This window comes from Colias philodice, chromosome 8 (genome assembly GCF_061535455.1).
Source record: "Colias philodice isolate Cphi_HAF_F1 chromosome 8, ilColPhil1 Martin Lab GWU primary, whole genome shotgun sequence".
Taxonomy (NCBI): Eukaryota; Metazoa; Arthropoda; class Insecta; order Lepidoptera; family Pieridae; genus Colias; species Colias philodice.
Window position 1 is genome coordinate 6,019,738 of NC_143093.1, and position 127,929 is coordinate 6,147,666.

The window sequence follows — 127,929 nt, forward strand, 5'->3', positions numbered from 1 at the left end:
TTAATTGTAATTTGTTTCCAAATAATTATAATTGAACTGAATATTATATTACACAAGGTCTCTTTAAAATGTCTCTATAAACAAATTTTAGTTATATTAAATTTCTACATAGAGACATCTTTTGCAACTAAAAAATTTCAGCTATGAAATTTCATTTTACGTTGTTCCCGTATAGCGGTATATGAGCACTATAATTATAGTGATAAATATATTTGAGCGTGGATTCTATTATACGGTAAAATCTTACCGTCTACCGTACCGCAAACGCCAGGTAATAGTTTGGATTAAGGTCGTATTATCATTATTATATTAGTATTTGAATTATTTTAGTGATACTGAATAAATTTTCGTCTTAGATATCTACATGATAAAGGTGAATTTTCATATAAATATTATTCAATACAAATACATTATATAGACGAATACTAATACATATGTATGTTTGTACAAAAGGGTTGAAGTGCTTCTCGGAAGGTACATAAATATAAACTTTGGAAAATAAAAATAAAGATCAATTTATTTTTATTGTAATTCGGTATTTTTATTTCAATTTCACCGCTGCCCAAATCAAGCCGCAGGCGTAAATCGGCTGCGCTGACCCACGGCCATAAAAAATATGAAGAATATTAAATTTTGGTTTAATAATTTTGAATTTTTATACTTACCCTTGTTTTTTTTTCTAAAGGCGCTGAATATGGTTTAAGGTTAAAGAAGCACCTAATTTTCATAGATTTTTTTTGGAATTTATGTGATAAACTATATACCTATTTATACTCATTTAACTATAAATCTAAATTCAAAAGTGTATTTTGAGTTGAAAATAATTTTCATGATTTATTAAACTGGATTAAGGCGTCTTTTTGATGAGATCGCTTTAATCGGGATAAATTTAATTTCTGGTAAATATATTAGAGACTCTTAGAGAAAATCTTCATCTTTATATATAAATCTCATTTAAGTACCGATGAATCAAATGAAAATCGAAAAGGGAAAATGAGAATTAATCATTATAATATTACATTTGGCTAAGTCTATACTTTTATTAAAAATATTAACTAATTTAAAACTGTTCTTCATTAGTCGTTTAGTAATACGTACTCTTCTGTGCTTTACAAAATATTAGCCTTACATCTATCGTAGTTAAAACTTTAAAGAAAATCTATGAAGCGCATCCCAGAGAAATTTGTCTCGCATAAAAGCGGGCAAGAAAAATATCTGACAGATTAGCTATTTAAAATATCGTGGACACTTTTTTAAGAGCGTAATTAGCGTACCGTCTAGGGTATACTAAGAAATTCTGCAGCAATAAAGTGGATTTACTGGATAATCTCGCTTGAGTTGACACTGAATTTTCACCGAGACTAACTGTAAAAGACGCCGAGACGACTCGAATTCCTCTGCAAGTTTGCAAATTTCCGCTGGTCGGCTCTCATTAGCACGAAACTTACCTGAGTTCCGCCGTACCGCCGGATGTGGAACGCTCAAAGTTACGTACAACTGCGCTCTTAAATGTCAATATGAGAGCTTTAAACTAATTGAAATTTGTGTATGAATGCAGTTACTTGGTGCGCTTACGTGACATGCTTGTAGAACTTCTCATCGATACGAGATGATATCTCGAATGAATAAATTAAATGAATGATAAATTGTTGGAACGTAATAAACGTTTCTAATAGATTATATAAAATCTTCAGAGAGAATTGTAAGTATTGTCATCTTAGAAAAATAATCTTCAAATGGCAAATACTGTCCGCTGTCTGATTTCAAGGAAAATTGATGAGCTTTGCTGTACTGTATTTCTTTTCAAGATAATAAATACCACATATTATTTATAAATGTACTCAATATTCTAGAGTTGCGACATTTTAATATGTTGTGGTGGCACTAGTTTTAAAATATAACGTACCTACTACGTCGGCTAAATTTTAACCTAACCCCTTCATTTGTTTCGAAAATAATTAAAATTAAAATATTGTGTTTCAAATTTTGATAACAATGCTACGATAATTATCGATGTACTTGAAACATGAATAACGAACCCAACAATCAAATTCTTTCGGCAAATAAGATATAAAAAGATTTCAGTTAAAATTATTATAATGAAACGTCGTCTAAGGCTCAATCAGTATTCAGACAAAAAACAATTAAGTTGAAGAAATTAACAACCTTAAATCTCTTCCTGTAAAATTATCTTCATGAAGCAAAATGAGTTTTCATTTACATAAACGAGTTAGCATAATTCGTAAATTTACTTTTACCTTTTTTGTCCGCATTTAATAAAAAAATCTAAATTGTTGGCATTTACGACATTTTCACAAGTTAATATACTTGTGTTATTCTATAAAATAGAGCTATGCTTCGATACTGATGGTTATTATAATATTATGTATTGTTTATTGTATGCCTACATTAAACGAATCAAGAAAGGTTAAACTTAAAAGAAATGAAAATAACTTTTGTGCGTTATTCAGTTTATTACGTTAATTTTGACATAAGTACAATGTACATATTATTATCACATGACATAGTATTTTATAAAGAGTATTTTTTCATTTTCTTTTGAATTATAATCTTATTCCCTTAATCCAATACCTTATTTTAGCTGTACGTGTAAGATTTAAGAAGTTTGTCAAGGGCGGACGTAACACGCAATTAGAGAGGGCTCTACCCAACAACATTTACATTTTAATTCAAATTTCACCAATCCAGATGAAATTTGAGATAAATTGAGTCCCGTATTTAGTGTAACGATTTGAAACCCTGCGTGCTTTGCAGTTTTCCGATAATGGTTTGTTGTTGATTGTTGTATATTATCTGTGGTTGTTTGTCTATTAAAAGATAAAATATTATGAGGATTATTCTATTTCCTAACAATAAATATTTATTGTATATAGTTGGATATTGAAGTGACAATAAATCCAAATAAAATTACTTGCCAAAGTTCTTTATAATTTTTGGAATCATTCACATTATAATTTATAATAGTTGGTCTCAAAGAAATTAAACAATAAAATGCATTACTTAAAGTTTTCGATTACGATATTATTCAAAAACTATTAATGAAAACATGGTAGTTTATGTTGTACGTATATTTGATAAAAAACAGTCATTTAAAAATCCAATTTTATTACCGTCACTTTTATCATGGATTATAGTTATGTCATGTACAGGCCATTTGCATTGTACTGTTGAATAAGAAACAATGTACAATAAAATATATGCAGGTACATGATTGTAACGAAATAATATAAAATGGGGAAACTCTCTCGCTTTGTCACTGAACAATTTTATCCACTTTGTATCGGAATTTAAACAAAGAGGCTTCCGTGCAGTGCACAGTCAAAGCACAGCACTTTCATGCTTTAATACATCCTCTATCAATATCGACATGCAAAATAACAATTCGTTCGTAAAAAAGGAAATAATGAAATGCTGGGAAAAATGTACGGATCGAAAGAGAAGAATTCTCTTCGTGGAAAAACAAGAGGATGTAATTGAAATAGTTTCTCGTTTGATAGCCCGTGCCAGCTCGTTGTGATCTAGAATCTGGATCAGTACAGCTTTGTTTGATTGCTCCGGCTTTTATTAATGTTTTGGACCTCGTGCGACATTTGTTCTCTGCTCGAATTCGTTTTGTACTGCACTAAAAGTCTATTCGTAATGTAGATGAAAAACTCCACTTGAAAACGAATAAATACAACCGTCCATATTTTGTTTTACATTTAGGGTTAAGTTTATGAATACTTCAAAATTAAAATCAAGTGAAGTACGGAGTTTTAAATTGAAACGTTCTGTATTCATAGATCATCAGCCATTTCGAAACGTAAAGCCGAAATGCATTTAAATAGAAACAATTTGTGGCGAAAACATAAAAAGGGAGTATGAAAGCACAGTCATCGGGGGGTTGTGATCCCTTCGAGAATATTAAGTTTGCCCATTAGCGATCCCGGTAATTCGAAAGCATTTAGAGCGTTTGGCGCGCCGAATTTATTACTTAAGATGCCTTTGACCCCGGGATATTGTATCAACATTACTATAATGGATATTATATTATACGGATTTATATTATAGTATCGTCAAACCAAGCATTAATGACGAATATTCAATTAATTTATTGCGTTTTATGAATCATAAAGTAGTTATTATTTTAATTAACCATACCACAATCTTACTATGTTATTTCCTAGATTTTGAATGTAAGTTAGAACCATAATAATATAAAGAATTTAAGTTTTATACAACTAAAAAAAATATTAGGCGAAAGTTTTCTCTTATTCGTTTGACGAAGATGAAGAGGGGACGACGAACTAGAGTACCTTTATTACTCTTTGAAGTTCTTAGTAAAAAACCTAATAGATGCTGGTTTGATGCTTCAATGTGTTTTTACATTTCAGTGTATTTAACACTGAACGTTCGTTATTATATTTTTTGTATACTAGGTACCTACCCCATATCAACCACATTAGGTAATTTTTATAATTTTTATTGAAAAACTACATTCTGAATTGAATTTTGGATTTAAGTAGCTACAAAATATAGAATACCTGTGGAATAATCAAAAAAATATTTTTTAATATTTCGTCATTATAAAAATGTTTAAAAAAGGTACCAGGATAACATAAATTGTTAATCTCTACTTATCTCTACTTAAACAAATAAAATGATATAACAGTCACAATAAATCATACCGTGGGTACGAGAGTATGTAGCGGATATTTATTTCTTATGGGGTAAATCCAGAGGGGTTTACAAAGGGAAAATCGGAACTAACAAGCACACCTAATGATCAAGGGATCTGCTGCCCAGCGAATTGTCGAAAAGCAAACTTACATATGTTTTTGATTTCTTTTGTTATAGGCATCTATATTTTTAAGTGAGTATAATTTGATTATGAAAGTTATTGCCTTTTTTGTTAAGTATAATATAAATATCATTATGAATAGATATTGAAAAGTTCGTAGCCAAATAAATATATAAAACAAAAAAATATATTCATAACCTGATCGACATAGTTGATTGAATAGCAGCGATAATCCAAACTAACAACTTTACTTGTATATACCAATAAACTATAAAGAAAAGTAGCAAGTTTATAGGAAATTTCTCCAACTAGGGTTTTGGAAAATCGATAGAATGCGTCACTAGGCCGCATCGATCACAAATAGTTTACAACAAAGAGCAATTTATCTTTTTTTTTTTTTTTTTTTTTATATATTATTGGAGGGCAAACGAGCAGACGCAATGCCTGATGTTAATAGCGAAGTGCGTCGCCCATAGACGTCCACAACGTAAGTTGTGAGTGTTGCCTACCAAAGAGGGGAATGGGATGGGATAAAAACGGAACAAAGAGATGGGAGGAGCTGTCCGTGATTTAAGAGGCGGCTTGCTTTCGGCCTTTGAGAAACTGATATGTTCTTTTCTTAAAAGTCCCCAAGTCATAGTTCCTCGGGAACACAGCTGATGGTAGATTGTTCCAAAGTTTACATGTCCGTGGAAGAAAGCTACGGTTGAAACGTACTGTTGTGCTGCGCCAACCATCCAGGTGGTGAGGATGGAATAGGTTTTTGTGGCGGGATGTGCGATGGTGGAATTGAGCTGCCGGAATAAGGTCAAAAAGTTCCTCGGCGCACTCCCCGTGGTACATTCGGTAAAATATGGCAAGACTCCCTAAGTCCCTTCTTAAGGAGAGAGGGTCGAGCCTTTCGGTTAGCCTGTGGTCGTTGATAATTCGAGTTGCTCGACGTTGAATGCGGTCAAGTGGAAGAAGATGGCAGTTTGGGGCGCCAGCCCATAGATGAGAGCAGTACTCCAAGTGGGGTCGCACCTGCGCTTTATATAGCAACAGCAGGTGATTTGGCTCGAAGTACTCCCTCGATCTATTGAGCACACCCAACTTTTTAGAGGCCAGTTTTGCTTTTTCTTCCAAATGACCACGAAATTGGACGTCACTCGAAATATCAACGCCAAGGATACCGATGTAGGGCGAAATACTGAGGGTAGTGCCCTGAAAGCGAGGTGCAGTGCTAAAAGGAGACTTTTTTGCCGAAAACGCGCAGACTTGTGTTTTCTTGGGGTTGAACTTCACGAGGTTTAGTCTACCCCATTCCGAGACCTGTTCCAGGGAAGTCTCAATAGAAGACACAAGGCTCATTCGACTCTCATCTATAGTTTCCTTGAGGGATTTTGCAAGGCCGGAGTAACTCGCATCTACCGTGCTGTCATCCGCATAGCAATGTATGTTGCTGGTATGCAACATATCATTGATGTGCAGGAGGAACAGCGTAGGTGATAGCACGCAGCCTTGGGGTACACCAGCATTTATCGGCAGAATTGAGGAGCATGAACCGTCTACAACGACCTGGATGCTCCTGCCAGCGAGAAAGCTAGCGACCCATTCGCACAGTCCCCCAGGTAGTCCGTAGGATGGAAGTTTTGAGATAAGTGCCTTGTGCCAGACCCGATCGAAGGCCTTGGCAATGTCCAAACTTATAGCTAACGCCTCCCCCTTGCTCTCGACTGCTTCCGCCCATTTGTGGGTTAAGTAGATGAGGAGGTCTCCAGCAGAACGACCGTGTCGAAAGCCATATTGGCGATCGTTTAATAACTGTTTTTCCTCTAAATAACCCAGGAGCTGGCAGTTTATAATTCCTTCCATAATTTTGGAGAGTATAGAGGTTATGGCGATAGGTCTATAGTTTCCCGGATCAGTGCGATCGCCTTTTTTTGGGATCGGGTGCACCAAGGCAATCTTCCAAGAGTTCGGAAAGATACGCTTTGAATACGAGAGCCGAAACAGGCGTGTCAGAATCGGTGTAAGTTCCGGTGCGCACGTTTTCAGCACAGAAGGGGAAATGCCATCAAGCCCACTCGATTTAGAGGTGTCCAAGGAGAGGAGTGCTTTTCGTACAGCTTTTTGCGTAAATCGGATTTCCGACATCGAAGAGTTACACCTTGGGATGGAGGGGGGTGAGTAGCCTTTGTCATCCAGATTAGAGTTCGCTGCGAAAATCGAGCCCAAGAGGTCAGCCTTGTCTTTTGCAGAGTGAGCCAGAGTGTCATCTTTTCTGCGCATGGGTGGATAAGAAGACCGACTAAAGTTATTTTGGATAGCCTTAGCCAGCGACCAAAAAGCCCGGGTTCCTGATGGAAGTTTAGCAAGTTTCTGCCCAAGCCTATTAATATAACCAGCCTTCGCCATGGCTATCTCCTTTTTGTAAGCCCGGGAAGCGGAGTTGTACTGTTTTTTTAAAGTTGCAGTGCTAGGATCAGATACCGACTGCGCCTGAGCCCAAGCTTGGAATTGTTCCTGTTTGCGATGGGATGCTTTCATGCAGGAGCGGTTAAACCAGGGCTTGGTTTTGCCACCAACGGGAACTACAGAGGATGGAATGAAAAGTTCCATACCCTGCAGAACCACATCGGCAACAGAATTGGCGCAGACGTTCGGATCATCCGTCGAAAAGCAAACTCGGCCCCATGGGTAAGACGCGAAGAATGCACGCATCCCATCCCAGTCGGCTGATTTAAAATGCCAAACTCGGCGGCAGGCTGCCTGTTCTTGCCGATGGACGAGGCTGACGGGAACTTCACTGCGGATCAAGCAATGGTCGGACGATCCGAATGGTGCACCAACGGATACCTGATAGTTTCCAGGGTGAGTGGTCAGCAGCAAGTCCAGTAAAGAGGGGCTGTGTTCGTCAATGTCAGGTATACGTGTGGGTGCGGAGACCAGTTGTGTGAGACCATATGACAATGCGAAGTTATATGCTGTCCTACCTGCGTGATCGGTTACCCGAGATCCAAGCCAGTCTGAGTGGTGAGCATTAAAATCACCCAGCACAATTAGTTCACAAGATGGAAATTGCTGCAATAGCCTATCGGACATCCTCTGGACATGTTCAAAGAGTTGTTCAGTGGCGATATTTCCGCTGTGGGATCTGTAAAGGCAAGCATATATACGGGGATGATCCCTAAATTCAGTATGCAGCCAGATAATGGACAGACCCTTAGCTTCGTGTGTACAGAGACGTCGGCAGCAAATGTCGTTCCTAACATACACACAGACACCAGCGCGTGGAACGAAAGCATGTTCGAGTTTGTAGCTTGGATATGTAAGATAAGCCGTGTCTGGAGGAGAGGAAATCTGAGTTTCTGTTAGAAAGAATAATGCCGGCTTAGCTGTTTCAAGGTGGTGATGAACAGCATTTAAGTTGCTGTGAAGACCTCGGATATTGCAAAAATCCACGGACAGCGTGTATGATGATGTTTTGCGTCTAATGTTCTTACCCCTTGATGTAAGAGAGTGCGGATTTATGCCCGCCCCAGAGTACGACGGGCTGCCACAGCGCAGACGCTGTGGGAGGGATTCTCCTGCACAGTTTGTGCCGGTACCCTCCTGGGGTAAACAACCTAATAAAGCCGCTTGCATTTTTATTATAATATTAAGTTCGGATAATTTGAGGGAAAAAGGATTAGGAAAGGATTGGGTGAAAGGACGGGTATGGGAAGGGATTAAGGAAAATGAAAGGAGAGGATGGGAAGGGAATAGGAAGGGAAATGGGCCTCCGGACCCCTCACTCACCGTACGAAACGCGACAGTAAACTGTCACTATAACGCCGATATTCTGTGAGGGTGTGGTAACTTCCCCGGTGCGAGCGTGGCCCAATTTATGCAGAAGCTTGCTCGACTCCCACTACAAGATCTCTCGTTTCCAAGGTAACATTCGCTGAATTTCAAATAAAGTACCTAATTTTTTAAATTCTCAGAGCAATCGCGTTAAGATCAAGCAATAAGAATCTTTAAATGAAGTCTTTAAGCTCAACCGGACATTAGCTTTTTATTTTTATGACCTATTTTAGCGCACTCAGGAATTCTAGGAAACTGTTTCTCATTTCCTAACGTTTCATATCTACGGTCATTTGTTTTATTTCATTAAAAGTTCTATGGGGATAATAGTTAGCTTAAATACAATAAAAGGGCTAGTAAATATATAAAGAATAGAACTGTATTTTACTTATAAGAGTTGACTCTAGAAAAAAAAGAAAGCATACCATTTTAATATAGTTTTAAAATGACTAAAATGATACCTAAGTCTATTATATGAATTATCTACAACAATATTATTTAGCTAAGTTCATATTTAACGAAAGGGAAGAAAAATGAACAACGTTAATCTCTGTCTAAAGCATGGGTTTGCTAAATTAACTGTAAAAAATTTCCGGAAAATCATGAAGCTAAGCCTCTTAAACTTTTTGTAGTTATTTTTTAAGGTGAAGGTCGGGAAAAATTCGCTTTGCTTTTAAAATGTGTTTTTATATATTTTATGAATATTGTCTGGAAATAGAATCTTCATACAATTCGTATAGTTATTTTAATTCACTTTAAAGATTTGTCATTAGTTTAATGATTATGCAGCTACATATAAAGAAAACCAAATGACGCTTTCATGAAACAAATTAAATGAAAATAAGAGTGTTTCTTAAAAATAAATTTAAAAGTAGATAGAGTATTTTCGCTTTTTAGCATATCATTTTCTTTATTACAATACAATTGGCATATAGTTTAACTTATATAGGGTAAAATATGAGAATAAAGGCGTAGGTGCATGTATTGAAGAAAACGTGCGCTAGGCATTCATTAAATACAATAGGCCATATATTCATGGTATTATTGTACGGCTGTATACGGGCTGATGCCGTGTGAGCAATTAATAATAGAATACAGAGGAAGAGAGGGTTTAATTTAATTTTCTCCCTTGCATGTTTAAAAGGAGGTGATTAATATCTTGAGAGCAATGTGGTGGTTCTAAGACGTCAATGTAATCTCAGTTTGCTGTACATTAGTCACGCCTCAGGCTTTATTCTCAGTGATCCGTATCTATTTGGTGTTCCAGAGTCCAGACCAATAAAAAAGAAATTATCCATCTTACTCCGGCTTAATCCGTCGTAATGGTGGTGATTAAGCTGTGAAATATTGATTTTGTAAGATTTTTATTTGGTTTGATTAGATTACTAAAAACGGCTTGTGTAATAAACAACTAATACCTACCGTAAGGTAGACGTCGCCGTCCCATTTAATTTATTTTTACATAAAACCAAAAATTATTCTGGAATACGTTTGATCTTAACCACATTATTATGAAAGAAATAATATATTAAAATAAATAAATATTTGAGTATCCACTAGCGATAAACATTTCTGAGATAATTATATCTCGAGTAAAAATAATAAAACAATTTGCTCGATGGAATTGTTCCGAGAGCTTAATACCAAGTTTCCGCTTCATTTGAAAAATACTGTAAGGAGGAGTTAAAAGGTCTTGGGTTTATTTTCCGCTGAGTGCTCCGCAAATGCAAACCGTTTTGTTTTTTCAAAACGTCCGTCGTCGGTCGTCCGATTAGTCGCCTTGATTCATTGAAAACGTAACTTAGTAGGTATGATTAATATTTTTAATTTCAAATCTTTCTCTTTCAAACGCTTAGTTGTATTTAATTTTATGAAACTCTGTTAACCTACTTAATCAATGTGTCTTTTTTATTACTCATATACTTTTATGCGACTATATAATTTTCTTCTACATTCTACAATGAAAACAACTTTAACATTTTTATTCTTACAGTTTTCTTGTTGCACCAGCACAATAAGTATTATTTTATTTCCATTAATTTAAGGTTGATCATTTTCTACTTTCTTCTTACAATTTCTTTTGATTCTTATCAGTCAATTAACCGCAATGACCACAACGTTGTTGAGGTTGACACTAAGCTGTATACGGCCTGTGTATCTTATCTTTTATTGAAATCCCATTGCTATACAAATCAATCCAAACCAAGATGTACATTGAACAACCAGTAATCTATAAACATACATTAGCTCTCATACAATTTACTCCCAAAACAAGGAAACGAAAGTGGGACAAACACTTCCCTTTTTCGTAATAAGTATTTCTAATAGCCTGAATATTTGTGAAGTTCCAGTCCTTTGTAGTTAACAAGAAATGCAGCAGAGCTAACCGCGACAAACAACGGTGAACAATGCTCGTGCGACAAGTTTTATTTGAAAACTTCAAGTTTACACTCTGCCGCCCTTTTGCGACATACCAAAGAGTTAAAATCTATTATTCCATTTATACTCCGAACTCTGAACATATTCTTTCAAAACTGCGGGACAGGACAGCTTTGTAAGGCGGAATGTGAATACACATTGAACTATGTATTACAAAAGAAAATATACATGTTATGGTTCTTGTTTTATTGTGAGTTTTGTTAATGCATTAAAATCAAACAATTTTCTTTTTAATCTTGAAGTTCTCTTTTCAAGTAAAAACTTATGTCGCGTACTAATTTATTTTGTTACGCTTATCCGAAGAGCGATCATTGTTTTTAATATAGATTAGATCTAAATAAGTTTTTCTAGAAGAGACGTTGATGGAATTCAGTCAATCGAATTAGGAATATAAATATTATCCTATCAGGCACCGCGGCTGAAATGAAAAAAACAGAGTAAAAAAAATACTGTCAGGTTAGGTCGGTCCGCTAGCGCGCGCCGGAAAATTATTTTTCCTCGGGCGTAGTATATTTAATCCTATCCTACAGTACATACATATTATATAGCATTCATGATTCATCATTGCAATCTGTGTTACAATAATATCTTGTAGAGTTGATTTGTTCGCTTGAAACGGATGGTTTTTACTTTTTATTTAGGGTTTCTGGAAGATCTCATCAATCTAAATTGCTTAGGTATAGGTACATATAATACACTTTTCCTCGAAAATAATTATTCAAACTCAAACTCAAACATTCATTTATTCAATTAGACTACTATTTAGTAGCACTTTCGAATCGTCATTACATAGTATTTTAACATTTACCACCGATTCGGAAAGCAGTATCTATGGAGAAGAATCGGCAAGAAACTCCATAGTTGCTCTTTTAAATAATGTCAATAAATTTACATAATATGTAACTTATATCTACCTAACTACATAATATGCCAAAGAACTGTCCTGTGGTTTTTACGCGACAACCCTCCATGGGTCTTTATCGTCCATATATTCCTGAATACTGTAGTACGCTCTCTGAACTAGTACATTTTTTATGTAAGTTTTAAATTTAGTACTACTAAACTCTTTAATATTATGAGGAATTCTATTGTATAAGCGTATACCTTGACCCATAAATGAATTTTTAACTTTAGCTAATCGGAAAAATGGCATTTCAATTCTATTCTTGTTCCTTGTGCCATAATCGTGTCTATCTCCTACTCTTGTGTGTAAGTCAGAGCTTTTGTGTACATGCAAAATATTATTAAATATATACTGTGATGGTACAGTAAGGATACCAGTATTCTTAAAATGATCTCTTAGTGAGTCCCGAGCACGTAAATTATATATAGAGCGAATGGCTCTTTTCTGTAAGATAAATATAGTTTCTATATCTGCAGCCCTGCCCCACAGTAGAATTCCATAGGACATAATGCTATGAAAGTAGCTGAAATAAACCAATCTGGCCGTATCTTCATCGGTGAGATGCCTTATTTTTCGGACTGCATATGCAGCTGAACTGAGCTTACCTGCAGCGGTGTTGACATGGGCTCCCCACTGTAGTTTCTCGTCCAATGTTAACCCTAGAAATACAGTAGACTCAGTGGGATGCAATACCTCCCCGTTCAAGGTAATATCTCTGTTCAACTTTTTTACATTAGGAAGTAAAAATTCAACACAAGTGGTTTTTTTGGCATTTAATAATAAATTATTGGCAGTAAACCATTCAGATATGTGTAAAAGAGCACTGTTCACTTCGTCAACATTTGGGTCATGCCTATCCACATTAAAAATTAATGAGGTATCATCTGCAAACAGAACTATTTCACACCTATCCTGCAAATAATAGGGAAGATCATTGATATATACCAAGAACAAGAAGGGACCTAAAATTGACCCCTGTGGAACACCAATGTTAATTGACGCACCGCTAGAACGTTCTCCATTAACAACTACAGTCTGTATCCTATCATGCAGGTATGACGCTATGAGGTTCTGGGCTTTTCCTTTAATTCCATAGTGATTAAGTTTACGTAACAAAGTACAATGTTCGACGCAGTCAAATGCCTTGGAGAGGTCACAAAATATCCCTAGAGCATTTTTTGAGTTTTCCCATGCCTTATATATATGTGTTAGAAGTGCAACTCCAGCATCTGTGGTTGAGCGCCCCTTTGTGAAACCAAACTGTTTGGTGTGCAGTAAATTATTATTTGCAAAATGACTACTCAATTGGTTTAATATTAACTTCTCGAATACCTTACTTAATGTTGGTAAAATAGAGATAGGTCTATAATTGTTACAGTCTTCTTGATCGCCCTTCTTAAATAAAGGTATAACTTTACTAAGCTTTAGTAAATTAGGAAATGTACCATAGTCACAACACTTATTAAATATGGAAGCTAAATTTTTCGCAATATTTTCTATTATATTATTAACTAAATTTACGGACATTCCCCAAAGATCACAAGTATTTTTAAGATTAAGCGTCTTAAAGGCAGTAACAATATCATTAGCAGTTACGTGTCGTAATTCAAATAATGTACTGCACTCCGCAACATGGTCCCTCAAAAAGGTCTCTGCGAGTGCTGAAGACGAATTTAAACTATTAGTAATAGTAGCAGGGACACTACTGAAGAATTCTTCAAAAGCAAGCGCAACATCAGCACTTTTGTCAATAACCCTGTCATTATTTACTAGTTTTATGGTATTACTTGATTTGCTTTTACCCATTTCACCATTAATAATTGACCAAACTGTTTTAACTTTATTATCAGAGTCGCGTATTTTTTCTTTGATATACAAACGCTTTGCAGTGAAACAAACTTTTTTAAAAATTTTTGAGTAATTTCTAACATAACTAAGAAAAGATGGGTCTTTATTATATTGCTTCATACCATATAATTCATAAAGAATGTTCCTGCACCTATGTATACTAGCTGTCGCCCATTTACTAAATGGTAAATCCTTGGTAATATTTAAAGATTTAACTTTAAATATTTTTTCAAATTCTTTATGTACTAAATTAAAAAGATTTTTAAACATTTCACAAGGACTATTAGGATAGGATTGATCATTTAGTACGGGCAGGTTTTTATTAATATTATTCCTAAATTTATTAATGCCTTTTTTAGTTATAGGCCTAACATTAATCCTTTTAAATGTAGGTATGCAATCCCATTCAAAAACTACTTTCTGGCCACAGTGATCCGAAGTCAATGTATTGAGAATATTTTTCTCTAAACAGATGCAGTCACAGTATATATTATCAATACAAGTTGCAGAAGTAGGTGTAATTCGTGTGGGTTCGTTAAAAAGTTTATATAGATTAAATGACTGAAACAAATTAACAATTCGTGTAGCCGTTTGTGTTTGTAAAAGTAAATCAATATTAAAATCACCACATACTATAACTTTTTTTTTACTCCTGCTTAGACGCTTTAATATTTCTTCCATGACTGTCTCAAACATATTATAGTCACTGGAAGGGGGTCTATAAACGCAAACAATAATATAACGCTCCAGCTCCACACAGGACAGTTCAATGGTCCGTTCTACAGAAAGACTAACAATGTCAGTTCGTTCTTTACATTTTACACTATCATGTACAAAAATAACAGAACCTCCGTGAATAGCCTGTGTCCTAAAGTATATACTTTTTAATTTGTAATTTTCAATATTTACTAACGACTGACATTGTTTAAGCTAATGTTCTGTTACACAAAATATTTTAATATTGTTATCATTCAGAAACAATTCTATTTCTAACAATTTGCTAGCCAAGCCTTGAATATTTTGATGCACAATGGAAAAAGACTGCTTAGCTGTTGTCTTATATACTAGTTTAAATCTAGCTTAGGGCTAGATTGTCTGTCTACACTTAATCTAGGTTGATGTATAAAATTACTACTACATAAAATTATAGTAGATCGATGGTCTGATACCGAACATGTACCAGACTGGTTAATATTATATGCTATTAACATAGCAAGTTCACGCTTATATCTATATGGCAGATACACTGTATTCTTTGTCAAAGTAAAAGATTTAATACATGAGTTAATGTCAAAGTAAATAAATGCATCACGATGATGATTTGTTAGGTTATACAATTTTAAATTCATATTATGAATTAATCTATTTTGTTCTTGTGTCAAACCAGGTAGGTATGGCAAGGTACACAACATAAATTTACATTTAGTCTTACTACTAATATCTAACATTTTTTTTAATCCTACATCAATATCCTTATTATTTATATTTAAACTGTCCCCATATAATATAATTACAATATTATTCTTATTAAAGCTGAAATGATCCAGTGATTTGATTAAATATTTAAATGAACTGTTAGGCGTACAAACATTAGTAACTTTAAGCCCTAAGTTGTTGAGCATAGCGCCAAATCCCTGACCAATATTATCTGACAACACAATTATTTCCTGCTTTGAAAGGTATTTAGTATTACTGGTTGGAATTGTGGTAGTGGGTTTAACACTATGTATGTCTGTGTAGTCAGGCTTATGGGGCGACGGTTGCTCATTGTCATTGTTTGAACACTGACATACATATTTATTGGTCAGCGACTCAAAACGATCCATATTCTCATTGCTCAACTTAATAAGATAATCTGCCTCTTGTATATGCTCATTAATTTGCATTTGGGCAGAAGAGTATTTCTGGTTCACATCAGTTAACATTTGACTTAAGGAGTCTATCTTCTCCTTAAGTTCAGTTGTTTCTACATCATATAAGATTTTATAGTATTCTAGATCCCTATGATATTTATCTAACTCCTGAACAAGGTTTATGTTGTCTTTCTTTAGTTGAACTATCTTTTTTAAAGAACTCTTTCTAACAATAGATTGCGTACGCTTGATGAATTTACTTATTCTAAGATATTTTTTTAACTTCTTATGCGAAGAGAAATTGATTTTTTTAAAGTTTATAGAGCCACTTAACTGTCCACATTCAATTAATTCATCATGAAGACTACTTGGTGTGTTGCATTGCCGCTTGGGATTGTCCTCTTGCGCTTCCATTAAGCTACATTCCAACTCAGCGATACGGCTAAGAGCTTTCTCATGGTCACTAGAGCACTGCTGGAAGCTGTCCACAACGTCTTGTAGGGCTTTGCACTTGTCTTCACTATAAATGTATTTCATGTGTAGTTCAGCCAGCTCGGCCTTAAGAAGAGAGTTCTTTTTTATAATTCCTTGAATCTCTAATTCACTTTCATCCCGCTCTTGTATGAGTTTTTCACATAAAGATTGTGAAGCTTTTAAATCATGGAGTGTAGCTTTTAATTTATTCTCCATGTCCTTAGCTACTGCCTTGCGGGTCAGCATGTTGTACTTTTAAGTTACTGAAACAGATGAAAGGAAATGTATGAGATAATTATTCCTGAATACTATTATGATAGAACTGAATGTTGATATTAAGTGATTAACGGTATGATGTAGTAAAGAGTAAAGAATAATATTGTCTGGGGCGATAAGTTTTTGTCTTCTAAATTGCTTCCAACTTGTCAAGCAAAGTGAGACGGTAACTTTTATGCCAATGTATTTATTGTGACGTAGCTCATTAAATATGAGCGGTGTTAGTATTACAAATGAATGTAGGTGTCGTTTATAATTAAATATGAAATTTTAAAACTAGTACTCCCCTGGTTTATTGGAGAAGATGTTTGAATTCGGATAACCGTTGACACGTTGACCTCCGCGTTATACAAAACGTTGCGTAGATCACATAGAAGGTGTGTTTCACAATTATTTTCACTTTTATATCAATAAAATAGTATATTATCCATCTAAACATGTGAATTATTATAAAATATCCGGATTAGTTCTTTGCTTTTATAAATATTTATTAAAGTATAATAAAAAGTATTATCTATTTGATAAAAATATCTGACCTAATTTTCTTCTATGAAAATTGGTTTTTAGATTATATTTCAATAACGGTAGAATACAAATTGTTGAGAATAAGTGTAAATAGTTATTGGAAAATAATACTTATTACCTATTGCCCATTTATATTTTCTCGATAAATTATTTTCAAGAAAAGGAGCTTAAAATGATATTTGTATGTTCTTAAAGTGCACGTGTGTAAGTATAGTTTTAAGGTATATACTAAGTAAATATATATCACTACATAGTATAAAACAAAGTCGCTTTCTCTGTCCCTATGTCCCTATGTATGCTTAAATCTTTAAAACTACGCAACGGATTTTGATGCGGTTTTTTTAATAGATAGAGTGATTCAAGAAGAAGGTTTTAGTATATAATTTATTATGTTTTAGACAAAGCGGGCGAAGCCGCGGGCGGAAAGCTAGTTTAATTGTATTATGTTATTATATAATAATGTACTTGAAACGTAAACTATCAAGAGAAAATGGATGCTCCTCCAGGAAATTTACGCATTCACAGTATGATTTTCCTGAATTTCAATATCATCTAGTTAATTTTAACAACGTTATTTATAACTAGATACATAGTACTACTCACGATACACATATATTATTAAAACTAAGCTTGAACAAAAGTACAGAAGCATCGAAATTACGACGAAATACAATAAAGTCTGAAAACATGCTCGACTATTCATTATGCATAAACGAAAAAGTAAATGTAAAAGTCGACACAAAAAGTACCAGTGAAACGAGGCGCAGAAGGTTTTTTGATTGTTTTATGTATTTCGCTGTACTTTCAATTATGTATTGCAATAATTACTATCGGGAAAATCGCATGCGACAATAAGAATTCAATGAATTCAATGAAGAATAAATTAAACTTCGCTTGTCTCTCTTTTCATAAGCAAAAAATATTTTTATTTATTATTTAATTGAGTGCACGTTGAGATACCTAGTTCAATACTAATAATCAAATAGTTAATTAAATACCTACGGGTTGATTATGGCAGATGATAGTGATGATATTTATTGCATAATTGATTTGATCCCGGTTTAATCGTTACTAATACAATAACCTCGTTCAGTATTAAAATTTATTTACCTATTATATTAAAGTACTAGCTGTTGCCCGCGACTTCGTCCGCGATTCGGTCATTTTTCGTCATTTGTCGTTTAAAAAAAATACGTGACACTTTATTTTTGAATGTTCTTAATTGTCTCTTATAAAATTTAACTACATTAAAATTGAATACTCTGATAAGAAAATCTTAAAATCATCGAAAATCATAGACATCGAATATCTGAGGAAAACATGAATGAATGTGATTTAAATTCTACATTTCTTAGTAATTAAAATAATAATCTAAATTAAATGTAGATTAACAGTTTGAGCGCACCATTATAGAATATGTACCTAAGTAATAAATTACGTTAGTTTACATAGTAACTTTACTAAAAACACGATGACTTTCTTTCGCGCTCGGTACCACAAACTAAACATGTTTGTGGTACGTGGCCCGCTTCACTTTACCCCCCACGAGTTCCCCTCCGTTGCTATGCGAAAATACATTCGTCGCCCTACTGTAGGAAAAATTGTAATACTGCGGCCTGGGCGTTATAACACGCTCAGGGAATTCCTGAGTGCTGATAGACTTCCGTCTATCGGCATTTATACCAATTTTATATTAATATCACCATCTTGAGGAAAAGCTTCTAATGTCGATTTAAAACGCATATATACGGATTAACCTGATGAATTAACATGTTCTAAAATTGTGAAATGAGTTCAGTTTTAAATTCGAGAAATATTGATTTCTTGTATTCGATTATTCGTCGTAGTCGAATACAAAATATATTTAAAGAAACTTAGGTTGGCCTTCAGGCAAAAGGGATCCTATCAAATGATAAACTTGACCTTGTATCTTAAAAGTAAGAATGAAAGGAGCATCTGATAATTGTTGAGCACCAAAGGATCATTTAAAACGCAATACTATAAGAGCTAATATTGTCTAAGAACTGTTTAGATTGCACATGTTCCTCTAAAACTTAAAAGTAGTGATTTCAAAGGTTCCGGCGTATCTTCAAACGAAAGCCGACTCCTTACTCCACTTTAAAGCATTACAAAAAGAACATACTACGTTAATATCGCCTATACAGAAGATGATCTGTAATCAATTGTGAGGTTATTAGACTGGGGTAGAAGCCTTTTAAAATAATGAAAAGATAAAAAAAATCGCAGTCGGATGAAACCCATTAGAAAAGGAGGGGAATATGATAAAAATGTAAGGAAAAATAAATTACGGTCAATCCGAGTTCGGGAAGTGGGAGGGGGGAGCTTTTAAGAGAAAAAAATGGTCACTCTCGATTTCCGACAAAACTACAAGTCCTACGGAAAAAAGTTCAATCGCAAAGTTGTAGGTAATAAAAGGATCTACAACTTTTGTATTCACAATTTTTTCACATAACCTCAAAATTTAGGTGAAAAATTCAAAAAACCAAGTTTTTGGTTTTTTATTTTTATCTACTTCAAAATTTATTGCTTTTCTACGAAATTTGGTGAAAACTTACTTTATTATGTCCCAAATACACTGTAATTTATTTGATTGAAAATATTTATTTTTTCGCCTTATTTTGAATTAATACCAAAAAAACAACCTAATTTTCAATCAAAAAGTCACCCGTCAAAATATCAGCTGTTTTCAAAAACTTGGGGTGCCTTTTATTCATTGAAATCTCTACTTTCATATGGTGTAAAAAAAAATAAACACCACCATAGTAAATGTTCTCAGGAAATGCATACAAACAGTGTGATAATGATCTTTTACTAAATCAGGCACACTTCTCGAACTCTATATCTTCTCTTGTATCGGCTTTTCGGTAATATTTCAAAAGAAAAATAATTATCTGTTCTAAGTTTAATATTTTACAGCATATTCAAAAGCAAAATGATGTCGATATAAACATTTCAGGTAGTTCGAGAAGTGTGCCTGATTTAGTAAAAGCTAATTTTCACACTGTTTGTATGCATTTCCTGAGAACATTTACTATGGTGGTGTTTATTTTTTTTACACCATATGAAAGTAGAGATTTCAATGAATAAAAGGCACCCCAAGTTTTTGAAAAAAGCTGATATTTTGACGGGTGACTTTTCGATTGAAAATTAGGTTGTTTTTTTGGTATTAATTCAAAATAAGGCGAAAAAATAAATATTTTCAATCAAATAAATTACAGTGTATTTGGGACATAATAAAGTAAGTTTTCACCAAATTTCGTAGAAAAGCAATAAATTTTGAAGTAGATAAAAATAAAAAACCAAAAACTTGGTTTTTTGAATTTTTCACCTAAATTTTGAGGTTATGTGAAAAAATTGTGAATACAAAAGTTGTAGATCCTTTTATTACCTACAACTTTGCCATTGAACTTTTTTCCGTAGGACTTGTAGTTTTGTCGGAAATCGAGAGAGACCATTTTTTTCTCTTAAAAGCTCCCCCCTCCCACTTCCCGAACTCGGATTGACCGTAATTTATTTTTCCTTACATTTTTAACATATTCCCCTCCTTTTCTAATGGGTTTCATCCGACTGCGATTTTTTTTTGTTTCAAAAATTATCTACTCTAGTCTATATAAGCAAACCCACTTTTATATTATTTTGTCGGACCACACCACCGAATTTGTAGATTGATCTTCTATGGTTACCTCTAAGTCATTAAGACTATGTCGAAATCTGTCTGCAATAAGACGGACCTCTCGCTATTCGTCCGTTTAAAGAGACCAATAGTTTCAATTCTTAATCTTTCATTAAACAAACTTATTAATCGTTCTTGTCTCAAATAATGGTAATATTCGCGTCCCTACTCTAGTCATTGCTTATGCTCATGTTCATCTTCGAGAGATCGAATAATATTATGGTGCACCCTATTATTTGTCAAACGGTCTTCATATTGAGTAAAAGTTTCAGAATTCTCGAGATAAAATATGACGATCGTGATCAGCTGTGAGACGTAATTCCCTCTCAGTGAGGGTTTCGGTCTCACGGGATAGTACAATATGCCATTTGCGATCAGCTGTGAGACGTTATATATACCCTCAGTGAAGGTTTCGGTCTCACAGGATAGTACATGCCGTTCGCGGTCAGCTGTGAGCCGCAATTCTCGTTGTGAAGCGGTTTCAGGTTCGGCATAACACATGTTGTTTTCGGTCAATAGTAAGCCTCTTATCTCTAACGATCCTTGAGAACTCTTATTTCTCATTTTCTTAACTTTGCTCGAATTTCGATATATAAAGATTTTTTAGGTGGCACTGATGCGGGTGAATAAAAATTAAAACGGACTAAGAGTGTCATAATCTCAATCATCATCATCAATACATATAATAAAATTGTGGAAAAGTGATGTCTGTACAATTAAAATATGTAGAAAAAAATTAGCAGGTGTTATTATTATCGAGAAATCGAGAGAAACCATTTTTTTCTCTTAAAAGCTCCCCCCCTCCCACTTCCCGAACTCCGATTGACCGTAATTTATTTTTCCTTACATTTTTATCATATCCTTTTCTAATGGGTTTCATCCTACTGCGATTTTTTTTTGTTTCAAAAATTATCTACCCTGGTGTATAGGTAAATTTTCCACATAAAATGTCCTTTAAATTATGTCGTATTATATTTTTAACCCCCGACGCAAAAAGACTGGTGTTATGTGTTTGACCGCTATGTATTTCTGTGTGTGTGTGTGTGTCTGTCTATGGCACCGTAGCTGGCTAACAGGTAAACCGAATTAGATGCGGTTTTTTTTGTTAGGCAGAATATTTTCCGACGCTGGTTCTTAGATAAAGTGTATCAAAATTGGTTCATCCACTTATTATACCTACATAGGGGTAAAAGTGGGAATGAAAAAAATGAAAGTTATAATTTATTTTTAAAGATCGTCGGGAAGTTTATGAAATTATTTATTCCTTTTTCTATACACTTTTCTTCGTCTAAACGGTTTAGTTACGTGCTCTCTCTCTCTTCAGCCTTTAGTTACGTGCGTGAGACAGGAAAGATCTAATTTGGATTTGTTTCTGGATTTGATAAAAACTGAGTATCGATTAAGCTGATCAGTGGCTACTGGCTACACCATAGATTATTAAAAACATCCGTTTAAGAAAGGAAGGAAATAGAATTTGCTCCTCTCCCCCCCCCTGGTTCCTAAAAAATAATATGACATAATTTAAAAGAAATTTTACGTAGAATTAGTTAGGCATTTCTTTTTTGATTTTCGATATTATGTACTAATCATAATTTTTAATTACAATATGTAGTAACTATTTGGTATAGGTTAGGCATTTCATTTCTTGATTTTCTTTAATAATTTGGTACGTAAGTTTTTTAGCTCAGTTTAGTAAGAAATTTTAATAACAATTCTTTTAATTATTTATGGTAGTACAACAGTACAGTATGGTTGTACGTATTTACTCAATAATTGTATGTTAAGTAGTAATTCAGCATGGGCGTAGCCACGGTGGGGCTGGGTGGGGCGCTTACCCTGGCTTTGATCTGGTAGGTACTAATTGTGAAGGGGAGTGGGCGTGGGCGTGGGATTGGGACTGAACGTGGCATATGGCGTGGGAGTGCGAGTGGGCGCGGGAGTGGGAGCATGAAAATAAAAATGATTTTTTATTGTTGCCCCACCCTGAGCCCATGGTCATAGGTCCCATAGTCACTATTCCACGCGAACGAAGTCGCGGGGACAGCTAGTAGACAAATATAATCAGAAAGCTTTGAACTCCTAAGCTCAACCATAAAAGATAGACATTTATGATGTCGGGAGATATTTTTTATATAATATGGAGAACATTTCTTTCATACTTGATTTCTGTGTAGCTTTAACCATTAAGATACACGCATTAAGAACGCACACGCGACGAAAGCTTAAAAATGGAGTTGCTGCTCTGCTCACGAATATGAAAAATAATTGTACCAAGTTTCGTTTAAATCCGTCGAGTAGTTTTTGTTTCTATAACGGTTATACAGACAGACAGACGGACAAACATTTTTGACGTCGATGTCGATCTCTAATCACCTCGTGATAGTTATTTAGGAAATATATTTCATGTGCAGAATTGACCTCTACAGATTTAATATAAGTAGGTATACATATATTTAGATTCCAATTTCCATGTAACGTTAAATTCGACTATATAATAACTAACAGACAACGCAGGTTACTCTCGTTTCCGTAAGTTGAGGCGGCTACATATTCGGTCCTAATAACATGACTTTTTGTGAACGAAACGACAGCGCGGTTTAATTCGATGGCAACACCATCAGAAAAAAGGAAATATTTTTAACTTTGAAAAAATATTATGATTTACACTATTAATACTATTTTAACATTAACACAAAATATAAGACTGTGAGTGTGTAAAAATAAATCCAGCTAGTTTCACATCACACTTATGTTTATAATTAGGTATACGACATGAAAATATATTAATTACCAAGCAATAATCATACAGATAAATACTGAACAAAAGTATTAACAGTCAAAGTATATTTTTACTAACAACATGTAAATGATGAAGGAATAATAATTATCAACGAACTAACCTTTTTGTATTAGAGTCCCGCCTCGTGATCGAATTATTAAAACACGAAGATTTTTAAAAATGTAACCAATGAACACAATCAATATTAGATTAACTGTAATGGTGTCTAGTTTGACTTAAAATAATATACATCTACCCTCACTTTTAAAAATGTAGTATATTCACACGAATTATATAAGCGCACCTTATAGGGAAGGGAAGATTTATTATGGGTTAAAGAGTTAAATAAATAACATAACATAATTATATTTAAATTATTAATTTTTAACATTGTGTTCAGTAGTGTTAACATGTAAATTGATTTGATTTTTACGAAATCTCATAGATGGCGCTGAATCAAATTTGTCTTTATAGTACTAAGATTCATTAAACAGTTTCTCTGCCCAAATTACGTAAATGACGTAGTTTTTATAGTGTAAAGCTAGATAATAGCATGGCTTTCTCAAAAACAACATTTAAACATGAGTCTTTAGATTGTACGCTGTCGTAGTACACGGAATACGTAAGAAAAGTAAAGGTTCACAGCTCCTCCCCCGGAGGTGATAGCATGATAATATGTTTAAAAAAACCTCACACGACCTGTTAGTAATATTCATGCAAAATTTGAAGTCAATCTATGCAGTACTTTTCGAGATTAGCTCGGACAAACATACAGACAAACAGACAAACAGACAAACAGACAAACAGACAAACAGACAAAAATTCTAAAAACTATATTTTTGGCTTCTATATCGATTATAGATCATGGATTATGTATTCTTTTAAAAAAATATTCAATGTACAGTTTTGACTTTCCTACGATTTTATTATATGTATAGATACATTTGATCGTATACAATGTAAAAAATAAATTCAATTTAGGTTGGTAGTTATTTTAATACATTAGCCAAATTTATTGCTTTTCTATAACTTGTATACCACAAATACCAAACAGCAGATAATAATTGATTTTGTTTGTATCAAATACGTACAATTTAACCGACGTAACACATCTCAAATGGCACCAAATGGCAAATCCCTTTAAGATAATAGTTTGCAATGTAGCCAAATAAATGCCTTATCTTAATCCCTCTGAGTGTAGTTTTACCAAGTTTAATTCACGTTAGCTGGGGAATATTTTAATTAATATGACGATGGCCGCGTTCCATAATTAGTTTTTTTATTCAACTCGAACGATCGAATCGTTTATTGATATGCAAAACAGGAATAGTATTTGCATAATGCATATGCGTTTTGCAGCATTAGCATGGTGGCTTGTTTTCCTTAATGAGTAAAAATCTTCGACTTGCATAGGAGTTGAAAACACCTGATAAAAGATTTTGAGAGTTCTATTCAATTATTTACTCATAGGTCTCTCATATTATATTTTGTTTAGTGATTTACTTATAATGAGCGTTAATTGGATTATTATTACCCACTCTATTATGACTTATTTCATCTTAAAATCATTAAGTTTTCTTTCGACTTCTGTTTATATAAAAATTTGAATTAACAATTGACTTGACTTTGATTATTTACACGGTCTGCACAGCAAAACCAAAAGTCTCTACACTATAACAATGCTATAGAATCATATACAAGAGTCTTATTTTCATTTAAGCTTAAAAGCATGACATCAGCATTTCACTAGTCAATTACAGGGGTTGAAATTAAAATGAAAACGTGTGAAGTTCTCTCTCAGATCGTGTTGTGGAATTAATCAGTGGCCAGCTTTCTGTGTAATACCGTTCTTAGTGGACGGAGGCCCTAAATAATTTATGTAAGTCCTTTTTTAACAAGAGCAAAATGAAATACGTGTGTACAAATTAATGAAATGGAATATTAAATGCTAATTTTCAGAATTGATATTGTGTTGAATGTATAATGATAAATAAGCAGTTTATAAATTGATTTAACAATCTAAATGTTCGTATTTTACGTGTTTATAATGAAATTTATGAATGGGAAAATTGGAAACGTTATTTCAATAAAATATTAAATGGAAATTGTTAAAGTATTATTATTGTTTGTATAAAATAAAAATAAGTCGGTGAATACTTTTTAAAAGTTTAACTGTTTACTGAGCGGGTAACAACGAGCAGGAATTTTAAATTTAAATGTAATTGGGACGAAAAAAATATTTTGTAGAAAGGCAGAACTCTTTAGATTTGTTTTAAAACCTCGATGTAGATTTATTGCCTAAAACTTCTCGAGGCATCTAATTCCCTAAAACGTAACGATATGCAGATTTAACGATGGTCCATTAGAAATGGAGCCACTTGTACCCTTCTAAGTAATTTGGTAGATGGCAATCGAGTCGTAGATACGGCTAGCCTTCCCTTGATTTATTGTGGTCGTCTTTTTGTCCAACGAAGGAAATTTATTGAGAACAAAACCGAATTATACGAGTGTAAGTACTTAAGTTTATCTCTGAATGAAGTACAGGGTGGACCAAAAGTCCGTTTAAATTTTAATCGGTAGCTGCAACAAGCAGCGACAACGGGTTGGGGCGGGAGGGGTACGTAGTGCTAGAGCGGTCTATGGGAATTCAGTACCATGGAGTCATTCAGCGACAAGCAACGAGCATTCTGTGTGCGCGACTACTACCGCAACAGCGATTCTTTCACGCTAGCGCAACGAAAATTTTGCGTTCATTTTACAACATACGGCGTAAAAATGAAGCTCCGTCAGTTCAATTGATTAGGAAATGGGTACAAAAGTTCGAGGAGACGGGTTCAAGAATGAATCAACCACGATCCGGCCGACTTAGAACATCAAGAGACCCCGAAAACGTAGAGCGTGTAAGAGCGTCTTTTCGTGAAAATGCTGTTACAGAGAATACAGAGTGGTATATTGCCATGCTACAGGACTTTTTTACACCAGCGCTACAGGAATTCGATGGTTTTAATCAACAAACGTGGTTTCAGCAAGACGGGGCCACATGCCACACTTTAAATGACTCGCTGTTCGTGAAATTTTTGGACAAAAGGTGATCTCTAAAAGATGTGACATTAACTGGCCGCCTCGTAGTCCGGACCTACCCCAATGGATTTCTTTCTATGGGGATACCTTAAAAGTAAAGTTTTCCACAGTAATCCGGTGTCTCTTGATGAATTAAAAGTCAATATTCGAATGGAAATGAGTATTAACATTTCACGAAACACTTGTGAGGCCATCATTGAAAATTTTCGCTCCAGATTGCAGCAGTGTAAAATAGTGAAGGTTCACATATGGACGATGTGATTTAAAAAAATAAAATCCCTATTTATGTATTTTTTAAATAAATAAACAGAATTCATCTTACTTAAATCGTTTCTTCTAAATCATCGTTTGAAATGTAAACGGACTTTTGGTCCACCCTGTATTATTCAATTTAACTAGGTATCTAGATACTGGCATGTGATATAGTTGAAATAGAGATTACGTATAACTTATAATGCCATTTTGGAATACCAATTATTTTACAGGAATGTTTGGTGAACAATGTAAGAACCGTATAATTATATTGATTATAGTTTTTAACTAATTTGCTAACTAAGATATCTGATGATTAACATTCAATAGGTACATTAAAAAATTAAGTTGAATTTTATCTTGTCTTACAAATTAAAAAAAATAATTTTAAGCCTCAATAAAACAAGATACCAATTGAAAAACATATTAGTACCTATGGTATAAAATATGTGTACCTTTAATATAAATTTAATGTATCCAAAAATAAGCCAACAAAGCACATAGATAAGCCTTCCGAGTTATAGGTGGAATTTAGAGAAACTATTGCACAATACAAAAGGAACTTGAAATATCTCCTTTGCCGGCAAGTATAAAATATCAAACATTTTTCACTTGCAATCTGGAGAACGCGAACTGAATTGAGTATGTCGTCCTCAATCTCTCGTTCAAGTGGTGAACTATGAAAAACTTGTTCAGGTCACTTAAGTCGTTTACTCGAATTTAATATAGCTTATAAATTCATCGAGCATCGCTCTTTCAAGCTTGTAAAGTAGTGATTTTTTTTTACACGCTTTATATTAGCTTCACCTGTATGTTTGTATGTTTGTAACCGACTTCTTTGGGCGCGATTTTGACCCACTTTAAACGGCCAGATTTCGTTCAAACTTTGTAGATTCATTGAGGACCGATGACAATACACTAATTTGATAAAATAAATAATAGTTAAAAAAAATAAAAAACACGCTTTTTATAGAAAACAGAACTAAAAGCGTGTTTTTTAGTTTTTTTAAACTATTATTATTTTATATTAGCTTCACCTGTATGTTTGTAACCGACTTCTTTGGGCGCGATTTTGACCCACTTTAAACGGCCAGATTTCGTTCAAACTTTGTAGATTTATTGAGGACCGATGACAATACACTAATTTGATAAAATAAATAATAGTTAAAAAAAATAACAAACACGCGTTTTATAGAAAACCGAACTAAAAGCGTGTTTTTTAGTTTTTTTTAAACTATTATTATTATTGAAATATGTAGAGCGCTTTTAGTTGTAACTTTTGATGAGTGGCCTGTTGCAATCCAATTTGTAACTAATACGTTAGGAGAAAAATGTAACAAACAAGTTTGACTAATCACGCTTAGTTTGTAAATTGCGCAAATACTTTAACCAGAGCATATATTTTTAATGCTTGAAAGCTAAAAGTCTACTACTTCAGTATACATTTTTGCACCTTCTTTTTCAGATAAGCTTTACAACTATAAAGTAGTACATTACACTATCATGGATCATATAGAAAAAAAAATCGGTCCTAAAGATGATTAAATCTACTCTATCTAGAAATTTTCATGGAATCATATCGAAATGTTTCTAAACATCTTTTGCCTGAATATGAAACTTTTTGGAACAAAATTGAATTCGAAACAGAATTTTGCTCACGGATAATCATTAATTCAGAGCAAAGACTATAAAACTTTTCCGAGTACGGCTCACGCCAATACAATTTGTAAGTCATGTCAGGTGCAAAAATCCTACTGGAGCGCAACGAACTACACTGAATCTGCTAAATCCAATCTTTGTTTAACTTCACCGTTCGTGATAAAAACTTCTTGTTTCAGTTTCAAAGACGCTTAATTATTTCACATTGTACACTTCGCGATATTGTTCTAACGTTAAGCGACAAACGCTATGTTAATTCGTTGTTTGCAAATGAGCTAAATATTATTTATTATAACAACTCTTTGAAACTGAAACTGCTTTGAAATGTATAATTAAAACAGAAAACTTGTATAACATATATTTTTTAAGCTATAGCGCCTTACATATTTGTCAGAGCAATATTTTTTTTCGCCACTTTAATAACAATCTGTAAGGCATTCAGAAATTATTGGTTCTCCTTAATAATTACTCAGAAGGCAGAAACTACACTCAAAAATTAAAGAGAAATTAAAAGTGTATCATTAATATGATCTAAAAATATCATAGATTACTACGATATTAAATTAACATAATTTCATCGATGTACATTGTACGAGTTTCATATATACTTGCGTTATTTTTCGATTCGGACTCGAAACATTGTAGAAATAGAAGCGCTTTTGTAAAATGTGGAAGTGAACTTACTCTTACATTTTTTTCTGAAAGGCAGTGTAATGCAAACACGAGAGGACAATTTCAGGTTGTTGTTAACGTGAACCAGGAACGTTGAATTTTCAAGCAACTACGAGTAAGCACTTCGCAACTGTTGTGTTAACGAACCCCGTATTGCTTTATAAGTAAAATAAAATAAGCATCATGTACCCCTCGTTTTATTTTTAAACAGTATTGTGATTGAAATTGTTTGTGTTGTTTCAAAGTCCAAAACTTGGCTAAATTATTCATATCAAAAGAAAATTGTGTACTCAAATAATAAAGTCTGTTTTATATTTAAAATATTACCTTTCAAATTACCTTTGTAGAGCTTTATCTTAAATAACCTCAATCAATGAAACTGAATTTCAAATTGGATTTACTAGTTTGTGTATTTATATAAATAGGTTACATTATTTTCATATTATAAACAAGATACAATACCCATTATAAAATAGCAGAAGACATAGTGAACGCTGAGCTTTTAAAAATATCGGTACATTCAATCGAGAAGATTGCTTCCACAGTCCACTACTCTGACACCTGGTATACGGCCATAAAGAATTTGAAGCCCTATCAAACGACAGCAGGAAACTGCCAGTATTACCAGGCACATTCTGTTCGGAAAAATATTCAGCATAAGCTCCGGAGAAATAGATACAATTTTAAAGCATCATTTTAGACATCCGTTTGCGATCGTGACCAACCTCGCTAAAATGTCAAGTCAAATAATAAATTCTAGGTATAAATATAGCCCCTCGATGCCTACAATAATTTCATAAAAACAATTGGTTTTAGAGAAACCGTATTGAAGAACTCCAATATTATAAAATCAGTTATGACGTAAATAAAAATCATGAAAGTTTAACTAAGAAAGACATATGAATTATTAATGCAACCAACGGTGACCTCAGCGGTAGTCTTTCAGATTGTAGCCAATGTTTATCCTTATAAATGTTTCATGATATTGTTTGCATTTGTATCGGACAGGCGGTCGTCGGCCTTGATATCCGTTTAATATGATAATCCACATGCAAACAAGCGGCGGATTGCCCGGCTAAATTATTTATGCACCCCTACCTGCGCGTGATGGCTTCACTTGTCAGAGATAGCTCGACTTTTATTGAGCCCCAGAGTTTTGGTGGTCAGGTACAATAAAGTTTTCGCGAATTAATTTTGCATGAGCTATTCGGGTAGCAGGCGTCGACGCTGCGTGTGGAGCGACAGTTGATTAACTTTTCATTAATTATTCGCGTAATTTTAAGTGTATACGAAATACATGGAATTACTTATTATGAAAAACTCGCTTGTGCTATGAATATGCATATGCAGAAATAACCTTAAACCTATGAATATGATCACAGATCAAGTAGTTGTTATAGCTATGAACTTCAATGAGCTAACTCTCTATATCTCAAAACTTTGGCATTTAGTACAGATACAATTATAAGAAATTCAGATATCGACGTATAGGATTTAGTATGGATTTAGTCTGAAGCATATAGGAAGATTGAAAGCATAGCTTAGACGGGCAGTAATCAATTTGGAAGTAATTGAATCTGTTGAGGCGGACACGCATCATCCGGCCGTGGGCACAGACGGAACGTCTTAATGAAATAATGTTTCACAACGTGATTGCAGCCGAGATTCGCATTCAGATCTTCAATTGCAAATGATTGTGTTTTGTTTACACTGGTTGAAACCATCATGAGTTTTGTTACTGCGTTTCGATAGGATTTCGACGGTATAATACTCACCTATGTGAGTTGTCTGGTTATATTCACATTGTAATGAATGAGGAATCTATTTTACTTTCGGTTTATCAAATTCAGTGTGAGAGGGAACCAACAAATTAGTTTGAATTAGGTGAAAAATACAGAACATTTTATTTCTTTTCATTACCTAAAAATATAGCTCGAGATCCTCTAAGAAAATAATTATCCTAATGAAAGAATAGATAGAAAAATCGTTTAAATTTGTTTCATCAAATTTTATTGAAAGCTTCTACAAATAAAAATGAGAAAAGCTTTATTGGACAAAATTATTTTCTCGTGGTTGCTATTTATTCAAATTATTAATTAATTAATGTAATTTCAACGTTATTATTTTACAAAATGTAGATTGAAACATATTATTCTGTTTAAAAAAGATAAAGATAATGAATTCAAATTTTTGATTAATTTAATTAAAATAATGTTTCTGTGGCATTTTAATTCAGAAGTCTCTTGCATTTTAATGTAGAGTTAAAATTCTCAAATTGCAAATAAAAAATGTAGGTAATTAATTTCAATACTTGACATAGTTTAAAAGCTTTAATATAACTTTGTACAAAACATACTAAATATTTTTCATATTATCAAACACTTGTTTCCACATTCTTGCATATTTAAAGCATTGCTCATATAATCACAATAACTTCTTAGAGAATATTTGTATACCGATACAAAAATAAAATGTGGAACCCGGATCTCTTGCCCCAGTTCTGTCGTTGCTAATCAGTCTTAACTCTAAGGTTTTATTGTTTATACAAGATAAATTGCTAACAGTCTTGTTTTATATCCAATTAGTCGTTTGAACGTCTGTCAAGTGGGTAAGAATTGTTATATATGTGAACGATAACAATCGCAAAAAAGGAATGGAATAGCTCAAAGTCAATAGATAATTAATTTCTGGTAGTTGATATCAATTGATTGTCTTGTAAAATTCTGAAAGTTCTATTGAAAATAGAAAGGATATTGCATAATTTAATAAATAATTTTAAATCTTTATGTATTTTTAATATTTAACGTATAGGTACTTATTTACTTAAGATTTAGGGTAAATTAGAAGTTACAGAATTAGTAAATGTGCACTTTTTTAAACGTTGTGATTGTTTTATGAACACTATAGGTATTTTGAATTTGAAAAGCTTTAATAAAGTAGTTGAATATAGGTAACTAGGTACCTATCTCTATAAGTAAGTGTAATACTTTAAGTCAATTTTGACACTTTTATACTAAAGCCTCTGTAATTTTTAATAATGTTAATGTATCAGGCGTCAGCCAAACACAAAGATAATGGAACTTTACTTAATAATTCAAGTGAAATTTATGAAGATCTTTATGACAAGATCGAACAATACAAAATAATACCTACCTACATATGTACAATTAGCATAAAATTGAGTAGGTACCTAGTTTAGATGAAAGGGGTGAAAATTAAAATAAGTATTCTGAAGTGCAATGCACACGAGCGCGGAAGGAAAGCCGGTAATTATTAATACAATACAAAACATGTTTTATCTCCCATCTCATGTTAATCTATACGTACAAAAAATTAATTTATTCATATTGTTGCATATTAAATTCCTCAACATTAGTCTGTGCCTCAACTTTGTTTACTTATCTATTAAATCAGAGAAAGCACCCAGCAGTTTGTTACGATTTCGATTTGACGTCGTGGGTTCAAGCTAAGGTCGGACCAGCGTATGCAAATAACTACGCATCTAAAGAAACAAGATTGTCAAGTTTATAAAATAACAGCCGAATCCACTTTCATTTTTGTTTCGAGTTCCGGTCTCGCTATTGTTGTGTAAAGGATGAGGATTTGTTCATTTCGTTTTGCAAATAATAAACAGGCGTACCTACTGTAGCCTTACTGTTATAGCTGTTGAATAAAAGTATGACTGAGTCAATTTAATAAAGTTTCGTATGAAATAATTGATATTGGATGGTTTGCAATGATTTATTTAAGGATTGAAAGAAATAAATACTATCGTATTTTGAGTAGGTACTATCAACCTAAAATTTTGATAGTAAGATTACTTTATTTTAAATAATATTAGTACAAAGTGTATGAGTATATTCCTATTTAGTATTTATATCTAAAATATAAGTCAGTTGTCGCTACGCAGCTGCAGGTACAAAGGAAAAGCTGACGATAGATTGAACTCAGTCACAGTTGGTAACCTTGAGAGAAAGCGTAAAATATGACAGGTGTTCCTGCTAATTTCTAAAAATATTTTTGATATTTTTTCACTGTAGGCTCACTAGTTATAATTTGAAGAATAGGCATTACCTGCATTTGACGATTGATAAAGTTTATGTAGGTTCCTACAAAACAAGATTCATTTAGTAGGATTATTTTAATTCGCATTAAAATAAATACCAAAATAATTCCATGTTCCGAGTACCTATGTTATACAATTAATTAAAAATACTTATCTCTATGTTTGACTTGTGTAAATAATGTTTACAATCCATAATTGCATAAACAATTTTGATTATAATTAAATTTACATTGGACGTAATATTATATTAAAAGGAAAGTTATGAGAACAGCCTACTGCGATATAGTCCATGATATAACAGTATTTGTAACATGATTACTGGGGGGAGGGGGGGAGGTAGGCGCCAACGCGGCCTTGGTGAAAGTGTTCGAGACGTTTCACCGCGGATCAAAGTGTCCCATAGCTGATCTCCGGCATATTATGTCTGCATTATGCCAACACGTAAACATTCAATATTTTGCCGAGAACAGAACTACTGATTTGTAAAGATCTGAACGCAAATACTCTTGGAATTTGATTGTATTATGAAGAGGTTCTGAAGTGAAACTTCTTTAGGCGCGTTGAGAGTAAAATTTCAAGGTCTCGTCATAGCAATACCGCCATATCAAGGAGTAAGGCGACGATCTTTGAATCTTCGAATCTTTGAATCTTTGAATCTTGCTAAAGAAGTTTCACTTCTGACACATGTGCTCGGCACACACGCTCTTTTTTATACCGATATGAATCTGTATTTTTCTAAACGTGTATTGGACAGAATCCATAAACAATTTTATATGTATTTTTTAAATATAGCTACAATGGTAAAAGTTATTTTATAACTATTATAATATACCTTTTCTTAGTATTTGGTATATATCTACTGTTATTGAGCTAGCGAAATTACCATTGCGGCCGCATTCATTTTATTGCTTTTTTGTTTCTTTTCAACTTTAATTACGACATAACTACATAATCCTATTTATTTGGACCAAATTAAATGCGAATTTGCGAACCAACATTGCTGAAATTCTCTCGATCTCATTCAGTATCTGTTAAATTAAATATTTCTATTTCGCAGTTATGAAAATAATCGACTTTTCTAGGAAGAATATCACTGATACCATGGTATTCGAATCCAGAACAATGTAATTAAAATGTCCTATTTATAAACCTATAAAATATGTTAAAGATAACAAGATTATATGATAACAAAAATTGGATACTTATTATATTCTCCTTTCATCGTCTCGGTCAACCTTCAGTGTGAATATGGGGGTATTATACTGTAGCTCAGAGAAAAGCCTTTAAGAAACATATTTTTTTAGCTTATTGAAATTTTATAAGGTTTCCTTTCCGAGTAGCACATTTTTATGTAAGCGCTCCGTTGCAAAATATTAAATTCCGAGAGAGTAAATCTTTATTCTCCAGAGTGTTTGCGCGAAAAGGATTTAAGAACTGGCCGGATTACGGTTTTGTAAACAGCCGCTCAGTATTAAGGAAGTTATGAAACAGTGGCTATAGAACGTGTCTTCTCGAGTTTTCTTCAGATTTTCTGGATATAACCGGTTTTAGTATATTAAATGACTCTCTGCGCAATATCGTATAGCTACCAACGTTGACAAGAGAGAATTTTAGTATAGTCGGTTCTTTGATATTGTTGGTTCCTCTTGCTATTTCGGTTAGAGTCCGGGCTGTCTGGCTGGCCGCAGTGGTTGCGTTTATTAGTGCGCATCTTATCTGCACAGGAAAATATCCGTAATTTAAAGTCATTTTTTAACGCGTAATTTTTAATCTTTTGCCTTTAGATAGATCCATCAGACATAAATTTTTTATTGCAAAACATTTTTTCCGTTGTTAAAAAGGTGCCAGACGCAATTTTCTATTTCAAAATCATTAAAATGTCATCGAAATAAGTGTGTAAAACTTTATAATATGAGTGACTTTTCATAAATGAAAAATGTCTGAGATAAAATTTGTTACAAATGCCGTAGCTGTAATAAAAATGATGTTAGATAATACGGGCTCGTAAACGATGATAGCACGAAAAGTGCGAGCAATGGGTCAAGTGAAGTCGAGTTGAGATCAGATAATGAAAGAAAGCATCGAGCCGTGTAAGACTCAAAAGGTGAACCTTACCGAGAGTGACGTGCGCATTGAATTCATATCGTGAAGACACTTGGATAACAAAGACACCTAAGAGATTTCTTTTTTGCTCTGCCGACTCTACTTTTTATCTTTCTATCGGTATAATATTATAATAAAATGTAATGCTAAATCACTGTTTACCTAGATAGCCTATAGATTCAATAAGTTTACTACCAATATTGAGATAAAGTAGGTACTAAATCAGTTTTTCAATAATTAGTAAGTACATTTAAGATACTTTCTAGTAAAAAACATATATGTATGTACTTATAGAAAGTTATAATAGTATCCAGTATTAAGTATAGTATTAAAGTAGAAAAAAAAGACTAAATATTATCTGTGGTTATACAATATACAGCATACCAATAATTGAAACTATTAATTCTGAAGAAATACGTAAATAGTAAAGAAATATTTCGCGATTTAAATTTGTAGTTTTCAGTTTTTGTAATTGAAAAAATCTACAGTATGGATGTTGCGTTATGCCGTATGCGTATCATTGTATAATATTGTATCCATATAGATTGCAAACATAATGTAGGTATTCATTGATTACACAGACTGCGAATAATTATTATTTATTATTCTTGGAATGAACAGAAGCAATGGATACGTAAAACGTTAAAAACCCTTTAATGTGATAGTTACAAAGGCTGCTAATTGTACTGGCTACTAATTTTATCTGGCCATTACTGGTTTTATTCTTGGTATACCTAATTCACTTTCAGAAAGCGTTTGCAGCTGATAGCTAAGCACTAATGTTATCTACACGATACTTGTTACTAGATTGACTTTTTGTCTATTAACAACAAAGTCATTAGGTAACCGGACTACGTTGAATAACGGACATTGATGTATTCTAACTTCTGCCATTAGTTAACCGCAGCCAATTACGTTACTGTTCACTAATCTGTTTTTGGAGTTTCAACGAACTGCATGCAAACAGTAACTTCGCTTACGCTATTGTTTTAATAGGTCTAAATTTAGTTTAAAAGGTCGTTTCATGTACTGATAAAATTTCCAATATTATTGGCAATAATTTGGGATTATATTTGAGATTGCTATAATTTAAACAAAGGGCAAGGTTTGTGCGTAGGTAATACAAATATTTAAACGGTTATTATGAAGCATCCTTTTATGCTACTTCTAAAATCAAAAATGAATTTCATTATAATTTATATAGAAACAAATCTGTAATTTTTTGAAGTGAAACTTCTTTATCGGGGTTGGACAAAAATTTAGTGTAACATTTTTGCGTTACGCCGTACGCGTGACATTTTTGCGTTACGCCGTACGCGTGACATTTTTGCGTTACGCCGTACGCGTGACATTTTTGCGTTACGCCATACTCGTGACATTTTTAAGGTCATAAAGAAGTTTCACTTCTTACGTGTGTACTCTAGTACACGCATACATTTTTTTTGGATAGGTAGGTATACTTACCGATTACCGATTTTAAGAAATAAATATGCATGTAGGTATGTTTTTACGTAAAAATTGCTTGTTATTTCGGTTTCCATTTAATTATTCACTTTGCTGAAAAGTAAATTAAAAATGCAATCACAGTTATTGTACAAAATAAATTCTATATTCAGTCAGGTATACGGCTTGTATTCGGTGAATTTTTATTTTTTACACAAATCACATTTTGTTTTGTACACACAACATATTATGTTTTTGCGTATTTATTAGAGCCATTTTACCGAGTTTATCAAGCAATGTTTTCCTATAACATCATAGATTTTTCATCTACCTACTTACATACAAATATTATACAAGAAGATTATAACTTCATTTTATAAAATCGGTACTACCACCATGCTACCGTACGTATTACTTTCTCGTTAACAATATTAGCTCTGTGTAATTTGTTATATTGGGATAGCGTTATAGCACAGAGTTATAGGATAAAATATTATATTTGTAAGACTGTTTGTATGTTTGTTGCAGGTAGGAGCAGTGGCGCTGGCGCAGGCGGGTGGCGGGTGACGGCGGCGGCGCGGCAGCGCAGCGCGGTGGCGAGATGAGCGCGCCGCTGTCTGCCGCCGAGGCGCTCTCCTCTCTGCTGTGGCAGCCCTACGAGTGCCGCTCTCCGCCGCTCGCACGCTCGCGCACGGATGGCGCGCTGTCCACCGTGTGGTTCGTCGCGGGGGACGAGGCGCGCGCGCCTCAGTCGCCGAACGGCGGTCGTCATGCGCGCGCGTCGTACCGCGCTACAATCCTCCGCCACGAGATGCGGCTGCCCGTGCCGGCGCCCGCTCCGCTGCGAAAGTCCGACTCGGTCTCGGTGCGCGTGCCCGGCGAGCCGAGCCGCGAGTGCAATGTGAACATAGTGCAGGTGCAAGCGCCTAGTCCGAATGTGAACAGTGCCGTGCAAACCGAAAGGGAGAGGAGCGTAGCCAGCGCGGAATGCCAGACGGAGGAGCCGGCTCGGCGGCGGCGAGCTCGCCGCGGGCGGGCGCCGCGCGCTCCAGACCTGCTGGAGAGCGTGCCGCCGCCCCCGTACAGCACGCTGCCGCCGCCGATGCATCCCGTGCCTGTGCCCGTGCCGCCGCCTGCGCCGATCATCACACCGCACCCTCCTGCGCCTAGATTTCCTTTTCAACCAGTACCACTCAGGTAAGCTTTTACGGCTTTTAGTTACAAAACATAAGAATACCTAGTTTAAGTTGAGCGTACTTACCTACAGCCAGGTAAATATGTTATTGATTAAGTTCAATAACATTCGTTAGCAATCATGTCACTTTATAAATTACATCTTTTTATATATTTGTGAATGAATACATAGGCATAGCACAGCATCCGTGTGATTTATCTATTCATAGACAATGTGTACGTTATATTTTATCATAGTAGGTATTATATTATGTATACATTTCAAAACTATAGGTAACTATGCACCTAGTTTACTTTCAAAACTACACTTTACTTGTGCATTATAGAAACTTCCGCGTTACACCCACGGGGGACCTTTAGCCAGTATAAAGCCATCATATAAGACAAACAATAGAATATCTAGGTAGTGCCATTTCTGGAGCTGACGTAAACGACAATTGCATCCAAGTGTTCATGTTAACATGCGGATTCGGAGAAAGGCGGTGCCGAGCGGTTCGCATGTAGGTAAAGTCTTTAATACTTTTAAAAGTGGTATTGTTAAGCGTATGAATGAGACATAAATAATGTATCTCAAACGGACCGTAGCCTCGTGCAATACCGAGTGCTATCGCTCGTTGAAATCTTTTGCAGCTTTACAATATTTAGCGAGCTGCATAAGCTGCAGAAAGCTATCTTTTCAGTTTGCAAAGATTTTTCCTTTAAAGTAATTTATTTCGTTCACACTTCATTACTTGTTACATTGGATGTTTATTTTGCAATTCATTAATTTCGTAATATGTATGCAATGTGTTACGCGCAGTAATCGCAATGATTGCCTTATCGGCAGATTAAATTTACAGTTAGGTAGGTACCTACCCAGGTGCATGCCTAGTATACAATATTTGTATTGCAGAAAGCAGTCAATCTGGAAGCTGAAATCATGACAAATTATAAGCCCAATAAAGACAAAAGAATCCCTGACGGTCCTTTACGGTTAAGTAAATTTTTGGGTGTTATTGAAGGCCAATAAATCCATATTTTCGTCTTATTACAGTGGTTTAAGCAATATAACGCTACGGATACTGGGTAATAGTAACCAGTTATTTTGGCCTTGTTTGTCCATTGTCTAATATGTTTACGGAACAAGGTCGTTGAAAAGATACTCTGAATAATTCATAGTAATTTTGTAATACAGAACAATTGTTTCATATTATTAATATAAAAAAGGCTGATAATGGTATCTTGCCCCTCTTTGTTTTCGAGAATAAACCGACTATAGTCTGTCCACTATAAGAATTGCTTTTTGACAGCTCGACGGGTGATACCAGAAGTGATGTTCAAAAGATTATCGATTGTGATACCATTTCAATTATAAATTCAAAATATTATCATAAATCGAATCAGGTACGTAAATAATAATTACAACGTAAACGTACTACTTAATAAGATCTTAATACTATTATAAAGGCGAAAGTTTGTATGGATGTATGGATGTTTGTTACTCTTTCACGTAAAAACTACTGAACCGATTACAATGAAATTTAGCACACATATAGAGGGTAACTTGGATTAACACATAGGATAGGTTTTATCCCGGAAATCCCACGGGAACGGGAACTATGCGGGTTTTCCTTTGAAAACGCAGGCGAAGCCGCGGGCGGAAATCTAGTATGTAATAATAATACCACATATCTATGCATTGTATGTTAAAACTAAACTAAACTAATATTTTATTTTTTATTGGTTTCTATCTTACAATTTGGTTGTCTTTACGTTTAAATTATATAACATAATAGAAGAGTTTTTCTGTATCGGATATATTTTACAGAGTATTTCTATCGATTATTATAATCTATCGACCCATCATTGAATAATTCTGTGTAGACATCACTAAGTGGGCGGAACCTGTCCATGAAGAACGATAATTATTTGTATGACATTTTAACATAGACAATACAATCCTTCATACCTAGGCGTGCAGCTGTCAAAAAGCAAATAATATAATGGACAGAGTATAGATCGAAATAATAGTTTGTTACTGCTCTTTTTGTACGACTATACCTAGATCATTGTCATTAATAATTATTAATTATAAAATAATCTAACTATATTTTTGTACCTACCCACCATGACCAAAAAACATACCAATTACATACCTACCTACTCAAAATAAAATAAACTTAAAAAAATAACTCGTAGGAAGGTAGACAGTTGTATCTATTTTACGGTTAGATAAAAAAAAAAATCAAATTATCATAAAGGAAATAAAATGCATGAAAAAAATCATTTCTAGTTTACAACGCAAATTCATTTCTCATCATCATTTAATACACAATAATAGATATTATTGTGTACAATGCACATGTATGATTATATTTAAATGTTATTCACATGATGTTTTAATACTCATAGAGGTTCTTCTTCCAAGAAATTAACAAAACCATAAATACGACCTCTATAATAGTTTCTTTGTTAAGAAACTTGACTTCGAATGGATTACGATCGTAAAAACAAATGGATTCAAAGTGCTGTAAACAGTACGGACTACGGATGCCTTAGCCCTTAATTGAGTTTCAATAGTGAACATAATTAAACAGGTTTAGTGATAGTCGCTGCATCGAGAACTGGTCCACTGCCATGTGGTGGAAAGTAAGCAAGTTTATTGAGAACGAATTTATCAAGTATTTACGAAGTTTCCTTTAAACTAGTTTTTTTTTATATTTTTGTTTAATGGTCGTCGGATTCTATACAGATTTGGTAGTGGTCTCTTTCTTTCTTATTATTTTCAATAAATAAATTTGTCTCATATTGAGAACAACTGGTGTGTCATTCACTTAAAAATACTTGTACAAAGAGATACCGTGTCCATATATTTTTTCTACAATACAACCGCAAATAATAATCATCCAAGTTATGGATGGGTCATTAATTCATTATAGCGAAGAAGAATGTTATTTAAGTACATAGTAGTATACGTAGTCTTACACATACGAAGTTTTAACACCTACCTAAGGTTCCATTATCTTTATAATTGGATGTCTTTATAAAAGGTATGCATAATTTCATATGATACAGTTCAAATTGCGTTATTCAATTATGCAAACTGCTATTTTGGATGTGCAATGTGAACATAAACATGTAAAATACTGGGATATTATGCGTAAAGCTGTGTTACCGTTTAACCTTGCATCTTGTATAAATTAACACAATTTCTTAATTGCTTATGAACTTCGGTCTATTTCAAGAACCGGCTAATTTTAAGTGTAATTGTTTTGCGTAATTCCTACTCACATAGTAAGTTGAATTAAATGATCTTTTAGAAGTTCGATAGTGCATAAAGTAGATTATATTATGGTACATTATATTATAGCAATATTTAGTATTAAAAAGGTCTTAATAAACTGCTACCAAATTCAGATTTCCAATAAGTAAATACCAATATTTTTGGAAAGCAAAATTCAATTCAGCTAGGACAGGTACGTTTCGTATGTCAATCAAGAAAACGTAGTGTACTTGTTTTCTGGCCCACATATGGCGAGGTCCGTGTAGGTCGCCGAGTGACATACTGAGTCTATGCGTGTGTGTGTGAGCCCGCCCTCATATCTCACTAGTTTTACAATTGCTCCCAAACTTTGTGTAAATATACGCATGTTTGTATCGCTGTTTTTTTGACACTAGCTTTAAATCATTTTATTAATTTTTGGATCAATGGAATGTAAAAATGTTAGTTTAAAATATTCTTGTGATTAATTAGACTACATTTAATACGTTAGAATTATTAAGAAATATACATTGGACTTGATAGAATTAACATGGTAATAATTTCAAATTTACCTCTAAGCATGGAAACCAACTGGATATTAATATTATGCTGATGAGGAATAAGCAATCATATAGGCCTGCATCTATTAAATATAAAAGAATATATTATGTTTAGTACTATGCGTTAAGAAGATTAATACCTCTAATAACTTAGTAAAATTTTGTAAAAAAACAACCTGTTAAATCTGGTCAATTGATAATAAAATATTTGAGTTACTATAATAATGCTGATATTATATTCCACTGTTGATATTTTCCTTTGTGTCTAGACGTTAATTAATGTGATATTATAAACAGGAAAATATCCATTACTTTGTGATAAATTATAATGAGCTGCTTATCTTCTTTTATAATATAAAAATGAATCCCAAAATGTGTTGGTAAGCGCATAACTTGAGAACGGCTGAATCGATTTCAATAATTCTTTTTTTATTATATTCCTTGAAGTACGAGGATGGTTCTTATGTAGAGAAAACGTAAATATGTACCACGGGCGAAGCCGGGGCGGACCGCTAGTACCTTATAAAAATGGTCATTCTTTTTGTAACTCATGCAGGCATAAATTAATTTACTCTCGTAATTATTATTAAATATATATGTATTTTAATTGGTGCGAGTCGCTTTGGAGAGTAAATAAAATTAATGGCAATAGTTATCATTAAATTTTTTTACTTCCTTTGATGAAAAATATATTTGCACTTTAGAAAAAAATTACACGATATCGTCACTGATCAATTCTTCATATTTATACAGATTGAAATATATCATATGTGAATTTATGTCGTTTCAAAACATTTCTGCCAAGCTAACTTCCCGCGCGCGGCTTTACTCAAATGCACTTGACTTTTATAGTGATAGCCGTTTTTCATACAAATTTAATTCCTTTATTTCCAGGCTTTTCACAACTAAGTATGTATTGTATATCTTCGTCCATGCTTTTTATGCATATATATTACATATGTATCATTATTAATTATGTGTAGCATTTCAACGTGAAAACGAAACAAAGCGTATTTTTATATAAATTATTAAAATAGTTCTATATTAATCTGTACAAAAAAAATCGTTATAATTATTATAAAATATGTTAAAGTTAGAAACGATTAAATAATTTAGCTATATTAGATAAATAAATATTAACGCTACTAAATTGTAGTTAAACAATTAGGTCAACAAGAATCTGATTTACGTTATAAAACATTAAGGATTCTTCATATATTTTATCGATTTAATACAAACATATAGGTAGGTACACGTATATTTTTTTACATAAAGAGGAAATATTTAAAACAGTAAATTATGAAACTATTAATAAGTACCTATAGCGCAGAGCTGACCTTATGATTAAATACGACTTGAATAGGACACTAACGTAAAATTTTAATATTCAATATTCATAATTTTTTTATATTCATCAGCTGTTCATTTTCACTAAACTACGTTTTATAAACAGTTGTCCTCTAAACGTTTGTCGGTCAATATCGTTGGTTTGCGAAAATTCACGTAACTATCTAATACGTAGGTCGTAGACCATACAAATCTATACTTATACGCGCTAATCTCGGGAACTACTGGTCTGATTTGAATAATTCTTTCGATGTTAGATAGCCCATTTATCGAGGAAGGCTATAGGTTATATAATTATATCATTACGCTAAGACCAACAGGAGTGGAGCCACGCGGGTGAAACCGAGAGCATATTTAAGTTTTAACTGTATAGTTAATAAGTTTATGCTTTCATATTATATTAAAACAGCAACCTGTTCCATTAATAAATTTTCCAAGTTATAAAATATATTCTGAACAGTTTTTCATTTCATACATGAGTTATTACAGCATAAAATTGGTAACAACGTGAGTAATAATTGCAATTAGCTGAAAAAATGTCCGTATAAATCATATCATATTTTTATTCTTAATTAAGCCCTTTGATATTTATTTATTAAGCGTCGTTCGTCATTCCGTTCTATTTCTATACTCAACACTTCCTTGAATGTTAATCTTAGGAATATACTTGCACCTCGAACGTAGCTGGCATGCTGCCAACATCCTAATGGTACGGGACTAGCGCCAAAGCCACCAGAAAATCTTATATATTCCAAACTAAACTTGTAAAGTGGATTGATTTGACGTAATGAGTATAGTGGAATACCGATACATGTTCATTTAGTAATTGGTTCAGGAATCCGTTTATAATGTTTGTGGTAAGTATATATTCCTTTTAGAGATGTCTAAATTCCAGACTTAATCCATTAATTCCTGGTATCTATGTAATACGTTGAGGGTTATAATATATTTTCAAAATTTAAATTGTAATCAATTTTACTGGAGACACATTCTATGTTATAAATATAAAATATGTCATAGGTAACGTACAACAATATTGGAGAACAATATACCTGAGTTTAGTCGCGACAACGTTAACATTTTATTATCATTAACATTTTTTTGATAAAATCTTCATTTTGTTATATTTTTTATTTTTGAATCGCTTATTTTAAATCTACTAGCATAAAAGTAGGTCATAGGTATATTAAAAATTTATCAGGTTTTGTAATTTTAGCATATGAATGTATGCAAAATCCTTTCCGCCATTAATTTTAATTGGTTTGTAAATATAGCCTATTTATTTTTAACTATAGCGGTGTTTCCAAATTTTCCATGCGCTAGTAATTTTTATGTGTTGACGACATAGCAGTAAATAATACTAATAAATAACGTTTGTATTTAACAATTTTGTATGACAATTGACAAGAGATGTTATACGATTTTCAATGAAAGTGGGTTTACAATATTTCATACATTTTATTGTCTGTCAGTGGGTGAACGTAGCTGGATTTCACCAGACTCGTGACTGGGGGAACCGAGGAACCGGGAATAGCCAATTACGAGCAGTCCGCCGATCCTCAGGGTAACTGCAATCCAATTTGTATCCGTATTGTCTAGAGAAATGTCCTTCTAAATGATTATTGAGTTTTATGTTTCGTAATGCTGAGTTTCTGAAATGGACTAATTGGAATTAATAAGCGCATATTTGAGGATATTTATCAAAAGGTAGGGGCATCTGAAATTGATATTTTTTAAACCTATGTGTTAGGAATTTAAACCAACAACATTGTATTACACACCTGTTTTTTACGGCCTTCAAAGTTGTGTAATTTATAATTTTTATTTATAGGTAATTCAATATTTTAAACATTTATTCAAGTGTTTCAATAATTCAGTGGTGAGTGGCAACAGTTAGATAATACTTATTTATCCTTTACTATAAATCATTTACACAGTTGTCATGTACTAGTCAAAGCTTTGTTTACGTAAACTAGAAGTGGTCGAAACTTGCAAAATCACACTACTTGCATAGTTCAATCACCTAAACAATTCAAATTTTGCCGCCATCTTGTGTCCATGTCAATCACATGGTTTGTTTTACGAAATACTCTTGTGTATATTGCATTGCATTAATTATACGTGTGCTGTGTAATGTGTATATTAACTACACAGATTTATATTGAAATAAGATACAGAGTATATAAGACTGTAATTGTATATGTATACATATATAAACATATTATCTATGTACCTAAGTTACTATTTATTTTCGACGCACTCATAGCAAATGAAATAAGGTGATCTTGTAAAGAAAACGAAGCCAAACATGTGCATGATCTGTTAGTATCATCAGTATCATGCAAATATTTGCGCATTAACAGTAAATGAATTATTAATGCCGTCGACAGGTAATTGAATTAACTTTATCAGAGCCCTAATGAGATGGCCAGGGTACTCGGTGAGCTTTTATATTTAATCCTTTAAGAGAAGGGTTCTGTAGGTAAAATTAAATAATTAATGCAAATACAGGCAAATACGCTTTAAGTTGTAACTTAAAGTTGACACTTGACCTTTCAATTTTCATGTTGGATTAAAATAAAAATCGTTTGGAAATATTTGTTTTATAAATTAAAACATGTAGTTACATTGTACATACATTTTCGATGGATATATAAGATTTTCGATAGTTATACAGATTTCATCAGGTATACAAAAATACCCTTCATAAAAATGGCGAAAGGCTCCCATTGATGGTTTTTGAAATTAGTGCATAAACTTACCACATTCCTTCTAACTAGAGCTGGGCTATAATTTTTTGTTGTGTCCCTGGTTAAGCCTGGTGAAGCCGAGCGAAGGGTTTGTCATACTTATTGATTCTAATTTATTGAGAAGTTAAACTAGGAAGTTACAAAACTAAAAAATCTAAATTGTTCATGAAAATTTATCAATTCCGATCAGTTTAGTTTTAGCACCGTAACAGTATCTAATCTATTATATTCTAAACGTTTTCTCAATTTTCTATAAAGTACGAACCGCAAGTTATCATATTGGACAAATCGGAACCGTAATTTTGGAGAGATAAACTAATAGATCTATTATATTTTATTCCAATCGAACAGCTTGAGGTGAAAGTGGTCGACAAGATACTTAAATGGTCACGATAAGCAACATGGTGTGTTCCAAGCGTTAAACACGAATATCATTTAACTAAATTGAATTTTAATACGTTTACTTAAAACTCGTTTTGATTAAAACTGCTTCGATTTACTTGTGTGTGCTTTGGCTTCAATGAATTAGAATTTAAGGTTAAATGGGGCTGAAAAAAAAATGCTGATATAAAGCTTTTTCATTTCTCAGCCTTTTCTTTTCTATTAGGTTCTTACCTATTTCGCTTAATTTAGGAAGAAATTATCAGTTGCACTCTAATTCATACAAAGTTTCGGGGTAATTATATAAATTGCTTAAGTTATGGGACGTAATAATTATCGCAGTAAATATGTGGCAAAACGTGCTCAAAACTTACTTCTAGCGAAAGCCCCAGATTTCTCAGATCTAATTTCCAATTACAACATAATCTTAGAGGTAAACAAGAAGTCCATTCATTATTGAGCGACCCTGTATCAAATTAATTGGATGAGGGACGTTATTTCCCAGAACGTGCGTTAAAGTTATGATATGGCGACACGTGATAACTAAGTCTAGGATGGACGATTAATATTAGAATTTATAAGAAAGGACAATTTATGTATGTAATGACATCATCCCTGGTGTTAAACACTACAACTAGATTAAACAGATACTATATACAATACATGATATTATAGTAAGCACAAAGGGTACCAAACAAATCAATATTGGTCTCGTAACTTTATTTTATTTATAGTCAAATTCAACATAGATACTGCGAAAGTCTTAGCGTGCAATGTTTCATAATTTAAAAACATTTGGATACTATTCGAAGTAAGCATTGTGCATTATTTTAAATGTAAAACAAGTAATTCTCGCACTTTTATTGTAGTTTATTCACTCGCAGTTGTCCGCGTCCCCATTGTTTATATTGTAAATATTTTACTCGACTAAAGTAGGCTAGCTCCTTTTTCGTGCGCTATCTCTATTAGATGTTAAAAAGTTCTACTTTTTGCTTAAGTGATAGATACACCTTTTTATAATCGTTTTAACTCTAACTAATACTCAACTGCACTAACCATTAGTATAAGTATGGTTGAATGCAAGAAACTACATTTTATCATCAGTCGAAAACAAAGTGTGACGCATGATGTGTGTTTGATGAACCATAAACACGTCGTTCCCGCCTTCCTCTTGCTCATTATCTACAAGCCTGTCGCATTATTTTGAATGACTATTGCATATAAAATGTCTCGGTGGTAATAGTGTGCGGCACGCATAGCTCTGTCGTTTCTATCGACGATTTTGTTCCGTGTTTTTAGACCGTGTCATGCGATATCAACATTTACATGTAGTAATGCTATTTCCTAACACCCTATTCGTTTAGCATCAATATTCAAAAGTGGTCTTTTGACACAAATAAGAAAACTTATTAGGCTAATATATCAATTGTTTATTCATTTTTCAATGCTTGGATAAAACTTATCCGTCCAATAAAGTATTACACGATAATATTAAAATGTCACGTAAACTGTCAAATACGGGCAATTAGAATACATTTTTAAAATGGTAGTTTTATACATTATTCGACGAATAAGTTTTATCCAAGCATTGAAAAATCAGCCCTAATATGTACAAAATTATGATTGAGAAATTGTATTTAATATTCCTCGTTTAACTATTTCATAATAAGGTAATAAGGCTGATTGTCGGATATTACCCACAGCAATTAAGATGTTTTAATGAGCCTCTTAGATACTAAATGAAGTTTGCGGTCACCATAACATGAAGACAAACAATACACTCGAAATTGAGTAACAATTGTCGGCTGAATAGATATATGTAAGCTACGTAACATTACTTTTTGTATTATTCATCCAACAAATTGGTATTATGCAAGAACATTAAACACTTTCCTTTCGTTATCTAAGTAGTAAGTACTTTAAAAACCTTCGGATGTGTGACACAGTTGTTCAAGACTAAGTATAAGTAAGCGAAGGACGTTAGTGGACATTACACAATGAAAATATGCATTTTTGTAGAAAGTCATTAATGTAAAAGCAAGGAAAACGTCAGTGAGCTCGTGATATCTTTCTCTGCCATTCGCTGGAGTCATTATGTAAATTGTCGTCGTTCAGAACGGTAATGATGGGTCAGCTTTGAAACCACGCATCGTACGATATTGTTGGGGGAAGCGACTCTGAACTTTGAACTTTATTATGTTTGCTACGTGACCGTAAAAATAATAAACATATTAAATGCCTTTTCACTTTATGACAAAGGAGAAAATTTTATCTGATACATAAAAATGTGGCTATATTGTATGGCGAGGGAATTTTCATACAGTAAATCTGTTAGGAAATGTATTGCTCAGCCCACAAAAGCCGCACTGTGAATTTATTATCAAAATTACATCACCAAAAACTTGTACTCGTATACCACCGATAAAATTTGCAGAATTTGAATAGCATTAGAGTGCAATCGTATAAAACCACTGGCTGTGTTTGATAACGTTCAATATGCAGTACTGGAATAAATCCGGTTGATATTTAGTTTTGTGACCTCGCTACAACTGACCCGAGCACATGCACATTACAAATTTATATTTAAGCATTTATAGACTTTAAGTCTTTACAAATAGGAATCAGAATAGCCTTCTTCCTAATATAAAATATATTCATTGTACAATGTACAGTTTATAGTTTATACTATTTAGATTTGGCTATTCGCAATTTGTAGCCGAGTTATGATGGAAAGCAATCGCTTTCTGTGGTTACAATTTAAATTTTTGGATGGTTGTTACATAAATTGAAGTCTGTGATTACAGAAGTGCCATTTCATAGAGAACTTTGAAGAGGTTGTTTTCGTACTGTGGAGGGATTATATTTTTTTCCTTCAATTATAAAGCTAGTTATAATTTCGATAAAGTAATATAATTTACTACCTACCTAATGTAATTCATGTACAAATGTGATGTATAAATTTAATTTTCACTGAGATATTTCGGTTACATGACACATCCAATTAAAATTATTTCATATATTTATGCAGTTACGACAGTCAAAACTGCAATTCACTTATTATATTATTATGTATCTAACACACATACACTTTGCAGATATCTGTTTCTATATATTTCATTAGCAGTGGAGTGGAAAGCAAATGCATAAAGAGGATATTTAGGGTAGCGCCCGACTCTTGATGCATTGCAAATAAATCGTAAACGGGAAATAGCCGAGAGTTCATAGCGAGCGAGTTCAAAAGACATTATTCAGTATCGGAAAGCGGAATACTATGGCTTTAAAACCGAATAAAACATGGCGGCCGCTCTTATTCAATCGTTTATAAACATTTTTGTTGCATTGCCTTTGCCATGTTTCAATTATATTTGCTTTATATACGTTCCGTATCCGTTATTTTGTGTAAAATGTGCAATTAAAGTAACGTTGGTACTTATAAAAAGTATTTATAGCTTATTGTGGGTATACATTTATTTAAAATGTTTCAAAGGACACATCAATACAACAAAACGTTGTTGGATTGCTTCCCTCGTATTTTTATTAGGTACAGTAGCAAGCCCATTGAAGTTGCATAGGTTCTCTATATTATAAAAAATATATGGAGGAGACAGTAGATAGGCTGTCTGTCTCATTGTTCGATTCATTGGTTTTGTGTGGTCGTGATTAGAGTGCGCCCATTGACGGGATCGCGTCGATTGGGATCCATTGTTGGACGCCCGGGAAACTTTGATCCTGTAAAGGACCTGCATTGACAGCATATTTTGATTTGTTGTTCTATGCAATTGATTTATTTTCTTTTTGTAAAGGCGATTTTTCGACGACTAGCTTGAGTATGTAGGAGAACCCTTCAAAAAGTTCACAATAATTATATTTCACGGGCATAGTAGATGATGGTAATTTATATTTCACAAATGATATTAAAAATTTAAAATACTTTAGGTTGTATCCTGGTAAATTAAATATTAACCTACTTAGAAATTCACCAATAAACCTATTGTAAAATAATATACATAATGGATATTCAATAATGCAAATTTGTTAAAACTCCTTTTTGTTGCTGCCATCCTTAAAAACATTATTCTAGTTCCATCAAGCTTTTAAACATTGCATTGAGATAAATTTAACATGGAATCCAATTAAGTAAGAATAGAATAACGAGATATTTAAACGATCGGGAATATCAGCTGTCTATACAATAAATATTTTTTTATGACCGTGGTGTCTTTTCCACCCCAGCATTGAGTATTCGTTGCGTCACACTCTTGGTGATTTATGATCGTGCTATCTGTGGGAGCCCTCGAATTAACTAAATGCGATGTTTGGGGATTTCAAATTACCTCTATTGTTTTCGACCATTATATCGACAATACGCTGGGGCGTTTGTTTCATTTCTCGATTTCCCAGGGTTGACGCCATGCGTTTATGTCAGCTTGTGCATACGAACGATCAAAATTAATTAACTTTTGTGGGTTTGAAATGAGGTTGAGCACATTTGAGTTTAGAATTCAATTAACGAGCGGGGTTTGACCGAAGTCGAACAATTCGTGGCTTCGATTTTGTGGGATTTAATTGAAAATTTATGCGCCTTTGTTATTTCATCGATCGATCGCAGGCGAGCAAAATATTTTGTGTCTAAGCTAACCTCGTAGTGACAAAGAACTTTGTTATTCAGTTCCACACAACTACGTAAGTAATACGGGAGGACCCTTCATTTATTTCATCCCACGATCCGATCAATGGGGACTAATAGCGTGGACACCGTCTTTGTATTTTGGGTAGCCACCCTTCGCACTAAAATTGAATAAAGAATACCGATTTCACATCCTATATTCTCTTTCTGACTAGATGACATAAACTATGCATGTTTTTTGAGTAGCTTGTGGGGGCATTTATAACGAACAAGACTTACGTTGGTAGGTACAGTTTTTCTTGACGAATAATAATTTGTGTAAAGTTCTGTATCTAATCTAAATATAAAATAAACTTATATCTAAAACTAATTTCAATAGATAAATTAATTAAGTACTTATTTCAGTAAATAAATAAATTAACCTACTTATATCTAAAACTAATTTTAATAGATAAATTAATTGAATCTTTCATCAAATAAATATTTATTTGATGAAAGTCAAAATGCAAATCAAATATAATCGAAAACAAGGAACTGTTATCAATTTGGTGAAGTTATCGGTGTTGGTTCTATAATCTATTGTTTCCTCTGCAATGCCAACCATTGTCGCTTTAGATCTATTATTGTCGATCTGTCATTATAGGTACGGTCAGATAAATTAACTGTTGGAAAGCAGTTCCGAAATATTTCGATAACAGCGATCCCCGTAAATTATATTTGTTACAATCGAATATTTAAACATTTTGGGTATTATAAATTATTAAATACATATTATATTAGTATTATGTTACCTTTATGTTATAAAGCTTTAGCAAATTACATATTATGAGTATGAATAAAAAGCGACTGAGTGTAACATGAGTATTAAATTATAACATTAAAAACTAATAACTATGACAAATATTTAAAAAACTCGTTGTATGTATTTAAAATATGTGTGATAAACAAAAACATAAAAAATGTATTTATGTTAGTTTACAGCGATATTCAATTTAAAAATTGTTATTATCTAAAAATATAATAAAAAACTTCAGTGTTGCGTCTACATTTATTTCATCACGTTATAAAAACTGCGTTTGCTATTTTATACGATGTCACTAATGTTTGTAACGTGGATTATTAAAACAGTATTTCAAATTTTATAGCCAGTTGTTATTGAAAGTGAACAGTTCATAACGAATGCTTGTTTGTGGAGTTATATTTCAATATTCAAAATGAAAAATGCTCCTGCTAATAATGCTGTTAGTTAAACTTCTTTGAACTTATATTGAACGCATGCACAAAGGGTTCAACACATTTCTTCGCTGAATATGATGTAGTTATAGCTGTTACGAAGGATACAAATTTCCGGGACAGGAAGTAATACTTATTTACCAAGTGGACGAACTCGAATATCGACGCTAATATTTATTTTATACACCATTACCTACGAATAGTTCGGGTTATTTGTTGTACTTGATTTATTTCTTTCCTTACATTTTGTGTGAGCATATTGGGTGATAGGTCATATAGAAGCTTTCTCATTAAAAGATAATAAATTAAATGTAGAGCGGCAACTGACAAGTAATATTATTGTTACTTCAATAATTTTATGGTAAAAATATTTCTTTCGAAAAGCTTTCACCAATTTCGACACAATTGTAACAAAAGTAATCGATTCGCAGCCTCATACGGAATTTGCACCTGGTGTACCCATTTAATTTATATTTGCTTCAACTCAACGGAGAAATCTTTTTTCCAGAATTACGTCCACACAATAGACGGAGTAACGGCGTCATTAAAACAAAACAAAAAAGTAATTGGTATTAAGCATTTAGTACGCACTACAAAAGTAGTAAGACTTCGGTAATAGGCCGTTCCGCTAGAGCAGCGGGTAGAAAGTATCAGTTCAATCTTCATTCAACCTCATCGAACTGGTCGAGACTTGCTAACTTCGGTGCACACAGACTAAATACGAGACACACGAAAGCACACACGCAGAGCGTACGTAAACTTGCGGGTACGCAGGTCAGCTTGCCGCATCATTTTTTTTTCGTTAAACTGGTTTTGGGCCCATAACAAAGAGAATGACTCAGAGCGGGATGTTTTGTAAGGATCGTATAAGCTTTTGCTCTATTTAATTGTACCTATGTTATGAAACGACTTGAGCGCTGTAAAATTATATAGAATGTTAATTGGCTTCACTCTGTCTTTATAATTATGTAACTGCAAAGTAATATATTAGTTATTCAGACAATATTAATCGTGTTAAGTTTTCTGTTCTTATATTAATATTTACTAATTATTATGTCTTAACAAATAATACACTTATGTCAATTAATTGTAAATTTCTACGTAGACGAGTAATTGGTTTAAACTTTAAACTCGATCAGACTCGATCTATCAGAATGCTATTCATTACGGTTATACTCTGGCTGTATAGTGTATAACCCTCAACAAACTCTCAGCATGTTAATTCAATTGCGTAGAGTATATTGCATTTACTCTTATAGCTTCCTCGATTAAGATCCTTAACACATAATCTTATGTTAAGGACAAAGTTTTTATGCTCGTACGTCAGATACGTACACACCTATAATAACGTATCGAAGATTTATGTAATCAATAACTCAACGGTATTATACATCGGGGGACAGTGATTTATTATATTTGAAACACGTGCGCCCACACTGTAAGGGTGTAGTTTGAAAAGGGACTTTTACCTGCTATAATATGCCTCTGCGCTATGAATACCGCAACAATAACCTAATTTGAGTGGAAATTCGCTATTGAAGCTACGAAGCAAGCTTGATTAGTTTCTGCTTGTGTATCGAGGCCTAGCTATATGCAAAAGCGTATAATTAATGCGGGATTCTCTAAATTTATAGGTCAAAGGTAGGTTCAGTGATTAAGAGGTTTTCAAATTGAATATAGTAAAATGTAGTATCGGTGAAATCACTGAATCCATTGAATGGAGTTACAGTTTTTGATTGTTGTTTTCTTTTATGTAATTACTAATTATGATATTTTATGTAAATACCTATATTTTTTTACTAAATCCAAATATCAACGTATTTACGTAAATAACCTCCAAAAATATTTAGTTACTTATATGGCATTAATATACCTAATGAAGAGGTCCTTTATAATTATATATTTCAATTAGACAAAGTATTTATTTATTTAGCTTTCTTCATGTAAAATGTAAATACATATTAACACAAATATGATTTGTTTGCGTTTTTAAACCTTGTAGGTCTACTGATAAATAGTGTCATGTAATTGCAAACAAAAAAAAAGTGACGACTATTTCTAAGTCTTTCCTTTTATACCCACCCTTCTTGCGTTTCTTATTTTTTCCCCATTGTTAAAAGGATCTTGGGTACAGATTGCGTTGTCAGTAGTTGTCTACCTGCTATTGAAATGTTAAGTTCCGTGATGTCTCGCTTGCTCTATGGGTACTTTAGTTTTTGTGTTGTGTTTTTTTGTTCGTAAAGTTCTTTTAAGTCGGGGGAATTGATTTTCTTATCCTTGTGGGATATAATAATATGTATCAGATTTCAAAGACATCATTGTGAGCAAATGCTTACGTACATTTGGCCCATGAGTTTTGGTACATGACTGCGTGTTTAAAAGTTTACAGATAAACTTAAATTATTTATAATAGTGAGATTATAACATGTAATGCGCATTTAATGTCAAGTTACGACATTTAATACCTCGTATAGTGCATTACACGGTTTTTTAACATTAAAACAAGTTTAATTTATAAAATACAAGAATATTATTGCGTCGATGTACGGTCTACGTTATTAACGCACATGTCATTTAATAACTAAATGTCTCCTTGAAATCGGTTCTACGAATCAGTTCGTCGAAGTAAATCTTAAGAAATCTTTTTTTTTGATTTGACATAGCAATTTAGTATCGAAAGTATCCATTTCAGTAGGCTTAACAAGCACATTGACCTAAATATACGTTTATTACAGACGTCCATGTCCTTCTTTGCCAGTAGTTTTTCTTGTTGCCATTTCTTTTTAGTGCATAGCGGAGATCCAAGTGTGAGGGAGATAAATGATTCTACGTACACATCGCGATTCGCGGCTCGTGGGAAACGATGGTAACAAGGTTTCTGTCCTCCCTTTCGCTTAGCTGCTAACTTGATTGGCCTTTGTTCCAAAATGATGCGTGAATTATAGCTGCTGTCGACCACATTTGTTTGAATTTTGTGTATACTTCCTTAATAATAACGTTGGAAGGCACTCTCTATGATTGACTAGGTAGTAAATTTAGGAGTGTTAGGGCGACGTCAAATGTGATTTTTTTGGTCTATCTGTTAAGAACGAAAAGAAGTACTTTATATTTTATTTTACATACAATATTTTGCTTTTAATTATATAAACGTATTAGCACAATACGAATTACAATGTAATCTAACACCAACTTTTAATGAACACGATATTTTTTAACAAAATTTACATCAAAAAGGCGCCATTTTGAAATTCAATTATGAAAAAGTTGATTACAGACATAAAATGTAGCGTTATATAAAAACTTTTTCGCGTAATATTTTGTAACAGATGTGTGTGAATAATGAGAGGCTACCTCTGAAACCAGCACGAGTGGCTAGTCATGAAAATTTTCGATCATAAAAATACGTAATTATATCACTTATCATGGTACTGAATTGGATGTTGGTACAGACTACAGACTTTTTAATTCGAAAATTCGGCTATGGATCTTTTGAGAAAACTAAAATATGTATTTAAAATTACCTACGTAAAAAAAGCCTATCGCACCGTCTACCATTTATCTTAATACTATTATAAAGGCGAAAGTTTGTAAGGATTTATGGATGTATAAATGTATGGATGTATGGATGTATGGATGTATGGATGTTTGTTACTCTTTCACGTAAAAACTACTGAACCGATTACAATGAAATTTAGCACACATATAGAGGGTAACTTGGATTAACACATAGGATAGGTTTTATCCCGGAAATCCCACGGGAACGGGAACTATACGGGTTTTCCTTTGAAAACGCGGGCGAAGCCGCGGGCGGAAATCTAGTAATTCATATTTCATACAGATTCAACTGGAGCTAGTAAAATAAAAATAAAATGTCATCTGAATTAGAAATCTTTTAGCTCATCATCATTAAGTAAGTTATTATACACGAAGAAAATATAAGATAAATTATAATTTAAAGAGAATATTAGTCTCGGAAAAGCTCATTAAATAAATAAAAAATAGTCGCTTAATGCGATGAACTGAAAACGATATTCTACGTCAATGGTTTCGAAAAATATTCAAAAAAGTGTATCTGTTTACCATAATATTGTCCCCAACGATTACATATATGTATTTGAATAGCATGCGTCAAACAATATGCAAACGCAGTTATCAAACCGTTATTTTATAGTTCTTTGTCGTGTAAACAATGGAATCAGAGCATGCATGCGCTGGTGCAGTTACTATGAGACAAATCGTAGTGGCGGGTCTTCAGAACCGGTACAGAGGTCGACGCTCGAACATTTTATGCTGCCTATATGTATATATAGGGTTTACGAATTTTCATATCGATTAGCCTGAATCGTAAAAACTTTTCAAATTTAATTAAAGTATGATTGTATACTGAGGTTTGTAGAATTGCAATATCAATCAACAAAACCACATCACTTAACTTTATTTAAGTGTGCGAAGCAAAAAAAAAAGTTTTTTAAAGTACATATTGCTTGCTTTGGATCCAGATGCATATTTTTTACTTAATAGTTAATACTAATATAAAAGGCAACGCTAAAAGCTACCAAAACAAAAAATAGTAGCTTTGCATCAAACATATTATTTTCCGTAACTAATGAAAGTGAAAACGCAATCAAATCAAATAAGATGCACAGTAATTGCACGCCTCATAAGCGAAGCGTTGAGGTGGGTACTACTGTCACTTCGCGCAAAACATCTGATTTTTCAAACTTAAAATGTCTTTATGTATCATACATTGCACTTGTAAGATAATACATACACACACATATTAAGAAAAAACACTATTTTTAACGTTCATGATATTTTTGATGTCATTTTTGTTATTTAAACTAGTTAAAAAACAGTTTAAAAAAGTTCTGTCTTGGACGTCCGTGTGTCTGTATGTGCGGATCCTTTTTCTTGTTAACACGATAGCGACCGAAATACTTTACTAATCGAGTCTTTTTTTTTCTCTTACGCTTGAGTATGCTCAGGAATAGAACCCTTTCATTTTTCAGGGTCTGATTCGATGTGGTTTAATTGTTATTAAATAAACAAAAATAATAATTAATAAATATTTATTAAAAAAAAATTATGAGGCGTGCACTTTTGGATTTTCCAAATTATTTATTGTATTTTGCTACATAAATTTAAATGAGGACCCTTATTCAACCTTTTTGGCTTGATCTATACAGTCTTTTAAATTATATGGCTACAATATGGCTGACTTCAAAGAACTTGAGCAATGATCCGTTAATGATGGCTGTCGTCCAAACAGCTTTAGCCCGCCGACATTGCACTGTCAATGAACTCTTTATTTATCTATTTATGCCACCAAAAGCCCATTACGAGCTTAATTCGTCCTATTTTCTCGATCGTCAATTTCACGCGCACTGAATAGAAAAAGTAATTACGAAATGCTTTTTAAATCCTCGCTCATTCGATTCGAAATAAATGTTCTATGCAATAAAGGTATTTATGGATTGTAGCTAATTAAAATTTAAGTTAGAGATATGTTCTAAGAATTGACTTTAAGATAGACGCAATCAGATGAAGGAATGTTCATATTATTTGTTACATCAACTATAGTGATAGTATATCATCAATTAAATTTGCCGAAAATATTTTCGACAAATATTGGTATAATATTAAAACAAAATACAGGTAACATTATTAATCCCTATATTTCCTTATCGAATTCACATACATGTTGCTAAATTATTAAAATGGAACTCACAAGCATCTTAACGTCAAATCTATTCAAATATCTCACAAAGTAATCGTAAATATCAAAGGAAATACTCGTTATAAATTCAATGAATACCAGGTCGTAGCAAATCGCGAAGTAACGTGGGCCGCGTGAAGCCGTGAGAAAGAATTCTATGTCGAGCCTTGAACAAGAAGACATAACTAAAGTAAAAGAAAGCATCAATCACGGGCGTTTCAAAGCCAGTCGGTAGGTATATTCCCACAAATTGGCCTAAATTGACCGCTTGTTAAAAACCTGAACGTAAGTACATGCTTCGATGGGAAAGTGGAATTCGGTAGCCGTCATTAGAATGCAGTTAAATATAACCGATGGATAAGAATGTTTCGAATGATTCCTAAAAATGTTGTGATTAAAAAAAATATTGTTTCGTTTTACAGACAGACATGTATTTTGTAGTTTGACGAGAAATTAAAATGTTACTCGGTAAACGTTTGGCTTTCTAATGGTAAAACAATTTTTAAAAGCCTTGAAGACCTATGTAGTCTTCTATACTAATTAAGGAGTGTAATAACAAACAATTAAACAAACAAAACATCGTTCCTGCTTTATAATATCCTTAGGTACAGTTTTATTGAGCTTATAACTTGATTAGTACACTCATTAATTAAAATTCTAAGTTTATTACAAGGAAAACGGCCATAATAATTGACGTGTAAAGTATACTCGAACATCAATCTCAAAAATTGTTCCGATTTGTTATGTTAATGGGTATCATTTAAGCTATCACCAATTTAATTAGTTTTGTGTTTCTTAAATAATAGGGTTTGTCCTCAAAATAGTAGATCTGTCACCAAAATGTAGTCACCAAACAAAGCAAAATCAGTTCCACAATAAATCACCTAAAATCCTGAGATATAAGGTCTAGTACCAAATAAATGTTTTTGTATGTATTATAATAGGTGTGTCCTAATAAGTATTTAAGCAAACTAATTTAAAGAGATCACCAATAAATCATATTATGTTACTAGAAAATTGCATTAAGTTCAAATAAACAATTAGGGTTGTCATCATCGTTTCAACCAAAAGATTCTGCTACTTAAGCTGCTACTTAACTAGACTCCCAAGGTTCTAAATTTCCACTGGTAGTATAAATTATATTTAAATATTTTTTTTAGCAGAGTAGTAAATAAAACAATTAAAGTCAAAATAATCAATATTTATTGTTTAAAATAATTACCACTGAACAATCAGCGCTGGTTTAAAATAGCTGGCTTATGGCTAGCAGAATAGTAGATAAAACACTTAATTAAAGTTAAAATAATCAATATTTATTCTTAAAAATGATAACCACTGAATAATCATTTGGTCATCATTGGTCAATTTTTAAAGCGCGCCAATTTGTCTCCGCCCCTTTGATCATTTTTTCATTAAAATTATAAATTGATGTATTAAATTGGTTACGAATACTATTAATTTAATATCTGAACGAAATAAAATGTTACTACTGTATTGGTGACAAAATATCAAATAAAAAGGAGTCGCAGTCAGGGATCGATAATCGACTTATTTGGTGACAGATCTACCATTCTGAGCACAGAGCTATTATTTAAGTAAAAAAACTGTTATTATAAGAACGAAGTTTATATTCATGTAATGCAATATAATTTTATTGGTTATTGATCTCTTATTTTACACATATATTAACATTAATTTGATAATTCATACCTGGGAACAATTTTTGTTTATCTGAGAACGAAAATATTTCGTGGTGATAGATCTATTTATTAGGTGATACAACTTGATGACAAATATAAATTTTGGTGATAGAAAATATAGTTCCCTATGTTAATTAGTACGAGTTTTATACTCATTACCTCAATTTAAAACATTTTCAGTGTACACAATAAACCCATATAATGATCGCGAAACCTGCCTCATATCATTATTAGCTCCGAAATATTACAGCTATAATTTTAAATTACCACAAAATCAGTATTGTTATTTTCAAAGTAGTTATTTACAATTATCAGTAATCCGATATTGTTTATTAGTTATGAAAGGATTTTAACAAATAGTTTAATTTTCATCTATAAACAATATGAAACGTTTTGATATTTTAAATGCCTCGTTAATCCTTCTGTGATTATGACTAACGCAAAATTGAGCGAGCAATTTAATAGGTTAAACTAGTTTTGCACAAATAAATAGAGTTGAATTTGAAACTTGTGCACGTCGATGTTTGCGGTTAGGTAATTTTGCTGGTTACACTGCGTATTCACTTTGTGGATCTGTATTTGGCTATCAGACAGAAATTATCTGTTATACCTATACCTACCATAACAGTGTACCTTATATGGAATTTACAGCTCACAATATTTTTATCTATCTGTTACATGCGATATTCGCTTTAGTTTGGGCAATCGTTATCTTTGATTTTACAAAACATTTTGACAATGCTAACCCATATTTTAATCAGGTGAAGATTACTTTTTGCAATAAGCTTACTACGGTCCAATTTTTGCACCTTCAATATCATAAGGAATTGAATGAAACATTACTTCACACAGAGATGGTTTATAACGTTGCCATCGGATTAATTACATTTCTTTCATACTTTGACACGTATGTAGGTCAATTGTTACATTAATCTAAAGCGATCAGTATTTTACTCTTATGTTTTAATAGTTCTATTGTAGGAAGTAAGAGTGCTATTGTATTATTATCTTTAATTGTTTATGATATTATTGTATAATGTAAACATGTCATTGTTTCAGGTAAGCTTACGGCAATTGAGAAGATTTCCATTTCGTGTTTTCGATTACTGAGTGAGTGTTAAATACATTTTGATGTCAAGTTCCAGAAAAAATGTTTCCATTGTTATGAGATTTCACAGTGAGCACGAAGGTCGTAATGTAGCGCACTGACTTAGTTTGTACCACAAAGACCTTGCTTGACTCGTTGGAGCTTTATAAAATCTAGTTGGAGTCAAAAGGCTTTATGGAGAATTTCAGAAATTTTTACCGGCAAATTCTAAAGAGCACTCCAGAACCATGTTAAAATTAATAACTTCTTTACAACGCTCCAGATACGTTTATAATAATCGTAGTTCTTGAAGTAGGTATATTTTTGATGTTTATTGCCACGATAATGACGTTAAAATATCAATTTGCTAGTTAACAAACCGACTTATTTGTACCGGGTTGTACCCAATTAGTTACGCGAATTGATGAAATGTTATTCATGTTTCAATCAATTGTAACACAATATATTTTAATTAATCAGTCAAATGATTTCAAAGCGTATTTTCATTTGAATATAACTGTGTGATTTTGTAAATTATTAAGCTTTGATGCTATAACAAGATTTAACATAATAATATATCATTATTTAATTAGTAATCACTAATTAGGTACACTGTACAGGTGTAAATTTGAAAATAATTTTTCAAAGAGAAGTGAAATCTTTAGACCGATTGTTAAGATGATTTTAACGAATAACGTAATTATTGTCTACTTATAGTTACCGTTTCCTTCGTTAAGTATTAAATAATGTCGAGATGGGTAAAGTAAAAGTATAAAGCAACACCTCGCGGTTAACACTACCTATAAATATCGTGACCCGGATCAGAGAACCACTCTCTTTTACATAGCGACAATGTACTTGAAGGATTTATTTTTCCGCAACGATTCAATCGTCCGCGCCGTTCTAATAAACAATTCTTGTTTAATTATTCACGCCGTGCGTACGCAATAATGATCAATTTACATTATTACAATTGTTACCGAGACTTAATTCATACGGAAGTGATGTAAGTGTATTTTTTTACGCCTTAAAATCAAATGTGCATAAACAATTAATTATTGTGATTACTGTAGCGTTATAGATCAAGAGTGAGTTAAACGCTGATAGGGACTGCATTTGGGTCACATGTTGGTTTTGGTTCCGCGATGCTTTTACTTTGTTTCTATGTTGCTAAAAATATTGTCAATGTAGATATATACCTACTGGATTTTATATTTTGAACAGCTAATGGCTAATTGGCTATTTACAAAAAAGAGCGTGTCAGAAGTGAAATTTATTTGACAAAATTCAAAGATACCAAAATCGTCGCCATACTCCATGACGTGACGGTATTGCCATGATGCGACCTTGAAGTTTTACTCTCAAGGCGCCTAAATAAGTTTCAAGAAAAATTCCGTCACAACTTTCAATTTAAGACGAGAAAATCACGAAAGTTTTATTTAGATATACTCGTGACATGGCATCTCAGACTTATTTACAATTTATTCCTTTCAATCGAAACAAAATAGCACTCTTTGAAATGAAACACAAAATGAGATACAGTTACGAATACAAGAGTCGCGAACTCACAAAGCACATGGACAATTCGTACCGTAAAGCGCTCGGAAATTGTTACATAAGATAAAACGTTGCACTTGGAATCGCTACAATCAGAATAAGAAGAAAGCATAAAGCGATGAGATACCGCGGCCGAAGCAAGAGCAGTCACGTACGGCTGACGGTTTATCCCACTTTCCACTTTTCAACACGTGAATAAGATATAACGCAATATATTTTCAGTTTTTCTACGTGTACTCGTTTAGGAGTAAAGGTGGAAAGTGTAGTAAGGGCAAGGGCTTTTAAACTCGAATAAAGAACTTCCTAAAGAAAATATTTCATTAGTAACATGTGTATAAACACCACGTGGACTATTTCTACTTTAAGACCTATAATACTATTTTGTTGTAAAATATTTTTAATACATATTTGATGAGCAGCTTTAGAATAAACCTAATTAAGTCAAAAACACAATTCTTCGCCAATGAACGAAATATTTTTAGGCAAATGCTACAAAAATCGTCTAAATTACACAAAAGAAATCTCAATGACATTGGAATAATTATATATACCTACATTTTGTTTAAGAAGCTTATTTAAGATGTCTCCGAATTGAAGCCAAGAATCCTGCGTATTTTTCGGACGATTTATTAAAATTAGACGATATTACGGTTCTCTAATTTTGACAAACATAGCTGATTGATATGAAATATTTTCTGGGCGTATTTACTCCCAATATTTTGTATACATGTTCGAGGAACGCGAATATTTTACTCGTCCCTGTGTGTGTAGTTGTGAGTCGGGGTACGTTTGCGTAAGTCAGTCCCGGCAAATCCCCGGGGATCCTATTTTCCATCGGCACCTTGTCGCCCCTGCCAAAGCTTGTGCACCAAACCGTGTTCTTAAAAATTTGGTTAACTTTGTTGGCGATAAAAGGCGACGCAGATTTAGCTTTACGACTGACGACAGCAATTTCGTTTCCGAAAAATATATCAGACTCTTTGCCGCGGATTGAGATTTTTTAAGTTTATTATCCAATGATATTAACTTTCTGTTATGCGTGAAGAATCCATTTGGTTTAATGATCTATTTAATATAAAATATTCTCTCATTTGTTATGCTATTTGATTTAATCTAAAGGAATCCTCCTTGAAGGAAGGAAGATCTATTCTTTCTCACAAAAACATCACAACGGACTTGTAATTTGATATGCGGATGGATTACGACCTCCTTGCAACACCGCGGGCAAAAGGTAGTTAAATTATTATGTTAAACATTAATTATAATGTAAAGTATGTGTGTATTAATTGGGTGTGGGTAATAATTAAAACTTTATGTACGTACAAAATATACAAAAATGATAATCCAAAGCGGCAAAATTTCACTTTTTGTTTTGTTTCTAAAATAGTGTTTGTATTATATAACAAACTTTTCTTTGCCGTGGGAGCGAACAATTGTTTATGAAATTCGCGTTGAATCACACGTGTACCTACATCGAAATCATGGTTCAACATCGAGAGGCCTTGTTAGCACTGCATTAAATAAAACCACTGATTGGCATCTAAACCTTCATTTTTGTTCGTGGATAATTCACAATTTTCCTGTTTGATTGCGTCGAGATAGATATTTATTATGGTTATAACAGAGTTATTGTCTGTAAAAATTGCGTTCTCTCTTGGTTGAAAAATAGACATTGTTTATTTTTGCTTGTTTGAACGATGTTCAATAACCGTCTACTCTGAAATTGCTATTTGTATTCACGTAGACGCCGACGTACTATGCCGGTCTACGGATTATTTATGTCAGATTTGATATTTAAAGTTACATTATACTCGTAATAATTTGATGTTTGTTTTTTTTATAGGTAGTAGATAAATACTTAAATATTATATGGGCCATATAAATCTTCCTTAGCCTAATTAAACGAGGAATCTAATAATTTAAGATTGGTTTTCTCTACTTAATAACAATCGACCAACCCACCGTATTCATTTCTTCATAACATTGGATAACATTCATTGTATCATAAGAATGAAGATCGTTCCAAAAAATCTGAGCTATCTGTAATGAAATACGGGTAAATACAAAAATTTCTCGTTAAAATGGGACTATAGGTAAGTAAAATGTAATGTACAGCAGCCGGCAGCTGTTTTATCGTCGGAAACCATGCGTTCATTGTTGGCACGCTCACACTAGCTCATATTAAATAACACACATGACCCTACATTTAATAGTTAGGTTTACTGCTATCCTGATTATTGTTTAAACTTCAGAATCGTATTTAACCCGTTTAATATGTTTTAATTATATTAAACCAACAAAATTGTTGACGTAATAAAGCAGCTGTTTAAACAAACTCTCGCTAAGTAAAATAACCCGAATTATAATAGACGCTTGTTAATATTTGAGTAACAATTTAGTTTGCTATATTAATGTAGCTTAAAAGTCGGTTCAGAAATAATATAACGGAGTGAAAGGTAAACCACTACCCACGAAGCGAACTAGCTTCGAGTTCTAGTGGGTTCTCCGTTCTATTATTATGTGGGTATTAGACGATCGCTATTGTATTTACTGGTACCTATTATATAGGTTAATGATTGATACATTTGTCAGGTAATATTGATGTGGTTGTTCGTATGTTTGAACACAATGAAAAGGTATTCATACCTTAAGCTCTTATTGTAGGTAATCTAAATTTATTTAATTTATTTAACAATATAATAAAATATATAAAATTAAAACGCTGTTTCACATTTTATCTTTGCTTCAGTCTATATACGTAACACTTTAAATTTGACCAATCCACAGCTCTACACTAAATGACCTCTACGTACGTAGTTATAACACAACTTGTTCATTTAGGTGCCCTGAAATGGCCAGCTAACCATTAGAAATGATTTGTTAGTTTCGCTTCTCACAATACGCAATTCCTTTATAACTTACTCCGTAAGTCACGAAAGTATTTTACGAACATTGCAATAGAACTTGGCGGAAAATACGGGAAAACTTTCTTTACCTTTGTTGGTGAAAAAAATCTCGGCCGGTCCCGTCGGGCGGACGCCCAGACACAATAAAATTTACATGTTTCGTTTTCAGCCTATATTTTATTTTAAAAGGGTGAAATAAGACGACATTACGCAAAGAGAATATTCAATTAGAGCCTCCTTTTAGATTTATGCAATGGAGGGCGCCGTTCGATTTTTTTTTTCTTTTGAATTCGCTTTTGTTTTTTCCTATAGTTATTCAATACGGGAGACCCGGTGATAGTTACTAAATAGTTAAATGTATTTTTATAATGCATTTTTTCAATAAATGATTTTATTTAAGTTAGGATGGATCTGTTTGGAAAGGACTTTTGTTACTGCACAATTGAATCTAGTAATAGTTTCTGTAAATACGCATGTGGGGTTGTTCACAAAAAATGGTAAGTATTATTATTTTGACGAAAATGTCGTGTATTTAATTACAGCGTTTTATTTGAAGCAAGGGCCCTCATAACGGAACACTTAACCTAAATTGAGGAGAGGTGGCTCGTTGACTCGTTTTGATGTCTTTGCTTGGGGACCTGTTAAATCTTTTATTAGTAATTAGACCGCGACACACCAAGGAGCTCGTTAATTCCTGAATTATTGGTCGTGTAATAACTGTAAAGGGCTTTGCTTTCGGCCATTTGAATAAAGGTTCTCAGATACTTACAGGTAGATGTAAATTAACTGATAAGTAATGTCTGAACACAGTAAAGGGTTCGTACTTCGTTGCTTTATGGCATAATATTTTTTGAAATATTTAGAAGTGTAATGGAAAGAACTTTAACTCATGTGTTATTTTTTAATATCAATATTGAGATTGAACAGGTGGATTGGACATGGCGAAATGTAAAAAAAAATACCTAAATATTTTTTAATATGTCCGTTATTTGTGGCATTTGGCTCTGGTAATATGTATGTATAAAGATTAAAGTTCGCTAGTGGGGCATGGGACAGATGTTTTCTGCATCTGCTTCTAAGATTGATTTTTATTTTTACTTACTGCTAATTCTCACAAAAACAAATTGCGCAGTTACAAATGTTGTCTGAATCAGAAGAAAAAATATCTTAAATATTGTAATAAAATAGTGGAACTATTTTGTCTACTAGTCATGACGTTAGCATTTTTAATTAATTCAAAACTCCGATACAATATGCAAAATGATGATGTAGAGCTTTCCAATAACGGAGATGCATCTTACCGCAAATTTAATCAGGCTAGACCTATATTAGGTCACACTAAACCACCTGCTAAACTAGGGCATCTAACAGGTGCTCTTAGCTTTATCACTGGTTTGACCTACTTTCGTAAATAAGCAACGTTAAGACAGCTGTTTTGGGATTTATTAAAACCTCGGAATTTAGTGTACCAGGGTAATAAGGTATTTTTACTATCTGTTATTTAATTAAGTGAAAGGATTTTTCATGTGCGTCATTGATCCCCAAGATGTGGTTCCTAGCCCTATGAAGTATTTCCCTTCCTTAATAGATAGTTAGTTACATAGAAGCTGTACAGGACATTCCTATGAATACCATCTATTCTTTGTATAAAAAATTATCATTCTAACTTACAACACTTATATTTAGTAAGTTTTCTTATAATATTATAAAGCAAAATTCGATAAAAAATGTGGTTGTCCTTACCATCACAAAATATTATAATTCTTAATGAGAATGGAAAAGGCCAAGAGTTGATGTGTTAATTTAACATCATTAATATATTAATTAAAACACTTCATTATTGTCAGGTTATTTTTCCTTTCATTAAATGTTTCCAGGTTTCCATTTATCGATTACCAGCAGCCGATAACAGGGATATATGACGACAGCACGTTTTATTTATCCCCATGTACTTTATTAGAAGCAGATGTGACTCGAAGCGACTGTTCAAATAAGTGAATTTTATTTGGATCCTTTGATGTCTTCTGTAGCAATTTCCCCCTATTTATGCTCTTAATATAGATCTTAAAAGCGAAATGCTTCCCAAGAAACTTTATTTCGTCACAGTCTTGTCATTTTTGCAAGAAAAACTTTTAAATTCATACATAAAAGTCTAATTTATATTATGTATACGTCATACTTTATCCGTTACAGCTTTACGCATTACATACATTATGTAAAGTAAGAAGGAGTGCACATATAAGTTTATGATATATTTAATAAACGTAGGATATGACAAAGATTTATCCTAACGACATTTCTCCGACAAGAGAGTGAATAAATCGTCGAGTTGATCCCCCAGTATAAATATTATGGAAGCGAGCATACAGCGGCGCACGGTACCAGCCACCAGGCAAACAAATTACATCTAGTTGAGTTTCTCAAACTTGTGATCGTTTGTTTGCTAATTCCCTGTTTACTGTTGAATTATTGAAATTAGTCTGTCAAACGTTTCATGTCTTCGCGGTTTGGTAACCACGTCTTAATTTGGATATTCTTACGTAGAAATTAAATTGTGGAAATCTTGAAGAACATAGAATAATAATAAAGGAAATAATTTTATTTTGATGCTGGTGTCCTAAGAGATATATTTTAACTAATTTAATTTATGATAAATTCCGGTTTTAGTAGTCATGAAAAGAACGGAACAGGGACATTTTATTGATAGATGTTTTACTTTTTTACATTCAAGTTTCAGTACAAAGCGTTAATTATAATTTATGATAAGAAATATCAAATTGAAAATTCTAACAGCCTTCATTTCCTTCGGCAATTAAGTCTCGTTTGCTTAAATTTAATTATTGCTTGGTCCGATTAAACGTTAAATTTTAACACACTTTAAATTCCTATGTTTTAATAGCATCACAGAGATGCAATTATATTTATAACTGAAGATTATTATGAAGTGGGGAAATAATTGGCTTATTATTTTGAGAAGCTACCGATGTGACGTCTAGCACATGTGGTTTTAATGGGTTGCACTCTAGGGACGCTCCATATTTCCATTATGTTAGCTCCATTGAACTATCTTGAAAACTAAACTCTAATGGCTGGAGAATATCTTAAGAAGGCGGGAAGAGATATTTACTACCCAAGTGCGGAGTCTACTTTATAATGGCTGACGTAAAAGAATTGTTCGCCCAATTGAAATAGTCGGTACCAGAAATTCTCTTTTTAGATCCTATTTAAAAATCCTGGTCGGTAACGTTTCATAGTTATACATTTGGACAGTATTTCTTGCTAAAGATTATATTCCGGTACGTAAGTAAAAAAAGCGTTTAGATTTGATTAAGGTTCTGTGAGGCAGAAAAATAAAAATGTCCGAAACTAATCTAGCCGCACGACCCGGGCGACTTCGACTTGTGGGTACGCATTTTAATCAGACATTCCTAAATTTTTTTACCACTAAATGGAATTCGTTTTTTCGGAGTCACGGGTCAACAGTCGTTTGAATTAAACAGGTAGATCGATTAAGGAAATGTACTTTCGAACATTTAAATAAAGTGTAAATATTCATGTACATGTATATTTATAGAATAATTGGAAATATTTGTTTTTATTTACCATCTTTATCGATCGATTTATAAAATCAAAGTTCATATTGCTTTACCCCGGATCTGGATACTCATATCCTTTACGGATTCCGTTAAAACAACAATCTAACTGAAAACTTTTTATATTGTTATTGGCAACAGATTTAACTACTCTCATGTGTTGATCACAGATGCCATCTAATTTCCTTAACACAATTGTTTTAAATATATAGTATTAAAAAAGAAAAGTTAATCACAGTTAGAGTACAAACCGATAAGCTTATAAACGATTATAGTTGACAAAAACCAGTAACAAAAGACTTTAGATAAAACCAATCTATCATGAAGTTATTTCTATAAAATACGAAAGCTCGCTTATCTGCTACCTCGCTTCATTGCACTCGTGGCAATGAAATCCCCACAATAGCGTTGGTATCCAGCAGTATTCAGTAATGATATCTTAAATGCCCAACCGCTCATTGTTGTTACGCTACATTTCATAATCTATTCATTATAAAGCCTGATAACATTATGTAGCCACTTATTTAGATAAGCAGGCGCTAACATTATTTGAAGCAATTTACAAAATTACGGGCAAATGTTAACTCTGTATAATTACTTAATTAACTTCATTATGGGATCGGTCTATTTACTAAATTTGTTGGACATTTCGTTTGTGTTTATAGTTCAACTAGCGACCCGCCCCGGCTTCGCACGGGTGCAATGCTGATACTAAATACACTACAGAAAAACTGTGAACGTTGTATATAAAAAAACATAGCGGCCCGCTCCGGCTTCGCACGGCTATAAAATAGATAGCCGGGCGAACGGCCTGTACCGCCGCAAACGCTACGTCCCGCAATTTTTAAATCTGTAATATCTTCGAAAATATTCACTTAAATCATACGGTGTAAAGGGCCATATAGATCTATATTAAATGATCAATGTATTGAAGGTATTTAATTGGTTAAGGATTAATGCTGTATTGGTTAAAATCGCATCGAAAATTAGCCTTTATTTGTCGTAAAAATTAAATGACAAAAAAAAGTTATTGTGGGTTATCCATAAGAGATAGACATATACCATCGCGGACTTTTCTGTGGACCTTTTCAATGTGCATAATACTTACTACATTATTTTGATAAAACTCGTAGGGTTCAGCCTGCGTTTGCAATGTAAGCGGAAAAAATGTAATTTTTTACGACATCACATTAGAAACCTCAAAAATAACAGAACTTCTCCACTATTTAATGGATGTTATTATACATATAAACCTTCCTCTTGAATCATTCTATCTATTAAAAAAAACCGCATCAAAATCCGTTGCGTACTTTCAAAGATTTAAGCGTACAAAGGGACATAGGGACATAGGGACATAGGGACAGGGAAAGCGACTTTGTTTTATACTATGTAGTGATGCTAATTTGGAACATAAGTTAGTAACATATATTTTCCTATATTTCCTCGTGCTGTATAACATTTGTGAATTCATATTTTAAGGCTCCCGAATTTAAGTGCAAGAATAAATATAATGGAAATTTGCATAAATTACAGTATTCCATATATCTACTGCACGTCGAGCACTAAGCCAAAAGCCAACAATTTCAGTATTCATTCCCTCGGTTTTGTTAAATTGACTACAAATGTTCCGCATACTTTCCCTTCCGACAGTCTAAGTAAATAACTTGAAATTGTTGACTAATTTTAATCCAGAGACGAAGCGACTAACGACCGGATATTTTTAGTTAAAGCTGTTTGGACGACACTAAAAAGATAATTATACTACGACGCCGACAGTCCTGTTCCCCTAATTTATATGTACACTTTATCGACAGCATGAAATATGTCTCGAAGTGTGTTCCGTTGATGTTGCTCAGATTGCTGGGTTGTTAAATTATTTATTACACGTTTCACCTCATTTTGATTTTAGTGAAGCGCTGAAGTTTTTATGCTTCCCATTGTTATTTGCTATTTTGTCTCTTAGTTTTGTCTATTCTTTCGTTGTTCGGTTAAAATTTGGATTGATCGAACTTATAATTAGAGCATTTTTGCACAAATTATTATAAACTAAACGCCGTGTTTTGTAATCAGGCAGGCGTAAGGAAGATTTATTAATGAATTCACAGAATGAATTGGTGATTTTAATCGATAAGTGACAATGACGTTGACAGCGACACCTTTGCCAAGTAGCAATGAATTTGTAGGGTCGAAATCCTTTCGAAATCAGATTCGGTAAATTTTAATTTAGATCTATCATTTATGAAATTTACTTACTCTTTATAAATCATTTACCAACAATTCATAATAGATAATTTATGAAGTATAAGAGCAAAGAGAATAAAATATGATACAGGAGATATATTTATACTACCCTGTTATAAATACAAAAATAAAATGTACCAGGTTATGTGAGATATAACGAAGGTTATTTACAAAAGTTTGTAGGCGGCGAAGCAAGGAACTGGAAAAACATATTTATTTGAGTGACGTGACCTTTATTCCCTGTAGGGACGACACACATCGGCCTAGCGAGTGTGTGATAGATGACAACGGCTCTGAAACAAGGCGAATTTTCAAGTTACAGGAACTTGGCTTAATTGAACAGGCAAGTGACAATAACACAGTCTTTGTAATCTCATCCTGGGATTTGCTACACATGAAATGTTTTACCGGGAAATTTCTGAGCATCTTTTACAAGTACTGGGGCTCTAATTGTGACATGCGTATTCCGACCTTTTAATATAACACTTTTTTTTTCACTGAAATCAGCGTTGCAAACCTTTACTCCACACTTTTTGCGGTATTTTAAATGACTGTGCATATGTATAATAATTGTTTCAAAACCAAATACTTTGCAAACTCATTGGGAATTTAATTGTTTTGTTTCATTCGATGGAGAGGTTAAGAAGCGTCGTACGCTGCAATTATTCAATGTTAGATTTTACCGCATTCTGCCATTTCCCAGTACCGTTACAGAACCGTTCGAAGTAAGATTTTGTGCGACCAGCTAATGTATAGCATTTAATAATGTGCAGTAAAAGTTGCTTCGACTCTCTCGGCTTTCAATTATTTATTCATTTAACAGTAGCGATCGACTCTTAATTGAAGGTGATATAAAGTTTCTCACGGGTAATATAAACAAGCACGTAATATAGAATATTGCATACATTACAATAAAAATAAAGATTGTTTATAAAATTTATATGAACATTAAATATCGCGGTTTAAATTAAAATATTCATATATTTTAATGTGATGAGCACGAAACGATGCAGAATTGTTCTCTAAATTTTTAAAAGCAGATTAACATTCGTTCGTAATCGGCACGCCATGAATGAAAATAAAATGTAGCTAATGTGTTATACTTTATGACATACAACAACCATTAATATAACGCGTTGGAATTTTGTCAATTTCAAAAAGTTTAAAAGCTTTATATTTGGCTTCGTTACATTAGAAAAATATTTATTGTTGATATTGTTTTGACATCAAGAAATATATTTAATTAATTTGTGAAATATATAAAGCGTTGCATCGTTATTTGTAAACATACTTTAAAAACTAATTTGGGCCTCTATTTTTCGAAACGTATGTCTATCTATGTACCTATCTGAGACAAGAAACAGTATGTATGAACTTACACTACACAATTTTTTTATCTGAAATACAATATAGGTATTATAGTTGTTAGTAACAATACCTGCGTCAATATGCTCGTCAGCATCTTAGAATCAAGTTGGCTTTCCATAAATTCCATATCTATTTGGTTAAATTACTTATAATTTTTTGTATGTTTACGTATTTAACACCATTCTGAGCACAGTTCTGTATATTTTCTTTCAATACATAGTATATTTTTCATAGCGTACATATTGATTCCGATAAAAATCTTATAAAACCGACCATTAAGTGCAAGTGGAGGAAAATAGTTTTCCAGCAGAAATTGATACGTAGGTTAGATTTCCCCGGTGAAGAAAAATCGACGAGAAATCAAATGCAAGAGCACGTTCAACCAATTCATGCTCTTTTAAAAGGCCTTCACTATGTCTATTCTATTCTTTTATTTTCTATTGTACAGTTAGTGTTTTGTTTTAGTATTATGAAAATATATTTCATAGATAATAACTTGTTAATAATATGTATACGTTTCATTTTTTCAAATACACCTATGAGTCATTTTCATTATGCAAATGTTTTTGTCTGTTAAAATTACACTACTTTTTTAATTACATTGCTGTGACATTTAAAACATTGAACAAGCCCAAAGATCACAGTGTCATATAACTATACGTAAATAGACAAAGCAATCAATAATTCATCGAACAAACATTACGTTCGGTGCAGACCGAGTACTTCGTAAGGTATATATGTCAGGGCGATGCATCGAGGCTATCTAGTCGAGATAGGAACACTGTTTCATTACATACAACGTAATGTTTTTGTATCAGAACCACTAGACTATGTTTAGCGTTTATGTGTTTTGATACGCCATCTAACCGCGTTCTAAGTTTTCATGTTATACATATTGTTATGTTGTATTTTGTTTGGTGTGATGGAAATGTTTTCAAAACACATGTTGAACTATGTAGCAATTCTTCCTACATTCTTACACTATATTACAGTAGAATTAATTTCACAACTCGAAGCGAGATTTAATACATAGGAAGAAAAATTAAACATTTCGTTTTAACAGTATAATTAAATTGGATGAATGAAATTGTTTTTGACATTATGGGACGGCTATAAAACCTCAGGCATTATTATATTTTGATAAAGGTCGCCGAGTTCAAATTCCTGTTCTCGTGTGAAATTCGTAGTAATTTGGGACATGTGGATAATGCACCTGTGTTGGTTCGTTACTTAGCAACCGTTTGACGTTTTATAATTACTCTTCTGGCAACGAAATATGCATTGTTTGTATATTATACTAGCGGTCCGCCCCGGCTTCGCCCGTGGTACATATTTATGTTTTCTCTACATAAAAACCATCCTCGTACTTCAAGGAATATAATAAAAAAAGAATTATCGAAATCGGTTCAGCCGTTCTCGAGTTATGCGCTTACCAACACATTTTGCGATTCATTTTTATATATAAGAAGATTATAATATGCTCTAAGATAATCATATGAATATTTTCATTTTGCACATAATTTGCATCGATTATCAGGGAGATTAGATTTAGAAATTTGACTGACCGGATGGCTTGGTTTGTTGTGGCCCTGCCTTCCAAGCCAGAGGTCGTGGGTTCGATTCCCTCCCGGGGCAAATATTTGTGTGATGAACATAGATGTTTGCTCTGTGTCTGGCTGTTAATTATCTATATAAGTATTTATTTTAAAAATTATATATGTATATCAGCCATCTGGTTTCCATAACACAAGCGAAAGCTTAGTATGGGATCAGATCGTGCCGTGTGTGAAAATTGTCCTGAAATATTTATATTTATTTATTTAAATATCTTCTTGAATTAGTTTCTTGTACCTACTTAACTTTAGTGTATTCATAGTATCATACCCAGTACCACTTTTGTAGTTCTAATTGGACTAAGTAATGTGAATTGAAATGAGATTATACTTTGCGCATACTTTGCGTTATTTATTGTGCTCAAAATATATGAAATTAATACGTTATCATTGCTGTTATTGCTACTTTATGTCGCCATGTTACAAATACAATAAAGTGATTTTAATTCGCGATTCCAATTTTCAGTTTGACCCATTTGCGAGGGTAATTGTTAATTAGCCTTAAATATGTTACCAATGGATACTGTATTACAATTTCGATTCATGTATAATATTTACTATTATTTGTATTTTTTACTACAAATATTTATCGAGTAGGTTATATTATATGCTATATAATCATACGAACTAAGATACAGAATATGTACCTACTATGTTTATCGGATATAGAATAAAAAATATATATATAAATATTATGGGTTATTAAATTACCAAAATATTGGGTCTGTCAAGTTATACACTTACACGAAATACTAATATAATATACGAGTAGTTATAATGAAGACATTCAAATAAACATCCTTGTTGTAACATTTCTATAAGTAAAGTTATGAGTTATGACCATTGAAATTTCCGGAGTCGACGTGAAGTCTCTCTTTAAAGTGCTTAAGATTGTAATGAGGATAAATTGCAAAAGTTGGATGAAGTTTCGTCGCAAATATACAAATATAACTGGTTTGTATAAGTTGCCTGTTTACGCCGAAATGAACCTCTTAATTGCTTGCAAATAAGCAAGATAAGACATCGGTGATATTGACACATAATTTATGTACTTGCTTCTTGTAAAGTAAATAATGTTTGTGAAGATGTTGATTAACCAAGAGTTAGATTAACGCTGCTTCTGTTGTGTGCTTTGGTAGGGAAATAGCTGCATTATGAGACCAAAAATTTCCCAGTAGTTGAATAATAATGTGAATTGACGAAAAAGCCATACCTGCATAGTAATTTTTAAGTCAGAAGTAGATTTCTAATCTATAAAAGCTATCAAGCAAAAATTTTTATAATGTAAGGGACTTTTTGGATGATAAATGTATAAAATATTGACATGTATAACAATTAATAGATACCTACTTGAACTAAACTATAATAATTAATGTTTATGTCGTATGTTTATTTTTCTGATTATGCGGAGCTGTGTAACTATGTTTGCATGCCAGTGTAACTGGCGAATGTGCTGTACAGGAGCGGAGCAATGCGGCTGAAACCGCGGGCAACAGCTCTATAAAATTACATTATATTGAAATACACTGTTACAGTTTAATAAAACAAATATGAGTAAAATAACGAAGTTTAAAACATATATTTTGCAAAATTGGTGAAAATTATTGGTTTCATGTATTTCATTTTATGTACATAAAGGCTTTGCGGGAACAAAAACATCGAGATAAGCAGAGCATGATATGCAAAAGCGCTTGTTTGTAGCAAAGTAAATTATGGACAAACGATTCTGTATGCTGAGGTTTGAAGATAAACGTTTATTCTATTTGATAAATAAATATTGCTGTTTAAATCCAAAAGCTTAATCCGTGTTGTTATATTTATTTCGTTGACGGCTGTATAATATACGAATTTGCAAGAAGAAGTAAGTCAAGTGCATTTAAAATTCAAGATTAGGAATTTGATGGTATGGATTCACGAATTTCGGAACATTTTTCGAGGTCGACTATGTGAACAAGCCCACGGGGATATCAATAGAATATCAAACTTATGCCAAAGTTGTTTGATAAATGAAAGTATACCAATTTCTGTATTGTTATTCTTAACCAATTGAAACTTATCGCAACAAATCGTGATGGTAATCTCGTTTACGTAATTGGTACGTACCTACTGTATATTCCGTGATACTTGACCCACATACATATAAACATACTATACGCGTTTTGTTTGTATATATGTATATAGGTATATATTTAATTCATATAACATTTTTCAAAACCGGTTTTATTTTTTTAGCTTTTACAGAGCGACTTCAAATGAATGCAAACATACCAAAATTGAAGTCAACTTTTGAAACTGTTATATGTATTTTACGTTTCAAATAAAAACGGAGTCGTGTTAAATAAAGGAAATTAATTTAACCATTCAGTTCTTTCATTCCGCCATTGAAATTTAAATTAGTGTTTCATTGACATTGCTTATTTTTGTAATTTTATTCGTTAAGGTTCAAGCGGTTCAGATGGCTAATTATAAAAACAAATGAGGGAGTTAATGTGCGCAGTGCGTTTGTGACGTGTAACAATCAACGCCGAAGCAACAAGCACAGTTCATTACCAAGCTTGTAATTATGGATAGCGTGTCTGACCAATTAGAATTATTTGGACTGACTCGTTGTTTATGGGCTACGAATGCCAGCATGCTATGTCGTAATCATTGTCTTAAAATTGTATACAACTATCAATAAAACCAAGGTAATTCCTCAGATGCGTTTGGAATGTTATTGCGTTTGATGATGTACATAGTAGTATACGTATTATGTGAAATTAATATAATAAAAAAAAATAGATCACGAGGCTGAATTCGAAACCGAATCTTTCGCCGCAGCAGAGCAGCATAATTATAATATACATATATAGATTAGTTTTAGATTTATAACTAATTTTGCTGACAAATATTTTGTCGATCTCTCACTAAAGATCTAGCTTTTGTATTGGGAATACAAGTCCTTGTGACGTTGAGTTTGACGTCAGAATTAATTTAATATAAATACATTATTTTGTGTTAATTTCTATAACTTCGTTCCTTTAGGTACCTATATAAGTTATGTATCGATATATTGTATTTTCTAGATTGTATAGATACATTACTTTATGCAATAATGGGGCTATCACACTTTGTAGTAAGTACGGCAATTTGCTACTTGTGAAACTTAGATCATCACTTCTAATGTGAAGTGTTTCGAACGTAATGTTACAATAATACAAATGCAGATAATATCTGGACGTTATACTGTAATGATCCGCCATTGTCATATGATAGAGGCGTATAGCATATCATTTTAGGCGTCTATTGTGTTATTATTTATTACCTATTATATATACATAATAGCTATACATTGTACTATGGCTATACCGCATAATATTACATAATTAATTATATTTCGTTATGATTGTAAGACCAACTAAAGGCCTAAACTTTAGGCCCTAAAGGGACTGATTTAAATGCCTCTTTTTTGTTTATACTACGTTTCAAATGTAAAATAGGTAGGTACCTAAGCTTTCTTTTTTATGAATGTTAAAAGTCAGATAATGAGGTAAACGTTGAAATGTTTAATTAACTTTGAAGCTCTTTGATATATTTTGTTTTTATTGCTGTATATTCAAACCGTATTTACTGTAAATTCAATGAGAGTAAACCCATTAAGAGCGGTATTTAGAAAAGGCAGTTAACGTGGAATCGTTACATAAATACAAGCTTGCCAAATGTTCCGTTAAGTTTACGGCTGAACCCACGTTATTTTATTCTATTTATCACAGTTTCTAATGATTATTTTGTTTTTTTTTCAGGTAAGCGCACGAATTCTTTTGTCGGGCTAAAGGAGGTATTTGAATTTTTTTCTAGGTTAGTAACTTCATAATTTTGGTTATCTTTTTTCATAAATACAAAAATTTAAAGCAGTCACTTTTCAAATATAAAAGCTAAAACGATAAAACCTTATCATATTTCATTTTGGACAAAGAAACTTTTTCCAAAAGAATCTACTTCCGGTTAAAATAGATAAAACTGACAATTTTGTTTCTTATCTGTGCGACAAATATTTCGCAGACAATTTATTATCTATTTGTCAGAACTTTTTTTTTAATCTGTATTTGAAATTCTTTTAATGTACAAAAAAAACATAAATTATTCACAACTGTATTAAAACGAATTTATAAATATTTATTGTGATAAAATACTTATTCAAATGATAAATATTAGACATGAGATGAGGGCTTTTGGTGAAATAAAATAAAATAAATCCATTTAACCTCTCATTTTTACAATGACATCCTACTTCCAAAAAACTAAAAGTCAACGCCACGTGGTAGCCGAAATAAAATCAATTTCATCTTACGTTACATGAGTTTCATAAATTTTTGATAAGTCTGATCTATTACAATTATCTCCAGAGAGAAACACATGAAATACAATAGCTATTGCTTCATGTAAGTATGTACAGAAAATATTAGTAAGTTAACCTTGCGCCGAATTTGTAATATCAATTACACAGCCAATCGTATGAACTATGAATGCGTTATAAGGAGCATCATCCAAGATGGCGACCGATAAGTGAGGACAGATTTTCAATTACAATAGGTTAAGGTCAAGACATTATAGTTGATGAAATTAGTTAGATGCGGTTATGTTATCTGCTATTTTGTATCTGTGATTAAAATCTATATTGCTATTACAAGACGATGTTCATTATTATTATATTACGACGTATGTTCATAACTTTTATAACTACGTTTTACCTTAGTTTTACTACTTTTAGTAATACGATGGTTTAATAAGGAAAAGCTATATTAATTACGGTTTTTAGTACGTATTACGTACTGGCATATAGGAGAATGCGAATGGATCGTCAAAATTATGAGCAAAGCAAACTTTACATCTCTTACATAATACTTTTGCTCATAGATTATTAACTAATATAAATAAGGTAGAACAGATGAGTGGTAGGAAATGAATTTCAATTGTATAAAGACGATTAGTTCCGTCTCTCTGTTACGCAGATTGCAACTTTACCGTAAATATTTTCTAATTTACTTTCGAAATTAGAAATTGTTTATAGTTTAACGAAATAGTATTGAATGGACTTAATAACGATACATTTCCACATGCCCTTTCTTTGACTATGTAATCTTTACTATTATGTCGTGAAAGCGGAACAAATATCATACCTCCTTTACCTTTCATTTATATATTTGTTACTGAACTTTCAAACCAAACAAGGCTGTCAACTATATCTAGGTAAACATTATCAGGTATGCAAGTGCATGCAAAAAAATATATTGCACATTGAATTTATGATTCTTTGAGTAACGAGTAAACTGTTTATTTGTCATTGCAATAGACCTATTTGTTTTTGAAGTACTATATAGATAAGAATATTTGCTTACATTTTCATTTATAGTTGACCATTTATCAGCAATTAGCGGTACTTAAGTGCACGTCGTCTTATATTAGTACTAAAATTTGTCAATACTAATAGGTCAAGTGATGTAATTCAAAGTTTAATGGTCGTTAATAAGGTTGAAAGTTGTTTGTCGTTAACTGAACATAGACTTATCGTATTCAAACGACTGTGCAAGCGATTGTATTTCAAAGTGCAAAGGATCACATGAATGAAATTGCGAAGTCGGCACTCTTGTTCTGTCTTCACTCTTAAGTACCGCATTTTCTAGGACGAAGACAGTTCAATTGAATTGTAACAATTTCTATGTATATTTTACTTGACACGTAAACGATTACTTGTTAAGTAGAAAGATTGTTTTAAAATAAAGATAGAGCTTAATTTATAAGTGACAATACTCAAAAGAAAATTATAAAATACTTAGTGTAAGTGGGAATGTATAACGCACATTTACAAAGTTACAAACCAATGAAATTCGCGATAAAATTAAATACCGAATATGCCATAAAGCCACATTTTCATCACTTCAATCTATCGTTCGATAGAAAACGCTCACAATAGAGCAATTTGAACAAACGTTCATAAAATTAATGTAATTTAAAAACTGTGTGTGGCAACACTCGCTTAGGCACGAGCGTGTTGCAATTCACATTTGGTTTGTCGCGCAATACAGCCGGGCCGGGCCGGCCGAGCCGCATTTAGAAATGTTTTGCTTTATGAAATCTAGATTATGTACTGCAATGATGGCGTCCTTTTTACATTGCTGATACGTAAATACGGTAAATTTTTTGCAGACTAGCCGGCTGCGATTCGGAAACAATTTATGGGATTAGTTTTTATAAAAGCTTACTTATTATATTAATTTTCACATAAATGTTTCTCTACACATCTTAAACAGGCGCAGTCATTTTAACTGAAAATTATTTAAAACAACAATCCCAATTACCGTAAACGTTAAAATTATAAATGTTGAATTGCTAAATAAACTTCTTTCATTTACCATTCACGATTATTTTCTCCGTAAACAAAGCGACAAATCTTCCACTTTATCGTATAATATAACAAGAGGTAGGCTACAAAAAAGAGACATACAAGAAAATCTGTTTTCAGCGTTTTTATTAATCCCTCAGTCCCTGAATCACAGACACAATAGAAAATCTATTGTGTCGCGGCCCGATCGGGCCGCTCGGTGGTCAATGGGTTAAGTCGTTTCATTTCGTCCAGGACGCATTTACGACGTCATACATGGACATAAATTTTATAGGATTTCGTACTGACTTTAATGGTTTTTGGAGATCAGTGTCGGCCATTTTTACGGTTTCAGCGATAAACGTGCCGATTAAACCAAGTTTTAAATAAATATTTTAAATTAAGTCATGCACACTATCGATTTTATTTTGTACCTTTTTACATGTAAAAATGTTCAAAAGTCCAGTAAATTAATAAGGATAAAAGTTTTATGATGAAATTTTAATCAATCAATAAATTAAACAACTAATTAACATTTACGATTATGAAAATGGTTACCTGCATAGGGCCATAATACGTAAGGGAATCTAATTATATTTAACTATCTATCATTCGTAAATTAATCAAGCTTTTGTTATAATAATTATTTTAAAGTACCTATCTACTGAAAAGGCAACAAGTAAATAGTATTATTGGCTTTATAGACTACGATGTCCATGTATTTATTTGAATGCGTAGACTTGTCAAACAAAATTACTTATGGTTGGTCGGTTCGTTGAATAAACCTTGAAGTGAATTATGCTTTTGAATGTCGCATTCAATAGCAAGATGTATAAGGAAGTGTTATATTTGTTCTGTAGCTATTATTTATAATGTGAATGTATAAAGCAAAGGCCTTGAAACTATGCATATGCATAGTATTACTTCATAAACAACAAATTAAAATTAAGGAAAATGTTGACGACGAAAGAAGAAGACAATTAAACTTGCGCGTATAAAGTTTATTGATTAAAATTACAGAATGCGTTTGGTAGATTAATTTTTAGTGAGGGAGTGTCCTGCTCAGCGGTTGCGTGGCGAGTCGAAGTAGTAGAGGACAGTGGGGTCAATCCGCGGCCAATCGCACGGCGCCGCGACGTGACGACGCGATGACGCAGTCGCAACGCTCCGTTCCGCACGATTTTGTTGCGGCAACATGCTCCCGGCCTTGGAACGTGCTGGTTCCAACGAACTGTCGACCACGAAGCGAAGAATCAGCTATCTGGTGAAGGAAGCGGACAAATTTTAGTGAACGCCCGACGCACGATGCCGTCTGCAGTACGAATGTCGGCCACTCGTGCTACTCCATCCTTCCCCGGATATGTCGCGTGGATGCGCCCCAAGCTCCACTTCAACGGCGGCAATCGGTCGTCCTTAATGAGAACGAGCGTGTTCTCCTTGAGCTCCCCCTTGTGCTGGTGCCATCTGGTTCGCGTTTGCATCTCGGAGACATACTCTTTGGACCAACGATTCCAAAAGTGCTGGCGTATTTGTTCCACCCTCTGGAACCTCGGGAGACGAAGCTCAGGCACGTCGTATAGCAGCTCAGCCGTTACAGGTGCAGTCAGCGGACGACCAACCAGGAAATGTGCAGGGCTAAGTGGAAGGAAATCATTGGGATCTGTGGAAAGATGGGTCAAAGGACGGGAGTTCAGGACAGCTTCAACCTGGGTCAATACTGTGCTAAACTCCTCGAACGTTAGATGTGCGTTACCTACTACACGTTTGAGATGGTGCTTGCAGCTTTTTACTCCAGCTTCCCACAATCCCCCGAAATGACTAGCGTAAAAAGGTATCATTTTAAAATTAATATTTTGCGAAGTTGCATATGCTTTAATTTCATCAGAACAGGTAGCTAAAAATTTTTTGAACTCATTCATGAGACCGACAAAATTCTTCCCATTGTCAGAAAAGATAGTCACGGGTTTACCTCGCCGCGATATAAAACGTTTCAAAGCTAATAGATATGATTCCGACGATAGATCGCTAACAAGTTCCAAGTGAACCGCGCGTGTAACAAAACATATAAATAAGCATATGTACGATTTTTGCAACTTAGCACCTCTGCCTTTGCGATTCAACGTGAACACTGGGCCAGCGTAGTCGACACCACAACGTATAAACGGATAACCTGGGTCCAGACGCTCCTGCGGTAGATTCCCCATTATAGGCGCGACCGTAGTCGGTTGCAGTCGTGCGCAGCGCATGCACGAATGTACCACCTTCCTACCGAGGTTTCTGCCGCCGACCGGCCACCACATCTCTCTGAGCGTAAACAGTAGAAGCTGTGGCCCGGCGTGGAGTAAACGTTCATGCTCGAACCGAAAAAGCAAAAGTGAAAAATGATGATTAGCTGCGATTAAAATAGGAAATTTTTTATTAAAACTAAAATTTGGCGAATTTTGAATACGCCCACCTACACGAATTAAATTATTATTTGCGTCAAAAAATACATTTAATTTAGAAATTTGATTGTAGCCTGATATATTCGTTATATTTTTATTATTTTTAAGCGCATAGTAAATATCGGGAAACGATTCCTGTTGACTCAACTTTGCTAACGTTAATTCAGCACGATTTAATTCCTCGAATGATAATAAACCTGTCCACTTATTAGTTTTATTTCGCGCGTTATTAATAAAACGTAATACATAAGCAGCTGCGCGTTTAAGTCTATTATATTGTGAAAATCGAGAAAAAATAATTAAATTATCGTTTAAATTATTACTTATGTGACAACAAATATTTGTAGATTTAATTTCCGGCAAATCTGAATTAATTAATTTGGAATGTTTTAATTCGGGCAATTCAAAATGTACATTATGTAAAAATAACGGACCCTCCCACCATAAAGATGAGGAGCTAAGCGCTTCTAGACTTTGCCCGCGTGAGACTAAATCGGCTGGATTATCCTTGCCTGCGACGTGACGCCATGGATGTTCCTTGGTCAGCTCGTGAATCTCTGCCGTCCTATTTTGAACATAAGGTTTTAATAAATTAATAGGCATACCTAACCAACCTAAAACGATAGTTGAATCTGTCCAAAATACAATTTTATCAAAATTTGAACGCAGTGATCCAATAAGCTTATAATATAATCGTGCACCTAACAACGCACCACACAACTCTAATCTAGGTATAGTTGTAGGTTTAGTCGGCGCGATCTTACCCTTCGAACATATCAAGCGCACTGTGACATCAGCTGTTGCATTGATCGTACGAGCGTATGCGCAAGCTCCGTACGCGACCTGTGAAGCATCGGTAAATATATGTAGTTCGGTTCGCACTGGATCAATGCACATAACGTGACGCGGTATTCGTAAACTACTAAGAAAAGATAATCCATTTATAAATTTATCCCATATTTGCGAAATTTCGTTAGGAACCGATTCATCCCACGTCAATTTTAACAACCAACATCTTTGTAATAAATGCTTTGCGATAGTAATAAACGGACTTAATAATCCTAGCGGATCGTATATTTGTGAAGCGCACGATAAAATAATACGTTTTGTCACTACTTCACTCTTTTGTATAATTTGCGTGAAATAATAAATATAATCATCGAGACTATTCCATCCGATACCTAAAGTTTTATTGTTACAAGTTTTATGTAAACATAGATCGTGCGTTTACCATTCATTAACGCTAGGCGTAATTAAATTTAAATTATGACTAAAAATCCATTTTCGTAATTTAATACAAGCTGACTCTAAAAGACTACTAGTTTCTTTACAAATATTTTCTAATTCGGATATAGAATTCGATGCAACTATGAGATCGTCAACGTAAAAACAATTATTAATAGTATCGGCTACATACGGAATATTCGAGTGTTTGGCTAATTCCTTTAAACATCTACAACTTAGATACGGTGCGGATGCCGTTCCGTACGTCACGGTGTTGAGTCGGTACACCCTCAGCGGCTCTGAGGGATCATCCCGCCACAAGATCAGCTGCAGGTCACGCTGATCTTCAGCAATATTCAATTGCCTGTAAAATTTTTCAATGTCAGCGCATGCAACATACCTATTCTCGCGAAAACGTAATAAAATAGAAATTAAATCACCTTGAATAGCAGGTCCAATCATTTGTATGTCGTTTAATGATACGCCGGAACTAGACTTCATACTCGCATCAAAAACTACGCGTAATTTAGTTGTGGTGGCGTGCTCCCTAAACACACCATGATGCGGTAGGAAATAGTGCGGATTCCCATACGTATTGACGAGACTCATATGACCTAAATTAATATACTCCTGTATAAAATCAGAATACATCTTTTTATAATTAGTATTTTGCTGAAGACGTTTCTCTAATGCGTAAAAACGACGTTCAGCTTGTGCGCGTGTATTACCTAATGACTCAGGTGATTGTTTCAACGGAATTGAAACACAGAAACGACCATCGGAAAGTCGACGTGTTGTGCGAATAAAATGTTCCTCACAAGCAATATTATCTTCGCTCGATAATTGCTGTAATTTATTGCTAGGCGCGGATAATTCTTCTAATTCCCAGAAATTCCTAACTAACTTATCGAGTGAATCATCTTCCGTGGATAATGTCGAATAATTACAATTAATATGTGATAATTTTTTATTACTAGTATACGGAAAAGATTTAATTGCACCTGACACTATCCAACCTAATTTGGTGTTTTGAAGGAAAGGACCACTTTTCAGGCGCATTTTTCCTTCAGTTATTAATTCCCAAAATAAATCCGCACCGATCAGTAAATCAATAGGTTGACTTTCGTAAAAATTGGGATCAGCTAACAATAAATTGTGAGGAATATTAAATTGATTTAAATTAACCGTGGTTGTAGGCAATTTTGATGTAATTTGGGGCAAAATCAAACATTGAAAACGGGCAGTGAAGCTCCCGTCGCGCGATTTAATTTCAATGTTACAAGATTGCGAACATTGCGTAATAGAATTACCTACACCGTGAATATGTTGAGTGGACTGTAATATTCGTATATTTAATTTATTTGCAAATGATTGCGTTATAAAGGATCGCTCGCTTCCGCTATCTAGAACTGCGCGTGCGCAATAATACTCACCCGATTCATTATATACTTCAACTATCGCCGTAGACAATATGACAATTTGTTGCGAAGAATTGTCATCCTTTGTATGCATAACGGTTTGTGCGTGATTATTACATTGAAGTTGCATGTGTGCGTTATCTACTGAAACCACTGAAACGGGATGCGTATTAGTAAGCGAGGGGTGCTCGTACGTAGTTAACGTCACTGTATTTTGTTTAATTGGTGATAATTTAATTGCATCACAAAGTAAACTATTGTGCTTTTGTTCACACTTTCTACACGGACCAAAAAGACAAGTATCAACTAAATGACCTGGGCGCATACAATTAATGCATAAGTTTTTATCATTTATGAAATTAACCCTATGTTGCGGAGATAAGTCGAGAAACTTCTGGCATGAATACAGCTGATGCCTTTCGCTACATAGCAAACATGACTTGTAATGGCTGCGCGACTTATTGGATTGCGATTTAGATTGTTTGTTATCCGAAACTATGTTGCAATGAATTTTGGATGATGAATTTTTATTTTGGTAAGTAGAAAATTTATTTGAGTTATTTGAAATACTAGGTTTACTGTGATTTACGGATAGTGTAGTTAATAAATCGGCTTTTTCTTTAATAAATTCTAATAAATCGTTTAGTTTAATAATTTTGTCCTTATGTAATTTATAAAATGTGTTTTTAAATTGTTCCCACTCGCGTTCAGTGGTAGGATCTAACTTTGAAACTACGATATAAATAATCAAAGTGTCCCAGTATTCCGTGGGTTCTCCTAAGATTTTAAGAATACGTAAATTTTTTAAAACTGTATCAATTAAATTGTGTAATTGAATAGCCGATTCTCTTGAGACGTTTTGAAGTGAAAATATTGCTTTAATGTGACTTTGCACTATCAATCGCGTGTTATTAAAACGGTGTAATAAAAGCTCCCATGCAACCAGATAATTTTCGGATGAAAATTCAACGTTTTCTATAACGATTTTGGCATCGCCTTTTAAACTCGCCTTTAAATAATGGAATTTTTGAACCGGTGGTATTGTTTTCGAATTGTGAATTAAGGATGAAAACGTGTCGCGAAATTCTACCCAGTGTTCATGTGAACCGTCAAAGCTAGGTACAGAAATAGTCGGTAATTTTACTGAATCGTTATTAAAATTGTTACAGGTCGTATGGTCGTGCGCTAAGGAACAGTCAATGGATTTATTAGATCTATCCTCGGAATTATCTGGGTTTACCATGCAGTCCAGCATCGCCAGGACAACATAATATTCCCTCTCAAACTCTACGCGTGATTCTATGAGTTTATCCGTTTCTGACTCCGGGACAAGATCTTCGATTTTACTTTGTACTTGGTTGAAATCGTTCATTAAACTTTGTGCACCTGGTATACGTAATTTTAGTTCTGCCCTTTGATGTGTATCAAGATCTACGTTTTCAAAAGACGAAACATATTTCTTAAAATTCGTTAACCTACATTTGATTAACCCCCTTTTTTTCCTCAAATCCTTAAGCTCCTTTTGCTCAGAAAGAGACATAATGACTGAAGTAAAAAGCTACAAGTACTTACGTGCCACGTGAAGCAGATTCTTCGGTTGCGTAAAAGCACGTGAGGAGGCAAGCAACACCAAAAGCTCTGGAATATACAAAGCACAGTATTACTCAGATGAAGCTTTACAGGGTTGGATAAATTAGCTGGCCGTCTTACCAAACTGCACTGTAATTTTGCGACTTCCTTGCCGATTGCGTCTCCAAAATCCAGGATGTGATCCGGTGTCGAAGGTCCAGAAAATGTTGACGACGAAAGAAGAAGACAATTAAACTTGCGCGTATAAAGTTTATTGATTAAAATTACAGAATGCGTTTGGTAGATTAATTTTTAGTGAGGGAGTGTCCTGCTCAGCGGTTGCGTGGCGAGTCGAAGTAGTAGAGGACAGTGGGGTCAATCCGCGGCCAATCGCACGGCGCCGCGACGTGACGACGCGATGACGCAGTCGCAACGCTCCGTTCCGCACGATTTTGTTGCGGCAACAGATATGTAATATGTTATAATCACATCGTTAAAAGCGTAGTTTCGACCAATGAGTACTTTTCGCGAAAGCATTATGTAAATAGTGATAAAATACGTCATGTTATTGTTACATCAGCAATCATCCGGCAAGCATAGTAATTATTCGAAGAAATTGTTATTAATATTTTTAGTGGCATAGTTAAATTGACAAAAACTACATGTTGATAATGAATACATATCTATTACTATTTACTAATAGAACTCAGGGCTACATATAAATTAAAATGCGCTTCAGTACAGTTAACCATAGTGCATTGTTATATTTTAATAACATGATTATATTTCACACGACTAATTTACTTTAAGTTTACGCTTCTAACGTCCAATATTTAATATCTACTTATTAAAATATATGAGGCGTACCTATTAATTAGGTATAATACCACAAAAATATGTTTCTTTAGGCATCGCTAAAATGAGTGAGTCAAAATAAAATAAACTGAAAATATAATAAAATTCCACCTGTTCCCGGAAAATTGTTAAAAGTTTCACAGGGATACAAAAATCGTGCTCGGATAGTTCGAAGTTTCGTTGAAAATTCGGGAATCATATTGTATAAGTATTTCCGACGGGATGCCAAGCGAAATAACTCCAGAGAATGATAAAATAAGCTTTTAAATTGCTGTAACTTTTATAATCAAGTGTCGCCACAGATGTCATAAAACCTTTTGATGCGAGAGTTCAAAGTGTACCTATTACATTATTTCCCCTTGTTTTTATTGATGGAATAAAAAATAGGTGAAGATACATAGATATGCATAATATAAAAAAATATATGCGTGTACTAAAGTACACACGTAAGAAGTGAAACTTCTTTATGACCTTAAAAATGTCGAGTATGGCGTAACGCAAAAATGTCACGCGTACGGTGTAACGCAAAAATGTCACGCGTACGGCGTAACGCAAAAATGTTACACTAAATTTTTGTCCAACCCCGATAAAGAAGTTTCACTTCAATAACATAACAAAATGTAATAATGATGTTTTTAATTGCTTCAAAAGTAACACTTACGTTGTATAATATAATTATGTAATATCTACTATTTACAAATTATAGTAAAAACCAAATTTCGTTTTGATGCCGTGAAAGTTAAATATACAAACATTACAAATGCTCTTACAAATACATATTTGTTGTAACATATTCTGGCTTTACTGTCACAAATGTAATACTGACGACCTGTTTTCGCCTCGCTTCAGTTAAACACAAGAAAAAGTCATAAAATGTGACTATAGTAATTGGAGATCATTCTTTGTATGAATTCTATTCTATTCCGGATTTATTCGAATATGTATAGAATATGTACCTCTAGAGATGCACGATTTTAGTTGTATTTCTAAACATTGCATAAAAATTTATGCAGTTCTTTTGGCATGATGTAATTAACATCATGCCAAAAATAATGCCATGCCATTCCATTAACATAAATTCCGGTTTTATTTTTATATCGTTCATCATATTCGGACTTATGAATACAGTACATTTCAATTTCCTATAGTAGAACTTAGAAGTCATTTCAGGTCACATGTTAATACAATAGGATTCGAGAAACGTGTGCTTTTTACGATACTTTATACTAATGCAAGGTCGCTACGTTCCCACGGAGTTTATAACTTGCTCAGTACTTTTAGAGCAGTGGACCACGAGGTACCTACGATTATTGCTTACATGACCTTATGCATATGACACTGCTATTTAATAGTTATCGCACGTAATTATAAGTGATTTGTCATAATCAAAGGTAATTTTATATCGCGATTGTTATATAAGACGTTATTCATGTTATTATTTTTCATATGCGGATTGCGGAAGTAAGTCGTCGTAATACTTTGTGTATGACAATTTGTTACATTTTAATGCCTAAACCGCTGAATATACTTCATATACTTACTCCTAGCACAGATAATATTATACTATTCTAGTACTCCTTAAAATATATAGAACCTTGTAAGTTATTTAGGGCGTAGGGCGGCGCTTTTGAAAACAAGCGAAGTGTACGCAAAAGGAGCTTCGGGGGCAAAGCTTGCTTGTATGCAATAATATCTGTTGGTTGTTAATTAACCCCTAAAAATACGTTGTTTGTCCGAAAGGCTTATTTCAATATAATATTAACTATTAAGATGTTATTCACATGAACATAAAACCTTTCTGGCTTTAATTGTTACGTAGCAGTAAATTTCTTTCATTTCCCTGTTTGTCTTGTGGTTACTGTGGTTCGATGTGTGGTGAAAATAAATGAATGAACAGACTTGGATGGAATATCACCAGCTCCATAATGTAATAAACTATAAAAAGATTTAAGACTTCTTGTTACATATTTATTTATTTTATTTTCGATAGAAATCTATTTCAATTCAACACCAAAATACATTTGCCGCCAATCTTGGCAATACGATAAAATGTCCCGAAGCTAGCAAAGATTAAACTGAAGATCTGTGGTAAACTTAAATAAGTTTTTGGTTATCGTCAGAAACAACGACGAACTGCGAAATAAGTGTTTCGTCTGTTTTGGCAAGAAATATAAATGTGTGTTTTGAGGCCATAATATGTTACATAAATAGAATAAACTGTCTAGTTCTTAATGTATTGCATTTTATTTCATATAATTCATATTAAGTGTAATTACACCGTGAAAAGGATGCAAGTAAATTTCATCAAAATGTTGAAGAATAATTGCTTTTTAAATACCTTAAACGTAAACATTTAAAAAAATGCCCTTTAATATATGATAAGGAACGAAATGTAAAGGGTAGGCTTACGTCCAGTAGAGGAGTCTTGAAAGGCTGGAACGACGATGACGATAAGGGACGTATTATTTTTATATCGTAATTTCATTCGAGGACATTAAAATTTATCTCATGTTTACTTTCCAGCTGATGGAACAACACGAGTAGGTACGTCTATGAGTCCTTTTATTATTCATCAAAGATTCATAAACCGGAAACATAAAAAATCAACAACAAATGCCCACTAAAGCGGAAAATATAGAAAAAATCATTTTCTGTTCACTGAACATATTTCCAACAAAAGGTAATAACGTTATTTGGTTGAACAAAAAAACAAAAAGATAATAATTGACAGTAATATAGACGGCCGAAAAAGTTTCAAGATCACTGCCAATGTTAATTGTTGTATCCCACGACGGAGGTCACGATGAATATTGAGTTCTTTACAAGGTAAAACAAGTCATCCGTATAAACATTTTCAGGCTCTCGTAATTCTGGTCATAATCGCCATTATTCGAATGTATAAGTCTACTTTGAATGAATGTAAAGCAGATGCTTTATATTCTTTCAAAGTAAACTTTTGTGATAATCTTGTAGATTTATAATACCTTTTATTTTGCCAGTGTCCTTGTGCATTATCATTTATCACACAAGGAATAAAGGTAACTGTGTTATTATTTAATAGCTCATATCGCCAATTTGTGTGGTTTAATTCTTCTGTCTTTATAAAAATAGACTTCCCTATAAGAAGTACCAGCGAAAACTCCAGTCTAGATTAAATATATCAACTGATTAATATTGCAATATAAGGTATACCTTCAGCAACATTACACTAATATATTACAATAGCTGAAGCATATTACAATCTACCTATAGACTTACAAATTAATTGCTATGTATTCGTCGATCTAAATACTTCAAAATATTCGATTACAATGCTAACATGCGAAGGTATTTCGATGTACACGCTAACGTACCACATGCTAATGCACCTTGAACCACATTAGAATCAGGCATGTAATGTTAAGGTTGTAATTGAACGGTTACGGTACAAAGTAAAATAATCCTTGATATTATGATGAGATAAGGGTCTAAATGCTTTGAACGTTTTATGATAAAATGGTGTCTATTACAATACTTATCCAGCCCGACTGGTTGGTATAAATGAACCCGGATGAATGTTTTTATCCTTTGTACATTTTAATAGTTATATTGTTGAAGCTTTTTCTGAACGAAAGAGTAAAAACTGCATTACTTATTTTGATCTACATTCTAATGATAATTCTATAATGCAAAAGGTGGATAACCTTTAGAAGAATAAATTTGGCTAGGGTAGTGACTAGTGTTATTTTATCGAAACAGTACGTTGATTATTAAAATTTAAAACCATCATAAAGATGTAACTTTTGCCATATCGGGAAACAGCTCATGGGTTTCGTAATTCACTAAGAGTGTATTTAACTATTTATTTATAAAGATAGGGTCGTATCATCCGTTGGGAAGTGGCGGCCCCAATCCACACCATGACAGCGACTGTCAGGATGTCATGCTCCAACGACCCACAAGCAAGGTTGTTTTTTTCCCGGCTATCGGTTCAATGGATTATTGTTATACAATTATAATCGAACGCTTTGTACTCATTACGATGGTCAATTACTGTAAGTGGCTTGTCTATTACGCGTAAATGATATTTGAAAATTATTTTGCTGCACGATCTTTTTTGTTGCGTAGGAATCATTTTATAAATAGTGGTCTGATTTTTTGTTAACACCATCTAAATAACAATATGTAAGTACATCGTTTAATAAGAATGTCTCTCTTAGACTTAAAATACAAAAACAGTAAAATACAATAAAAATCTTCTGATAGGTACTTTTAATAAGATTTAATAATAGGTTTTAATAATTACTTGTTTTTTTGAAATCTTTAAAAAATGCGAGTTGAATAAGACACTTCTTGTTTAATGAGGATAATCATTTGTTTTAGATACGCTTTCTGCCGCTATTCATTTACTCCTATTACAATCTAGATATTCGATTACACGCAAAACTATGTAATAACAGTAGTTGTACATATGAGATAATAATGTTGGCGTAAATGGATGTATTTATATGCAAATTCAAGCACTCGATTTTAGCGAATATTATAGGTATAATTAATAATGTAAAGTGTAAACTGACGTCTTATTCCGTCTCATATGTTTCTAAATGTATCACGCCTCGTTACTGTTCTTTATTGTTGTAATAAGTAATTTAATGATGCATAGGTATTTGGATGTAGTGTTCTGAGTGAGATTCTTATGTGGTATGCGTAGTTATAGTTTAGTCTCTAAATGACATATTTTTTAATATTCTCTTTCTTATTGAAATTTCAATCAGTTTGCATTTCATTTCTTGAAACATTTATTACACCTTATTGCATTAAATAATACCTTCACAGCATAATAGTCCGGGATACATCGCCCATTTTTGCAAGTGATTACTATCAAGCTAATTTTTCGTGAGTAGCTTTATTTTGATGAGATGCCCAATAATTTCATGTACGAAAATCTCGATTGTGGTAGCTACCAGAGGAAACAAGGATAAAATATTTTGATTTGATGGTTCTCAAATATTAATTACTAACTGAATCTTTTTTTTTGTTCAATCTCAAGATAATTATCTAAATTATTCGAAAAAATATTTGTCCTACAAAATCTATGGTTTGATCAAAGAGTCCCCCTTTCCAATGTGTATCGATAACGAAGTCATCATAAATGATTACTAACCAGCTGATTTTTTTATTTTCACTTATTTAATACTTATATAATTCAACAGACATATTGTCCTACAAATTGCGTAATAAATATTTGAGAACCGTCAAATCAAAATTTTTTTATCCTTGTTACCTCTGTAAGCTACCACAATCGAGAGTTTCGTACATGAAATTATTGGGCATCTCATCAAAATAAAGCTACTCACGAAAAATTAGCTTGATAGTAATCACTTGCAAAAATGGGCGATGTATCCCGGACTATAATTGCTAATGAGAAGTAAGAATTTGCAAGTAGGTTGTATAGACACATTAAGAGAGGAATAAAGTTTTCAATCTTTATTGACATTAATGAACTTATCGCATCAATATTCTGCGAACAAATTTCAACACCATATTTCGTAAATAATCCACCAGCTCACCATTAGCGAACGTTGTAAATGACTAATAGTAATTAAAGTCTGTACAATAATAATTAACGTAGTATATAATCCAGGGATTAAAGCCGGAGCCCTGAGCCACCACAGGCGGAGCGTCAATACCTTCTGGATGATTAATAGCACCACGATAATCCCCTGGGCCGAGTTGGCTACTTTTTTCACTAAAGCCCCAATTGCTTGCAAAGGTATTATACATGCTACGCTTTTAGCCTCAATGGAGCTTTGTTCCTATAAAATGGGCACTTATTTATAAGCTGTTAATGCTTTGTTCTGGTAAATATAATAAACTTTTCATTATGTGTTACGTGATGTATTCAATGTTCTTATTATGTGTACATTCTGTTACTTTTAGTGGTGAATATTGCAATACTTAAGTATACCTATTTTTTATAAGATTCATATTATGGATGGATTGAATGGCTGAAAAGTGACGTAATTTGATTAGACTGTGTGTGTTATACGCGTGTAAATATAATATATACTGTTTATTAAATAAAATATGCATGAATTAACAATTCGAGAAACCTTAGCAAGAGATAATATGATTAATAAAGACAGTGACGACGGGGATTACCGTCAAAATTTGTAAGGAAAATTTTTCATCACGCCGCGAGCGCTATGTCAAATTGGATTGGGCGAATATCCGAACGGGCAACGTCGCATCGCCTCCATCACTTAAATAAAATTACTAGAACCGCATTTCAGGTAAAATTCGTACGTAACGTGACCTGAATTTGAAATAATGTAAGTGCACGATTAAAGAGTTTGTCGCTAATGGAGCTTAGAACGGATCGCGTTGTTGTTTGAGTGTTTAAATTTTATCTGAAAACTGTCAGGATGTAACCTATAGGAGATATCGTGTCTATGGGTTTTGTATGATTGATTTATTATGTTGCTTATAAGTTCAAACGTTTAGTATCCATAAAAAAAATATTAACGCAAGAGTAATTTCTGTTATACTGCAAATTTCTTTTATAAACAACGTTATAATGTAGGTAGGTTTTTAAAATGATCGCTAATTGCTTAAAAGGACAAATGTCCAACCACAAAGTCTGAATATAAATCCCAAACTTACCTTGAAATGTAAACATAATGCATGTTAATATGTAATATACCTTGACATGTTTCATACATTTAATGCGCCTCTAATCTAAAACATCTAGGGCAGCTTCAATCAAGCAAAACGATGCAAGTAGGCAACATTTTAAATGGACGACCCTGAAAACAGTACTTAACTATTATTATGAAAATTGTGTCGTATGAAATAGAAAATTTTGCAGTTGAGCTGGCTTTAAAAGTCTTAATGAATTGCTTCAAAAATATTTGCAAAATGGAATTTGGTTCACTACACCTTATTATTATGTATTTGTTTATTTATTTTTTGCTCCTTGGTCTGGTTATAAATTACTTAAAATCAACAATTGTGACATAGTTCTATGAATATTTTTCTGAGCCAACAATGAAAGTGTAAATTAGTACCTACTGATATGAAATGAAAAATTTTTAGAACAATTTGTATTTGTTTGCACTGTATAATTGGTTAAAATATACGGCTTATTAAATATGTCTAGCGCCTGTGGTTTTATATATGTAATTGTTTGATAAACTTTATACGACAGTTTTATTACAATGTTACAAGGGAAAATAGGTTCATATACAAGCGACTCGGTCTCGCTTCATTTCGGTTTCATAGAAGAAATGTAAATGTTATATATTTTATAACTTTTAGAAAAGTATAAATGTCGAGATCTAACTCTTTATAATCCCTATGAAATGTGCATTATTTTCTTTAAATGCAATCAATACTACATTATATTTTTATTTATGTTTATGAATTGTAAATGGGATTAGTAAACTAAATGGCAATGACAAAACTAAAGTATAAAAACAAAAACACAATTTTACAAACTAAAGGCCATTCAGTCTTATTGCTAAATCAACCGAATGGATGAACCTACGGACAAAAATGCTCAAATTATATTTTTCAAAGAGAGTACTTTAACCTAAAAATACAAAAGTATAATCAAATTTAAATTGCTCTCTCTCGTGTGTTTAAAACTCCACTTTCAAACAAATTAATTCAGCACAATTCTTTTAAACCGACCACGAGCGAAAACGTTTAAATAACGCTCAAAGTTTATTATTAAAGAGACATTGTAAAGAATATTTACCAGTTCCAAGCCATCTGGTTAGTTCAATTCGTCAGCTGTTGACAAAAAATACCAAAATCTCAATGAAAAGGAGTCCTCGGGATGCGGTCGAACAAAACATGGTGTGTCCTTTTTTGTAGCGGCTACGGATTTTTCTACCTGGCAAGACAAATAGATGGTCCGTCCAGCCGTCCTATATCATCGATTTGAAAGTAAATAGAAATACGGATCGTAGGAAACCGGTGATAAAGGATATTTTGCACAAACATTTTGTTAAGATAAGAATAATTTATTAGTTGTACATTTGCACAATGCAATGTATCTATACACAATATTCAAATACCCATTTATTCTTTTTAACTTTATTGAATGAGGTTGAGAATTTATAAATAATTTGGAAAATCCAAAAGTGCACGCCTCATAATTTTTTTTTTAATAAATATTTATTAATTATTATTTTATGTATTTTTTTATGTATATGGTGTAAATAAAGAATATATATAGATATACTAAAATTATGGAGAACAGTGGATATTTTTTTTTGTTTATTTAATAACAATTAAACCACATCGAATCAGACCCTGAAAAATGAAAGGGTTCTATTCCTGAGCATAGGTACTCAAGCGTAAGAGAAAAAAAAAGACTCGATTAGTAAAGTATTTCGGTCGCTATCGTGTTAACAAGAAAAAGGATCCGCACATACAGACACACGGACGTCCAAGACAGAACTTTTTTAAACTGTTTTTTAACTAGTTTAAATAACAAAAATGACATCAAAAATATCATGAACGTTAAAAATAGTGTTTTTTCTTAATATGTGTGTGTATGTATTATCTTACAAGTGCAATGTATGATACATAAAGACATTTTAAGTTTGAAAAATCAGCTCCGTCACGCTGGAACCCGCTTTAAAAAAAACCTTACTTTTTTTCAGCCTATTTTACCTACAAACGATGCTAATAAATGTAGTATAGGTCAATTTTTTGTAGTCTTATTAGTTACTTAGAAAACATCATTGATATCGTTCGAAGTAAAAAATATAAATAATAGCGTGTTGATTAGTTTTGGAATGGGTTCCAAATTGATTGTAGTTTATTGTAGTGGCAAGAAAATTTTTTATTTGCGTTGTTTCATCTCAAATTATTGCAAGAAGGTCACAATAACGAGATTTAAAAAAATAAATAACACTTGTTCAAAAACTACAAACGATGCCAATAAATGTAGTATAGGTCAATTTTTTGTAGTCTTATTAGTTACTTAGAAAACATCATTGATATCGTTCGAAGTAAAAAATATAAATAATAGCGTGTTGATTAGTTTTGGAATGGGTTCCAAATTGATTGTAGTTTATTGTAGTGGCAAGAAAATTCTTTATTTGCGTTGTTTTATCTCAAATTATTGCAAGAAGGTCACAATAACAAGATTTTAAAAAATAAATAACACTTGTTCAAAAACTACAAACGATGCCAATAAATGTAGTATAGGTCAATTTTTTGTAGTCTTATTAGTTACTTAGAAAACATCATTGATATCGTTCGAAGTAAAAAATATAAATAATAGCGTGTTGATTAGTTTTGGAATGGGTTCCAAATTGATTGTAGTTTATTGTAGTGGCAAGAAAATTCTTTATTTGCGTTGTTTTATCTCAAATTATTGCAAGAAGGTCACAATAACAAGATTAAAAAAAATAAATTACACTTGTTCAAAAACTACAGACGATGCCAATAAATGTAGTATAGGTCAATTTTTTGTAGTCTTATTAGTTACTTAGAAAACATCATTGATATCGTTCGAAGTAAAAAATATAAATAATAGCGTGTTGATTAGTTTTGGAATGGGTTCCAAATTGATTGTAGTTTATTGTAGTGGCAAGAAAATTTTTTATTTGCGTTGTTTCATCTCAAATTATTGCAAGAAGGTCACAATAACGAGATTTTAAAAAATAAATAACACTTGTTCAAAAACTACAAACAATGTAGTTGATTGTAGCTAAACTCATATGTTTGTAGTGGCTGCTGAACCCCTGTAAGCAATAAAAAACAAAAAATTTAGTGTTCAATAAGTTAATATATTCAAAACAATTATGAGCCTTGGATTTCGTGTCGTTTGTAGTTTTAGAAAAAAAAATATTCATGCTCATACATACATCTTCGCACACGTGCGTGTTTGTGTATGCGTGTGGGAGTTTCGTAATTTAGTGTACATTAAATTGCACATGATATATGTTAAAAAAAAAAAAGAGTTGGATATCTTTAATGTTCAGTAGTTTGCTGTTCAATGTTACAAAGTCACTTAATAATCCGAAACTGCTGAGACGACAAAAGTAATTAAAATGAAATAATGGATAAATTCCATCAGCTTTTTGAAGACTGAAAATTGGTTCATCGAAAGCCTTATACTGCGTTTATAGTGATTCAAGAGCAAAAAAATATTTCTTTTTTATTTATTTTTATCTACAAACGATGCTGATGAATGTAGTATAGGTCTTCTTGCAATAATTTGAGATGAAACAACGCAAATAAAAAATTTTCTTGCCACTACAATAAACTACAATCAATTTGGAACCCATTCCAAAACTAATCAACACGCTATTATTTATATTTTTTACTTCGAACGATATCAATGATGTTTTCTAAGTAACTAATAAGACTACAAAAAATTGACCTATACTACATTTATTGGCATCGTTTGTAGTTTTTGAACAAGTGTTATTTATTTTTTTAAATCTCGTTATTGTGACCTTCTTGCAATAATTTGAGATGAAACAACGCAAATAAAAAATTTTCTTGCCACTACAATAAACTACAATCAATTTGGAACCCATTCCAAAACTAATCAACACGCTATTATTTATATTTTTTACTTCGAACGATATCAATGATGTTTTCTAAGTAACTAATAAGACTACAAAAAATTGACCTATACTACATTTATTGGCATCGTTTGTAGTTTTTGAACAAGTGTTATTTATTTTTTTTAATCTTGTTATTGTGACCTTCTTGCAATAATTTGAGATAAAACTACGCAAATAAAGAATTTTCTTGCCACTACAATAAACTACAATCAATTTGGAACCCATTCCAAAACTAATCAACACGCTATTATTTATATTTTTTACTTCGAACGATATCAATGATGTTTTCTAAGTAACTAATAAGACTACAAAAAATTGACCTATACTACATTTATTAGCATCGTTTGTAGTTTTTGAACAAGTGTTATTTATTTTTTAAAATCTTGTTATTGTGACCTTCTTGCAATAATTTGAGATAAAACAACGCAAATAAAGAATTTTCTTGCCACTACAATAAACTACAATCAATTTGGAACCCATTCCAAAACTAATCAACACGCTATTATTTATATTTTTTACTTCGAACGATATCAATGATGTTTTCTAAGTAACTAATAAGACTACAAAAAATTGACCTATACTACATTTATTGGCATCGTTTGTAGTTTTTGAACAAGTGTTATTTATTTTTTAAAATCTTGTTATTGTGACCTTCTTGCAATAATTTGAGATAAAACAACGCAAATAAAGAATTTTCTTGCCACTACAATAAACTACAATCAATTTGGAACCCATTCCAAAACTAATCAACACGCTATTATTTATATTTTTTACTTCGAACGATATCAATGATGTTTTCTAAGTAACTAATAAGACTACAAAAAATTGACCTATACTACATTTATTGGCATCGTTTGTAGTTTTTGAACAAGTGTTATTTATTTTTTTAAATCTTGTTATTGTGACCTTCTTGCAATAATTTGAGATAAAACAACGCAAATAAAGAATTTTCTTGCCACTACAATAAACTACAATCAATTTGGAACCCATTCCAAAACTAATCAACACCCTATTATTTATATTTTTTACTTCGAACGATATCAATGATGTTTTCTAAGTAACTAATAAGACTACAAAAAATTGACCTATACTACATTTATTAGCATCGTTTGTAGGTAAAATAGGCTGAAAAAAAGTAAGGTTTTTTTTAAAGCGGGTTCCAGCGTGACGGAGCTTGAAAAATCAGATGTTTTGCGCGAAGTGACAGTAGTACCCACCTCAACGCTTCGCTTATGAGGCGTGCAATAACAGATATAACTACTTTTTTTATATCATTGTCATTCTAAACTTTGCTTAAATGCATTTTTATATATTTGAATATATTTAAGGCCATTATAATACCAAGGGTATTGATAAATGGGATTTCAATTAATTTACCTATCAAAGACTTCAAATACATCACCAAGCTCACAATACATACCAGCTCAAAATATCAAAAGAATAAAAGATAAAGTAAATATGTAATATTGTAAACCGTGCCGTCGATAATCACGCAAAATGTAAATGTTTGTTATTATCTGTTTATCTTATGGCGAAATGTAAACAATAAACATCCTGTGATTGTGTACAAACTCACATCACAAGGTAGAAGAGAGAAAACAGACACACTCTTGTAAGTGCATAATTTCACAAACTAAGTTAATTTATATTACGAAAATAGATAAAAATAATGAAATTGCATTTAATAATGTACCTTCATGTTGAAGTACTCAGTACAGATCAATTAATCTGAATTGATGTTACAAAAATTTTTAATTGTTTCATAGCCTTTATTATATTTAACACAGACTGGATAAATATCGCACATTTCTAATAGTAATTTGCGATAAGTTGTTACAATTAATATTTTAACAACAGTTTCTTGGTTTTGTTAGCTTTTCATTTATTGAAACAAACAAACTTGCACAAGGCATTGCACAAGAGTTATAAAACAATTGTGTAGTGATTTGTGGTAAATCAACCTGACTTTACCGCATTGACCCAAAATACTTTTTCCAGTATAGGCTGATACCGTAGGAACTAAGCTAGATTTACTGGCTTTCCGTTTTCCTGGCAATGTTTTGCTATTCGGGCTTGATTAAGTAGTCCGTGTTAGCATTATGTAGGCAAATGTAACTATAAAGTGGTTAAAGCTTATGCTAATGGTAGCATTGAGGTCAGTTTTCTGTATGTTTGTATTAGGACCAAAAATCTATTGAACAAATTACATACAAAAACTCCCTTACATTCGCTATGGTACCTAATTTTTAAGACAATAGTACACACACAGTAGGATTTTTAGTAATGTTATTATTTTGCATTCCAAATAACAAAAGCTGTACATGTGTTTCGACACCGATCTCCCTCCATGTATAAGTGTAAAAGACGAAAATTACAAGTTTTGACACATGTCACGCGCCAAATACCCTGTCATAGGATTTCGACGGGATTAAAATTCGCAACGCTTTGTGATTTAGCAATATGTTTTTAGCTTTGTACAAAAAAAAGTCATGTTTCATTTTGTACAGCTTTATCGAGCTTCAGAATTATTTATTTTGAAATAAATACTACGATGTTATTCGGTGTACCGAACATTTCGTTTCAATAGTCGATTTCGCATCGTCTACAAATAACTATTGTTTGTGGGCGGACATTTGAATGCATTGTGTTAATATAGTTTGTACTCTCTCTCACCAAGAAACGAGTTCCTAATTAGGTAACCATCTTCAGTACACTAAATACATCTCTACTGATACGTGTGTGATTGTTACTCATTTATTTTAACGTACAAAAGTTTTTTTTTCTAATTATACCTACATCAATCTAATGTAAAATATTATTAAGGAAACTATTCGTCAACCGTATAAGTTGTTGTAAAGGGTTTGTTGTTTAGTTTCGAAAATAAATTGAAAATGCGAAGAGCGTAGCCTATAAACCAGCGTATTGATTACTTTGAGATTGTATCTCTGTATTTTGTGATTCTACCAACGTTTTATTGATTGTCGCCCTCATGTGTCCAAATGCGTGTCGTATGCTCATGCCATTCGTCTGCGAGGCCGTGTCTCTAAGCTATCATTTTTCACGCCCTAATCCGAACAGGGCCCGTCAAAGGGAGCGCTTATCGCGGATCTCAATTTATTTCCTCCGGTTTCCAACGTGATATTGTCATAGCCTTGTCATCGCACGGTCCTACATTTTCAGCGTGTTTACTGGATGTTTGCGTCAATACCATGCGAACGGCACGATGTATAATTGAGAGATTTGCACTAAAGCTTTATTTAGCAGTGTTTTTTATTTTCCTCGTCTTCTTTAATTTCCCTACATTGCCTTTTACAGGTCCTCTTTGCAAATATAGATACAATATAACATAATGAAAAATTTAATTTAAAAAATTTAAAGAATGATGTAAGAAAAATTGCATGCATACTTTGATTCCTTTTGTGTTTAATATAGAATATAGATTCTTTTCTAAGCACATTATATTTATGTAAATAATAGTGCATAATGCCATTATCTACATCCCATATGCAACGGTACACCAGCTCATCCGTCGTCATGTAATAGGTAGTTGAAATATTATACATACTTGCATAAACGATTCGCTAATACGTATGTAATCTATGTAGGAAGAGGAAGCATAAGATCACGACCAAGATGGATCAATGCTCGCTTGGTTCACATGCGTGCACTCACTATTAGTGACGATTCATTCTGACTTGGCTTCAGATGAAAATGAGCATAATAGACAAGCAATCTTTCAACTAATATCTGTGTACAGAGAAAGGTGATGATTACGTGTTGAAATCGCTTGACAGAGCTTTTCACAATATAATGTCGTTGCACCTGAGCCATTATGACTAGAGTGTGAATGGTGGTACATTAACTATTTACTTTCGAATATAGTTTCTTATTATATTATGTAGCAATATATATGTAGGTAGCAAGAAACGAGTTAATTATTAGAGTTTTTTTATAATTCAATAAAATAGATCTGCGAGAAGTAGGTAGTTGTAAAGTAAGAAAACATATTCTTATTATCAACAGGTACATTATTATCTACAGTAAGCTAATACAAAATAGCAGTAGTGAACCCTTCGTAGATACTGAACGTTCGTTATTGCCCGGTGGTGCGTGTAAGGTATTTTCGTTTAAATTTGACATTTATCGGAGAACAAGTAAAATACTCTATTTTGTGGTAACGAAACGGGAATATATATTATATCATATAATAATAATCTCTTACCAGATTATAATATTATCTTATGTTTTAATAGCTAATACAGATCGCTGAAGCGAACCGTGCATAATATTTGTGCGGAAAATCTGACACAGTAAGCCCGAAAGCAAAGAGCAAGTACGTTTTCCACCCTAACAAACTCTAGGGTGTAATTAGAGTGAAAACACGGTACTCGCTGCTCTCACTGGCGACACGTTAGCTCTCGTGAGATCTAATAAGGGAGCCTATAAAGCTAACGCCAGCTTAACGTTGTTGCTCTGAATGATACTAAAGTTATAAGTGATCCCTTTTACTCTTTTAGAGTTAGAGTTGCCACTTTCACTGTGGCCTTTATGAATAATACAGTTGAAGGAGGATTTATGCTAAGTCTTTCTGTTACAGTTGACCCGAAATTTTGTGGGTAATTTGTAACAGGATGGTGGTTCTACAGGGGTCTTAACTCTTAGTACGCAATGACAAAAAGAAAAATGATGCTCAGAACGCTGATGATAAAATATTATAGTATCTTCACCGTGTGTGACGCGCTTAGGCGTGTAGCTAATGTCATTATTCATTAATATGATTTTATTTAGGGCCGGCGCCCACTGCCGGCACGGCACGGCATGGCACGGCAGAGCATCCCGCGGCGTGCAATGGCATCCCGCGGCATGCCGTGGCATCCTGCTAAAAGCCCCACTAATGCTGCATAAGTTTCAACCTTATTTCAACTAGCTAGCAATCATAATTCCTCGACCCCAAAGCAAGACACGTCATGCCGCCGCATCCTGCGGCGTGCCGCGTCATGCTGCAGCATCCTGCGATACGTCGCGGCATCGTGGCATCGAAATAAAGTAACTTGAATTCTAAACTGATTGAAATAAGATTCAAAATAACTTCATTAGTAATAAAATCCTCTGCCCTGCCATGCCACGCCGTGCCGGCAGTGGGCGCCGGCCCTTAATTATATTTTAAATGAGCGTGTTCGATTATAATTACAATTACGCCGTTTACTTTCTATCGTGATTGGGTACAATTTATTTACGTCATGTTTCAAGTCGCATGTAAGATCTAATATTTTATGTTTTACTATCTACTAAGAAACAGCACTACTAAAGTGTAATTTGATTTAATATTTTTATCTTCATAGGCCAATAGTTCCTCACAGTTCAAATAGTTCTATTCGTATAAGTTACTGTCATGTTACTGTCAATTGAATGAGAGAATTAACGCTAAAGGCACAATTTACATTTGATTCAAATAGGAACATAATACGTATACAAGATACATTTTATTCATACGTGAATAAAATATTTCAATTTCTATTTACATCTCCGAGAGAAATGTTTACAACTTTTTCAGACATGAGAGAATTTATGTAAATGATGTTTCCGAATGAAATTGATACGTTATACGGAAAGGTTGCCTTGTAAATATAAATTTTATGAAAATCGCTGCATTAAAATGAATTTTCGTGCGATGGAATGTTGAATATTTATATATATGTATTATAATATGATCGTGTATTTCTTCGTATTGGTACTATGGTCGATGAAGCGTGGGCCTTAAAAAAGGGTCGGATCAGAGATGGGATTAAGCTGAGAAATTGATCTTTTTGCGGCACGCATTACACTGCCGTACAATAGGCAATAAACTATAGGATAATTAGTTTCCTTTCTTTCAATATCATTTTGTTCGTAAACAATACTTAAGTAGAACAAGTATCTCGTGAGAACATTTTCATAAACATACTTTTCTATCGGACTTCTATCTTTTGTATTGCCTTTATGTGTACACTAGACTTCAGTCAGTACTTACCATCTTGTTTATGATACCTACTTACTGTTTTTTTTTCTCGTAGTGATTTATGATATATATTTATTACACTAATTGCACAATGACGATTTGAAACTAAATAATGGAATCATTTCAAGTTTTAATCAGCATTTATTTCATAAGTTTTACTTTAATACATTAATTATTATTTGACGCTCATTATGAATGTTGTTATTTATGCAGTAATTAAGTGACATCAACAGTGGCTATTAGATTGTCAATTTAATTTCATAATAATACATGCATAATATAATGTGGGTACTATAAATAAGATAATTAACCTTCAGGCCCTTATTAATGACATAAATTTCACGCCCTAAAGCTATTCCACGATATGGGTTAATATAAACACAACATATTCAGAGGTCCATAGTATGAGGTTCTCTCCGCAATGTTAGTTAAGTATTAAATCTTCACGAAATTGAGATATTTGCATATTTATAACCTGTCTTATTAAGAAAACTTTGGTTCGTAATATATCTTGGATTTTGTCCAAATTCTCGCAAGTAAGTATCTACGATTAACATAGCACATTATAAGTATTTTCTTAATGTTTGTGTAGGATTGTGCAATTAGACCAAAGAGTTGAATAAACTATCTATACACAACCATCACTACATAGTATAAACGAAAGTCGCTTTCCCTGTCCCTATGTCCCTATGTCCCTATGTCCCTTTGTACGCTTAAATCTTTGAAACTACGCAATGGATTTTGATGCGGTTTTTTTTAATAGATAGAGTGATTCAAGAGGAAGGTTTATATGTATAATAAGATCCATTAAGTAGTGGAGAAGTACAGTTATTTTTGAGGTTTCTAATGTGATGTCGTAAAAAATTACATTTATTCCGCTTACATTGCAAACGCAGGCTGAACCCTACGAGTTTTATCAAAATAATGTACTAAGTATTATACACATTGAAAAGGTCTACAGAAAAGTCCGCGATGGTATATGTCTATCTCTTATGGATAACCCACAATAACTTTTTTTTGTCATTTACTTTTTACGACAAATAATGGCAAATTTTCGAAGTGATTTTAACCAATACAGCATTAATCCTTAACCAATTAAATACCATGGATACATTGTTCATTTAATATAGATCCATATGGCCCTTTACACCGTATGATTTAAGTGAATATTTTCGAAGATATTACAGATTTAAAAATTGCGGGACGTAGCGTTTGCGGCCGCCCGGCTATGTAGGTATTTTATACCCGTGCGATGCCGGAGCGGGCCGCTATATTTTTATACCTATACAACGTTCACAATTATTTTTCTGTAGTGTATTTAGTATCAGCACGGAAAGTATCAGCATTGCACCCGTGCGAAGCCGGGGCGGGTCGCTAGTAAACCAATAAATTACAATATTTCTAACCACATTCACTTAGGAGATGAAAATTGTTGTGTGTGATTCACATACAATAATTTAATTTAATTACTAAATTGGTACATCGCGTGTTCAAATACATTAATTGCCCATATGTTACATTGAACGCGATACGTGTGACGCCGCGTCTGACTGTAAAGAAAAAAATGACGTGATACGTAGTAAAACTAAATTAAAAAATATTAGTAAACTAAAGAATTGTAATTGATTTTCTTATATAAATACGAAACATTGTAATATCGTACGATAATTCTGAAAGCTTAATGAAGTTTCTAAAGCCTAAATAATGAGGTTCCCGCTCGAGCCTCAAAGTGAGTTGTGAAGGCGTACTATGACTGGACGAATTAAAAAACAGAGGAGAGAAGAGCCCGCAAACGAAATGAATGTTATTGTAGGAACGGTCATTTATCAAAATGTCCGACGTTCATCCGACTCCATGCCGCCACGCTCCATACGAAACTAAACCCAGAAGATTAACTAGACGTTTTAAGCCTTTGTGTGTATTTCATCTTTGTTTAAATTTACTATTCACTCTGTTTAAAGATGGGACATATTGATTTAAAGGGGCAATGATTTCGTTCTTATTTTATAACCTTTATCATGTTGATTAGATTGTCCTTCATATCAACTATACAAGTAACAAACGTGTCGTATGTGAGGAGCTTAAGCTTATGTAGCACATTGTGCTATACATGGGCGATTAAAATTGTAAGAACCCTCATCCTTTATATCTAATGATGTAGGTCAGTGAACTTGCGCGCACTCATCCGCATATCCGGCCAATATTGGCGCTGCACCATATGGTTGGCGAGTCTAATGTTTTATAAACAATATTCCAGTTAGTTAAAATCCAATGCAAATTTAATTAAGTGCAATTGAAAAAATAAAATTACTTTTGGTCGAAAATGTTAAAACATTGTAAACTGAAATAAAAACAAAGCTAATGTCACGGAACAGGGGAAGCCCATTAGCGTTGTAAAAAGCAGACGAATGAGCGTGGCAGGACTTTTAATTGGCTACGAATTGCAAGATTTCAAAAATGTACAAAGGATAAATCATAACTGGCGCTCAGTTTTTCGTTTTAGTAGGATGTTTCATAGCGGAAGGTACAGGTACTACATTTAGATTAATCTCCTATTTTCTCTTTTTGCATTTTTATTTAAGCCCGGTCCCTTTTTTGTCTTTTACGTCTGATGCTACCTATTTTAGCACCAGACAGTCAACGGTCGAATTACGAATTAAACTCATTTGCATTAGGCTTTTGGGTTTTCGAACTGAAGTTTAAAATGTGAAAAAATATAAAAGAGTCGGTATTATGTCAATGTGCTTGATTTATTTCTATGCTTAACGTTTAGACCGGACTCTCAGTGGAGTTTCGTTTGCAAAAATCGCGGACCTAAATCTGACTTCTGATATATATTGTATAGATCCCAGACATCCTATAGACAGATGTTGCCAACCAGTTTTGTGGTCCCCCTGCCCGCACCCCGGTAATTAAATATGGCATACAAAGAAAAAAATAAAAATTTCCAAAACATGCCGTGTGAGGTATCAAATGAAAGAGCTTATTGAGTAGATCACGAATATATAGCATACTATATACATTTCTTACACTTTCTCTAAGATTTTTTAGAAAATTTACGAAAATGGTCCATTTTTGAGTTAACTTTAAACCACTATAGATTGAAAACTCATGAATATATTTTTTAAATTATTATTTTAAATAATTAACAATAGTCCATTGTTTACGATTCAATATTTCGTACAGTGAAATAGTTGCATGGGGGAGTGGGGGGAGCATTCAAAGATGGCGAGTATATTTTCAAGTTCATATAGTATATAGTTATTTTCATCAAATCCACCACATAGCTCACTTATATTATATTACGAACTATTGAATCATAAACAATGGACTATTGTTAATTATTTAAAATAGTAATTTAAAAAATATATTCATGAGTTTTCAATCTATAGTGGTTTAAAGTTAACTCAAAAATGGACCATTTTCGTAAATTTTCTAAAAAATCTTAGAGAAAGTGTAAGAAATGTATATAGTATGCTATATATTCGTGATCTACTCAATAAGCTCTTTCATTTGATACCTCACACGGCATGTTTTGGAAATTTTTATTTTTTTCTTTGTATGCCATATTTAATTACCGGGGTGCGGGCAGGGGGACCACAAAACTGGTTGGCAACATCTGTCTATAGGATGTCTGGGACCTATACAATATATATCAGAAGTCAGATTTAGGTCCGCTATTTTTGCAAACGAACATCTCCTTGGAGCCTGCTCTAGTTGAATTAATTTGAATACGCTTACATTAAGTGAAATGTCATTGGATGAATGGGCTAAAGGAGTCATAAGCCTCATATCGTGTGGAAACATGGGCGTTGCATGCTGCATGAATAATGCAGCATGAAGTTAGCAGATGCGATTTACCGCGCTCGAACTTATGTCCTCTGGGAAATGTTATAAATTGATCTTTTAAAGTTCACAAGAAATGACTGTGAAATTGTAAAAAAATTCACAGCTAATATGTTTAACCATTTATCAGATTTAAATATAATTACAAAGTAAAACGGATTCATACAATATCATGTTTTAGCAGTCATTTGTTAAGTCCTCATTATTTCGAGTTGTAAAATTTCCTCTAAAATTAATTACGATTGTGGAAATATCCGATATACCGCTGTATTTATTTATTACAAAAGTCAATTATTTAGGTATTTAAGCTACTCACATTACAATTTTTATTTTGCCTCTAGTGGCAATGGTAATGTAAATATTGTCTAATTTAAGATTTCTTTGTTACAGATCAGGCAGAGGCGCCGCCTACGCGTGTTCAGAGGCAGAAGGGAACGCGCCGAAGTCCTGCTGTGGTCGGCCTCCGTTGAGGCTATGTGTGCTCTTCCTCGGAGTGGTCGGGGCCTGTCTGGTGGCCGCGGGAGCCACGCTGGGCGCCTTGAGGCCGCACCCGACACCACTTACGTTAATACTTTTAATGATAGGTAAATAATTATTACCCTAATATAATATACCTACACATACTTTTGTATGTGTACTAGATAAAGATCTGTATTTTGATTTATAAAAAAGGAGTCTTCTAATTTATTTGGTTTGTGCTAATCAGATAAAAGAGAATGATTCTGAAATAAGATATAGAATATTTTATTTTATTTTATTTATTTTTAGTCTGAGATTTATATAACTCAAGCTTCCATTGTAATCTTATCATGTACGAATATGATTTGCTGATATGTATGAACAAGTCATATTGCACCTATCAGTTAAAAAAACTAGAAGCATCTCTACTTTGCTTTAATTGCTTTGCCCGTGTTCGGTTCTGTTATTATATATTTTTCACATAAACTCTTTGATCATTTAACAGCTCGCTCCGCGTTTAATGTTTCTCTTTTGTTTAAGTTTTTCGATCAAAGGAGAACGTTAACACAACACCTTTCAAAACGTGAACGTGCTATTCGTTTTGTCACTGAGTTTAAAACTGAATTTTAATGGCGATTATTTTAAAAATAACTATAGTCTATACTTTAGAAATTTTTATTTCTAATGGTACTGTTAGTTAAGCATTTCATTGAAAAACGATCACGTTTTTGACGTAATACTTCCAGCATCGAATCCATTTGGTCGTGTGAAACGAAATTTTACTCGTCATCTTACAAATATACTTGAATTTTATCGGTAAATGGGTTCGAGATTCGATCTGTGCCGAGAACTAAAGATGTAAGATACCTACTAAAAAAATAGTAAATGATCATTATGGCAAAAATTGTTCACGTTTAAATAAGATTCCTACATAAAGCTTTGGTTATGGTTTTTTGTTCTGTCCTTTTTACAGTTTTAAATATTGTATCTACGTATTATAATTAATGTACCTAAGGACGAAGGCAAACCTTGCGTAAGTACCTTTTTGGCCCAACGCCTTTGAGTTTTTATAAGATTAAATAAAGCTTTGTATACTGTAACAACAGATGTTTGTAATTAACCGTGAAACAGGGTAGCTCATTGAGTATTCACCGTGCATATGACAATAACAAGTCTAGCCGAAATCTCATTACATCATTCGCAAAGTCGTGTCGGCCCAAGTTTTCAATTAAACTTCCAATGAGTTTTCAAGCTGAATTAATTGGATTTTCATTAGCGTTTGGGACAAATGATGTTGTTACAGACAAGTGATCTATTATTGTGCTGGGAGCAATTTGTACGCGTCACTCATTGGTTACTTCACGCATCAACGTCGATTGATGTGTAATCGAAATCGGTGTTCGGGACTCGGGTAAACCCTGGATTGGGAAACTTTGCCTATATGAACGTATAGTTATAGATGTATATATAGCATTTGCAAAGTTCGTTTGAAAAGTACGAATGCAAACAGGAAACTTTATTGTCAATATTGTTTGAGCGTCATGTGTGCATGTCACACATCAGTTAGTTACAGTTTTATTTGACTCTTGTTTGCTGGGTCATGTGTGTTTATGGATTTCATAATAAATTATAGGGATGGCTGTTACATGATTGATTAATTTTGCTCGATAAATGAAATTACATATTAAACAAATGCGCTATTAAATACTTACCTTCAATAATGTGTGTGTCAAAAGGCCTTAGTGTTTTTTCAATAAAGATTGACTTTATTTAGGCGCCCTTTAAGAATTTACTTTCTAAAAAAAGCCAATAATACATGAATCAAACAAGACACAGAAAACAAACTGATTACTAATCTAAACTAATCTCTTGTTATATTACAGGTATAGGAGTGGTGTTAGTAACAGCAGCAGGGCTAGCGTGGAGGCTAGGGGCAAGAGATGCCCCTTGTGCCCTATTCGGGTTACGCCGTGCGTCTTGCAGGCGGCTCGTGCCCCGTCTGCCCCCGAGCTACGCGAGGCCACACCACCCGTATGCGGCCATGCTATACCCTGAGTTTCACTATAGGCCCCCACCACCGACTTACCAAGCATCTATGCAAGAGTATAGACTCAGGTAATACTGCATTTTATCTTTATGGATGTGTCAAGTTGTTTCTGTAAATCCTATGTATAATTGTATGATTATAAATGTATTTAGTTAGTTGTTTTATAAATGTATTGATCAAATATTTCATATGTTCCTTAAATATTGTTTGATTAATTTTGCATACATGGTTAAAAGGATTCTAAGTTTGTTCCATAAATTGTAACTTAAAATAAAATGAACCAACATGTGCTGTTTATGCTTCATTTGTTATTTTAGTTGTTGTTATAATAATGTTTAAATTTAATTAAATTGTTTCAGGTTACTTCTCTTAGACAGAAGTGCACCAGTGGTATCACCACCCCCAACATACAGATCCAATTCAGCAAGTCTAGTCAGGTGCGAAATAACTTTATTTATTATTTACTAGAGGTCCGCCCCGGCTTCGCCCGTGGTACATATTTCGCAATAAAAGGTAGCCTATGTCCTTTCTCGGGTATCAAAATATATCCATACCAAATTTCATGCAAATTGGTTCAGTAGTTTAGGCGTGATTGAGTAACAGACAGACAGACAGAGTTACTTTCGCATTTATAATATTAGTATGGATTATCCTTCTATAGTACCAAAGATTGTCTGTTAGAAATCGCTCTAAACTTATAAGACCCTCTGTTGTAATTACTAATTAGTATAAAACAATAGATATTTTTTTCCATTTAATAAAGTGCAATAAAGAATAAATAAATATTTTTTAGTCAATAAAGAGACAGCCAATTGCGCTTTGGACATGACGTGTAAATATTAAAACATATTAGCCCGCTCTTGTTCAAAATTACCTGAAATGTGTAATTAACACACTCACTCGACTATGCTATCAAAATTACGCGGAACGCTTGATGTCGTGTTGCGGAAACAGAACAATATTGTTATTAAACAATTAATTAGTAAAATGGGAGATTTATCGTGATTTCTAAGATTATTGCCGGAACCCTCAATCCTAATTATTGGTTTCCTTCTGGCTTCTAAGCAACAAATCCTCAATTAGTGCGCGCGTTACATATGAACTGGCTCATATTTTTCTTGATGAGAATGTATTTTATAAATAATTATACTCTTAAAATCTTCTTGTTCCTTTGGCAATGGGCAGATGCGTTACATGTCGATTTTCTTCATGAGCAGCTCAGTGACTAGTCTTGTGTCTAGCCAAAAACGGGACTGAACACAGGACCCAATTTTCTAAACTTACCTACTTTACTTATGAGTCATTTTATTTTCTTATACTCTATACTGTTTTTGGTTTTCAGAGGATCAACGGGAGCAGCGTGGTGCGTATCAGAGTACAGCGGCCCGCCGTCGTACCGGGCACCTCGCGCCGATCCGCCTAACACAGTCTCCGACAACCTCCCCTCTATAACTCCCATCGATCTCAAATATTCCAACGACACAATAGAAGCTCTTCCCAAACCTACCGAACAGGAGAAGGACCCTGATGAACATCTCGTTACGATCGTCCACACTGACGCTCAGCCCGTCATCGTCACAGTCTCCGGGTCTCCCGCCCTCAACGAGTCACGCACACCGCCTCCGTCGGAAATAGACATACTCGCACATTTATAACAAAACACGCGAATGTGTGCTCCCGTGTGTTGTGAACGACGATTGTTGAACAATGAATAAACAAATCGACGGAGAACGAATTTGATTGAGTGCTTTCAGATCGTATGAAAAGTGATTAATTGGTGCCCTATTGTGAATTATGGTTTGAAGTGGTTTAAATTATAGTATAGAGTGGTTTTAATTTGTATCGGAGATTTCTATGCAGATATGCGAATGTAATCTTTCTTTTATAATTGTACATGTATTGCTATTATACTTACTAGATTTTAAAAATTTGAATAAAAATTGGATTACATTTTCATTTTTGCATGCTGCATATTATATATAATGATTGCGTGTACCTTATCATGTAGATATGAAATGTAAATAATGGCTTTGTTTTATTAATTTAACAAAGAATGTGCCGTGTATATAAGTTACAAATTATAAATAAGATGATAAAGAATACCTTATGATATATGTGAGATCATGTTAATACCAAAACTCACCATAATGTACAACTTCTGATTTGTTATTGAATAGAGTGCCTATAGTACCAATGGTGTTTATATCTTTTGTAAATAACGTGCTTCATTTCTTTACACTGTCTTTATTACTTGATAATTAAAGAGATACCTACCTGAACTTGCTATGTTAGAATTATTCAGGGAGTAAGGATATTGTAAATTCCAATCATTCGATAACTTTAATGTAAATTTCGTAATAGTGTTTACTGTTTACTAAATTGTACTATTGACTTTATCGGTAATACTTGAACGTGTCGCTAATAACGACAATTTAGCTCATTGCGAAGCTATTAAATAGAGATCTTCTCGATTGTCAGGAGAAACGGAATATTTGCAAAGCATAATTTATATTTAAAGACCAAGACGTACTTAAAAAGAAATGAACATTTTGTTTTATAATTTAAATAATTTTGTTATTTCTTACAATTTCAAAGTCACTGCGAAACAAAAAAAGTGATTTCGGAGCAGTCACTGTAACAATAAATATGTGACGTAAAAATATCAATCAATCAATTTTGTATCCATGCATGCAACTTTATTTTAAATTAATACGTTGTACACAATAAGTTGGCACATCTGAAATAAAATGTCCTGTCCTTTGTCGCTTTTTATAGCGACATGGTCAAGTATCAAATTATCGAAATAACAAAATATTCTAACAGCTGCAACCGTGACCTTTACACTAATGATTTAATGAGGTCAACAAACCTAAGAATCGTATTACCTAATTTATATTAGTTAAATTGTTTATTTGTGTTTTTTGTTTATAAAGTTACTATTTAAATGAAGTGTTTTTATGAATAAACATCACCACATATATTTTATCTAACAATATGAATTTGCTTTTAAACATTGAGGCTAATGAATACATTTTCCATTTTTTTTCCTTAATTATTTTTTATTGTTTTTTCCAAAAAGTATAAAGTTATAATAGGTACACCTATTGGTAGATATAAGATTTATAACAATATATGTTATGAATAAAGTGTACATAATGTTATTTGTAATATAAGAATAAATAAAAAGTCTTTAGTTAAATTTGTGTTTTCTGTCTCCATTTCAAACGTTTCGACAACCTCAAGATCATATATTTTGCCAATTTATAGTAAAAATATAAATTAATTCAAAGGAAATGAGGTATTATTTCATAAAATTGAAGAGAGAATAAAATATGAGCAAATTGGTTTGTACCTTGTATGTGTTTTTAAGACAATATAAAATTAATTTTTTCTATTATAAGACGTGTAATGGATTCAAATTAGTGTAAGGCTTTTGCTATGAAATGTGAGAAAAATGAATTGCATTTTAGTTTGATGATTTGATATTATAGTGTCGAGTGATAACAATCAGAAGGTCTTTGAATGAAATAACTATTTATTCCGTAGTAATTCTAAAACTTTTACTACAACAATCACTAGCTAAAAGCTACGTATTATTTAGGTAAATGTTAACTGCACTTCCCAGCCATCGGCAATTACTCTGAAATAACTGCTTAATCTGAAAACCGCATAATTAGGAGAATTAGGGACATAAAGCGAAGTTTAACCTTTTGACCGCCAGAGCAAAAACGCATCGCCGTGCCCTCCACGCCAAGCCACAAATTCAATGAGATAACCTTGAAAATAGTAGGGAGTCCAAAATGTTATCGATAAACATAATAATTCACGTCTGAATATTTGAATAAACAGCTTATAACACAAAAATAATATTTATTTAACCTCATCTCCTACTGTAAAAACTTAAGACCACATTTATAGCAACTATCAACAAAAAAAATCAACCTTTTGAGATACAAAAATACATATAAAATTGCAGCAAGTTACAGCACTATTCTCTATCAGTTACGCCCCATTGGCATGTATACATGCCAATGGCGCGGGCAACCATCCTTTTTTTTATAATCTCTCGCTTCTGATTAGGGATGTGTAGCTGTATATTATTATAACTTATCGAGTTTATTTATTAAGTTTATATGAACTATAGGTATTATTGTGGAGTGTTTATTTGTAAATATCAAAACAACTATTACCTTTAAATAAAGGGAATTGCATTAAAACTACATATTTATTTTCCAATCATTTAGTTTAATACTTGAGTTATTACAAATACTAATTATATGTTGGTACGTATTTAGGTCAATTACCATATTTTGATATGACATAGCGACAATTTGTATCATAAGAATATTCTAATAAAGGCACTGATTAGACTTATTAGGTAGTTAATAAATTTTGAAAACTTCTAAAATGCGCAATAGTTCTTCTGTACTATAAAACTCTTCACTTGCCATTTTTGCGATTATAATATTGGTAGATACCTACTCGATAAAATATTTTTACAACTTTCCGCACTTAACAACACGGCACGCGCTTACGACGTCACCAGTCCGACATCTATTCATGTCAATGGCGCAGAAGGGATTGCATATCGATACTGTGCTAGGGATGCGCATGATTGGCGAAAAGGAAAATATTGAAATCAACAATATCCACAATATAGACAATATGGTATTATACCAAAGAATGTAGTATTTACCTTTTTTCTCAGTGACTAAGCTTATATATTTTTTTTGTAGTTATTACAAAAATTAAGCGAATTAGAGTAATTTCGCTGAAATTTTAATGAAGTTACTTGAATATTACACTACATCACTAGTAGGCACGTATACATGTCATTGGCGCGAGAGAACATGCTTTTTTAGCCATTAATTAAGTTATTTTTTGTCATCAAATATTTGAATAACTACTTGGCAATTTTGTTTACTGTGTACAATTATGTAATAACTGGGGATTCAGTTCATAAACTGTATAAATAAAACACGTAAAAGTAAAGGTTTAATATGTTTATTTTGTATTTATCTATGATCTGTTTCTTGGCATGTATAGGTGTCGTTGGCGCACAGGGCACGATTGCGCATGACATCTATAGATGTCATTGGCGTTCAAAAGGTTAAATTCATTTCTATATCTACACTTTTACAATTGGCCAAATTGTCTTAAATAATTGAAATATTCCAGTAGGAAGATAGATACGAAGTATGGTATTTAATATATTATACCTATTAGGTATGCAGATATAAACAACGAGACCGTGTAACAGGTCGACTTGCGAAGCAATCTAGCAACCATACGTTGAAATGAAAACAAATGAAGTCTACGGCTGCCGGGTGAAATCCGGTACAAATTGTACCATTCTAAATGTAAATGAAAATCGAAGCACAGCACTGAATTCCGGAACAATGGTTCACTGTAATTATATTGTAAAACAATTTTGTCGCACGCCCCACGCTCACGGCTCTGGCACGCTCTGGGGAGCGAAATTCAGTTGAGTTTAATAAAATCTCGTGTAATGGCCTACCGGGAAAATATAATAAAGCGAGAATTATGAATTTTTCTCTTTTTTAATTAAATATCCGACCGCAACAATGCCCTCGACCACCATTAAAGCATTTTATGTGTCTAACCCAACGCATTTTTATTGTTTAGCTAAATTCTTTATTAATTACAAACGTAACACCGTAATGTTTATTTAAACAGACATATTATGTACATTGTACATATTATATAAACATTAACGTGATACCTAATGTTGAGTTGAATACTGTTAAGAACAATGTTCTTTATGTATCCTACAATTGCATTCATATAATAAATATGTAGGACGGAGGTACCTGAGTCCTGACAAAAGTGATTGTAGCAGTAACCGGGCTGCTTCCCCGGAGTGTACGTAAGCGCTATTCAAGCGCAAGCTATGCATATCCGATACAATCCCCTATTTCCTTCCAATCTTGAATCTGCCTTCACAAATGGTTAGCCAGGCGTAACTTTTGTCTATAGAGCCATGTCCTTCCTGAATGTTAAAGGTAATAAGATTTAAAATTCTACATGGAGTTTCAATATTGCTTTACTAAAAAGATGCACAGCGTTGGAGCCTTGTTGGAAGTAGGTATAACATTTTCACGAGTACGAAAACCTGGGCGAACTACAAAAGCTATTGGTTTGAAATAGTTCATGTACGCTCTTAGTTTATATTTTATTATCTACGTAATAGCAAGTAATATTCAAATGATAAACGCTTCCTATTAAGTACGGACTATTATCTACAAGCGGGTTTTATTTCCAACAGGCGCATTAGGGGCCCGCTTATTTTGAAAAGCAACGAGTAGGTAAGCGAATAAATCGTTATTCAATAGAACCTATAAGAGATGCCGACGAGAGATGATTTATTGACTGATCGGCTTCTCCACCGCCCATGCTAATGGTGCCTCAATGAGAACATGCTTTATGGTTTTATTTTCATCTAAATGATTGGTTAGATACGGAACATTATTTATATATCTATATAAGAGCCTTTTTGAGAAAATTTTAAGTATATAAACAATTAAGTATTAATAAATTGATCATGATAGAATCTATTGAAGTCGATATCAAAGGCCAGGATTTTATATACCTACTCATACTTACCTATTCCTTTATTATAATTTATAATATCTACGTTACTGAAGAAATACATAATTATACCACATTATACTATAAGTACCTACGGTCGTAGGCCGATGGTAATTCCTAAACATTCTCTGAAAAGCTTGTCATCTTTCATTAAAATTTACAATATCATAATCAGAAAGAACCTGTATATTAAAGCCATTAATAACAACGATTTAATTAAACAAATGTAAAATGGGGATATTGAGTTGCGGCGCGGAAAAAATATTCTTAATGTAATATCATATTTTTTATGTCGAGACGGCGTCAACTCGAACGAATTCCAGAAGTTTTCCCATTTCCATAAGTGCCTTAACCTTCACTTTATATTCAAATATTTTAGATTTTTTATATCTTTAGGAATGATTTGTATATTTTATTTTGTACCGTTAAGTTATATGTATTTTAATACTATTGAGGTTTGTATTTGAAACGTAGCTGTAGGTACTAGATTGTATGTACTTAGTAAACTTACAGGTCTTTACATATAAAGAAAAGTAATGTAAGTAATTCATTTAAATAGACAAGTGCAAATTAAATTAAATTATTAATTAATTAAATGAAATCTAATTTAACATCAGTTACATTGATATAACTGTCAAGTATATTTTCTTTCGGTTATATTTATTCAGAAAATATTCTTCCAAGAATTGAAATAAAGTCCGTTGATGGGCAGAATCGCATTGCACTCGTCCCCGTTGATATCCGACTTACAGACCGTCCCATCCCATACTTATAGTGCCTACGCAATGACAAATACTTTGCGAAATGAAACTTTTATAGCAGACGGCTTGATGCTCTTACTTGAGTCGAGGAAAATTTCTTTTGGAATTTTTTTCTTTATCTTGATGGTTACTGAATATTTTTGGACTAAAAAATATAATATATAAATAGAAAAATTACTTTTATTTATTTATTTAGACTGAGATGACCGACTTCATCCTCATGGCTGTTACTTCTATTTGTATTGTATTCCTAGTAACCTAGCAATAATCTAAAAATTCTATTTAATATGAACATGAAAGGCGCATAATTTGGGTAAGTACAAAATGTTCTCCAAGCAACATAGTGAATGTATGATTAATTGTATTAAATTTTAAAATATCCTGCCATTCATCATACCTACGCTACGTCACAATTTCACGTCGTTCATTTTTCAGTAATATTTCTGGATACACAGTCTGGATAGAAAATTTGTTTTTAATTATTGAATGACCTTAATTTAAATTGGATATATTTGGTAAGTATATTTTAAAAGCGATACATAATTATAATATTATGGAGTCTTTTTGTACTTCAATAAACAGAGAAAATGTTAGTTTCCAGGCATTTTAACTGCGTTTAGGAGTTATTGCAGTCATTTAACCGCCGTTGAATAATTCAAAAATCCCTTTCAGTACGGATTTCAGGCACTAAAAAGGGTGCCCATGAAACACCCGTAGTACAGTTTCACTCATTAGCATACATGTCACACTACGACGGGTCGGTGGATTTCGGTTAAGCCGGCTTTTATAAAAATGTAAGTCACATATGAGGTCTTAATTTAGGCTGTCCCTGAAAATTTTCTCTGTTTGTTTTTACAATTCATATTTCGTACCATGGATGACAAATGACTGTTTTCCGCATTCTATATTGGTATAGACGCGATGTTGTTACTATTTTCATCTACTATTAGGTATGCCTAAGTAATAAATTTAAAGCGTCCCTTTTGTTATGAATTGATTAAGTATGAAATAGTTATTAAAATAATCTACCTATCATTTTATACCTTAAAACCAAGTTCAGGTATAAAATTGAAATATCTATAGATGTGCTAGACAATTTTAACTTCGTTTACTGGTGAAACGTAATACCTACCTACGTGCAATCGAAATTTTAAGCCACAAGGTAAATGCGTATAATCAGCATAGTTTGAGTGCATGCCCCGGGCACTGTTGCTCTCTAATTAGAATTTACGGCCCGTATGCACCCCTATAATGTTCTGTGTACGTTTGAGCGCGTAACGCGTTGTAAAATTGTTCGTTCAAATGCTGATGAATATTTTAGGTATTTAATCATTGTTATTTTTATTAACCAATACATTTGCTGCGAGCTTTTATACAGATTTTATAACTGGAAATTGATTTCATTTATGTGGGTGTACCTATCATAAAACCTTATGTACCTACCAAAAGATAAAGGCTTACTATTTTTGGGAATACGTACAATTTAATAGGTATGTGGAGTGTATAAACACTCAAACCAGCATACTTCCTAACTTATCCTAACATCATTTTGAGCAGTTTTTTTATTTCAATGAAACATTATAATCCTATTTGATAATTCTAAAGTGTAATAGAAAAGAGATTTCCATTTTTCGATTCGATTTCAAAAATAAAAGTCGATATTAACATCTCAATCGGTGAGTGATAGCGGTTTTGGAGGGATTAGCGATAAAATCTTGGCCGCGGCGGGGTTTACCTTCGTCAAAACGATTCCCCAATACCTTCCCGTACCTACTGGCTTATCGGAAACTAATTTGCCTTCAGTACAGCTTTGCGAGATGCAACTTTGGTTAGGGGGTGTAGGTAGTTATTGTTTTTCGATGATTAGTAAAATTTTTGATTGATGTAAAGAGGTCCGCCCCGGCTTCGCCCGTGGTACATATTTCGCAATAAAAGGTAGCCTATGTCCTTTCTCGGGTATCAAAATATCTCTATACCAAATTTCATGCAAATTGGTTCAGTAGTTAAGGCGTGATTGAGTAACAGACAGACAGACAGAGTTACTTTCGCATTTATAATATTAATATAGTATGGATTATAGTAATTTAAAAAATAACTATAATTTATGCATACATAAAAAATGTACCTATGTTTATTAATGGTAACGCCAATATAATTAAAATAGTAAATGTAGAAATTAAACGTTTATTGTTTGTGGTGTGTTCCTTCATCCTTCCCTACATACGAGCACAACCAATCATCGCGTGGTCACTAACCACGTGACACGTCCAATAAGACGTGAACGCGACGTTCGTGTCGCTGCAGACAGTCGAGTTCGCTCCGTTCCTTCGCGAGGTTCGGGACTCGGCCACCGCCGGAGAGCTTCCACGAGGCTCTCTAGATCATCAGGCATTGTGCCCTTGTAACACCACCGGGGTATCCCGTGCCCCGGCCCTTGGTCGCGCTCACCGCCGCGTGTGTGTTTGTGTGGAGTGTGGGACTGGACGCCGTTCTTGCCCGCCGCGAGCTGGAGGACCCTGACCGCGTGGCGGCGCGTGTGTTCTGGACGCTACTCCCTCCGACGAGGTACGTGCCGTGTGTATCCTGTCTATCCCTCTTTGCTAACACCACGTAGATCTGAATACAGTCCACTTTCATATCGAGAATATATTTACGTATATTTTTATATTGGCGCGACCATTGAGTGGTCCTTCGAGCCGGATAGTAACCATTACCTGATGATTCCACCGCCCTTATTAGGATACTCATTGTGTAGGACCTAATAAGCGATTAGTAGTATCTTCAATGCGAAATACTATTTAATATACCGCATATAATAGAACGACAATGCGTCTTCTACTATTCATATAAAATATATTTTAAACCCGCCCTTATTAGGATACTCATTGTAGGCCCTAATAAGCGATTTAATAGTACATTCATTGTGAAATAACTATAATATACCGCATAGATCGACATTGCGTCATCTATTATTTTTTGCTTAAAATATATTTTATTCCGCCCGTAACATTAAGTTACGCGTATATTATTATTAAAATAGTTAATTAAAACTATATTCATATCGTTTATCCGCAGTTATAACGCTAAAATCATTATAAATCGAACATATTTCATCATATTTATTTACCCGCTACCCGCGCTCGAAATTTATAACGTTATCTAGGTCATTCCGCGATCCGCTGTTATAATCCGACCATATTGAAAATTCATACTCGGTTCATATTACGCTTGCGTCGCTGACCTACTTTATTTAGTCGTATTACTTGTTATTGTAACTTGTATTGTAACATTCTCTGTTTGAATATATACTTTTGTTATTAAAAATGCCGCCTAAGAAAATGACTAAGTTACCTGATAGTGACGCTTCGGATGTTAATGATTCGGAAGATATAAATGATTCGCAGTTATCCATGTTATTAGCTAAACGTGAAGTTATATTCGAAATGGTGCAACAAATGTATGATTTGTCTTTAAACGTTCATAACAACGCCTCGCTTATGGAAAGTTTCCTTGACGAGTCCGCGCAGATAGAATCATTACGTGAAAGATTTGAAAAGTGTTTAGACGAATACAATACTCGCTTATTATTATTAACACCCACCGCGAAACCTGATTATAAAAGCCTCGTTGCATTCGAGTCTTTATATAGCAGAGTTATAAGAATTAAATCGCAATATTCGCAACCAAGTCCGTCACACGGAGATATTAATAATTTGCATAAAAATAGGCCTAAATTACCGCCTATCGAATTAGTACCATTTTCGGGTGATATTCGCTCATTTCCGCTGTTTCTTTCGAATTTTGAATCAATTGTTCATAACAATCCCGGCCTTACAGATGCCGAGCGTTTATATTATTTACTAGGTAAATTAACGGGGAAGGCCACAACTGTTATAGCTGGTATAACCCCCTCCGCTGAAAATTATAATTTAATTTTACAAACTTTAAAAGATAAATATGATGATAAACGTATGTTAGTTTCCGCGTATTTAAATCAAATGTTTGATTTTAAACCTTTGCATTCTCCGTCCGCAACAAACTTTGATTTATTTACAGATAACTTTATTAGCGCAGTGCGCGCCTTACAAAATATAAAGTTAGATAATATTACAGATTTAATGATTGTTCATATCGCGTTGAAGAAGTTAGACTCAGATACTGTTCGCGCTTTCGAGACTAAGTTTGGTAGTGAAATGCCTACTTTTGATAATTTAGTTCAATTTATTCAAACTCGTGCGAAGGTATTAGAACGCATTCATCCTTCCACAAATTCGGGAATAAATAAACCGCCTCGAAAGTATAATAATTATAACCGCAGTTCAAATAATATCTCGTCTGCTCCGCCTAAGACGTATCAGTCTTACGTAACAACCGCTGATTCCGTTTATAGTTGTCTTTGTACAAATATTACGCATCAACATTTATATAAATGTTCGAGTTTTCATAAAATGAGTCCGCAGGAACGTTTGAAATACGTAAAGGATAAAAACGCGTGTATAAATTGTCTCAGTATTAAACATCGAGTTTCTAGTTGTTCGTCTAATTTTAATTGCCGCATTTGTAAATTAAAACATCATACGATGTTACATTTGAAACGCGAATCGTCCATTCCCGCGCCTGCGTCTCACCCCCCGCCGCGCAGCACACCGCCGTTGCTTGCGCCGTCACCGCCGTCGGGCGAGTGCGTCCGCTCCGACATTGCGCTATGTACCGCTAGCTATACAGCTGATACTGATAACGCATTTCAATGCAACGCGCCCGCGAATAAACAATGTACTATTTTATTATCAACCGCTGAAGTCGTATCTTATAATTGTAAAGGCGAACGGCTTGTTATTCGCGCGCTTTTAGATTCCGCTTCGCAAAGTCACTTCATTACGAATGAATGTTGTGAACGTTTAGGTATTAAACCGCAGAAAACCGAACGTACTATTATTAAGGGGTTCGGTGGTTCAGAAAAAATTGTAAACAGTAATTCCGTAAATATAAAATTTTATTCACGTCTTGACAACAACATATCTTTTAATATTTCACCGCTAGTTGTTGATCATGTTACGGATTTACTACCTACCGCTGTTATAGACACTTCTGTCTTATCGCATATTTCGCATTTACCGCTCGCAGATGAGAGTTTTGGTACGCCAAATAAAATCGATTTATTAATCGGTGCTTCTCTGTTCCCTCATCTGCTTCTCCCCGACGTAGTTCATGCAGCTCGTGACTCGTCGGCGCCCGCTGCATTGCGCACGGTGTTAGGCTATGTAATAATGGGTTCAGTACCCACCATACCTAACATACATAAACCGCCCTTGACGTGTTGTCACGTTCAAGAGACCGCCGCTATTGACTCATTAGTCAGGCGTTTCTGGGAGCTCGAGGAGCTTCCTACCGCACCGCCCGTTCAACATCCCGATGATGTTGAATGTGAAGAATATTATAAATTAACTACAACCCGCGATCCCGTGAGTGGTAGATATATTGTTTCGCTTCCATTTAAGGATGATTTCTACACTCTCGGTGACTCATTTAATATTGCCCGCAAGCGTTTCATGTGCCTCGAAAGAAAGCTACAGGCTTCACCTAAATTAAGGTTGGCATATGATGACGTCATAAAAGATTATCTAACGAAAAATTATATTTCACCCGCGCCTCCGTATGATCCGCGTGACCCTACACCTATTTATATTATACCGCATCACGCTGTTCTGCGCGAGGATAAATCGTCGACTAAGCTGCGCATGGTTTTAGATGCTAGCATGCCAACTTCTGGAAGCCAGCCTTCGTTGAATGACCTTCTGCATGTTGGACCGAATTTACAAGGCAATTTGTTTACAATAATTTTAGGTTTTCGTCTCCACGCGATTGCCATGACCGCCGATTGCCGCCAACAATTTCTGCAGATATTCGTGCGTGAGTTTGATCGTCGTTTTCAATGTTTTTTATATCGTTTCAGCCCGCAGGATCCGCTGCTGCTTTATCAATTTAATCGAGTTTGCTTCGGCATCAAGTCTAGTCCTTATCATGCACTGCGCACGGTAAGACAGCTCGTAGAAGATGACGGCGCGAAATATCCGCTCGCGAGTGGCATTGCGTCTTCCTCGTTGTATATGGATGATATCGCCTTCTCTATTCCCACGGAATGTGAAGCAGTTTCCGCGTCGCAGCAGCTCATCGATTTGTTTAAGGGAGCTCAGTGGGATCTTATTAAATGGAATAGTAATAGTAAAAATGTGTTAGATAATCTTCCCGCTTCGCACAAACTTTTACCCTCCGCGGTGGAGTTTGATAAGACCGTGCAACATAAATTACTTGGTCTGCATTGGTCTACTGTTCATAATTGTTTTTATTTTAAAATTACCGCATCCGCCGATGTGATGTGCACTAAGCACTCCATCTTGTCAATTGCCGCCCGCCTGTGGGACATGATGGGCTTCGTTGCTCCCACAGTCGTGTATAACATCCCATCAGATAATTTCTACCATATTTCTGGTATTGAAACTCCCGCTGACATTCTTTCGCGTGGCATTTCGCCACAAAATCTCGTACCGCACCCTCTGTGGTTCCACGGACCCCAGTGGGCTCGTTCGGACCCATCTGATTGGCCTCTTAGGAGTCTCGATGGTAAGTCTATTGCAGTCATTCCCGAACGAAAATTATTAGCGCACACTGTGTGCCCGCCTATAAAGCATTGCGCTTTATACGATACCGCCCTTCGCGTCTCGGCGCGTCGTGTATTTTATATTTATAGGTTCCTTATATTATTACCCCGCCGCGGTGTTATGATGACCGTAGAGGAACCTAATTTCGCTGAGAATAAAATTATTCCCGCCCTGCAAAATAAATATTTTGCAGAGGAGTATTATAATATACTCTTTTATAAATTTTATTCACAGGCTTTCAACCGCTTGAAGCCTTTTATTCGCAACAGACTTATCCTTATTGGACGTCTAAGCGATTCCGCCCTGGAATATGCACATAAGCATCCAGTGATATCACCGCGCAATGATCACATAATTATCATGATCATTGATTATTATCATATTAAACATATGAATATTATAACGCATTTGTTTCTTGTTATTTTAATTACCGCGCTTTTACTAGCATTACCCGCGCCTCAAGTCAAATCTGATCACGTCAGTTTGCTTGATAGGCATTCGCTACTGGACAAGTTAGTCCAGTCGTTTTGGAAACGTTGGAGATTGGAATACTTACACGGTTTGCAGGTTAGGCAGAAATGGAATACGCCTTCCACACCTATTACTCCTGGAACGGTCGTGGTTGTAATAAATGATAATGCACCGCCCCTAACCTGGCCTTTAGCCGTCGTAGAGAAAGTACATCCTTCAAAGGACGACGTCGCGCGCGTTTGTACAGTTAGAACCGCCAAGGGAACTTACCTTCGCCCGGTCGTTCGTTTATGTCCGCTTCCAAGACAATAGTTATATCGCATTAGTATATTACCGCAGTTAGTTAAGTTTAATTTTAAGTTTTGCACCGCTTTCGTTTATAATTTCTTAGTTATAATACCGCCGTGACTTTAGGAATTTTTTATACCCCGCTCGCTTTACGCGATCCTAGAGTCATAGAATTTGTTAGTTGTAATACCGCCGTGACTTTAGGAATTTATATATCCCGCTCGCATTTTGCGCTCCTAGAGCCATAGAACTCGTTATTTATATTACCGCCGTGGCTCTTAGGACTTTATTAACCCGCGCGCATTATGCGATCCTAGAGTCATAGTTTTTCGCTGTATCTTATGATTGGTTTTAAATGGTGACCCATTTAGGGCGGGTGGATATGGTAACGCCAATATAATTAAAATAGTAAATGTAGAAATTAAACGTTTATTGTTTGTGGTGTGTTCCTTCATCCTTCCCTACATACGAGCACAACCAATCATCGCGTGGTCACTAACCACGTGACACGTCCAATAAGACGTGAACGCGACGTTCGTGTCGCTGCAGACAGTCGAGTTCGCTCCGTTCCTTCGCGAGGTTCGGGACTCGGCCACCGCCGGAGAGCTTCCACGAGGCTCTCTAGATCATCAGGCATTGTGCCCTTGTAACACCACCGGGGTATCCCGTGCCCCGGCCCTTGGTCGCGCTCACCGCCGCGTGTGTGTTTGTGTGGAGTGTGGGACTGGACGCCGTTCTTGCCCGCCGCGAGCTGGAGGACCCTGACCGCGTGGCGGCGCGTGTGTTCTGGACGCTACTCCCTCCGACGAGGTACGTGCCGTGTGTATCCTGTCTATCCCTCTTTGCTAACACCACGTAGATCTGAATACAGTCCACTTTCATATCGAGAATATATTTACGTATATTTTTATATTGGCGCGACCAATTAATATAGATCTTAATCTTAATACTATTATAAAGGCGAAAGTTTGTATGGATGTATGGATGTATGGATGTTTGTTACTCTTTCATGTAAAAACTACTGAACCGATTACAATGAAATTTAGCACACATATAGAGGGTAACTTGGATTAACACATAGGATAGGTTTTATCCCGGAAATCCCACGGGAACGGGATCTATGCGGGTTTTCCTTTGAAAACGCGAGCGAAGCCGCGGGCGGAAATCTAGTATTAAATATTTATAGTAACTAACTATCTAGATATTCTGAAGAAAACTAATGAAGTACTTATAACATACTAGCTTTCCGCCCGCGGCTTTGCCCGCGTTTTCAAAGAAAAACCCGTTCCCGTAGGATTTCCGGGATAAAACCTATCCTATGTCCTTTCTCGGGTATCAAAATATCTCTATACCAAATTTCACGCAAATTGGTTCAGTAGTTAAGGCGTGATTGAGTAACAGACAGACAGACAGAGTTACTTTCGCATTTATAATATTAGTATGGATCGATGGTATGGATCTAGAGATTAAAAGATTATTTCCACAGAATTTAATTAATGCCTATGGACCTAATTGAGTTGTAACTTGTAATATAGGTATATTTATACGTTCTAAAATACAACAGAGCGAAATAGTACTCTCTAACTTTCCTCAATTAACCTCAACTCTAGTGATACGAGTTGTAGTAGGTACCTACACTTCTCTTTTGGGAGTACAAGTTAGGATGGTTGCAGAGTAAATACAAATGCAGTTCCCTTATATTATGTTCCAATTCGAAATAAACCTAAGCATTCAACGCATATGTGATGTGGATAAATTATAGTTTTTTAAAGTCCCCCAGATGAAAAAATGCATACTATATTTCACTGATCGATTTCTTTAGGGACAATTAATAGATCAGTCAACTGTTGATGCTGCCTGACCAAGACATTTTTTTTTTCGTATCCACTGTTAGAGCACGTAAGGGTCAGCTAAAACCCAAAAGATACACATTTCATTGTGAGAATTTAGCGTCGCGTGTTGGTGTGAGCTGACCCTTATTCTTAATCGAATCCAAATGTGTAATATTAATAAATATTTACTATTTTTACTAACATTTCTACCGACATAAAGTTTTAGAACGATTAACTCTTTAAATCCAACCTCTAACCAACTTTGTAAATATATCTAAATTGAAACCTTGCAGCGTTTATTATAATGGATTTACTTTGGACTCATCAAACTTGCTGCCAATTTTAAACCTCACTTAAAACGTTGCTGAACTTGATGAGAATTTGACAAAATACTTTATCTGAGAGGGCACTCAATGTGGCGTTAAATTTGAGATTTATGGCGAAACTTTGAGATTTGAGCTTAGCAATGAATCAAAGGGCCTCCAACGTCTCGTTCGGATTCATTGCAGATAAATCGCCATGATGGATCAGAGCACTTTTATCCTGTGTCGTAAGATTCGCAAGTCATTGCTTTTGGGGCACGTATGATTCCTACAAGCGTACTTATTTGAATGTTATTGATCTCTAGTTTGATCCCACTTCACTGACGCGGTACCCGAATAGAAAAATAGCCTATGGGCATATCCACACTTTAATCTATCTCTGTACT

The 127,929-nt window shown here is 33.5% G+C and overlaps 3 protein-coding genes and 1 long non-coding RNA gene across 4 annotated transcripts; 3 read left to right on the forward strand and 1 right to left on the reverse strand.

The window, feature by feature from the left end:
* Positions 1–11,789: 11,789 nt before the first annotated feature.
* On the reverse strand, positions 11,790–16,834 carry LOC149486569 (uncharacterized). The gene has a single exon (XM_089698202.1). It carries the CDS (start codon positions 16,388–16,390, stop codon positions 14,882–14,884), a length of 1,509 nt encoding a protein of 502 aa, XP_089554328.1. The 5' UTR covers positions 16,391–16,834; the 3' UTR covers positions 11,790–14,881.
* A 20,446-nt stretch (positions 16,835–37,280) lies between these two features.
* On the forward strand, positions 37,281–113,129 carry LOC149486570 (uncharacterized). The gene is made up of 5 exons (XM_089698299.1): positions 37,281–37,891; positions 108,485–108,678; positions 110,437–110,668; positions 110,960–111,037; positions 111,943–113,129. Exons 1-5 carry the CDS (start codon positions 37,296–37,298, stop codon positions 112,253–112,255), a joined length of 1,413 nt encoding a protein of 470 aa, XP_089554425.1. The 5' UTR covers positions 37,281–37,295; the 3' UTR covers positions 112,256–113,129.
* LOC149486571 (uncharacterized) lies at positions 84,925–86,645 on the forward strand. The gene is made up of 2 exons (XR_016315963.1): positions 84,925–85,790; positions 86,425–86,645. It is a non-coding gene; the product is annotated as an uncharacterized LOC149486571 (long non-coding RNA).
* Positions 113,130–122,489: 9,360 nt separating the features above from the next.
* LOC149486572 (uncharacterized) lies at positions 122,490–125,930 on the forward strand. The gene has a single exon (XM_089698203.1). It carries the CDS (start codon positions 122,551–122,553, stop codon positions 125,410–125,412), a length of 2,862 nt encoding a protein of 953 aa, XP_089554329.1. The 5' UTR covers positions 122,490–122,550; the 3' UTR covers positions 125,413–125,930.
* The last annotated feature ends 1,999 nt before the right edge of the window (positions 125,931–127,929 follow it).

Excerpts from the sequence above, each read along its gene's own strand:
- LOC149486569 (XM_089698202.1), bottom strand. The coding sequence starts at position 16,390 with ATGCTGACCCGCAAGGCAGTAGCTAAGGACATGGAGAATAAATTAAAA.
- LOC149486570 (XM_089698299.1), top strand. The coding sequence starts at position 37,296 with ATGAGCGCGCCGCTGTCTGCCGCCGAGGCGCTCTCCTCTCTGCTGTGG. Across the intron at positions 108,679-110,436 it reads GTTAATACTTTTAATGATAG|GTATAGGAGTGGTGTTAGTA; the intron begins GTAAATAATTAT and ends GTTATATTACAG. Across the intron at positions 111,038-111,942 it reads AATTCAGCAAGTCTAGTCAG|AGGATCAACGGGAGCAGCGT; the intron begins GTGCGAAATAAC and ends TTTGGTTTTCAG.
- LOC149486572 (XM_089698203.1), top strand. The coding sequence starts at position 122,551 with ATGTTACATTTGAAACGCGAATCGTCCATTCCCGCGCCTGCGTCTCAC.